Source organism: Brassica napus, chromosome C1 (assembly GCF_020379485.1).
Source record: "Brassica napus cultivar Da-Ae chromosome C1, Da-Ae, whole genome shotgun sequence".
Taxonomy (NCBI): Eukaryota; Viridiplantae; Streptophyta; class Magnoliopsida; order Brassicales; family Brassicaceae; genus Brassica; species Brassica napus.
The window spans coordinates 27,302,308-27,444,550 of record NC_063444.1 but is presented as its reverse complement, the minus strand read 5'-3'; the positions used below and the strand labels follow the sequence as shown (position 1 = coordinate 27,444,550).

Here is a 142,243-nt window from a genome sequence, read left to right as displayed (position 1 = left end):
ACAAAGAAGATCAAGTGTTTGAGCCGGTGTGAGGTCGCTTAAACCCATAAAACCACAACACACAGAGTTAAAACTCAGTCAGTTCTCAACCCTTTTTTTGGCTAGCTTGAAATAGACTCTTAGATACAAAACAGAGCACCAATAACCAAGTAACAAAAAAAGTCATCATATTCATTAGTAATCAGATTAGTTTTCATCACAAAATGATGCGATCAGATTTTAACCACTAAATAAATGTTGTAAGTGCACATCTTAGACTTTGAATGTTCATAAACCGCAATACATCAGAATTAACAGTAACAAAAATCTCTATATATATATATTTTGTTACTATTAGGATCATATCGCAATTTTTCTGCATGCTGTCATTCAGACCCTTAGCACTTATTGAATCCACAGAAACCAAAAGTTACACTAGAGAATAGTAGAATTAAGACAAAAAGAGTTTGTTTGTTTACTAAAACTAGCAGATGAGATGATAATGCATTGTATAATGCTTACCTGCACAAACTTGGCAAAAGCAGGACCAAGAGGTGAACCGTTGTATAACGCCATGCAAGCTCCATTTATCAAGGAAGCATAAACGAGCCACGGACCCATCATCCACCCAAGGTTGGTCGGCCAAGCAACAACATCTCCTTGATGAACATCCATATGGCACCAAGCATCAGCAGCAGATTTCAGAGGAGAATTGTTGGTCCATGGGATAGCCTGTGGCTCACCTACACCAGAAACGCAAAACATAGTATTTCAACATCCACATCTCGTCTTCATACCATGTTGCAGTTTTTTTTTCATTCGGCTTACCGGTGGTTCCTGATGAGAAAAGGATGTTCGTGCAAGCTCCTGCTGGTTTCTCTACAGCAATATTTTCCACGCCTCTGAAAGCACAGTAAAAATATATGTGTGAATTCGTTTTATGACACTAAACAAGTATCAGAACTTATCTATTGGCTATTATTATCAGGTGAAATGTAAGATTTTACCCAGATGACTATCTAAAACTCCTCCCCTTTCAAGAAAACGTTCAGGAAGAAGAGATAAGAGAACGATGATGAAACAGATAAACGCTACGACCCATGTGGGTCAGTGGGTGTATATTCAAGTGAATTCTCTTCTTCTGCCATTTTTTTCTGCATCTCGAGATGGAGACAACTCTTTGTTATTTATTATTATATATATAAAGCAGAGAATAAGAAAGGGAAGAAGTAGAGGGTAAAGAATAGAGGGAAAGAGCAATGTGTAGGTTACCTTGTATAGTAAAAAGGCACAAAAACTTTTCTTCAGTCTCACGCAATCACTTAAAAAAAATAAACAAAGAATATGTATTTAGAGACCAAACAAGACTTGAACTGCTTTATTCACTTAGGCAACAATATATGACTTATTACACTTTATTTTCAGTTTTTTTAAGTGTTTTTTTTTTCTTTTTGTCTCTCTGAGGTGTCCAAGGTGCTGGAGGAGGTGGTCTGGCTGGTGTTGTAGGAGGTACGGCAATAATAGTAGGGACAATAATAGTAAAAAAACAATAAGATCATGCTTTAATATTATATAATAGCTATAATATAGTCCTCATATAAAATATAAATGTTCTATGACATTTATATAACATATGTTTGACATGTTAATTCTCCGTTAATTAATACTCAACATTCAATATTCTGAAAAAAAAAAGATCGGTTTAAATTTGTGAGGTCAATAATATAGTTGGATAACCATAGAAAAAGAAAGATATTCTATTTTCACCATATAAATGTCAAAACCACAACACAAATTGTTTTTTTTAATATGTGAATTAGTAAATAATAGTACGAATTAACTGGTATCCATATAGTTTGTCATATGCTAGATACTTTCGCATTAATTTGCTAAGATTACTTCAACCAAAGTTAAAAAAATGTAAACCAAAAAGTATAATATTTAATAGAGATATTATTAAAATTTACATGTATTATTTATACCATGTATAAACAAAAAAATGTAAATAAGTAAATTTCAAAATATTGTCTCCATTGTAGAAGATTGGTGTTTTCAAGATATATACATATATATATATATATATTTAAAAAAAAAAAATGTTATCCATGCGAAGTGATTTGTACACATGTCGTAACTACAATCATTCCCGCTAAAAAAATGATGACATGCCACTAAAAAATATGACATGACACTAAAAAATGACATGGGTTTAAAAAATAGTAATATATCATCATATAAATGATGACATGCCACTAAAAAAATATGAAATGACAATAAAAGAATGACATGGCTTTAAAAAATAGTAATATAGCATCATATAAATTGTGATATGTAAAATTTCCTTATAAAAACTTATATTTTTCTGCAAAAATTTTAAATATGGTAATGACTAATAATTCATATATCATCATTAATGTTAATTTTACATATAAATATTTATTTTTGGTAAAATATTATAATATATTATTAATTCATATATCATTAATTAAATTATATATATATATATATATATCTCGCATTAATAAAAATAAGCTAAATATGATTACAAATATAAAATTTTACGTCAATTTATATATCATATTTGTATAAATATAATTGTAAATATGCATCAAAAATACAAAACCAAAGTAACTCTAATCCATAAAAAAATATTAATAGTTAAGTATTTAAAATTTATTTAAATTTATATGTTCATCTTTATTATATTAATTAACCAATTGATTTTCCAGTTTGACATATTTTAACTAAAACAAACAAAATATCTAATTTATTGGCATTTATATTTATTAAAAAAGTTATACCAAATCAAAAGAAATAAGATTACAAAAATATGTTTATGGTTTCTTTATGAATCTAAAAAAAATAAGATAACTAAAACAAACAAAATATCTAATTTATTGGCAAAACAGCTTTCTTTATGAATCTAAAAAAAAATGGGTTTTAAAGAAAAAAGAAAAGAGATGTTTTTTTTTTGCTGACAGGAACCACATAGGAAGAAGAAGACAAAGCGGTGAGTGTTTGGTTTCAAGCCATGGGATGTTCCTTCAAATCCAGGCTCGTCATAACCGGTGAAAGTTTGGATTTTGATTTGTTTTCCTGAGAAAATGAACAAAACCCAGAAAGCCCATGATCGATTCTAGTCCCGGAGTGTTGAGCACCGATTCCACACACAGCTCTGAGAGGTGAAATAGCATCCATGTCTGTCTACAGAAGGAAGAATCAGAAGTTGCAGAGAAGAAGATGAAGAGATTATTATTGAGATGAAGAATACGAAGAAGAAGAAGAGAGAAAAGTGGAGAGAGAGGGTTTTGATTGAATGAGAAAAAGCAACAAAAGTTGGTCACTTTATTGACCTCTCGAAATCAAAGAAGAAGAAGAACACCAATGAGTAGTAACAGTTTATGCAGAAACTTGTTGTTCTGTTCTAATGCTTTAGGTGGGGTCCTTCTATATCCAACTGGATTCATTATTATTATTGACTTTATCCAATCCATTTTACCCTTTAAATTCGTGATTCGCGCCAATAATTAATTTTTCACTTTACTGTAATTAACGCTTATTCGACCGGATTTTCAACTTAATTGTCCTGCTTAAAATTTTTGTTTGAAAAAATATTATTATTATGAATTTATCAGATAGTATTGGATGATACTATGAAAATAGAGTAATTTTCACTCATAGTCACTTTATAACTTTTTATTACACCACCAATCACTTATTGCTCTTACGATAGTTTTAAGCGACTTTTACTTATTTTTTCCTAACTAAGAGCATGTTCAATGGGGGAACCTCTAATTAGGTTCTTAGTGAATATTTAAATAATAAACTTAAGTTAAGAACTTTTGTTAAGAAACAATGATTTTGAGTGTTCCAATGGTAGAACCCAAATAAGGGTTTTTAAAAAAAAAGCATATACAGAGAGAGGACAATAGAAGTAACTCAAACGAGACTATAATAGACTCTCATCAAGGCGAAATATGTATACGTTATATTTGGTCAGAACAAAACAGCACGTTCCATTCAAGGTCCTCGAGGCTTTGCACCAATCAGAAGAGCCCAGTCCACATCTTGAAACACTTCATATGGATATGTTCCTATATCAACTTCTCTCAACAAAGGGAACAAGGAATCCTCCAGCTCCATTGCAACACCTTCGAGGGCTTGGATTGATCTCTCTGATCCAAGAAGTTTCAAAGCAATGGGCTGGTTTGGTCCTAACACTGAACCTGAAGCAAGCTACACAAGAAAAACAATAAGATAAGATCAAATGATTGGTAAGTAAAGTAATCAAATCTAAAGGAAGGACTTACTTTGAAGAGAAGGTTGTTTGAAATCATGCCTGCAGCACCTGAGACTGCGATATTGATCATCTTCTTCCATGATTAAGTCTCCTCCTCTTGTAAACACACACGTTTGGTAACTCAAAACCAAAAAACAAAGAGTTTTAAAGGTTGAAACTTTACAACTGAAACAAAGAGAAAGTAAAGATTACAGCTTTGAGGTCAGAGGTGAGGCAGAACACTCCATAACACTCTTTCTTCGTCTTCACCGACCCATTTTCTTGAACCGCGACAGGTGCTTGGCTACTTTTAACATAAATTCAAAACAAGCATATGATCAGATAAAGGTTGAAACTTTATTTGAAGAGTGTAAAGAGACTTACTTCTAAGAAAACAGAGCAAGAGATTTGGAGATGGAAGTTGTGTGGAGAGGTGGAGGAAGAAGAAGATAGCGAAACTGGTTTGAAAGATGCAACTTGGAGGAGATGCGAAGCTGAGACGAAGAGCGGAGGAAAGGCGACGTCGTTTTGGGGGTTGAAAGCTCAAACATGGCAATTATCGCACAGACACAAACTGTGAAAGTGAGAAGTTTTACGGAACTATGGAGAGACAGAGAGAGAGAGCGCGCCAAGACAGAGAGGATTAGAGAATCCATAACGGCTCTTTCCTCCTACCTCCTTCGAGGAGAGATCCAGGTCCATCATCTAACAATCAATCACACAATCAATAGACTAGATATGTTCAACGATTGTCGGTCAAACCTACGAGAGAGGTGACGACGCAGAGATCGCCGTGGAGACCACCGACGGCGAAGCGGCCGAAACCCTCGGCGCGGCCGGCTAAAGCTCTGAGGTTGCAATCGACGTCGGCGTATGGTAGTGTGGTCATCGTCGACTTCGGGGAAGAGAGAACACATCCTTTGTCGGGTTGAAGTTTTCTTCACCGACCAAAATCACATCTCCAATGCCCTATCAACACGCGTCCACTAAGAAGCGTGTCTTGAAACGCTTAATTAAGACCCGACTCCTAAATTAATTACCATTTTTCATTTATTTTATTTACTTATTAGCCTAGGAGCCATACTTAAGAACCCTGAATGAACATGCTCTAAGCCTAACTATAAAAGATTCTAGTTTCCTTTTGTTTTAATTATAATAAATATTAAAAGATTATTTGACTTTTTGCTATCCTTTTGTAGCCGTACGTTTCTTCTCCCACAAGACCAATGATGTGCTCCAATCTTCTTCTTATCTCCAGGCACCGTTGCCAAAAAAACCAGAAATCGATCGGGAAAGGTCTTCGTATTCTCAGTAAAATTTGATATAGCTCCGTCGCCGGCTCAATCCCCGGCTCTGTTTCTGAGATCTTTCTTTGCAGTAAGTCTTCAATCCATCGTCGTCACTGTGCGGTCACTCCATGCGCCGTCGCGTCTTCCTCCGCGTCTTCAAATCGGTGGCTCGTTAAGCTCTGTTGTGCCTACCTCTGCGATCTCTCCTCCTCTCCAACCGTCGATGAACCAAACGGGGGTCGATCCGAACTGTCGAACCTCTAATGGATCCATTCCAAACCAAGTTTCATATATTTGCACAACTAGTCCTTTAACTTTCAACTTTTTACAATTTAGCTATAAAGTTGCAGATTTGCACAGTTGCTTTTCAATATGGCTCAACACTTGTAATTATGCAATACAACCTTCTACTTTACGAAGATGCGATATAATCTTAAAATAAAAAGCCAAAACCATGAAATACATTATTATCACTTAAATATTAGCTATATGCATGACGATTCCTAATGTACATATGTACATGAACCAGTGTACAAATTTTTTTAATATATACGTACACCAATTAGATTGTGCAAGAATTCATATGTATACCTGATGAATTTGCTGTATATAGTTGCAATTTAAATATAAAATAGTCAAGTATACATATTTTTTACTCACATGTTTGATATATATTCTAATTACGTGTACACATGTACAATAGGTATAATGTACACAATGATCAGTAAAATTACATGTACACATGTACAATGCGGTAAATTTTTAAAGCAATTTAATAAGATTGGAAGTTTAAGGTATATTGTAAAAGAAGCAGAAAACTAGAGGACCAAAAGTGCAAAAAGATGATACTCCTCCACTGATGTTGCTTGAGCGATCTTCTTGCCTTTAACAGACGACGAAGGCGAGCCGGCTACGACGGAGCAGAGACACGACAGCGAGGCTTGATTCCAATGACACAGCGAGGCTTGATTCCAATGACGGCGAAGGCTGAGAGCATGACCCATAGGTGGAGAGGTCTTGGGCTTGATATGTGGAGAAGCTTATGTCGAGGAGACGCAACGAAAAGCAACGACCACAGGCGGATGAGACATCACAACGACGAGATATTTGAGGGAGGAGCTGAGCAGGGAGAGGAAGAGGCGAAGCTCTCCGACTGTACAGACGAAAGATAGAGAGATGGCATCAAGATTTTATATAGAGTGATTTACACTTAACAGCCTAGATGGAGAAAGAATCAATAAATAAGGTCAAAAATTCAAAATGTAAACTTTGAAATCTAGAATGGAAAACAATGAGATCTGTAAGATTTTGTTAGCAACTTTGTAGAAAAGCACACTTTTAATGAAAAATATTTATAGAGAGGATTATAATTAAATATGTGAAAAGAGATTGTACTTACAAAATTGATTGCAGCGGCGTTAGAAGATGCAGTAATGGTGGAGGAGTATAGTGATAATTCGAGAAGTTGTGATGAAGAGGCGAGGGTTGGATCTAGAGGAGAAAGAGAATTATTGATGTGGAGGATATTCATTATAAAATCAATGGTTTCACGGGCGAAATTTCAGAGGAGATCTAAAAAAGAAAAAGAAAAGAAACAAGATGTGAAGAAGAGGAGAATTGGGACCCACTAATTGCAATATAGTTACGTTTTGGTTAGTAAACCACAACGAAAACTGAACAAAAAGCCAGAGAAAGTGTGTGGGTAGAAGAAAGTGACCTATGGTGTTATTAATAAGTGTAAATGTGATCTATTATGTAATTTTTTCATGAAAATATTATGATTTTATGATTATCAATTAAACAAAACGTTATATGCATCACTGTCAGGGTCGCCGCATGAAACGTGTTGCTGACTGTGTTTGAGGCTTTTCCTCGTTGGATACGGTCCCACTTGCCTTATTCAAATAAGAATCATTTATTGCAATGCAATAGCTTAATTGGAAGATAAACCATATTCTAATCAAATTAATTAAAGAACTAATTATCATTTTCTATTTGGCCTAACAAAATCTGTTAATTTCCATTCTCTAAATGATTGATTTTCTTATTCTCTTTTTATACATTTTTAAAATAGGATGTGTATCTTGTTTGAAATATATAAGTATATTTTAAATTTTCATTTTCCGCACGTGGTCAAACATTTTTCCATTAGATTATCTTAAAACATAACAACGTTTCCAATCTCAGAGAGATTGTTTGTGAGCTGAAACAGAGAGCTCTTTGCCAACCTATATCATGGAGTACCCCTCGCAGTGCAATCACAGATTTGTTCCCTGTGTTTAAATCGATAAGACTTTTAGAGTCTGAGAAATAGACCACGTCTTTAATTCCAACGGACATAGCCTTCGAAAGGCCTGAACGCAGAGCCAAGGCTTCTGCTGCAAGAGCTGACACAATGTAGCGTCCATTGTCGGATCCTTCGAAACAGAGTGTGCCTCTCGAATCTGTACATACCCAGCCGAGTCCACCTGCAAGAGAAGAAGAATTCCAAGCCGCATCCGAGAACAACATAAAGGAATTTTCCGGGACCTTAGGAGTTGTGCTCGAAGCATGAAGATCTTTAGGTGAAACAGAGTTTTGTTTTCGTGGAGGAAGAGACTCCTGCCACTCTTTTGCCGCCTTCAAAGCTTCTGCAACTCACTAAAATTTGATTTATTTGCATTATCAATGATATGATTTTTTCCAGAATATATAAAAGTTAAAAAGTTGAAAAAGAGTAGCCCATAGTTTCATATAATCTTTTATTCATTCGGCCGAAATATAAGAGTCCAGGGAATCCAAGAGCAGCCCACAGCTTTTAATCCAAAACAACGTATAGAGACAGAACTTATATTGTGGCAAATTATATAAAATTATAAACCAAGAAAGTTACTAAACCAGTCTAATTTATTTTCTACTAGATATGGACCCGTGCGTTGCACGGGTTTTATTTGATGTTTTAGTTTCAGGAACACAAAAATAATAAAAAGAATTTCACATTAGTTTTTGTTTTTTCATTATATATTAGTGACTTATTTTAATAATAATAATTTATTTTCTTCGATAAATTTTGATTAGTATTTTTGTTTCAATAATCACAATGTTTTAAATAGTGTATTAATTTTTATAATAAATACCTCACTTTTATTTTTTAAAAATAATATTAATTGTAGTTAATTAAAACATATAAAACCGTGAAATCTCTATATTTTTTATTCCTTAAGAAAAATTAAAAATAGCAAAATCCAAATTTTAATGTTACAGAACACCAATCAATATGTATTTTTGATAGTCATCTAAATATAAAATATATTTCTAGATAAAACATTCGAGGTTGATTAATTTAGCATCCATAGTGTGATTTTAACCTCTTTTTCTATATATATATATATCATATATCATTAAAAAATTCTTGATATATAATATTTTGTAGAAAACCATTGTCGTTATGTTTTAAAAATCTAAAACTTTGTAGTTATAGTAATTTATTATAAGGCGGCGTATAATTGTAAAACTGGACTTGACAAATATAGACAAACTTTTTTAAGTTTTGACCTTAACTCTTGTTGAGAATCATTTGATAGCAAATCATATAGGGAATAGATCTTTTCAGTTTGAAATGTCATCTTGCATATGTTTGTCTATGAATAAAAATTCATTTTCCCACATAACTTTGATTAGGATTTCTGCTTCAATAATCATGTCGCCTAGTTCTTTTCTTTGATTTAAATTCTTTAGTAGCATGACTTAAAATAGCATAACCAATTTTCTTAGTAGCATAAAGAAATTTGTTTTTTCACGTAACGTTCGGTTAGTATTTCTGCATCAATAATTAGTAATTTTGTTCCATTGCAAAGTCTCTTTCTTTGATTTAGATTTCTTAGTTGCATGACCTATAATAGCATAACCAACTTCATATGTTGATAAGAACAAACACACATGAACATAATTATACATAAGCATAATAGTCACATTAGCTTTCATCATTAAATTACGTACATCCGCATATCATTAATATGTGCAAACGCCTAAAAAATAATATGCGAAGATGAGAAAGAACATGCAGAAATATTCACCTAATATTTTCTAGTATCACTTATTATGTTTGATATCAAAATATTAGAAGTGATAAAATATGAGAAAGCTTAATCATATAAATAGATGTGAATAGTTGTAGTTTCTTTTGGTTTATGATTTTTAAAAAGGAAATTAACTATTTAAATAAGAAAGTTGATTATTTATAAAAAAACTATTTGAAATAATTATTCTATAAATATTTTTTTAATAGGATTTGAAGAAAGGAAAACTACTATTAAACACTATTTTACAATTTCTACTGTTCAAGATTATAGAGAAGAACAATTACTATCAAATGTTTGTTTTTACAATTATAATTCTTTATAAATTAAGAAAAAAGTTATTTTAAATAAATTTTTTGACAATTTTTTTGTTTAAAATTTTAAAAATAAAAAGCGGTAAAATGCTATTAAATAGTGTTAAAATTACTTTTAAAAAATCATCTCTTATTAAATACAATTTTTTCCTTATTAAACTTATTTGGTAATTTTTCTTTTTAAAAGAATCTGGTGATAAACATGATATTATAAATAATTTAATTAACATATACAAACTTTTCCTTATTTTTTGTCAGCTATTTTCCTTATTTGTTTTTTGTTGATAATGGACATGATATTATAACTTATTTAATTAAAAAGATGTCAATAAAAATAAATTTAACAAAAAAAAATTTATTATAATTATATAAAATAAATGATGCCATAGTACTTTTCTCTTTTTTATAATAAAAAGGAAAACATATTTGTAAAAACTAAAATAAATGATTCCATAGTACTTTTTTTATAATGTAACCAAAACATATTTGTAAAAATTAAAATAAATGATTCCATAGTAATTTTCCTTTTTATATTATAACCAAAATAATTATATAAAAAACTATATGGTAATTTTCGTTTTCCAATTTCTTTTTATTATCTAAGTATATATATTTTAGTAATTATATATTTAAACACATGTAAAATTATTTGAAGAAAAAATTACTATCAAGTAATCTTTTGTTTAGGAATTTAAAAATTGAAAAATTACTTTTAATTATAGAAAAAGTATATGATAATTTTTCGTTTTTCAAATTACTTTTAATATAAAAGTTACTGTTTTTTAATCTTTACAAAAAAATTTAAGAAGATTATCTTTTCTTTATTATGAAAGTAGGAAAATAGGAAAATCAATGTTAAATATCGCACAAATTTATTTTGGTATATAAGTTTTGTAAAAAAAAAGATAATTACTATTTTAAAAAAAAATTTTAATTAATTTAGCTTCGTTACACATGTCGCAATCTAAAATATATAACTGATATGTGTCGCGATCGTGTTAATTAGTAACTTTGGAAATTAAGCTTAGTTCATTCCTTGCAGTTTTGTCTAATGTATTATAATGTGCAGCTTCTCATCATTCAGGAAGACTTCAAGTCCAAAAACTACTGGAGACAAAATAGAAAAAAAATTATGTGGTTTCTGCCGTTTCTACCAATATCGTTGATTTACTTATAATTTTGGTAGATCATTTACCTCTTTTAATCATTTAATTATTAAATTTATTATCTTTGAAAGCCTATGAACTACAGTTGATACGATTGGTAGAAAACTCAAAGCTTTTTTTTTTTTTTTTTTTTTTTTTTTTTGGTAATTCTGGTATCTGGGCAGCCACTTTCCCAACTATCTCCCCGTAGAGGGTCCAGTACCCCAACGGAAGGGATGTTAAATCCGCTGTGGCCGGGCCTCGAACTCGTGATGGCGGGCACCTCAGCCGAGGTTCCTATACCACCAGACCACGAGGTCCGGTTAACTCCAAGCTTTTGCTAATGCTCAAACATTATTTTGGTCATATCAATGGATCTCGTGTTAGATGTTTTTGGTACTTTCATGGCTTTGCATTTATCTTTCCATAGAAAATAATATTTATTTTTATAAGAATAAAACAATACTTTTGAAGAAAAATGAAGCGTCTTCTATAGACCAACTAACTCCAGCAGATGACTTCAAAATACTTTGTCATTTATAAACAACTATGTACAATTAATCATTGCTTGGTTTCTTAGCATTGTATACTTTTTCGAGTACATGATCAAAAAATTATCATTATGTTCTTCAAAACAAAAATGCACGTCGAATATTCTCAAAATCATTGTGCGTACGCGGGCTAGACACCAAGTTTATATATTTAATCAACAAAAGGTCAATTGATGAGTGGAGAATAACAGATGACAGTCGGGGACTTCCGAATAAGAAGTGCACACCATCTGAACTACTACCACCAATTGACAGTCATATGGATGGGTTTACACCTTTATATATTTCATCACATTTTTGATAATTACCGATGTGGGAATCTTTTAGTTATCATATCATATTTTGGCCCAAAAGGCATCGTTTGACTTGTGATGGGCTTCTAACCACACCACCACTTTGATATGAATTTATTTTTTTAATTAGGATTTGAAGAAAGGAAAACTACTATTAAACACTATTTTACAATTTCTACTTTCAAGATTATAGAGAAGAACAATTACTATCAAATGTTTTTTTTACAATTATATTTTCTTTAGAAATTAAGAAAAAAATATTATTTTAAATAAATTATTTGACAATTTTTTGTTTAAAATTTTAAAAATAAAAAGCGGTAAAATGCTATTAAATAGTGTTAAAATTACTTTTAAAAAATCCTCTCTTATTAAATACAATTTTTTCCTTATTAAACTTATTTGGTAATTTTTCTTTTTAAAAGAATCTGGTGATAAACATGATATTATAAATAATTTAATTAACCATACAAACTTTTCCTTATTTTTTGTCAGCTATTTTCCTTATTTGTTTTTTGTTGATAATGGACATGATATTACAACTTATTTAATTAAAAAGATGCCAATAAAAAAAATATTAACAAAAATATATTTATTATAATTATATAAAATAAATGATGCCATAGTACTTTTCTTTTTTTTATAATAAAAAGGAAAACATATTTGTAAAAACTAAAATAAATGATTCCATAGTACTTTTTTTATAATGTAACCAAAACATATTTGTAAAAATTAAAATAAATGATTCCATAGTAATTTTCCTTTTTATATTATAACCAAAATAATTATATAAAAAACTATATGGTAATTTTCGTTTTTCAATTTCTTTTTATTATCTAAGTATATATATTTTAGTAATTATATATTTAAACACATGTAAAATTATTTGAAGAAAAAATTACTATCAAGTAATCTTTTGTTTAGAAATTTAAAAATTGAAAAACTACTTTTAATTATAGAAAACGTATATGATAATTTTTCGTTTTTCAAATTACTTTTAAAACAAAAGCTACTGTTTTTTAATCTTTACAAAAAAAATTTAAGAAGATTATCTTTTCTTTATTATGAAAGTAGGAAAATAGGAAAATCAATGTTAAATATCGCACAAATTTATTTTGGTATATAAGTTTTGTAAAAAAAGGATAATTACTATTTTAAAAAAATCTTTTTAATTAATTTAGCTTCGTTACACATGTCGCAATCTAAAATATATAACTGTCATGTGTCGCAATCGTGTTAATTAATAATTTTGAAAACTAAGCTTTATATCCCTTATATACTGAAGCACAAGTCACTCAACCAATCAAATTTTGCCATATGAAAATTACATTTTTCAAAAAAAAAATTAGACAAAACAATTGATTTCATCTCTATTCTCAACGTAAACAAAGAACAGTTTTTTAATTGTTTGCCACGATCTCCACCATCCTACATTAAAATCAGTTATGCAGCAAATTTGCTTATAAAATGGTTTCGAACTGTTAATTTCTCCCATGAAGTAACTAATGCTTTCATCTCTCTCAGAATTTAATTTTGATATCGGCAAGATCCTATCTTCTTTGTTTTTCTTCTCTGGATGAATCTTCAGTCTAACGGTGGTGTATAGTTTCGTAAATGAATAAGTGATAAAATATTTTAAGTCGTAGCAATTAACTATGTTCTGTTGTGCAGTTTGAATTCCTTTTGTTTTAATTCTTTCTTTTTTTTTGCAGAGGAATCATCAGTGTTCCCACATATTACACGAAGTTGACAGCAACTTACATGAAGACTCTCCCCGTTCATGTTTTGATTAATAGGTCAGATGCAAAACCTTTCAACTTTTTTGTTTGAACATTACCTTTCCACTATTGAAAGAAGAAATAGAACATTACCTTTATCTCTCAAGCATTTTTCTATATTTCATTTTCTTTAAAGCAATCAACACGTCAGTAGGAGAAAGATATCAAACTATTGTTTCTGGTTTTGAGTAGAAGCTAATCAAAGAGTGGCTGAAGAGCCTGATAAAAAAATTGTCAAAAAATAACCCACTAATAAATTCAGTAATAATTGCAAAGAAATTCTTATTAAAAACTGAGTATGAGTATCTATTTACATTTCATTTCATCTGAAAATAAAAATAAACAAATGCATATGATTGTAACTGGTTCTGTCACGCTGTGATCTTTTTAATAACAAATATAATCATATATAAACTTAAGAAAAATACAAATTTATGTCTTCTTTAAATAAGTTTTTTGAAAAAGAAAAAAAAACTGATTAATTAACTAATATTATTATTTAAAGAAAAAAATACAAATTTATGTCTTCTTTAAATAATATTGTTTGTCATTGTTTATGGATTTATATTTTAGTTACTTAATAAATATGTTGGCTTTGTTTTTCGTGGTCTATTACAAGTTGTGCATTAACATAATTTATTTATTCAAAATTTGTTATTTTCACAGTTTCATTTGTAACCATTCATTCTATCAATGTTTTGTTCATAACTAATAATACAATAGTCAATATTTGATTCAGATACAAACATCTGTGTTCAGTTAAAATTTAGATTGGAAAATGTTAAGGATTATAACTATGCCCATGCATAGCATGGGCCAAAATACTAGTAATAAGATAAATAGGAACTTTGTATTATGTTTTTGACTCATGCTATATAGGCTATGTACCATATTTAACATCTATGATTGTTCCAAAGCCCACAATTGGGAGAATAGAAGGATCTTAAGAGGTATGAAAAAAATTAGAAACCCGAAACCCGAACTGAACCCGAATCCGACCTGAGATATAAAAATACCCGAATGGATCTTGTAGGATGATATAAAAAAATCTGAACCCGAAGTGTTATTAACCGAACCCGAACGGGTAACCCGAAAAATCCGAAATTAATAGTCAATATAAATATTTTGAAATATATATATAAGTATTTCAACTATTAAATTCAATATTTGTGGTAATATGAGATATAATAATAAATATTAAAATTTTAATAAATTCTTTAAGTACACAATTATTTATAAATAATTATTTTATAATTTGCTAATTAAAATAAAAAGTCTACTCTCTATACGACAATACATATTGTTTACAAATGATGTTCGTTTTCATGATTGATTTAACATTGTATTGCTATTTTATCGATTTTAAGTGTAATAGATTAATTTTTATTTAATTTAGATGTTTTTCTTTATGTTTTGTTTCAAAAAATTTGTTTTTTACTTCGGTTATATCCGAACCGAACCGATATAATCCGAACCCGTACGATATATGATTACTTTATGGGTTTTAGGATGCAATACAATTTTGAACCGAACCCGAAGTGTTATTATCCGAACCCGACCCGTACTAATAAATTTTTAGTATGGGACCTAGGAGCGTAAACCTGAAAATCCGAAAACTCGAAAAACTCGACCCAAATGCCAACGGATACCCGAACGCCGATGCCTAGGTACGATTAACAGTGTTATGCTTTTATATAATTTCAAAATCTGTCATTTTATCATAAGCCCACAACTTGGAGCCCAGTTTTGAAAACCGGTGAGTAGGCCTGGGCATTTTAACCTGGACCCGAAGACTCGACCCGGAACCGGTCCAAAAATATCCGATCCGGACCCGACCCGAAAGTTTACAAGTACCTTTTGGATCTCAATTTTTTATATCCGAATAGACCCGGACCCAAAGAAAACCAACCCGAACAGACCCGGACTCGAAAAAAACCAACCCGAACAGACCCGGATTCGAAAAAAACCGACCCGAATAGACCCGACCCGATAAGAACCGATTTGTACCCGACTTAAAAACGTGTATATTCAAGAATCAAAACTATGATTTTGTTGTGTTCTGTTTTGTATATATATATATATTATTTTTGTTTAATTGAAATATTTTTTGTTAACAATATTTATTATTACTTTGTAACATTTTTAAGTAATATGAAGTCTTAAAATATAAAATTTAGAGTTTAAAAATGTTTTATGTTAATTATTAATAGTTTAATTTAAGTTATTTTGTAAATATTTAGATATATGTATATATATATATGACAAATATTGATTAATTTGAGTGAGTTTGAGTATGTCATGTATTTTTCAGAGTCTGAACCCGATCCGGACCCGACAAGATCCGACCTGGAACCGAAAAATTATGGTTATTTTACAGGTTTTAAAATTATAGATCCGAACCGACCCGGATCCGACAAGACCCGACCTGGAACTGACCCAAAAAATTATAAGCACCTATATGGGTCTAAACTTTCAGGACCCAAGGACCCGGGCCCGATAAGACCCGAACCCGAACCCGACCCGAGGACCTGGATGCCCAGGCCTACCGGTGAGACTTGCCTATCATCGTCTCAACAAGCTTCATTACTGTATATTGTTTTTTTTTATAACCGTGGGATCTCAAAGGCTTTCTAGGTCCAAAGACTAATCCCACGAAACCCACGGCACTCCACATTTTCTTGCGGTTTAATGTTAGTCTGGGTGGTCAATGCTACTCGAATCAAGGGCGGAAGCTTCAGCTGGAGCCCCTTTACCACTAGGCCAAGGCAACGAAGAAAAAAAAACATATATGCCGCAAACTATAGATATGCAAAGTAGCTCTGGGCACGGATCAGATATTCGGGTTTTTGAAGGTATTTGTGATTTGCTTCATATGTTACAGATAACTAATTTTCCGATTTGCTTTACTTCGGAAAAATATAAATACTAAGAAAAACGTATCCGGAAAATAAATAAATATTTACGAATATTTACAAATACTTACAGATATTTCATATATTTTGATTAGAACAAATAATCTTAAAAATCCGTTACAAAATTTTATTATAAAATGTATGTTTACATGATATATAAGATAAAAACTAAAAGAAGTAGCGAATTTACATATTTCATATATAATTTTTACATATAAAATTTTAAATATAGTCAAAATATACATGTATTTATATATTGACGAATCGAATCGAATATCCGCTTTTAAAATTTTTAATATTTGTGATTTTCTTCGATTTTAACGGATATTGATTTTTAGTATTTGTGCTTCGATAGTTTACGAATATCCAAAGTTTTCGGATCAAATCAAAACGAATAATGAATTGAATCAAATTTAACGGATAAAATGCACAGTGTTGCAAGTGGCTTGGTCAACTTACCCATTGGTTTAATATTGATATACCATGATTTTGACCCACTTTTACCCATGGTATTTCTATGATTTTACTATATATATCTATGTTTTGGAGTCTTTTAGGTATGTTTTCAGGTTCAAGGGCATTTTGGAGTAAAGTGACGTTTTAGGTGCCATTATGGAGCTTAAAGGAGAGTTTTCCCGAGATGACTATAAAATCAGACGTTAAGGTCGACATCCAGAGATACATATCGATCGATACACATCCTGTATAATCGACCGACGACGCATCCGAAGAAACGATGACGAGATACCCCATCGATCGATGTACGCCTAGTACTATCGATCGATATCGAGCGTGCAGAAGAAGAATAAATATTCTCAATCGACTTGAAGCCCAAGATTTCCCATTATTACAATAATGCCCCTGACGAGTTTTTAACCTAATTGAACTCAATATTTATACCTTTGCCTATGTGTTTTGGCAAAGTATGCTTTTTACGCTTCTTATTCTTTTACTTGCTTTGTTCTAAGTACATTTCATTAATCAATCTAAAGTATTCTTTTCATCTCATTCTATATTCATCAAAGGTTATAGAATCCTAAGATCTAGAAGAAGATACAAAGAGATTTGTTATCTAGAGAAACTTAATTGTTTAATCTTCTATCTTATGAATCTCTATTATTACCTTGATGCTATGAATCACTTAGCCATGTCTGAGTAGATTCCTTTGTTAGATTTAGGGTTCAAATAGTTATGAGGGATTAGCCCCAACTATAGATTGTTGAGTTGTATACTCATTATCCTGATGAACCCTAATGCTTATTCTAGAGTAGCTAACTAGAATATGATCTTGGAAGTGATTTAATTCATAAATCATTCTCCTGACATCATCTTGTATAAGCTGAGATCCTCTAGGGTTAAGCGAGAGCCGGTCTATGATCTTGGTGAACATATATTCAATTCGATTTGAAGCTATATCGATCGATACTCAAATAGAGTAATCGATCGACGACAAACATATCGATCGATACAATCTGTCAAAACATCGATCGATATTGTCGGCAGTCAGATCAATAGACGAGTCTAATAAACGATAGATATTAGACAAATCTAAGATTACACTAGACAGATACATAGCACACATTACACAAACCTACACGACGACAACAAGTAAGATTTTAATACATCAAAAAGAGACATAGAATTAAGAAACTAGAAGAGTTGGGCCAACAGCTTGTTCTTAACAGTTTCTTCACTCTCACTTAGTGGATCCTTCTTAGCTAGTAGAGTATCCAATATCGCCAGCTTCGACAGTTTCTCCTTCTTGTCGAGTTCTTCCATCTTCCCCTCCATAATGGTCTTATAGTCCTCAATATCTTTTCCTTTTCTATTGTTCCTGCTTGCTTTCGCAGCCTTGATACCTTCAGGACGCTTTGGAGTTTCGGAGCTGTCCTCAACGACATGTGCGCTTTCAGTTTGGGAACTGGTCTCACCACTCTTTCTCTTTGAACCGGCCGGCATAGGTGTGTTCAGGCTTATCCACTTTTGTTCATAGCGCAGGACACACCACGCGTGCTCGAGGGTGAACTTCTGTCCCTGATCAGAGTAGAAGATTTCATGAGCACGCTTTAACATGTCTCTGTCACACTGACCGCTGGTTGCTTGTCTCTCTGCAGCAGCGAATGCAGCACAAAACTTGTTCGTCTGATCATTTATTCGGTTCCACCTCTGCTTACAATGAACATTCTCTATCTTCTCATTCATCATTGCTGCAAAGAACTCATCGACGCGTTTCCAGAAGGTCCGTAGCTTCATAGAATTGCTGACAATAGGGTCCTTTGAAGTGTTAAGCCATGCACTTATCACAACTTCATCATCACGCGGCGTCCATTTCCTTCTCACCATACGCTCCGCAGGTGTGTCCTGAGGTTGGGATGGAGCTCAAACTGTTGGGAACTGAAAGGAGGGATTTCGGAGGTTCCTATGTCCACACTGGAAGGAAAACTTTCATAAGGAAAGTTTTCCTGAACATTATTATTTTGTACGTTCTGAAGAAGGCCCATATAACTCGAATTCTGGCTACATGGATACACTGGATCCATTGGAAGAAGACCAGAAGAGATACAATAGAACGGGGATATTTTAGGGTTTAGGAAAAGAGAAGAGAAAGACGAGTTGGCTTTACTAAAGCTGAAGTGTTGTGTAGGGGATTTAATAGGAGAAATTTTAACAAGTAATAACTACATAACCACCTAACCATTATCTACCTATGTCTAATCAGAAGTTATTAGTAAACAACAATATCAGCTAGAGTTTAATGAATCATTTAATTTATGTACAAACTATCAGCTCTAGTTATTAATAACATACAACTACAAAATCTATTAACATGGAAATCTCGTTAAAGTATGTTCAAAACATAACTATACAAAGGGAAATCTGGTTCCAATCTAACCGAGAAAAATGCAAGTCAAATAACTATATTCTTTTATTTGGACTTCAAGCATTCAAGCAAATAAGTTTTGTTCCTTCTAAAAATAACTAAAAGATTACAAGTTTCCTTCAGAATAATCAAAAACAACAGCCATTCGACACAATACAAATCTATGAAGTTGAGAAAGAAGTTTTCATATTATTCATAGTTCGTTACATAACAGCACCCAAAACAACAAGTTTCATCATCAGTAAGAAAGAAATATTTCATCTATACATATCGAGAAACAATACTTGTAAGAAAGAAATATTCTCCTCTAACAATAACAAAAGAACCATCACGATCATCATCATCAGTAAAGATAATAAATTTCATCTATACATATTGAGAAACAATACTTAATCAACCAAACAAGCCAAAGTATCACCAAACAAGCCGAAGGAACAAGCCAACGGAGAACAAAAAAATCTAAATTTCTCAATAACAAACGAACCATCACCGATCATCATCATCAGTAAAGAAACTTAATTTCATCAATACATATTGACATCCGACTCGGAGGAACTAGATCGACAAACACAAACTAATCTACCCAACAAATCATCACAACATAAAATCTACAAAACCAAAATGCAGAGGAAACCAACATGCAGAAGAACTATATCGACAACGACATCCAAACGATTAGAAAGCGAAAGAGAGAACATTTAGATTGAAATCGGCGGAGAATGAGGTTGGAGATGCGGGAGAGAGCCGCCAGGAGCTACCAGAGGGGAATCTATTGAGAATCTGGTGACGGATTCGGGAAAGATGCGGGAGAGAGTCGGCGTGAGGGATTGGGGATGAAATCGTGAGGGATTGAGGATGAAATCGGCGGACTATGAGGTTGGAGATCCACGAAGAGCTACGGGAGTGGAATCTCGTGAGGGATTCGGGAGAAAATCGTCGGCGTCCTTTATCGCCAGTTGCGTCGCCGTCGAGAGAAACAATGAAGACTTCGAGATCGATCTGGAAACCGAAACTCGTGTTTCCCCAACTTCGTTTCGTCTCCACGCGACAGGTGGTAAGGAAGGACCCGTTTACATCGACCTTACTTAAAGCCCGTCCCACTCTATTTTTCCCATTTTTGATTTATTTTTGGGCCGAAATATTTGAAGGACCAACACAGAGGACCGCGATAAACATAGCCTTAACATATTAACTTTCTGTTTCCAAAGAAAACCTTTCAGTGCAGAAAGAAAAATAAAAAAAAATCAAAGAAAATAAATAGGGATTCATGCCTTTTGGTTGGTAAAAGACACAGAGGTTAATATTCTCGTTTGTTTGACCAGTGGCAGTGGAGCACATTCGGAGGAATAGGTCGAACATGCACCGTTAACCGTTTAATTATGTAGCAAAACAGAAGTTCACACACTAGTTCCCAAAATAAAATAAAAGTAATACATTGGGAAACCACATAATTTTCGAGACCATTGTCGTTTAGGTTGTTGCCCAATTACATTGCGAAACATAATTTTTTAAAACCTAAAACATAATTAATTGATCCTGTGAGATAATCTCATTCCTTTTTCTTGTCAACCACATAATAAAGGAAAGTTAATATTGTCGGCAACCACATAATTCTCGAGACCATTGGCGGTTACGTTACCCAATTACACTGGTCACTGGGAAACATTTTTTCTTTAAACTAAAACATACTACAATTTATTGATTCTGTGAGATAACCGCATTCCTTTTTCTTGTCAGCGAAATTTTCATTTCTTATAAGTGAGGCAGAATGGTAGACATCTTCGCAAATACTTCAGTATTTATATAATGGGTTTTCTGTAAAAAAACCCTCAATGTGGTTTTTTTTTGCAAATTAATCCGCGAACTCAAAAACCCACGGGTCAACCCTCCAAGTGCCAGTCAAACCGCAATATAACCCTCGGCCATATTTATGTGTATTTGACTGTGTATAATTTTAACATTTTTTCAATAGTAGGTCATTTTGGCGCTAATTTTTTAATGAAAAAGATTTGTTGAACCCCACCTTCATTGTGCATTTACGCAAGCTCCCATGTCCGAGAAAAACAAGGTCATTTCGTTTTAGAAATCTATATAATTGCGTTTGTTAAGTAAACAAATATATTTGTTGGCCGAGATGGTTATATAGCATGCACATGGTATTTAAGGTTCAAATTTCAAACCACGAGTTTAACAATTTTTTTTCATTAAAAAATTAGCGCCAAAACGACCTAGTATTGAAAAAATGTTAAAATTATACACAGTTAAATACACATAAATACGGCCGAGGGTTATATTGCGGTTTGACTGGCACTTGGAGGGTTGACCCGTGGGTTTTTGAGTTCGCGGATTAATTTGCAAAAAAAAAACCACATTGAGGGTTTTTTTTGTAGAAAACCCTTATATAATCTTTATAATAGCAATAATTTCAATCAGTGGCGGAGCCAGATCAATTTACATTGGGGTCAAAATAATTTTATGGGGTCAAAATTTATTATTAAATGGGGTCAAAATAATTTTTCTTTAACAAAAACAAAAAAAAATTAAAAAATAGTGAGGTCAGCTGACCCCACTCCCCATACACTTCCTCCGCCCCTGATTTCAATCAACTACTATAGTACAAATGAGTTGCTTGTATAGTAAACAATATATAACACACAAAATGCAATATATAACGAGAATTCGGCCAAAAAAAACCTCAACTTTGCACGAATTGCAAAAAAAAACATAAATTTTTAGGCCGACCAAAAAAACACCAAACTTTCATTGACTTTAGAATTAATTAACAATGTTTTCGCTGACTTGCCAATTTAGCACGCCGTCAACAAATTTAACAGAAATATTTGACGTCGTTTATTGTTGGCGTTAAGTGAAACAATGTCGTTTTTAAATGTTAGTAAAACGACGTCGTTTTACATGATTTGAAATTAAAAATATGTAAACCCCTGGATTCGAACCCAGGTTGGTTGGTCAAATGGCAAAGTATTTTACCACTGGGCTACTAGCTCTTTCAATGTATTTACCAACATGTTTACTTTTATTTGGTACATATTAAATATAAAAAATTCTCTAAAAACTTAATAAGATCTTTAAAATTCCAAAAAAAATTAAAAAAATAAAGAAATTTTTTATAAAATTAATTTAGAAATTAAAATTAAAAATAAATTTTATTTTTCTTTTTAAAAAATAAAAACTCTTCCAAAATTTTCTAAAAACTTAAAAAGATCTTTAAAATTCCAAAAAATTGAAAAAAATAAAGAAATTTTTTATAAAATTAATTTTGAAATTAAAATAGAATTTTTTTATAAAATTAATTTTGAAATTAAAATAGAAAATAAAATTTTATTTTTTCTTTTCAAAAAAATACGAACTTTTCACGAATTGAAAAGAAAAAATAAAAACTCTTCCAAAATTTTCTAAAAACTTAAAAAGATCTTTAAAATTCCAAAAAATTGAAAAAAGAAAGAAATTTTTTATAAAATTAATTTTGAAATTAAAATAGAATTTTTTTATAAAATTAGTTTTGAAATTAAAATAGAAAATAAAATTTTATTTTTTCTTTTCAAAAAAACACGAACTTTTCACAAATTGAAAAGAAAAAATTTCTTTATTTTTTCAATTTTTTGGAATTTTAAAGATCTTTTTAAGTTTTTAGAAAATTTTGGAAGAGTTTTTATTTTTTAAAAAGAAAAATAAAATTTTATTTTTAATTTTAATTTCTAAATTAAGTTTATTAAAATCTTCTTTATTTTTTTTTATTTTTTTGGAATTTTAAAGATCTTATTAAGTTTTTAGAGAATTTTTTTTTTATATATTTAAAATGTATCAAATAAAAGTAAACATGTTAGTAAGTACATTGAAAGTGCTTGTAGCCCAGTGGTCAAATATCTTGCCATTTGACCAATCAACCTGGGTTCGAATCCAGAGGTCTACATATTTTTAATTTCAAATCATGTAAAACGACGTCGTTTTACATCATTTGAAAACGACGTCGTTTCACTTAACGCCAACAATAAACGACGTGAAATATTTCTGTTAAATTTGTTGACGGCGTGCTAAATTGGCAAGTCAGCGAAAACATTGTTAATTAATTCTAAAATCAATGAAAGTTTGGTGTTTTTTTGGTCAGCCCAAAAATTCATGTTTCTTTTAGCAATTCGTGTAAAGTTGAGGTTTTTTTTGGCCGAATTCTCAATATATAACACATAAGTCTATTAGAGCTCCTAAATTATTGTAAAAGATAATGTCGTATTTAGTAACTGATTAGTGTATATAATTTAATTCAGATCAAGGCAATACGCTTTAAAGGCGTAATAAATGTATAAATATATCTGATGCCGATGATAAATAGTACTTTTTTGGTATAAGATGATATAAATACTTTAAAGGCGTAATAAATGTATAAATATTTTCCAAATCTTGGCCTTATCCCGGTAGTTTTGGAGGAAGTTAGGATATGCAGCATGCGCCAGAGCTTCGTGTGGTGTATCTGAGCGAGAGATCAATAACCTTTTATCCACAGTAATCTGATTCCCTTCCTCATGTTTTGGTTTATTGGACGCCAAGGCGTCAGCTTCCCCATCACCGACTTGTAGAATCCATTTTGCGAAGTCCTTGTCTTCTTGCCGCAGCCGCATGTTGATGGATAAGGTGAATACTTGGGCCATTTTCCATAGATATGATTTGCTGATGGATGCGAGAACGGTGTCTGGCCTTTTTCCGTGTGGAATAACTGGCAAAATCTGCCGGAAATCCCCGCCGAGAAGCACCGTCTTGCCACCAAAGGGCTGTGTGCTAGCTTCTGGAGACTCATGCGATAACAAATCTCTGAAGGAACGATCTAAGGTTTCAAAAGCGTGTCGGTGTGCCATCGGAGCTTCATCCCATATTATCAGGTCTGCCTTAGATATCAATGCAGCTAAACTTGACCCCTTGTGAATTTCACACATTGAACGATCATCTAGATTCAGAGGTAATTTGAACCGTGAGTGTGCTGTCCTTCCTCCCGGGAGCAGCAATGCTGCGATGCCAGCTGTAGCTACCGGTATAACTACTTTGCCAACTGACCTAAGCCTCGCTATAATAGTTCTGTATAGGTATGTCTTTCCTGTGCCTCCTGCACCTGAGACAAAAATTAACTGGCCCGACTGCTCGTCAACTGACTTCAGAACAGCAGCATATACTTTCTCCTGATCCGTATTCATCGCCGAGAACAATACTCTATGCGTCTCCTTCTCCTTTTCGAATTTATACATCAGTTCCTGCCGCAAAACTTGGCTGTTTATCTCTGATAGTATTGAAGTATCTGGCTGAGGCAACTCATCATAGTCTGCTAGTGACTGGTTATGCTCTTTTAAGTGTTTGTCAACCTCGAGCAGTGTATACTGCTTTAACTGCTCATCTTGTAAGTCGAGACCTGGAAATCGAAACTCCTTTCGTTTCATGTACAGTATGTCCTCTGCCAAAAACATCCAAGTATGCTCCCAAAGCTTGAGTGGGTCTACGACTTGACAATAAACCAAGATAAGCACAAACAGTCTTCTCAGCTGCCGTCCGGTTGCCCATGAAGATGGCTCCTCTATTGCCTCATGCCACTCTTTATCATCATCAAGTAGTCCTCGTGCATAACACGCTTCTTTGAATTTCTTATATACCACATCCCCTACCGTGTATAACACGTCATAGCCTCTAGGACCTCTAACAACATTCAGCAACATCCTTAAGAAGTATCTATCACCAGACGCTGGGCTGACATACACGACCCTCCCTATAGCTTCCCCTTGCAGTCTTGGCGTCCATATCCTATCGTTTGAATGGTAGACAAACCTCGAAGGGAATTCAACGTAGGTCAGCTCCATAGCTTCCTCATACGTGTCGCATGCCTCAAAGAACGCTGTTAACATTGACCTATCAATATTTTCTCGGTATACCACCTTTGATAAGTCAGCAGATTCGTCAAATACCATCACATGGTCACCTGGTAGATGTACGGGGAGCTTCACAACATTGGGCTGGTTATAGTGTATAGGAAAAGCAAACAATCTCCATGAACCTTCGCAAGCTGATATATACCGGCACTCCAGGAAATTGTTGATCTCATTACTCGTGTCTGGCTCATTCCTATGTATAAGGACAGTTGCTCTATCAACGCCTTTCGTTATGTATTTGAAAAGATATTTGATTGCGCTGGTTCTGCAACACCATTCAACGTTGATGTGGGCTTGATATTTTTTCAGAAGACCAAGATTATGAGGCACAACAAAACGATTATCCAGCTCGATCTCTCCCTTGACTACAAAATCTCCAGTACCAGCTCTCTTTCTATAAACAACAAATCCAGATTTGTCTATTCTTGTCTGATCTGAAGAAGGTTTAGGAAAATTCTTAGTACACTCTCCTTTCTCCATACATGGTGAGTTGGGGCGCATTTTACCACACGGACCATGCATCATATGCCGCTCAACCAGCTCAAACCCCTCTCTATCAACTTCTTTATCGGGAAACTCAGCTGAGATGTATTCATCAATAACCGAAGCTGTTACTTCCTTCTTTATACCTTTCAACCATAGTAAAATATGGGCATGGGGCAGACCTCGTTTCTGAAACTCAATGGTGTAGACAGCTACAATAATAAGTAAAGAGATACATTAGATGATAACATAGAACGAAAACCATTCCGATAACATTAACAATTACTAAAAAAAAAACTCATGGGATACTATATGCATCTAATTATCCTCTTAATGGAATATAATTAGTATCTTAAAGCTAACCATCCAATGATATTATCAATTATGATAGATGAGTTATTTTGGGATGTTTGTCTCAGCATCACAAAGAAGTTTGAAATATCTAAAATGTGCCATTTTATATACATATTTATAATATATTATTGTATACGTTACATCGGAATCATGTTTCGGTTGATTCAAATTTTCCACATAATCATATTTATTTAGTTTAACATTTAATGTTTTATATGTTTGTTACTTTTGAATTTTCTGTTATAAAATATGGGAAATTGTAGTATTTTGACTATTATTTTCTCTTAATGTGCTAATTCAAATTGTTTAAATATATTTACTAAAATATTTTTAATATGTGAATGTTTTCTTTTATATATATATCTGATGTTTGATTTAATGCTTTTGAAAACATAAATATTAAGCTATCATACTAATTTTTGAATTAATAAAATATAAACTAATATATATTTGTTACTCTTAATGAAAAAATAAAAAGTTATTTTAGTAATTAACTATGTATAATTGATTCCACGTTACACAGTATTTTGATAGTGTACAAATGAATTTCAAAAATTTCTAATACATAAGAATGTTCAATGAAACATAAATAAAAATTTTATATTGACAACTAAACTCTCCCGTTAAAAACTATCACGGTTAATATCGTGTATATCCTTATTGAATAAATTAAATAAAATACGAAGTTAGTGTTTATTTGTTTAGGTGAGTGTTTACAATTAATAAAAACAAAAATTATCCATAATTTAAAAATATATTTAAAATAAAAAGATAATTCATACATATATTGGGTTGTTATCCCTTTTTGGAACAATATCGTGTTGATATGCAAAAATATATATATTTTAATAAAATTGTTAAGTTTAAAAACAGAAAGATTTAAAACTATATTATATTAAAATTAAAATATTTGTTAATAAAATTGTATATAATTAAAAGTGAATATCAAGTGATCTCTAAGATCTATATATTATTTGTTAATAATGAATATAGTGTACAAATGGATTTTTAAAATTTCTAATTCATATGAATTTTCAATGAAAACATACATAATAATTGTAAATTATAATTTTTAATTAATAATACATGTATTAATAAGTAGTTATAAAAAAATTAAATATATTGTTCTACTAAATTGTATTAGTTTAAAATTACTTTAAATAATACAATTGCGATGGATTTGATCATTAATAAATAATATTCTATTTATAGTTTTCTTACCTGCGTCCAGCGTAGGGAAGAACTCTCCCTTTTTGAAATCTGCCATCATCTCATCAAGCTTGATTTTGAAGATCCGACATTCTAGGTCAGGTCGGCTATTAGCAGAATCACCTCCATATGCATCCAGATGGTTACTGAGTTCCACCCAATTAGGATTAGCAGTGACAGTGATAAAGAGATGAGGATTCCCATACCAACGGCATATAGCCATTGCGTCCTGGTACTTTTCAGACATGTACCGGGGTCCAGCAGTGAAGGACGAAGGGAGGATGATCTTCTTACCAACTTGAGTAGCATCTGCATCGCCAGTTTCAACGGCGTCACATACGTTGTTATACAGGTCTGCTCGGAGTTTTTTCTGATTTAGACTCAAAAATCGCAGTCGCTCCGTCTCTACAGCTACATAGGCGTCAACAATGTACTGGTGCAGCAATCTTCTACCTTTAATGATTGTCATTCCTTCCGATGGCCTAGTTTGTAGCTGGTAAGCATAGAACTCTCGCATCGTCATGTATGTTCTTCTCACAGTGGATGCTTCAGGCCCCTCATATGGCAATCGCTCATGGTAACCTGTTTCTCCGTAAGGAAACAATAATGGATACTGAAGGCTCATCAGTAATGGGTGTAGATCACCTATTCTTTGCAGTGCAGATGATTTGAGCTCAACCACAATATCTCTTCCTACTGAGGTTGCAGACAAATCACCAATTATTAGTCCACCGATCTCACTCGCCGTAGGAAGATCATATTGACGACCTCTGCTTGGTTGGCTGACCAATGTGATGCTGAATTCAATTTTCCCGGTTGTTCGAAAACGGTCGCGCGCATGCCTGAAGGTTTTGGCTAGGTGATTATTAATATCTAGCATCTCAATCAACTGGAGGATAACAGTATCATCCACGGCCAGCTGAGATGAGCCTTTTGTAAAAGACCTCTTTCGGTTTTCCAGCTCATTATCAGTGTCGAAAATATAAAGCTGCAAATACTCTGGATCGTTACCATCGTCAGGTAGCATAGAACCAATTCTATGAATGATTTGGCCATGAACCCGAAATGTAAAAGGTCCAGGGGTCCCAGTAACGCTATGATCAATCTGTGCACCCATGGATGTGAAAGCGAGCAAACTGTTTGCAACTCTGATGTGAGATCTGAATTTAGGCGTCTCTAGGAGCTCTAGCAATGGAGAGGGTGGTTCTCGGACAGGTGGAAGCCTCACTCTACCTCTCTGGCAACATAGACTAAACTGTTTGGCATCTCTGTTCGGCTGGACACCAGTTGCTTCTGCATTCCATAGTAATGCTTTACACGATGGACATGAGACTATATCCCATTTGTCACATGGCTTGCGGATTTTTGTACCTGAATCAGAAGGAAACATAGTCAAGTTATGTCTATGGGATGGGACAATATTATCCAACGATTCCAGGGTTTAGTTTTTGGACCGTCTGAGGTAGGCGCCGTGCGTAAGACGCTGTAAGACGGTGGCAGCGTAAGAATGTATGTAGATATTTTTGGTTTAACTTGATAGTAGCTAGGCATGTCCAAATTATTACCAGATGTGGACGCAGGCGCAGTCAACCTAGCTGTTTTAGTCTGTCTACGTATTGATAGCCGAAGCTGTCTGGCGATCCGAGATGATACTGCGTAAGGAGTGTCGGGGGGATGAGCGTTGGTTGAATCAGATGCTGTTGGTGGAGAAGCTGTTCGTGTTGAGTAAACTTGTTAGAAATATCTTTATGTATAAAAGAAGCATTGTATCTTTATATTCTTCATTATATAAGAACGCTATTGTTCCTTATCTGTACCCGAGATAATCCTTGGTCTGCCAACTCCGCGTTTCTTCATGGGATGCGTGTTAGCTACGTAAAGTCCGTTCTATAAGTTAATGCAGGTGAATGATGATAACATAATCTACTGCTAGACACACGAAAATAGCTACTAACCAACTGAAGGCGATTGGGTTTGTTTAGATGACCAAATAGCCATTCGTGCACGTCGGGATAATCGCGATTCGATTGCTTTTTGATCACCTGATAAAGAGTATACGGTGGGATGGTTATAGATCGCGACAACACGTTCAAAATTTCATTGGTTAGAACTGTAAGTTCGTTGTGTTTACCAGTAGTTGAGTCTCCCGTGTTTACGCGGTCGCATGATGATTCTCCGGACGCACCCAATCTTCTTCCATTGTCACTCCTTGGCTCACTTGCACCAGGATGTAAATCTCTTTTACGTGTTATCTTCACCATTATTTTGATAACTCCACACAGGTTCTATGGTAATCGGATTCTGGCTAAAATGGTTCTGAATACTATTGTTCCTCCATATGTATCTTAACGTCCGTTACCATATAGGTCAGTCATAAATATGTGTACTTAATCAGTTTCCATATTTGGCTGCGTGACTAAATGCGATGGCAACCATTAGTCTATTACAACAAATCTCATAATTTTTTTTTTTTTTTTTTTTTTAAATATGGAAATATCATTTAAAAAAGAGATAATTTTTTGAATAGTTTGTATGGTTATCTAAAAAATCTTTCAGTAAAAAGTCAAAAACATAAACTATATAACTAAATGTTAATCAAATAATTTTATTTAGTTATATAATTAAAAATATAATATTGAGTTTTTGTTTCATTTTTTTAGTACCAATTTTTTCTTTTTATTTTCAATCAAATTTAGGTTAAACCAAAAAATAATAGAAAACGACAACTATTTGATGTATTGGTAGGTTTTAAGATTATTTATAGAGAATTTTATGTATTGTTAATTTTTATTCAGATGTCATACGAACTTTGGTTTTTTTATTTTTTTTTGCTTGATAATATCATAATGCTGAATTCAGTTGGATCAATGGAATGACATGGGAAAATGTATATGAGTGTGTCGGTGTTTGATTAGAGCCGTAGTCGCAATTGCATTGCATGTTAACTTGTAGCGTGTAGGGAATGATATTATATTTTTGCGTGGGTCTGACGTAGCGGAAGTTATGTACATGCAGTTGCAAAGTTTAGATCTGAATAATTATAGATTTGTATGTTAATTATAGATTGGTTTATCAAAATATTTCAGATACCGGAGCAGGCCCGGCCCTGAAAATCTAAAATAAAACAAAGGCTGGAAGCTCAATAAAAAATAAAGGCTGCCAACTAGAGTTGAACCTATTACCTATGAGAGAAACTATTCCTACTTTAACCAATTGAGCTAGTGATAACTTTTGAAAAATGGCCGAAAACTATGTTTTATATTAATGGCCGGAAGCAGATGCTTCCACTGCTTCTGCCCAGGGTCGCTACCGTACCGGAGTTAGATGAGTTTTGTTTGTTTCTTAATTGGGAAATTAAATACTTTTCTTAGTGATGGGCCGAACCAAACTTTTTTTTTTTTTTAAATTATAGATTCGTATGTTCATACGTTTTTTTCATATCTAAATTTATTTGTCTCTAAAAAATTTTCAGATACCAGAGTTAGATGAGTTTTGTTGTTTACTTAATTGGGAAATTAACATTTTTTTTTCTGGGTTTTTTTTATTAATTATGAAATAAAACATAAATCTTAAAGTACTGAGCCTAAACTCAACATGACATGGAATATTGAAAATACCAAAGCATATAACTGAAATTATTGAGCATAAACTCAACACGACAGAGAATATATTAAAAAAAAAAACTCATGGAATAAATTCCATATAATAGATTAGATAGAAATTTTGAAAAGAACACGAAAACACGAATCCGGTTCAACCACCTTCATCGCGTACCGATAATCTCCTCAAGCAGCTGCAGGAGCTGGGTTGAGCCCTAAGGCCATCTCAAAAAACTCTGTCATGAGATATGCGTGGTAACATTTGTAGCAGACCGTGTTGACACCCGGTGGATGGCAGTTGAGTTCTGGTTCCATGCTTATGAGTGAGTCCACGTACACTTCCTTCATTTCCACGGTAAGATGACTCAGAGATGCCTGGACGTTGTCCCAGCTTGTCTCAACGGACTCAAGACCAATATCTTCAGTCAACTTGGAAAGTATCTTCTTCCCCTTACTGATCATACCCGTGGCCATGAGAAGAACACCGTAAAGGTACTTGGCCTCTTTGTGGGCCCCCTTAGAAGCAATACGAAGGTGGTAGAGTCCCAAAACAGGATTACCAAGATCGAAGTACTCACACATACCTTTAACATAATGAGCATCAAGATTGTTGGATGCCAAAAGACTTTCCATCATTCTCCCATACCCGTAAGAGATATTGGGTCTCTCCACCATGGGGGTGATGTTGAGTGTTTTGGCAAATTAATGGATCGTCTAGGCCGAAATTGAGACTCTTGCATGCCATCATTGTGTTACAGTAGTCAGCGGAGGAGGAAGCACCAACCTTGGAGACTATGAGCCGCAGCATGTCGTCAGGCATGGACTCGAGACGTGAGAGGGAACGTTTGGATGGCTCCATTGATATTTTTAGAAAGTTATACTGAATATGAGTCTTTGCTCTTGTTTTCCTTAGTGAAGACTTGCAATGATTTGTTCTGCTTAAATAGAAGTTATAATCTCAACGCCTTATAAATTTATTACGCATTTGAAGAGATCCAATAAATTGTAATAAAGCATTATTACTAACGTATTCCGTATGAGGTGAATCGTCAAGGCCCTGGGTTGCTTAATATGCGTATGTGTATGATTAGTGTGTAAAATAATATAGATGTCCTCGCCCAATCGTATACATAATACTGGATGCTGCATAACGGTGTTTACGTTACAATAGCTTAAATAAATTGGAGTAATTACAATTAATATCAATGAACGACTATTTAATGTATAGGTTTTATAAGGAAGTAGCTGAAATATCCAAAAGTTGTAAATAAAAAATAAAAGAAAAATGGATATATACAATTAAATAATCTTTTTATTTCTTATATTAGACTTGGAGAAAAAATTACTTGATGTTTATGCATCCTGCATAAGTGTCATGGTGAAATTAATTAAGCAAATTAATCTAAACATACATAATCGGTGATCATTGCACACTCTAACATGCTTGAAACCATAATACAATTCTTCTGCAAAACTTATATAAAATCACGTAAAGAAAATCGATCTGTTTGTGGATTTTAAATATAACGATTAGGAATACCACAACTGAATAACAATGGAAAAGAACCCAAAATATAAACCGGAATGATGAACACGACAATATTAGTTTTATACCGGACTAACTAAAACAGAAACATCCAAATTTGTGAAATCAAATTTAAATATTAGTTTTGATTGACTCGACATTATAAAGACATGTCCGCGCATGAGAAACACAAAAGCTTACTATATAGATACGTAACTAACAATAGAAAATCCTATATATATTATTTTAAACACATACAATGTAACATAAAAATCTAATATAAATTATTATAGACTAACCGTAAGATTAACATAAATAATAATAGACTAACCGGAAGGTTAACACCTCGTAATAAAAACCGAACAGGAATTCATGCAGTTAAAATTAAAGGGCCCATATAACGGGGAATATCCAAAACAGAAACATCCAAATTTGCAAAATCAAATAAACATGCATAAACATTACGTAAACGATAGTCTGAACATTATTAATTGTTGATATATATCAACCAGCACGTACCTTCTTCACCACCTTTGACGCCCCTGCGCCAGTCTTCTTACGCGCCTTACTGGTTCCACCTTGATCACCTGCAGCAGTTGATGGCTCGATGGTCTGACTGGCATCATCATCATCGTCGTCGTCATCATCTCCCTGTACAATATGCAAAAACGCATATGCAATTAGCAAGGAGCTACTTGAACATCCCGATACTCACGTAACTTACATTATTCACGACGTCATCTGCTGGCAGACGTCCATGATCCTCAGCAATACGTGTTATGGTGAATGTCTTGTGATGCTCGGTAAAGTTAAACGCAGTGACCCTCACTTGGAAAGTGTACGTTTTTCCTTCCATGTCTGCAATGAACGGGGGTAACCTAGTGTCCTCAGGGTTCACACCGTCTTCAGCCTTGAAAAAAAAAAGAAAAAATGAGAAATAAGATTTCGTTCAGCGTTTGACATCACGAATGTAAACATTTATGAGTCATACCAGCATTTGTGCAGCCTCGCTTGCTCGGATACTATGCAGCTTCGTTAATACACCATCGAACCATACGAATATTCCTTCCGCAGTATCATCAGATATTGCCATCTCCACACGATAGCTATATGAAGATGGTAAAGGTGAGTTTAGATCACCAGCAGGCATGTAAATCCTCATGTAGAAGACGCGATACTTACCGTAGGGCTCCAACAGCTTGTGGATTGTTGCATACTCCACACGTGAATGCAGACTCAGTCCGCTGCAATTTTTTACTGCATTTCGAGCAAGCAACATAACACCACCCCTTATCTGTGTCAATCCGGACAACCCTCCCAGTGCACAGAAAATCAATCTCCTGCAACATATAATCAAGACTCACATGGAAAGCGAACACTGACAATACAAATATAATATTACAAATCAAAACAAACAGATATTATACCTGAGATGCAGCAGAAACGATGAAACTGCTGAGGTCAGCGATGGTCATAGTTTCCACCTTCGCATATGACTTTAGCAGTGGAGCGGCCGACGGCAGACCAGTATCTCTGGCGACCAGCCTACACAGAGCATAATGATTACGCAAGAAACAACCGAACACACAAACACACGGTAAATTTACGACAATCATACCTGTAGAATAGAGCAGCTCCTGCTTCAGTCTTCTTATCAAAATACACGTGTGTTCCAGACGTAGCGTTAAGAAACAGACGACCTACGTAGATTAATAAACTTGTCAGGACTAAAGTGCTATGACATTAAATGATAATACACAATCCAATACCTCCGACAATCTTGGGATTTATGCTAGTGACAACCATGACCTTTGGATCAACCCTCATAGCCTCAAGCTGTATATGGAAAGCAACAGCCTGAGAGTCAAAGAAGCTTAAAGTGACAGTCTCATCACTGCACACATCAGAGAAGACACAATGACAATTAATATCAGAAAAGACATAATGACAATGACAATTAATATATAGAAAAGACACAATGACAATTACCTATCCAGCTTCAGAGTCACCATAACACGATTCTTCTCCTCCGGAGGATCGCAAACCGTGCTCTTCACACTCAATATCTCACCTATGATGTCTACATCAAATTCAAAGCCGGTATCATTCTCTTACAAAGTCAGACTGATCATAAATCTATGTACTCAGAGTATCAACAACATATAAGGACGTTTCAGCTGTGATCAACATACCTGGTAGCTGAGTGTTCGTATTGACGAGACCAATCAGCTCCGAGTGGTTACGGAACCGGAATGCTTCCTCTGGCAAGGGGGAGTCAGGTTCGGTCAACTCTTGGAATGAGGTAGACTCATTGAACCGAATCATCAAAGACGAATCAGTGAGTCGGAAATTCTGCGCGCATCTGGAGACATCAAAACCGGACACGGAAAACATTGTCCCGGCATGTAGCTTTTCCCGGAACTGTGGGAGACGGCCTGCACTGATCGTGACTTGCATCACAGTCGACTGAAACACATTAAAGATTATATCAGTGCTACATCAGTATAAAATCAAACGGATCATCAGTACTATAAATTACAGGAACCAAAACCTAGATAATAAACAGCATGATCAATGACAAACCAAAACAATAATTTTTGTATATATAAAAGGCTTTGTATTTCTATAATATAATATTAGATCAGATCAGCAACACTCGTATCAACATTTCTATAAAATAATAGTCAACCGCATAATCACGTTACGGATATATAATTTCCAGATCAGATCAGCAAGTTTCGAAGTTTTCTATAACAAAGGACATACGGGAAAATAAACAGTTCTAAAAAAATATTACACAAATGCGTTCCGATCTAATCAGGATGGGGAACTTACGTTGACATCAACCATGAGCACATCCATCCACATCAGCTCTCCACCACGCTTAACGTTCCTAGCCTCCCAGAATCGAAGCAGTCTCGCCTCCACAACGGATGAGCACCGCCCAGACTTGAGATCGGAAAAGAAAACCTTCGCCATAGCCATCGAGAAAGATGAGGGGTCAGATCTGAGAATGAGCAAAGCGTGAGATTAAGAGAGCGTGGAGAGTGCACCTGTGAATTCTCAGCATATTTATACTCGATCTAGCAGACGAACGGCGCAAGAGGTTGATTCGTAGTGGGATATGAATTAAAGACGATTTAAGGTGATTGAAAGCAAAACCGTTACAGGTTTCAGACAGCCGCTGCGGCAATAGGCGACAAACGAAGAACAGAAAGGGAGCTTGTGTTTAGGGTTCCCCGTAGAAGACGTATGCGGACGGGCCTCGCTACGAAAATAATTTGATAAGCCCGTGACGAAGCCCACGTGAAGTCCGGACAGAGCAACGCTTTAGTGAAACGGTGCGGATCCGACATGTCAACGCTATAGACTCCCTATTTCTGACGTGGAATCTGAGCTGTCACCCCCAGGAGAGATACAAAGTGTCTTTTATATATAAAGATTTCATATAAATATATCCGATGCGGATGATAGGAAATATCCTCAAATTGCATTGACTGAAGGATTTTATTAGCAGCAACAATTGAAAAAGGTACGCTTCTTTGTTTTCTTATACCTTTTTGTATTCTGATACCAACCCTAACGCATAAATCTATATTTATTTTAATTTTCGATTTATTTATTTTTTGCAGTGAAAGGTTTTCTAAAGGTGTCAGACATGATAGAGCAGCTGCCTGAAGCTTTGATTCTGAAAATATTGTCGTCACTTCCAACAAAAACTGTTTTATCCACAAGTTCTTTGTCTAAAGAATGGCAGTCACGTTGGAAGTCAGTGCCAAAGTTTGAGTTCAATTCTGAGGATTACGAGAGTGAACACCAAACCTTTCCAGAGGTTGTCAGCAAGTCTTTCTTTTCATCTGAAGCTGCGGTTCTAGACTGCTTTCATCTCACTTGTGGATCAGATCAAGTTGATCCAGTAGATGTTGTACATTGGATTGACACTGCGTTTGCACGACAGTTGCGTCCATTGGTACTCGATTTTATCAGCGATGACGACGAGTACTTCGTATTTACGAGTAGGTTGTGTAATTGTGATACACTTGAGACTTTGAAACTCGGGAGTATGATTATTGTAGACGTCTCTTCACCCGGCTCGATGAAATCTCTAAAAACGCTACATACATATGCGTGGTACCAAAACGATGAATCTATCCTTAACCTTTTATCAAGCTGTCGTATCCTTGAAGAATTGGTCGTGGGACGATCTGCCGAGCATACTGTTTCTTTTTTCACTATTGAAGTCCCTTCTTTGAAGAGATTAGTGATTTATGATGACAACTCTTGCACAGAGTTTTTTGGATATACGATAGTTGCTCCTTCTTTGAAATACTTAAAAATTGAAGAGTTAAGATGTCCACAGTTTTCTCTGAATGCACCGGACCTGGTGGAGGCAAATATTGCTGGAGTTTCATCTGGAATCAATGAATCTCTCGCTTCAGTCAGACGTCTTTTCCTGGATTTATCACCCTCGGAGGTAACATTGTTTATATTTCCACTTGATTTTTTTGTTTTGTTATCTCAATGTTTTGTATGTATTGTTAATAATTTGATCTCATGTATAGACTCCTAGTGGATGTATCTTCTATCAGTTAGTATATCTACAGATCTATACACATGAACCAGACTGGTATGATCTACTTACTTGGATGCTCGAACGTTCTCCTAAACTACAAGTTCTGAAACTCGTTGACGTAAGACATTTTATTGATTTTTATTCAGGTAGCTATTTTAATGGTCTAGTTAAGGTATACATTAAATTCTCCTCTCTGTTTCGTTTGTCTCAGGAATATACTAAACATCGTGTGTCCGGGTGGGAATGGAATAAACCAAAGGACATCCCTGAATGTTTGTTGTTACATCTAGAGACACTTGTGTGGACAAGATATGATTGGAGAAAAGAAAATGAAGAAGAAGTGGCTACATACATTTTAAAGAACGCAAGAGGCTTGAAAAATGCAACTTTCTCTACAGATCTGATGTAGCATATCTTTGCTTGGAGCACAAGTTACTTTTTTTGTCGGTGATTTTATTTACTTTTATTGCTATCGAAAGGTTTGGAGTAATGTTCCAATTCTTTCACGTCTTTTATTTTAGATAAGTCCTTTTTTCTTTTTGGTGTTATCTTTAGACTAATATATATAGAGAACGTTTGTGTTCTTCTATATTCGGTTTTTGATTAAAAAAGTTATTGAGACTTTCTTCTCAAGCAAATCGCCTCACGTTCCATTCTTTGAGAAAGATTGAAACAGAGTCGTCGAAGAAACACTCTCGTGTTGACTGCTTTCTTTGTATTGTCCATTACGCTGCTGCAACAGTTGGTATCAGAACCAAAGAATCCTTTATCATGCCGCCTAAGAGGGATGTTCAGAAGCAACTTGATGATCAAGCAGAAGCTTTTCGTGATGCTACGGCTGATCTTCGCCATGAATTCCGAGAAACCTTACAGGTTTTGATTGAAGCAGCAATGCGCACGGTGCGGGAAGCACAGCCCCAAGCCCCACAACGTCAACGTCGCCAGGAACAAGACCTTGCAGAGGAGGAAGATGACGATCTTGCCGATGAGAACCCTTTTGCGGGACTGCAAGAGCAGAAAATCCTACCACAAAATCGTGATGTGATGGCAGCCCCTCGGGGTAAAAATCGCAACTGGGAATCTGGGTTTCGACTGGAGTTGCCTGAATTTACTGGTAGTCTAAAGCCAGATGAGCTCCTTGACTGGATCAGCTCGTTGGAAGAACTCCTTACGTTCAAACAGGTGCCTGATGTGATGCGTGTACCGTTAGTGGCTACTCGCTTCAAGGGAAGGGCGTCAGCCTGGTGGCAACAGGTCAAAGAACAGAGAGCCCGAGCAGGCAAAGAGCGTTTGAATTCATGGGAGAAACTCAAACGGATGCTTCGCAAGTCGTTCCTCCCTTATAATTACACACGTACGGTGTATAACCAATTACAGAATTTGAGACAAGGAAGTAAAACCGTGGATGATTATGCGTCGGAATTTTTCACCCTTCTCTCACGTAATACACTTCTGGAAACACATGACCAACTGGTCTCACGCTTCATTGGCGGATTACGGCAACAAATACAGAACAATCTCTTGTTGTTCAATCCAAATAGTGTGTCGGAAGCTCATCAACGGGCCATATTGATCGAACAAAACATCCGTTCTCAAGCTACTTGGCAATCCACCGGCGGACGAGCTCGTACAAATTCAACGGCAGAATCCGCAACAACTACTCTTGACCCGCTGACCAAAGAAAAGCCTGCTCCCGTGCCAGACCAGGCTCAAAGAACGGCGCGACCCGCTACCTTTAAGTGCTTTAATTGTGGAGAGATTGGTCATCGCCAAAACTCGTGTCCCAAGCGTGCCTTGATCACTAATGATGAACCTATTTATGATGAGGAAGAGGTGTTGGAAGACGAAACAAAACAAGAGGAACTTGTCAATGGGGATATCGGCCAGCTGCTAGTACTTCGTCGCAATCTGTTGAGCCCCCAAGGGATACAAGAATCGTGGCTCTGCACAAATATTTTTCACTCATCTTGCACAATACGCGGAAAGGTTTGTAGGTTCATGATAGACTCTGGGAGTTGCACCAATGTTATTTCAGAGGAAGCAGTAGCCAAGCTAGCATTGTTCGCGGAACCGCACCCCAACCCTTATAAGCTAGTATGGCTCAACAAGCAAACAGATATTCGTATTTCTCGACAGTGCAAAGTTCCTTTCTCAGTAGGAGCAACTTACAACGATCTGCCGACCTGTGACGCTGTCCCCATGGACGCATGCCACATGTTACTCGGTAGACCATGGCAGTATGACCGTCACACTACACATGATGGACGTGCAAATACTTACTCATTCTCTTTCGAGAATAGGCGCATCATCTTGGTACCATCACGTGATTCTGTTCCTACTACTGCAACACCAGCCATCACGCCGACGCCTTCACCACCAACTCCTCCAACTCGTTCAGTATTCCTGCTTTCGAAGTCAGAGTTCACAGAAGAATTGCGAACATCTGAGATGGTATTGGTTCTCGTTGCTCCCACTCCGACGTCACCTATATTTTTTCCAGTCCCTATTGAGTTTCAGTCACTGGTTCAAGAATTTATAGACGTGTTTCCGGATGAACTCCCGGCGGGTTTGCCGCCGCTCCGCGATATACAACATCGCATTGATCTCGCTCCTCAGTCTCCGCTCCCTAATCGCCCTCACTACAGGATGAGCCCACAGGAGCATGACGAATTGCGGCGACAGGTTGAGGACCTGCTGGCTAAAGGCTATGTTCGTGAAAGTTTAAGCCCATGCGCGGTCCCAGCCTTATTGATTCCAAAGAAAGACGGTTCGTGGCGTATGTGTGTGGATAGCAGAGCGATCAATAAGATAACGGTGCGTTATCGTTTTCCTATTCCACGCCTGGACGACCTTCTTGATCAAATCGGATCAGCGACTATATTTACAAAGTTGGATCTCAAGAGCGGTTACCACCAGATTCGTATCCGGCCAGGAGATGAATGGAAAACAGCTTTTAAGACGCGTGAAGGTCTCTTTGAGTGGATGGTCATGCCTTTTGGCTTGTCTAATGCCCCTAGCACGTTCATGCGTGTAATGAATCAAGCCTTGAGGCCCTTTATTGGACGATTTGTGGTTGTCTATTTTGACGACACTCTGATTTTCAGCTCCTCTCTGGCTGATCACTTGGGTCATCTTTGTGATGTGTTGCTGGTTCTTCGATGAGAGAAATTATTTGCCGCAACCAAAAAGTGCTCCTTTGGTGTAGCAGAAGTACTTTTCTTGGGTTACATCATCTCTGGTCGTGGCTTGAAGGTTGATAACTCTAAGGTCGAAGCAATACGAAATTGGCCGACGCCTAAGTCAGTTACTGATGTTCGAAGCTTTCATGGGTTGGCCTCATTTTATAGACGTTTTGTGGCACACTTCAGCAGCATAATGTCACCTATAACCAATTGTATCAAGCTGAGTCAGTTTTTGTGGTCACCTGCGGCAGAAGAGGCGTTCCAGAAAATAAAGAACAAACTCACTACAGCTCCCGTCCTGGCCTTACCCAACTTTGCCATTCCATTTGAGCTCCATTCAGATGCCTCCAAAACTGGCATTGGGGCTGTTTTAAGCCAACATGGCAAGCCTAATGCGTTCTTCAGTGAGAAGATTGCGGGATCTCGAGGGCGCTATAGTACTTATGATGTTGAGCTATATGCTGTGGTTCAAGCCGTCAAACATTGGCGTCACTACCTTTTTCATCGTGAGTTTGTTTTGTTTACAGATCATGATGCCTTGAAACATATGGGATCGCAGGAAAAGGTTTCAGCTCGCCATGCGTCTTGGTTTGCGTATGTCGAGCAATTTACGTTTGTAATCAAGCATAAGGCGGGGGTTCTAAATAAGGTTGCAGACGCTCTGAGTCGACGTCAAACACTTCTTACGACATTGCACACTTCTGTTCCCGGTTTTCATGTCTTGCCGGAGCTTTATCCTACCGACGTTGTTTTTGGTAAGGTGTGGTCGGATGCTTCTGAGGGGCGTTGTCCTGATTATTTTGTACTCGATGGTTTCCTCTTTCGTGGTACACGTCTGTGCATTCCAGAGTGCAGCCTTCGGTTGCAGATAATTAAAGAGTTACATGAAGAAGGGCACGTTGGAAGAGATCGGACACTCCACTTGGTTTCATCATCTTATTACTGGTCGTCTTTGCGTCGCGACGTCGAACGCTATGTCCAGCGCTGTGTTGTTTGTCAGGCCTCCAAGGGACATGCCACCAACGCCGGTCTCTATTTGCCACTTCCTATTCCATCACAGCCGTGGTCTGACATCAGTGTTGACTTCGTTCTGGGTCTGCCTCGAACGCAACGGGGGCATGATTCTATCATGGTCGTGGTCGATCGATTTTGTAAGATGGCTCGGTTTGTTCCTTGTAAAAAGTCTACTGATGCGACTCAGGTGGCTGGGCTCTTCTTTCGCGAAATTTATAAACTCCACGGTTTGCCACAGTCTATTGTGTCAGATCGTGATTCACGGTTCTTGAGTCACTTCTGGAGATCTCTTTGGAAACTTCTGCGCACTAGTTTGGACATGAGTTCTGCATACCATCCTCAAACAGATGGCCAGACCGAGGTCACTAATCGAGCATTGGGTGATTTATTGCGTTGCCTTGTTGGTGATAATATAAAGTCTTGGGATTCTGTTTTATGTCAAGCTGAATTTGCTCACAATCATGCAACTAATCGCAGTACTGGTTTCAGTCCATTTCACGTTGTCTTTGGATTGGTTCCTCGTGGGCCTTTGGACCTTTCTCTTGCACCGGACAGGTCTCGCTTCTATGGTCGTGCCTGTGATCTCGTCGATGCTTTCGTGGAACTTCACAGGTCAGTTCGTGATAATTTGGAGGCAGCAACAGCAAAGTACAAGACTGCAGTGGATTCTCATCGTCGCGAGCTTCAGTTCAATGTTGGCGACAAGGTGTGGGCAGTGTTGACAAAGGATAGGTTCCCTCCTGGAACTTACAACAAGTTGAAACCTCGTAAAATTGGGCCTTTGACAATTCTGGAAAAGATCAACCGACTTCAACTTCCTGCTACTATGAACACTGCAGACGTTTTCAATGTGAAGCATCTTACTCCATTTCATGCAGCTGACGATGTGGAAAATTCAGGGACAATTTTTTTCTTAGCTGGGGGAACCTGATGTAGCATATCTTTGCTTGGAGAACAAGTTACTTTTTTGTCGGTGATTTTATTTACTTTTATTGCTATCGAAAGGTTTGGAGTAATGTTCCAATTCTTTCACGTCTTTTATTTTAGATAAGTCCTTTTTCCTTTTTGGTGTTATCTTTAGACTAATATATATAGAGAACGTTTGTGTTCTTCTATATTCGGTTTTTGATTAAAAAAGTTATTGAGACTTTCTTCTCAAGCAAATCGCCTCACGTTTCATTCTTTGAAAAAGATTGAAACAGAGTCGTCGAAGAAACACTCTCGTGTTGACTGCTTTCTTCGAATTGTCCATTACGCTGCTGCAACAAGATCCCATTGAACCAGGCCAGCTTGACAAATTGAAACAAAGACGTAAGACGTGCAAAAAATTGGATCATGTGCTCAGTGCTTCTGATACATGCCACCCTGTGTTCAAATTTGAATGATTCCAATTATGTATTAAACTCTACTTTACTTGCAATAGAGAGTGATAAGTATAGTAGAGTGAAAAGATATGGTGGTAATTATTTTTATCGTTTGGATCTGGTTTAATTTTTTCTGATTTTCTATTGTTATGATGATTCTTGTTGTCACTGATTTTTTTTAGGAATCTTACTTATTCTAGACGACCTTTTGTGATTTTATGGAATATAGATTGGTATTGAGAAATTATAAGAGATTAAGAGAGATTAAGAGAGATTATAAAGATTGAGGATGAGATTATAAGAGACTAGAATGCCTGTCTTTAATTAATGAGAGTGATTACAATATATATAGGTAGAGACATTAGGGTTTTCAAAGTCAAAGAGTAGACTAAGCCAGCTCATGACAGGCTGTCAAACTTGCTCTCCTTCTTCCTCACGTCTGGTGCTTTGCTCTTCAAGTCTGGTACCTAATTTTCCAAGTCTGGTATCTAACTTCCCAAGTCATCACCTCATCTCAACACCCCCCCTCAAGCTTGACCATGTGAAACAAGTCAAGCTTAGAAAGTCATGAGATCTTCCTCATTAAAAACCTCACCAAAGAAAACCCATTAGGACAAAACCTTGATAAGGGAAAAAAAAGTAAAGACCTCATGACTAAGGGGATCAGCTCCAGCTAGGAGTGAGATTAATGAGCCCAAGTCGAATGTGTATGGACTCCATTGTCTTCTTCCTAGCTGCCTTGGTGAATACATTAGCCAACTGGTCCTCACTCCTCGTGTAACATGGCAAGATCACTCCCAAGACAATCATTTGCCTCACCTTATGGCAGTCCACCTCAATGTGCTTTGTCCTCTCATGAAACACAGAGTTTGTAGCAATGTGTATAGCCGCCTGGTTATCACAATGCATTGTCATGGGTGTAGCTTGCTCAACCTCCAAATGCTTTAAGATCCCTTTGATCCACACAAGCTCATTAGTAAGCTTGAGCATAGCTCTATACTCTGCCTCCGCACTAGAACATGAGACTATTTTCTGCTTCTTGCTCTTCCATGTCACCAAGTTGCCTTCAATGAATGTACAATAGCCAGTTGTAGACCTTCTATCAGCTCTATCTCCAGCCCAATCCGCATCATAGTAGCCTACCACTTCAGTGTTTGCATTGCTCCCCATCCATACACCAAGACCACTTGAACCATTCAAGTAATGAAGAACTCTTTCCACCATGCGCCAATGATGTTCCTTTGGTGCTTGCATGTGCTGACTTACTTGATTCACAGAAAAGAATATGTATGGCCTTGTGATAGTCAAGTAAATCCGCTTCCCCACCATCTTCCTATACAACTTTGGATCATGGAAAGCCTTGCTTTCTTCTATCTCCCCCTCACGTGGAACCTTGTTTCCATCCTCCATGGGCATCTTGGTTGTCTTGCCTCCATCAACACATGCATCTTTCAAAAGATCAAGTGTATATTTCCTTTGAGAAATGAACAAACCTTCCTTGGATCTACACAACTCAATTCCAAGAAAGTATTTCATTTCTCCCAAGTCTTTAATCTCAAACACAGATTTTAAGAAATTTTTGGTTGCTTTGATACCATCTTTATCACTTCCAGTGATGATGATATCATCCACATACACAAGGATAACAATGATGCCTGAGCTTGTAGTGAGAGTGAAGAGAGTATGATCCAGCTCGCACTTTCTAAAACCTCTTCCATTCAATGTAGTGCTTAGCTTGTGGTACCAAGCTCTAGGAGATTGTTTTAGACCATAGGTTGCTTTCTTGAGTCTCCAAACATTTCATTTCTTCACCAAATGCTCAAGACCAGGAGGAGGAAGCATATAGACCTCATCTCCTAGCTCACCTTGAAGAAATGCATTCTTCACATCCATTTGCCATAGCTCCCATTCAAGATTCACAACAAGTGACAACACAATTCTGATTGTATGGAGTTTTGCAACTGGTGCAAAGGTATCTACATAATCTTCTCCCCAAGTTTGAGTGAATCCTCTAGCCACCAATCTGGTCTTGCGCCTATCTATCTCTCCATTTGGAAGGTATTTGATGGTAAAGATCCATCTGCTAGTGACTGCTTTCTTTCCTTTAGGCAGCTCACTTTCATACCAGGTATCATTCTTTATCATAGCATTGGCTTCAGCAGCCACAGAGTCTCTCCATTCTTGCACCAACATAGCTTCCTCATAACTTCTTGGTACATAGCTTTGATCTAGACTGATCATGAAGCACTGGTGCTCTTCTGGAAACTCAGCAAAAGAACACACAGCTTGGGTAGGATGCTCCACAGCCTGGGCATTGTAGTATACTTTCGTGTTTACCCAGTTGGAAGGATACCTTTGTCTTGTGCTCCTCCTTAAGACTGGCGCTTGAACCTCTTGAGCTGGTTCTGGTTGCACCTCCTCTTGTTCTTCTTCTCCTTGAGTCTGACCTTCTCCTTCAGGTTCATGACTCTCTTCTCCTACTCCATCTTGATCATGCACACCTGATCCTTGATCTCCTTGACCTCCAGCTTCAGGTTCAGGTTCATGACTCTCTTCTCCTACTCCATCTTGATCATGCACACCTGATCCTTGATCTCCTTGACCTACAGCTTCAGGTTCAGGTTCATTACCCCCCTCATGATCAAGATGAGTTGGTTCTTCAGCTCCATGTGTAGGTGTAGGATTTGGGGACATGTTGAGACCAAGTCCCTCCATTACTCTCCTTAAGCTAGTAGCTCTATCAGATGGTCTAGCCAAATCTTCAAGCTCTGCCCAATTTTTCCCTTCATAGTACCCTTTCTCTTCTATAAACTTGACATCTCTTGATACAAGTACCCTTCTTGCATCTGGATCAAAGCACTTGTACCCCTTTTGTTCAGTAGAATATCCAATGAACATAGCTTTAGTACTTCTTGCTTCAAGCTTGTTTCTCATCTCCCTTGGCACCATAACATAGCACACGCAACCAAACACTCTCAAGTGATCTAGGATAGGTTTAACCTTGTTGAGAACCTCAAATGGTGATTGATCTTTAAGAATCTTGGTTGGTGTCCTGTTGATTAGATAGCAAGCCGCCAATACAGCATCACCCCAATATCTCTTTGGTACACTTGTTTGGAACATGAGAGCTCTTGCTACCTCCATAAGATGTCTGTTCTTCCTCTCTGCCACTCCATTTTGTTGAGGTGTGTAAGGACAACTGGTCTGATGCACTATCCCATGTTTAGCCAAGTGATTCTTGAAGGTATGACTGGTATATTCTCCTCCATTATCAGACCGTAGTACCTTCACAGTAGCATTGTAATGGTTAGTCACATATGCTTGGAAGTTTACAAAAGCATCAAACACTTTATCCTTAGAAGGAAGCAAAGTGATCCATGTATACTTGGACTTTTTATCTATGAATGTCACATAGTACTTCATGTTTTCTCTAGAAACACATGGAGAAGTCCACACATCTGAGTGCACCAAATCAAAGTAATTTTCATAAACAGTCTCAGATGTTGGGAAGACAGTTCTACAATGCTTTCCTAATATGCAAGCTTCACATTCCAAGTGATTAAATGACATATTAGGCATGATCAATGATGTCCTAATCTAGCATGCCAAGTAATACTATCACATTTATCAGCAGTACTAGTCAAGCACATAGAATCAAAGGGTTTAGGATTCTTAGCCATTTGAAGATGGTATAGCTGATGATTGCTGTCTCCTCGACCAATAACTCTACCAGTCTTCAGATCTTGAAACTCAACTTCATTGGGTCTAAATACTACTTGACAATCAAGGTCAATAGTGGCTTTCTTCACAGATAACAAATTTGAAGTGAACTGAAGCATGTAGAAGGCAGTTGAATCCTTCTCAAACAGCTTGAGCTTTCCCACTCCTTCTATTGGGATTTTATCACCATTAGCTATCATGACACTCCCTGTTGCTGCCTTGACCTCACTTATCAGATTCCTATCACTGATCATATGATGGCTTGCACCAGAATCAATGATGATGGGTTTGGTTGTGGATGCTAAGGCATGAGCTCCTTGAATTCGGGTTGTAGCCCAAGCATACACATACTTAACAAACTCATCCCATTCCTTCTTTGTGATAGGATCATCTGGTATCATAGGGGGAAGTTCATCTGCTCTTTTGGTCTCTTGCTTCCTTACCACCATACTTTCCTCACATGAGCTCCCGATGTAGGCAGAGTAAGAACACTCTCCCCTCACCACCTTTTGCGCAGCTTCCTTGATCATTTTCAAGCTCATCTTATCACTTAGATGACCTAACTCCTTGTCTCTTCTCCAAGTTTTTCTCATCATGAACCATCCCTTGGAGAGCTTTCTTAATCTTCTTCTTCTAAAACTAGTACCACCCCTCACTTGAGTTGATACCTTCCTTTTCTCATACACATCACAAGTGTATTGAACAAACTCACATATCTTAGCCACTAGAAAGTTAAAGACACCATATTGTTCTCCTTTCTTGAATAGTTTCTGACCTTGCCATAAGCTCCAGCCACACTTCTCTCAGCTTTCCCACAAGCTGAAAAATCTCATCCTTCCCTTGTTTATAGTTGTGGATCAACTCTTTGACCTCACACATCTTCACAAGTTTGGATTTTTCTTCATGAGCTGCTTCAATCCCACTCTTTATAGTGTTTTCTTGAGCAGCCTCATCTCCATCTTTCAGACTTCTTGTCTGGCCTTCTTTCATGATCATTTCCATTAAAGATTCCTCCTTTACATAGCCACACCACAACCCATAACTCTCAAGAGTTGTTCTTGCCCATTTGGACCAACTCTCATCAATCTCTTCTTCATGCCTTGTTGTTGTACCAGATCTTAGCACCATCTTTGTATTGAATAGTAGTCACCAGATCTGACCTCCAAAACCTCCAAGAAAGCAACCACCTTTAGCTTAGATCTGCCTCCAATGGCACATATCTAGCTTCTCACAAAGCTAGACCACCCATCTGAGTTTGTCAAACAACTAAAGGAACTCTCTTGAAGCTGGATCTCCAAAATAAACACCAACAGAAACAATCTTGAGTTTTTCAAAGATCTAGCTCTTGAAAAACCTCAAGAACACTCAAGAACACTCAGATTTTATGAAAACAAACGAAATCACACTCTCCCCTTTTTAGAGAACCAGGCTCTGATACCATGTGATTTTAAGGAATATAGATTGGTATTGAGAGATTATAAGAGATTAAGAGAGATTATAAAGATTGAGGATGAGATTATAAGAGAGTAGAATGCTTGTCTTTAATTAATGAGAATGATTACAATATATATAGGTAGAGACATTAGGGTTTTCAAAGTCAAAGAGTAGACTAAGCCAGCTCATGACAGGCTGTCAACCTTGCTCTCCTTCTTTCTCAAGTCTGGTGCTTTGCTCTTCAAGTCTGGTACCTAACTTCCCAAGTCATCACCTCATCACAACACCTTTTATCAAGTTAGGCTCCAGTGAGAGACGAAAATTCAATATTGAAGACCAAAAGTTTAAATTGTTCATTGTCCGCTAAATTGTTCATTGCCGGCTCGCATTATGCACTTAAAAATAATGGGTACACCGTACCCGACTAGTTTTTTCATGTGAGGTTACGAAAAACAATAGACATAAATGCATTTAAAAGCACATTTAGGCAAGAGATCAGAGCCCGAGAGAATCAACTATTCAACTGGCAAGCTTAAAACCATGGATACACTCAAGTCTACCACGACCTCGAAGGCTCGAACTATTACTAGCTTCCACTTCCCAGCCTATACCTTGCATGTTAATCTTATTTCCCAATTCTTCTAAAATAATTAAATAATTTGTTATATAATAGATCATAGGTACAAACATCCAAATCAGAAATTGCATTGTTAGAGAAGCAAGTTCTTCAGCAGCATGTAGCCTTCTTTGACCCGGATGGTGATGGTATCATCTACCCATCGGCCGGAGACATTCAGAGGTATTGTTAGAAAACAATGAAAAACCAAAAAAAAACAACAATTATATCATTAATCATTGCTTTGCGTTGCTTCAGGGTTTAAAGCACTTGGTTTTAACGTGATCTTCAGTTTCTTTCTGACATTCATCGTGCATCTTACCATGAGTTACTGATGCAGCGTGGATATATATCTTCCTTGTTTTCCTTAGGCTTTGGATTTACAAGCAGCACTACAAACGTCGGTAACTAACACATTAACCACAGTTCTACAAGAGAAACACATTCAACGTGAAGCTCCTGGAGATATACACCAACGACTTTCTGCTACACCTCAAGCGGATAACGTGTTCTTCAGCGATGAGGTTGACGAAGGGGTTAATGCTCTCAAAGAGATCATCGTAGATCCAATATTTGATGTTTATGATTATGAAGTTCTGATTCAAATTGAAGACGTACATGTGCAGCTTGAGGAACATGTGCAACAGAGCGTTTATGAAATTGGTCTTCACGTGGTGGAAGATGTGCAGCTTGAGGCAACAAAGGACGTTCACATCATCTCTTGGAGGCACTCGAGACAGAATCTTGCGAGAAAATTAATAAAATTGACATGATGGACGATATGAGGAACCCATTGACTTCTAGTAATCTTGCAAGTTGGCGCCAGTTGATCAATAGTGACCCTCCAGATCGAGGCCGTGCCAAATTTTTCTTTACAAACCATCATCGAGAAGCCAATGTGGAGCCACTCCACCATGTGGTATCGACGATGATCCTGAACGTGATGACCGTCGAGATTTTTAAAGATGAGATCTATATTTCTCTTTATTATTTCTCGAGTTCGGTCACCTACGATCAATGTGAACAGCTAGGTTGTGGTTGTCACAGTAATCTTTTTCTTCGAGTTCTTTGTCCATATGGAAGAGCTCAAAAGGAGTGTGAGGAACCACCAGCATGCAAAACGTGTTTATAAAAGCTCAGTGTTTGACAGAGATGAGGAATCAATCTTTGAGCAAGACCGAAGTTGCAAGGGCACGCCAAGATCAGTTCCGTATGTTGGGGATAGAATACACAATGTCAAGAGAATTAATCTTACTTGTGCTCATGGAGGAATGATGATGTTGCAGGACTTTGTGATACCGCTTTCACCATCGATATTGATCAGTGTGAATCTGTATCAGAAGATTGTAAACAGAAGGTCAAGATACTCATTACTGTTACATTGTTGGTCAAGCGTCTATCATGATTTTTTCTGTGTACTGATTAAGGACAATATTGATTGTCGAAACATACGACGAGGGCATAATGCGAACTGGCTTCTTCCATGGCTGAGAACGTGTCTTCTAATTCCTTGACAAGGTGAGAAAGACATAATTAACAGTAATGAGAATATCTAAAAAGCGCGGGAATGTCTATATTTTTAAATATTTTCATTTTATAACATAAAATTTGTACTTAAAATATAGACGAGGGCATAATGCGAACTGGCTTCTTCCATGGCTTAGATTCTGAGAACGTGTCTTCTAATTCCTTGACAAGGTGAGAAAGACATAATTAACAGTAATTAATGTATAACTTAATTAAATTCGCAATATAAGTGAATCAACTAATCTAATTTATATCTAAAATCATAACTTTAAATGCAATAAGAATATATAATTTCATAAATATAAATTTTAGGATGAATCAAAAAATATTAATAAATGAAAACAAAATATTAACCAACTGTTACTGTTTAGTTCTTTTGTAAAATATATATTCATGCATGAGACTTCATAATAGTATTGTTATATTATGTAATTTGGAATCTGATACATTGTTGATCAAAAAAAAAAAGGAATCTGATACATTATTTCATCTTCTCTATTTCATTCTAAGAGCAACATGTCTTAAGTTATAAATTATCTTTCTAAATTTTATGGAAATACATGCACATTTAACAGATCAATAAAAACTAATTTGATCTGACTTAATTATAATAAAAATAATTGTACTTCAGTATAAATTAGAAAGAATGTATACCATAATTAAATTCGCAATATAAGTGAATCAACTAATCCAACTTATATCTAAAATCATAACTTTAAATAAAATAGTATTGTTATATTATGTAATTTAGAATCTGATACATTATTTCATCTTCTCTATTTCATTCTAAGAACAACATGTCTTAAGTTATAAATTATCTTTCTAAAGTATATATACATATCTAAAACAACAACCAACCTAAATACAAATAAGACATTTAAAAAAAAATTAGAATAAAAATATTATAGTTGAATGCAAAGAAAATATGCAATCTTATATATCCAACTGATAATTAAATCGACTGTCAAAGCAACAAAACCGATTAGATATAATATGTCTAAAATCATATATCAAATTAAAGTAATATATTATTATTAATTCAAATTATATATACAAAATATAAATTAATTTAAAATTAAAACTAAATAGCAATTAATTATTGTAGTATATTTTTTTATAAATATTTATATCTGTGCTTGAGCACGAGAAATTACCTAGTATAAACATATAAACCAAATAATATAATAAAACAATATGAAAGTCAAATTTCTAAAATTTTATGAATGTATATACTATAAAATTAAAAATATATATATATATATATATATATTGTTTAAACAAACATATTCAAAAATAGAAAATCTAAAAAAGAAAAGTTTTCGTAAATTAATATCTCTATAAATTAATCCCCTATATATTAATCCTGAAACATTAGAACATATTTTGCAGCTACGTGTCATCATCACTTGCAGTTGGTCCATATAAATATATATTATATTTTTTCTTAAATTAATTATCACATTGATTAGTAGTCTTAAATTCTTTCCTAAAATAAAAGTTACATAAGTTTATTTCCTTAAATAAAAGCTACGAAATTACCTAATATGATTAACATATATATGACAATTAATGATTATAAATCATACATATTTGATAATAAAATTTGTATCCTCTACATTTTTTTAATTTATATTATTAAAAAAGTTAAAAATCACATTAAGCATATTTAAAAAATTAGATTTTTAATATATGTTATATTTTGAATTTTTTAAAATATCTACAAATTACGAAAAAATGGTAGGATGCTATTAAGATGTTATTAAGATGTTATTTTTTTAGAACGGAATCCGATCTGAAACGAAATATTTCGGATATCGAATATATCCAAACCAGATTTATATATTTAAATATATTAATTATTTTTAGAATAATATCTAAAAGAATATACAAAATATATAAGATGTTATTAAGTTGTCCAAAATACTTGAAAATATATAAAAATAGTTAAAAATAGTTAAATGATACTCAAAATACCAATACTTCAAATATCTATTAATTTTTTATCCGAATATTGAAACTAAATTCGAAGTCAATGATCAGATTGGGTTTGTATTACCAAGCACTGGTTCGGTTTAGCTATTTAATCCTACTCTTTCGGTTCGGTTGGTGGACACTGAAATATATGAACAACAATAAAGTGAATTACCTGGGAAAGAATTATTGGACCTCCTTGAGAAGCATATAAGCCCTCCGATTTCATCAAATTCACGATCTTACAAGTGAATCTTTGCATGTGGAACTTGAATGGCTCGTTGTCGGTAGGGTATACCATACCGGGTACATCCCGTAACCAGAATGGCAATCCCCTGGTTAACCGTTGTCAAAATTATTAAACAGAATTTCCAATGTTAAATAAAAAAAGTATTTTGAGTTTATGAGTAAAATATAACTACTATTTTAACTCCATATTTACTTCGGTTCAGTTTCGATTTGTTTTTTTGGTATTTCAGTATTTCGGTTCGTAAAATATAACTATCATTCTAACGTCATATTTACTTCGGTTCGTTTGGTTAATAAACCTAAGGTTTTCGGTTTATTCTGTTTTATAGGAAAAACATAATTATTTAGTTTGAAGTCATATTATATGAATTTCAAAGTCACGTTGTCGATGAAGTCATTTACTTCAAAAAATAAATTATATATCAAATAAATGAACAAAAAGGTAAAAACTCTTCTACCATGAAATAAAATAATCAAATCTAGAATTAAAATCAAAGCTCGAAATTTTGAAAATAAAAATAAGAAACAAAACAGAAGCATGGAAGAAAAGTTTTTCCACTCTTTCATCTTTAGTGTTCATCAAAGTCATGCTTCTTCGATTGAACACGAAACTATGTTCGTTTATAGATAAGAAAAAAATTGTGAAGTATTTTCACTAATTGTTATCCATCAAACTTATAATCTTCACTTCAATTTAGTCAATGGTCAAATAAAGCAAAAAGATTAAAAAAGAAGACTAAAAAAATAAGAAGTTTTGGTTGTGATGTATTGTTATTTAATTATAGTTCAAAGTGTTTTACAAATTAGGATTTCTTTATTACTATAAAAAAATATGGTAATGGTTATTAACAAAAAAAACTTATATAACAAAAAGATTTTCATGTGTCGTTATAAAATAGATACATATTTACATGTTTCTACTTTTGATCAGTTTTGTTCGGTTTAATCGGTTATAAACCAAACTATATCTAAATCCTATGTTTTTTTATAAAATTATATGCATCCGGTTTATATGGTATATATCAAAACCAAACTATATTGTCTATTTCAGTTTGGTTCGGTACGGTTCGGTTTGGTTACAGAAGATTTGTTCTGTAGTTGGGGAGGAACATTTTTTAAAACGTAGCAATGCACTGTGTGCGGAAGCCCACGGCACTTACGGCTTTAGGTTAGCCCCAATAGCACGCATGTATATATTAAGAAAAAGAGAAAACCCTAGGACAAGGTGTGGTGGTAACTGGAAAGAGGAGATCTGTGTCTGAGATTTGTTAAAAGGTTGAGAGAGAGACAGGATGAGTTGGTGCGATTCGGCGGCGAAGACAGGGAAAAATATAGCGGTGTGGTGGGACATGAAGGACTGTCCGGTTCCAGAGGGTATTGATGCTCATCGTGTCCGTCCGAGTATAGAAGGTGCCTTAAAGGAACAAGGCTACTCTGGTCCTGTCTCCATCACAGCCTATGGAGACCAAAAACAAACCCCTGACCGCCTGCTACGAGCTCTCTCTTCCACTGGAGTCGCGGTGGTACATATCAGATCTGGTTAGTCCAATTATATATATATAAAGACTTTATAGTTAGATCTTGGGGTATGTAATTGAATATGCCTTTCCTTTGTAATGAAACAGAAAGCACGTGCGCAGTCATGTACAAGGATATGGTGAAATGGCGAGAGGATAATCCTCCTCCGGCTACAATGATGATCATAACCAATCAGATGCTAGATGTCTTCCATTGGGATCTGGCCCGGCTTCAACAACGCACGAGTTACGACCTTTTTCTGGCTTATTCAGTCGAACCTCTCGCCCGATTGTTCGTGTACACTCGCAAAAATTGGCTCTGGAAAAATATATTACTTGGGACGACTGCGTCCGTGACAAGCAGCAGCAGCGATGCCGTGTTTTATTGCAAATAGTGCTCTTTGGAATGCCTAAGCCTGAAGAGTTTCAAAAAGCATCTCTCCACTGAAGAGCATGCAATACAAGTAACAATCCTTTCTCTCTGTCTGCTTATATCAATTTCATTGTCTAACTATTTGACCAGAACGCGAAAATATTCAATATATTATGCAGTCGAATGGGTCTTCAAACTGCCAAAAAAAGTTTTTATTAAGATTATATGTTTATCATCCTCCTAAAAGTGTTTAACCTACAAATCCTTTTTTTTTGGGGGTCAAAACAGGAGGTTTTACACCCTCAGCCTAAACAACTCATATCTGTAACGAGCAAGTGGGGGAAGAACTACGCTGCTACGCCTGAATATGCGACAGCTAAAATCCATGTGTAGTGGGACATGTTTGATTGTCCTATTCCCGATGGTTATGACGCTCATCGAGTCCGTCCCAGTTTGGAAGGAGCTTTCAAGGAACTAGGCTACTCTGGTCCTGTCTCCATCACTGCCTTTGGTGACTATAAAAAAACCCCTAAAAGCCACCTTCATGCCCTCTCTTCCACTGGAATCGATGTTGCACATGTCATTCCGGGTTAGTACATTTTACTCACGCGTGCTTACCCTTTGTTTTAGCAACTATCCCTTGCTTGCAGGCTTATACACCCTTTGTTTTGTTGAAACAAACAGAAGTCATATACTCTCGCATGCGTAATGACATTTTTAAATGGCAAGAGGATAATCCTACTCCGGCTACAATGATGATCATTTTCGATGAGGCTAAATATGTCTTTGGAACTTCTCTTGCCCTCCGGGCTCAACAAGATAATAAGTACAACCTGTTTTGGGCTTATTCTTTTAGGCCTCGGGAAATGTCAGTCATGGTCACTTCTGCCGAGTGGCTCTGGGATAGCTTACTTGCAGGTGTTTTGTTTTTTACCTCTCTTCTATCCACTTCCACATATATATATATATATATATAGATATGTATATAACCACCAAACTAATCTCTTAAAGCTATTAGTTTCAGAGACAAAAAGACATGTTCTTCGCAAGTGCAGTGGAAGTAGTGAAAGGGTGGTTGAATCTACCGGAATCTTTTATTGCAAACTGTGCGTCCCGGAGCGCACACTCTGCTTCTATAAGCACAAACTGTTGGATGAATTCATCAAACATCTCTCGAGTAAAAAACATCTCTCTAAAGTACGCACCCTCCCTCTCTCTTTTTGTTGTCAATACACTTTTCTAACCATTTTAGGAAAAAGCAGGAAAAGGGTATTACTGATCGTCGTCAACGTAACATGAACCTGGGACTGTTCTGGCTAGAGGCAAGTTTTTTTTCTTAATGATAAGTTTCTAACAGATTTTAAAACAGTGACACAACACTGTTTTTTTCATTTTGTAGAAAGAACATTTCCCAGAGAGCAAGCGGTTGAAGAAATCTGCCTAGGAGAGGTTGTGACTGAAGAAGTGATATCAGAGTGTAATACTATGGACCTATCTTTATTTTACTTGTTCTAGTCTTGTGTTTCTGCTTTTCTGAAGTATTTTATTTACTTTTCGGACCTATTTATTTTTCTCGCTTGTTTAATTCACCAAACAATATCGCTGTATATATATATATTTCTAAGTTTAATCGTGTTACTAGCTGTTTAGTATACTGTATTTGCAATGGGCCTAACGGTTATTATTTGAGTGTTTCTTTATGATGCTATATATTGATCCTAGTTGTGTACTGAAACCTTCATTCTTTTTGCGTTGCCATCTTTCTACACATTCGTAACACTTCTCGCTTCTACCAATGCAATAAGCTGAAGAAGAAACTAACAAAAAATTGTAGCATATAATCAGGAGTATGTATTTGACTATTAAATTTTTATCATAAGTTTGTAACATATGCTTTGGTATATACACTAGTGGTGAGACAATTTGGTAGTACTTCTGCCTCTTGAACAGTATCAGCAAGAACTGATTCTTTTCGGGTTCACTTACAGCAATTGGTTGGACCATCTAAGGGGCAGCTCCATCTAAATGCAGAAAAGTAATTCCAGTTACTTAACTCAATGATCATCTATCAGTGGGAAGACAAAGTGCTCTCTCTCTTTCTCAGGTCTCCACGTCGCCATAGAAGGGTGGTACGTTTTTTGACACCTGACAGTTCCAAAATAATTTCGTTGGAGCGGATCTGATGGCTTGCATTAGGCTTTTTACTACGTTTTTGTTTAAACCCAAATTTGTGACCATCTTAACTAAACCATGTCATCATCAAACAACACCAACACAGAATTACCCGACTAATATCTCAAAAAATCAATCAGATCTAGACGTTTGTTTCTCCACAAAAGTTTACCTTTACAGCTTCCTTACTTTATAGCATCCGTTTCCGTCAGAGCATCTCCAACCCACCTCTATTTTCACCTCTATAATAACATTTAGAGGTAAAATCACTTCATCTCCTCTCTATTTTTACCTATATAATAGAAATCACTTCATCTCATCTCTATATTTTCTTCTATATTTGGAGATATCTATTTTTGAGAAATACATCTCTACATCTCTGTTATAAACTTCTTCATCTATTTTACAGGTAAAAATAAAGAAATACATTAGAGATGGTTTTAGATGCTCTTATCATAACAGTTTCAATCTACAAACCTTCAATCATCTTTTTCATCTGATTCATCTCAACATCTCAGAGAACCCATCACCTCGATCATCTTTGAAAGATCTTTCAGTCAAAGACATCTTCAGCTTCTCGAAATTACGAGCAACGCACGGGATGTGGTGGAGTGATGTTTCTTGCGCAATAAGCAACCCATCTTATTCTTGCTCTCTGTTCTTTATTTTAGTTATGAAGAAGGCATTCCTGTTTGCCTGGCCAAACAAGATCGACATCGTCTTTGTTTGCTTACGATAATGAGTTCCTTCGATATGATATTCATTGTTGATGCCAAGGCACATTTATACATCTGCAAATACTTCTTCTATTCCGTTGCTACAGTTTCTTATGGTATACTTCATATGAAAGATCTTTCAGAGAATCAAAGACATCTTCAGCTTCTCGGTATTACGAGCAACGCGCAGGATGTTAAGTATTTTCTTAGCCAACTGAAATTAGGTAAGAGTTCGTGTCTAAATATATTTAAATGAGGGTCATAATCTTTATAATGAATTTACGTATATGTATCAGAAGATTTAGGGGTGGGCGTTCGGGTATCCATTCGGGCTCGGTTCGGATCATCTCCATTCGGGTATTTCTAAATTTCGGTTCGGGTTCGGTTCAGATTCTTGCGGGTTCGGTTTGGGTTTGGATAACCCATTTAAATTATCTTTTAAATTTTAAAATTCATTATATACTTTCAACTTCACAAAATCTATAAATAATATAATATATTACATATAAATTTGAATAGCATATGTCAAAATACCTAAACTTAACATAAAAGTTGGTTTGATTTGAATATTTGGATAGAAAATCAATAAATATTTTAATTATTTTAGTGTTGTGAGCAGAATTCAACTATTTAAACATTTACTTTTGACACATGTGCCATTATCAGTGAGGTTCTCAGTACTGATTAATGTCTCCCCTGAAGGTTACATTACTCCAGAAAGAGGATTATGGCAAGGAGATCCACTGTCTCCATACTTATTTATTCTATGTGCAGAGGTTCTGTCACATTTGATGCAACAAGCTATGAGAGACAGATCATTAATGGGAATCAAGATTTCAAACAATGCACCAGCAGTGAACCATTTGCTCTTTGCAGATGATTCTCTATTTTTCTCTCTGGCCAATTTGAAAGCTGCGAGGAAACTTAAAAACATTTTCACTACCTATGAGGCTGTGTCAGGGCAAGCTATCAACCTTAGTAAGTCTGCAATAACCTTTGGAGCTAAAGTAAACCCACAGGTTAAAACTCGAATGAGAAACACTTTAGGCATTCACAACAATGGAGGGATCGGGAAGTATTTAGGATTGCCGGAGCAGTTTGGAAGAAAGAAGAGTGAGATGTTTGAATATATAGTGGAAAAGGTGAGAGCTATAACACAAAGTTGGAAGCAGCAGCACCTATCGCATGGAGGTAAAGAGGTACTACTCAAATCAGTGGCTTTAGCGATGCATATCTTCTCGATGAATATATTTAGACCCCCTAAAGAAATCTGTGAAGAAATTAATTCCATACTAGCTAGATTTTGGTGGGGATCGGGTGAGAATAAAGGATTACATTGGTACGCTTGGCAAAGAGTTAGTGTCCCTAAGAGAGAGAAGGACTTGGATTTAGAGACCTGGAGATATTCAATCAAGCGCTACTCAGTAAGCAAGTCTGGAGGATTATGCAGAATCCCAATTGTCTCATGGCTCGCATACTGAGGGTAAGATACTTCTCTGATGGAGATATTTTTAAAGAGAAATTGCGAAAGAAAGCTTCATATGCTTGGAAATCGATTCTTCATGGGAGAGATCTTTTAACCAGAGGACTGAGATATATAATTGGAGATGGATCACAAGTAGATATGTGGACTAATCCATGGATACCGGATCATCCACCGAGACCACCACGATCACTAGGGGAGATACAACAAGGAAGGAAGGTTCAGGAATTCATTGATGTAACCACAAGACAATGAAATGAACAGAAACTCCGACAACATGTAGAAGCAGAGGATGTAGAGAAGATTCTGGCATTAAAAATAAGTCCAACAGCTCAGCAAGACCTCTTGGGATGGCATTATAATGAGGATGGACTTTATACAATAAGATCAGGTTACTGGTTGGGTTCTCATTTACCAAATCATAATGGCGTCTTACCAACTTACGGTAACGTGGATCTTAAGCATCAGATATGGAAGACTAAAGCTCCAATGGAAATGAAACATTTCCTGTGGAGACTATTATCTCGAAGCCTAGCTACCGGAACTAATCTGAAAAGAAGACATGTCATCAATGATGCTCAATGTAGACGTTATTGTGGTGCAGAAGAAACAGAGGATCACTTATTTTTTGAATGTCCACATGCAAAGAAAATCTGGCGATCCTCAGAAATATCTAATAGAATAATTAATACTTCTTCAGCATCTCTTGAAAAAAAAGTAGGAGAGTGTCTGAGAAGCTGTCTCTCGAGACAACTTCGGCATTTTCAAGATCTACTGTTATGGATACTTTGGAAGAGTAGAAATACACTTACCTTCCAAGCTAAAGAAACACGCGGGGGGGGGGGGGGGGGGGGGGGGTTCTCTCTTACGCTATGCAAAAAATGATGCCTTAGAATGGAAACAGATCGATCAGCCTGACCAGATGCAAATGAATATACAATCCACTCATAGAAGAACAACAGAGAGTCAACGATGGAAGCGACCACAAGACGGCTGGATTAAATGCAATACAGATGGATCATTTATCAATACTGTCCTACCAAGCTCTGCAGGATGGATCTTCCAAGACAGCATTGGAGTTTATAGAGGGTCAGTACAAGCGACAGGAAGAAGAACATGTAATGCGCTGGAAAGTGAACTTCAGGCAATATTAATGGCGTTGCAACATAGCTGGAGTCTAGGTATACGTTATATTATCAATTATCATTGAAAGTGACTGTCAGAAAGCAGTGCATATAATTAACAACAAAAGACTCCACTTTGAGAACTACAATTGGATCAGAGAAATCAGATCATGGATGGAGAAATTTCAAGGATGTATCTGCCAATGGATTGGAAGAGAGGCAAATAAAGTAGCTGATAATCTCGCAAAAGATAGAAGAGATGGAGTACGGTTTATATTTCATTATTGTTTCGAATCAAATTTGTCATTTGCTTCATGTAGACCTATTACAATCATCCTGAGGGTAAGATACTTCTCTGATGGAGATATTTTTAAAGAGAAATTGCGAAAGAAAGCTTCATATGCTTGGAAATCGATTCTTCATGGGAGAGATCTTTTAACCAGAGGACTGAGATATATAATTGGAGATGGATCACATGTAGATATGTGGACTAATCCATGGATACCGGATCATCCACCGAGACCACCACGATCACTAGGGGAGATACAACAAGGAAGGAATGTTCAGGAATTCATTGATGTAACCACAAGACAATGAAATGAACAGAAACTCCGACAACATGTAGAAGCAGAGGATGTAGAGAAGATTCTGGCACTAAAAATAAGTCCAACAGCTCAGCAAGACCTCTTGGGATGGCATTATAATGAGGATGGACTTTATACAATAAGATCAGGTTACTGGTTGGGTTCTCATTTACCAAATCATAATGGCGTCTTACCAACGTACAGTAACGTGGATCTTAAGCATCAGATATGGAAGACTAAAGCTCCAATGGAAATGAAACATTTCCTGTGGAGACTATTATCTCGAAGCCTAGCTACCGGAACTAATCTGAAAAGAAGACATGTCATCAATGATGCTCAATGTAGACGTTATTGTGGTGCAGAAGAAACAGAGGATCACTTATTTTTTGAATGTCCACATGCAAAGAAAATCTGGCGAGCCTCAGGAATATCTAATAGAATAATTAATACTTCTTCAGCATCTCTTGAAAAAAAAGTAGGAGAGTGTCTGAGAAGCTGGGGGGGGGGGGGGGGGGGGGGGGGGGGTTCTCTCTTACGCTATGCAAAAAATGATGCCTTAGAATGGAAACAGATCGATCAGCCTGACCAGATGCAAAGGAATATACAATCCACTCATAGAAGAACAACGGAGAGTCAACGATGGAAGCGACCACAAGACGGCTGGATTAAATGCAATACAGATGGATCATTTATCAATACTGTCCTACCAAGCTCTGCAGGATGGATCTTCCAAGACAGCATTGGAGTTTATAGAGGGTCAGTACAAGCGACAGGAAGAAGAACATGTAATGCGCTGGAAAGTGAACTTCAGGCAATATTAATGGCGTTGCAACATAGCTGGAGTCTAGGTATACGTTATATTATCAATTATCATTGAAAGTGACTGTCAGAAAGCAGTGCATATAATTAACAACAAAAGACTCCACTTTGAGAACTACAATTGGATCAGAGAAATCAGATCATGGATGGAGAAATTTCAAGGATGTATCTGCCAATGGATTGGAAGAGAGGCAAATAAAGTAGCTGATAATCTCGCAAAAGATAGAAGAGATGGAGTACGGTTTATATTTCATTATTGTTCCGAATCAAATTTGTCATTTGCTTCATGTAGACCTATTACAATCATCCTAATATAATAAAAGTGCTGTTACAAAAAAAACATTTATTTTTGATTATTTCTATATATTTTCAAGTATTTTGAACAACTTAAAAGTGTCATATATATTTGAATGTTTTTAATTATACATTAAAACTAAAAATAATTAATATATATAACTATATTAATCTATATCGGATATATTTGGATTCCCGAAATATTTCGGTTCGGATTGGGTTCAGTTTCGATTTTTTAAATACCAAAAATTTGAATCCGTTCGGATTTTTAATCAATTTCGGTTCGGGTTTGGTATTACTTTTTTGGATCGGGTTTGGTTCGGTTCGAACAAGCGCTGGGTATCTGATACTCATAACTACGAGGATAAATTCTCCACGTTGAAAATCTCTATAACCTTCTCTTTTCCTGATTCCGTTTCGAAAGCTTCACTCACAAAACTGAAACGTTGGAAAAGGACAATGATGATCACAGTCAGTTGATTGGATCGAAGGAAAAATCATCTTTCTCTCTTCTAATCGAAATTAGGTTAGATTTCGATTTTATTGAATGTTGTTTCTTTGTGCTTACTGATAAGATCGAGTTTGGCTCATGAAACATGTGCTTCTGTTTCTTATTACGGAAATTCTTCAGAACGTGATGTTAGATGACTTCAAAGCTTGATTTTCTGTCTTCACTCTATATTAAAACTAGGGTCGGCCCGCCATGTAAATTAAATATTAATTAAATCGATATAACATATATTTAATATATATTTGTATTATATAAAATTATACATATTAGTTACACTTTTACATGTTTTGGTAACAACAGACTAATAAAATTATACAGTTTTATATACAATATATATATATATATATATATATATATATATATTATTCATGTTTGCTTATACTTATGTATTTATTGACTATTAAAGTGTCGTAGGAAGAAAATGTTAATGGGTTTGTAACTAATTTTTGAATTTTCCCGTATATATTATATATGAAATTTAATAATGATTACGGATTAATATACATGTCTTACATCAGACTATGCGATGTATACTTTTTACACATCACAATATGCGATGTATATTTTTTCACCTAGCAGTATTATGCGAGTACAATCTATTACTATTATTTTTATGTATTTCTACATATGTTAGTATAATTTATAGTATATCGATTAAATATTTTGGAGCTATGTCAAATAAATGAATAATTTTATGAGGTTACAACTTAAAACTAATGATGTTTTTAAGTTGCTGTATGAATAAGGTAGTAGGATATATCTCGTGGATATAAGATTGTCTCTAAAACATAGCAAATAGTTAAAGAAGCTACTAATGTATCTTTTGATGTTTTTAGAATCATGTGGGCTGCATATATTGAAAAAAAAAGACAACAACGATGTGGTTACATAAAAAGTACTAACGTCGATATTGCATACTCCACCTTGGCGGGCATTCTTGGTCAACTTGGTAGATGCTGAGGCCAGAGTTTTTTTTTTAATGAGACCACTTGAAGTTGCTTCAGGTTACTAGCAAGAGATTATCTTTCTCATTTTTACTAAGCTGCAGAATCTTATACACGATGAGGGATGAATATACATTAGGCATACTACTTAGAGCTTCAGGGATTTGTCCACAATTCCACCAACTCAATCTCTTGACAGATATTTGGAATATTTCTTCTTCTGTAGAACGTGGATGGCACTGCAACATTACGTCTCTCTGACACAATAGCTAACAGTGGCTCCATCGAGTAATGGTTCAGAGTTGTCGGGAGCCAAACCCTGAGGATTCGGAACAATATTATTCATATGACAGAACAAAATGCCATGTGAAACAGCAGAGTTGCAGGAGAGTAAGTGATAATACCTTGAGATGAGTGTACATACATGCCCGAGCAAGAGATTATTGGAAGGACGCAATAGTTTGATTTGGATGATGCGGAGAGAGCCGCCTTGAGGTACGAAGGAGGAGACGTGGGAGCTTCTGGCCAGGATGAGACTAAAAACCTCACTGGCGCTTACTTCACAGTAAAATCTATGCGACTTACTGTCTGGTCGTTCTAACACCATCGTTTCCGTCACCACCTATTGACCGTACATACCCCCATTTCACAGTGAAGAAAAGTAGGAGATAAAGGAGTGAGATTAAGCTAAACTGAAGCTACTGATCCAAAAAAACAAACGAAGCTATTGGGAGACAATCAAGACATGAAAAAAGTGAAACAGAATCAACAAACTGAACAATAATAATCTCCCGAATATTTAAAGATCTAAAGCCAGAGTTACCTTTGGGTCAAGGAGGAGCATGTCAGCCCCATAAGCTCGCCTTTGTGCTTCACATTCCTTGCTTCCCAGAAGCTTAGGATACGGACCTCGACGTAGTTATGACAGCCAGCCTTCAAATAGGTGAGAAGTACCAAGGAGTTGACATTGACGGTTGGCTTGCATAAATATTGACTGAAACACATGTGTTAAAATACCAAATCAACAAACGGGTTCAAGATTTATAATTCAAAGTAGTTTCCATAAATATCTAAATACATAGTCTTGAATAATTATAAGTTAAACGCCAGAAATAGTTTTAAAATAAGATGTTAATGAGATTCAAGAACGAACACCTTAGCATCGACGCAGATCAGAAGGTATATATATATATATATATATCAAGATTCAGAATGATTATCCGAAAAATGCAAAGATACAAAGATCAAGATTTTCACCTCTTACCATCGACCTTGAGATGACATGGAAAAGAGGTTAAACAATTTCCAGATGCATTCGCTGTTCCAAAGAAACATAGAAGTAATTAGAGATCAAAGAAAAAAAGGTTCATGTTCTTGCATATAAGAAAGAGCTTAGAAACTGAGATATTACCGCTGTTGCGTACTAAAGCTGCCAAAGATAAAACAGTGTGAATAGGTATTATTGAGATTGAAGCAGCCATATACTTTGAACCAACTGAAGAGACCCCAACTACTCATCTAAAACACAGACTCGAATTTCTCAATCTAGCGGAAAATGCAGTCTAATCGAAACAAAATCTCAGTATATATCAAGTATGATATATATTGTGCTCCACTAAGAGAAGAAGAGAACTAACCGGTCAGAGGAGCGGCGATGATTGACGGTGAAGGCGAAGAAGGAAAACAGCGACTATCAATGTGCCTGCAAACGTAAAAAAAAACAGAAACAAAACAAACTGTCAGCGAAATCATCTCCCAAATAGGTGAAACAAAATAATTGATTAAAAATTCACCAAGATCATCTCTTAGAAAAAGTTTCTTTCGTTGTTTGAACATATTGATAAGAAGATGATTTCTCGAGAGGAAGAATGATTACCTTTTTATACTTGCCGATACACCGCCTAGCTAAAGAAAATAGCGCATTCAAAGCTATATCGTGGTTGATAGGATCAATAAGGGATTTAACATGGAGAATTCGTAACAGCAACCGTTTCAGGGATGGAGATGGAGATCAGACGTCGCTCGCAATAAAACGAATAGAGAAGATGAAAAGTTCGAGGAGACGGCCAAAAGAGAAGATTAGGGTCGACCCCTATCGGGCTGTCTAGATGTCTCTTCATCCAAACATGAGACCCACGATAATAACAAAGCCCGCACAAACAATTCGCAAAATAAATGAAACGGTGCGTATTGCCGAATTGGACACGTGTCACACGCTCGACGTACGACTTTCTGACGTGTCTGCCTATGCCTATGTGGAGATAAATAGATAAATATAGGGAAATTTACTAAAATTAGTCAAATTAGTTCAGTAATTACTAGAATAATGCACAAAAGTTTGAAATTACTAAACTATTTTTATGGTCGAAAATGCCTTTTCTAACAGCTGTTATGAAAAATGTATATTACAAAAAAGCCATTAAATTTTTTGGCAAATTTCCGACGACAGATTTATTTAACAAATAAACAAATCTATCATGGTATAAATCTAGTAATTAAATCTGTTGTCGAATTTATATCCGACGTGTATTTGGTAGCAGACTTTTGAATCACAGCACATTTGTTTGAACCGGTATATTTTTCTGTCCGATTTAATGTCGTCAACAGATTTATTTGTCATAGTCTGTCGAATGAAGCGGTCGATTTACAATTACGTACAACTAAAATTATGTAGTTTCTAAAGTAGTGCCAAATGAATGTTTACTATAATAAGGGTTTGTCGTTCTTCTATTATTCTTTGAAGTTAGTATTCTTCTTCAAATCTTGTGATTGGTATACAACATAGACTTACGTCCACATGTAAGCTACATTAAATCTTTGCAGGAGATTTTCTTGAAAGTCGTAGGATTAAATCTTCTTTTATTGAGTTTATACACATAACTCAACAGTAACATTTACTTCTGAGTTCTGATACCATTATCAACCTACTATCATTCAGTTAATTAAATTGAGATGATAAAAGATTTAATACATTTTGACGATTAAACGTAGAGAAAAGACAATACTGCATGTGTGACTATTTAGAACCTCTGTTCTAAAACGCGGGTGCCTAGCCGCTTAATCGGTCGCGTACTCGCTAAACGTAGGTTCACCGTGGCGAGTTGAACCAATACAGTTGCATTCTACATTAGACCGAGTTATGCCCGCCTAGTCCGTATTTTAACATTATACGTACGGACGTAGAATAAGTAAAACGTTTGGGCTAAAAAAATTACCATATTATTTTTGTACACAATTTTGGTCCATTAAAAAGTTTTTAATAATAAAAAGGGTAAACTAAGGTACCAAGAACGTCATATTTGTTATCTTTGTTTATCTTGTGAATTTTCTACTGTGAATAACTAATGACTTGCAATTGTTTCTTTTTTTTGTAATTAGTTTTGGTGGGTTTGTGAAGTTATAGTTACCTCTTTACTTCCTTATAAGTTTATAACATGATTTAACTTTTCTTTGTCTCTTTCATTTCAGGTTTCCAAATACCAAGCTTTAACTTAAAGCACATCCACAACACCACCACAAGATTGAGATTATATATTTTGCTGATCATTGAGGAAGAATAGGATTAGAAGATACAATCCTTAATATTTTTTTTTTCTTCTCATGATCAAAACTATACTTTTTGGTGATTTTTGTGAGTGGATTATCTCTTCTTTTTGTATTAGATGTGTGCTTTAAGAAACAACAATTATGATATATATAATCTAACTTGGTATTTAATATGTCTTTTGTATATTTAAAATGAAAACTTCGTTAAAAATTACGTCCCGCGTATACCCTGAGTTTATCCCGATTTTTTAACAACTCACTAGGTCCGGGGTTGCCGCACGGATAGCGCGTAGCGCGATTTCGAACAGGGTTTAGAACTATAGCCTCATTTCAAAGTAGATATGTGAAAACAGGTCCGGCTCTGGGTTAAAGCCCGTAAAGCTTGGGCTTTAGGCGCCAAATAATATATAAATTTTAGAGGCACCACTAATTAGTAAGAAAATTCTATCGGGCTAGTGGCTTATGTTCTGCAGTACATCAGTCAGTGGTGAGTGGTTCGAAACATTGGAGAAGAGTAACCTTGCCATTATAAGTTATTTACAAAATTACCAGCTGACGTGTCACTCTGTGAGGCTTTCTCAGCTCATTTATGAATTACCCTTTAATCACTAGACTATTTACAACTGATGCCACCGAAATATATTGGTCCACCTTAAATTAATGTCGTTATAATGCATGCTTATAGAACATGCTCTTTGTGATGGATCACGAGACCCTTTCTTCTTTGCTTTGTCATTACATTTTCCTGTTAAAATTTTTTACAGAAAAATTAGACGACACCTCTCCGATAAAGCACAAGCATAATCAAACGATTTAGATAATTAAAAATGTTTTTTTAGTCCAAGACAAGGCAGTTTTAGGGCTGTATCTAAAATCTAAACGAACATTAGCAGCCACACCGTGTATAAAAACAGAGGAATTTATTCTTTTATCTATGTTCATTCTATAGACTTTAAACACATCCTTTCTTATAAAAAAGACTCACTATGAGATGAAAAACGGTTTTCAGACGAGATGTTGTACTTTCTACTTGGAAGGTCAGCTCAATTCTGTAAACTACCCAATAGCAAACTCTATGAAGTCACAATTGGTCAGTTTATTCCAGATATCTATCAAAAACTTCACTTAATCAGGGACTGCTCAAGCTGTGATTGTATAATCATCTCTCATTTTAATAATTTTAATTTTTGTGATCAAGAACGTCTCTTGATTGATAACCACACCCAAAACTCATTTGTACCATCTGTACTGTCTTTAGTAAAGGAGTTACACGCCGTGTTGTTATGATTTAATTTTCTGTGCCATTTTCGTGAATGCAACACTACAAGATTTTCGTGGCATGGACTTGCTTAACCTTAAACTAAGTAAATTCATGGCTATATTATTGTTATTAGTATAAAGTTACTGGAATCTTTTTTGTTAGATAGACACGCGAATTATGAAAAAATATGTTACAGATCTTCTATTATTAGACTTTATTTTCAAACTAAAGTTTCCTTTTCTTTCTATTGTCACTACAAGAAAACACAAATTTAACGACGGCCAAAATCGTCGTTATTTCCTCGGAAAAGAAGAGTTACGAGGAAATGGCGATGAAAGGCGTTTCGTCGTTATATGATTGTCGTAAGAGAAGATTCGTCGCCATTTCGTCGTTAATTAGCGAGGTTAAATTTTCCTCGTAAAGAAGAATTAAGATTTCATCGTAAAGACCACGTTGGGTTTCCACGTAACGCGGTCGTTGTTTTTCCTCGTAAAAAACTCGTAAAGGATTCGTCGTAAAAGACTCGAAAAAACCTCTAAACAAATTCGTCGTAATAAAAACGTAAGGAACACGAAAAGAATTCGTCGTAATAGAATCGTAACGGAATCCACGTAAAATCCTCGTTAATTAATCCTCGATATTTCGTCGTTAATTTTCCTCGTTAATACATCGGGAATTAGCGACAAAATTACTTTGTTTTCTATTTACTGAATTTATAAATAAAAATTATATTTATTTAATTTATTAATAAAATTTTAATTGAAATTAAATCGAATAGAAAATTTTTTTTTGGCCGAATCAAAATGAAATTATATAATATATAAATAAGTTTTGAATTTTAAAATACAATAACAAAAAAAAAACTAATGCTGCATTGCCGCGTCGTAGAATTCCTCGCTCCTTCTCGAGAGATCTTCCTCGTTGACTTGCACGGATGTCTCGCCTGGAATGGGGTTTTGTTGTCTCATGGTCCTGAACATGGCCTCCCATTCCGGATTTGTGGCCGCTATGAGGTCCAAGAAGTTCTCGAGACCAGTCATACGAGCTGTGAACGATGATTTTGTCGAGGCCAACTCGTTTTGTGTCGACGACAGCTGATGTTGTGTCGTCTCCAACACGTCGCGCAGCTGAGAGACTTCATCATCCCGTCTCTGGCCATAAGAGGAAGTCGCTCTCGGAACATCGTTGACGGAACCAATCCCCAACACACGTCCTTTTTTCTTAGGAGCGACCTTAAAAAACAATAAAATATATATTAAAATTTAAATTTTAAAGTAAAATGAAATTAATAAAAAATTTATATAAAATTTACCTCCTCGTAAATTCTATCCACTTCTATTGTGGATAAGACGACGGGTGATCCGTCGGCGGACTCCTGCGCCAGCTGGGTCTCACGCTCGTCAATACGAGCTGCCACATCATTGTAGATCTTCTCAGACCTCTCATCTACAAATGCGCCCGCCTTGTTCTTGTGGGTCCGATCGAAAAGTTCCATAAGAGTCGGTAAACGTCCCAAATCCTTGGCCTAAAAACAGTTAAGAAAGTTTTTATTATATATATATATATATATATATATATATTAAAAATCAAAAAGTTAAATATTTAAATTACGTACCATTTCCAAACGGACGCGGGCGTGTGGCTTTTGGCCCGTACTATGTTGCATCGCCCTGTGGCCGTGCTCATCTACCGAGTTACGGGAGGCGGAGCAAGACTGGGCGACTCTCATGGCATCAGGATCCCTCCAGTAACGGATGAGGCCATCCCACACGTCCGTGGTGATGGTTGAAGGTTTGCCCCGCTCATAGCCCTTCACGATCCAGTCACCCTTCCAGTTGGAGACCGTGTCCAACAAACGTTTCTTCGCCTTGTCGATAAACTCTTTCCGCACCTTCTCAGTGACCCCGATGGACCAATTAAATTTTTGCTGCAAAAAAAAAATTATTAATAATTAGTTTAGAAAAATAAAATTTAAAAAAATATAAATCAGGAATAAATTGTAAAAACTTACAGCGTAAATCTTGAACCACGTCCTTCTGATGTAGATCGGAGTGGATTTCCAGTTGGGATGTGCCATGGAGAAGTAACCTTTAATCGTCTCGGTTACTTCTGTTGCAAGGCAGTTATCAACCCCAAACCTGGAAAAAAAAAACAAATTTAAAGTTTTAAATATTTATTAAAATCACAAATGAATTTTAAAAAATAAATGTAACATACATACCAAAGAGTTCCTTCAGGTCGGTCGGGGTCTATGATCGGTAAGCCTTCTCTGCCTGGGAAACCGAGAATGTCCTCAACAGTGTACTGAGAGTAAGGACAACTCGCTGGCACCATCAAATCAGCATGAACCTGATGGGCGGGCATCTGAGGAGGCACATGAGGAGCTGGCATCGGAGGAGGAGGTACCGGAGGAGGCACATGAGGAACTGATGGCGATGCCGTAGAAGTAGGCGAGACTCTCTGAGAAGATTGAGTCTCGGGGACGGTCTCCTGCTGACCCGAAGAACCGGGAGCTGAAGAAGAACCGGGAAGTGAAGGCAGGTCTAACCGACTACCCGGTGGACCGAACATCTGCGAGTAGTGAGCACTACGCTGGTGCCTACGAATAGTCTGCAAAATTTAAATTTATAAATTAAAGTCAAGAGTTAAAAAAAATTATGAATAGTATTAACTACGTAATTAATAAAATGAGGAAACCTAAATTTTGTAAACTAATTTCGTAAACTAAATTCCCTAAACTAACCACCTAATCTAAATTCCCTAAACTACTTAGAGAGGAATGAGAGACTTACCATTTTCAGAGGAAATGGAGAGGCTGTAGAGTGGAATTAGAGAGGAAATGAAGAGGGCTGCGGTTTCGCCTATATATAGAATTAGTGTTCGTCGAAAATTCGTCGCAAAATCACGAGGAAAGACAGAGGCCCGTTTTTCGTTTCGTCGTAAGGGCCACGTAAATTAACGAGGATATACAGAGGCCCATCTTTTATTTAACGTCGTTCTTGCGACGATTCTTGTTTTTATCATCGATTTTACGTGTAAATAGCGAGGCTTTTTTTGCTAACCCCTAAAATCTTAAACCCCAAACCTCAAACCCTATCTTTCTTATCTCCAAACCTCAAACCCGTGTACGCTGTAAAGTACATTGAATGTCATGCTCTTGGGGTCTCCTTTGACCCTAAAGACTTTGCTAGGTGCAACGCGAAGAAAATGAGGGATAACGAGCGAAGTATTTTTATTTCAACTTGTCTTTGTATAGATTTGTAAATATATAAGTTGTCTGGAAGAAATAAGTCGTCTGGAAGGTTTTCCAACTGGACGACTTACAAATAAGTCGTCTAGAAGGTTTGGACGACTTATTATAAGTCGTCTGGAAGGTTTTCCAACTGAAGAAGTTCAATAAACATAGAGAAAATGAAGAAGTTCAATAAACATTGCCGCAGACGACTTAGCATTAAGTCGTCCAGAAGAGGTAAGTCGTCTAAAGAGGTCACTTTTGCAATTGAAAATTAAAAGGGACGACTTAATTATAAGTCGTCCGGCTTTGTTTGTTAAAAAAAAACTTCAGACGACTTATAAATCATCTCTAATTCCACGTAAGTTAACGAGGCTCTTACGGCGTTTGCTTTCCCCGGACGAATTTGCTTTCCCCGGACGACTTTAAATTAAGTCTTCTGGACGACTTCTAATTCCGCTTTTTTAATTATAAATCGTCTCTAATTCCACGTAAGTTAACGAGGCTCTTACGACGTTTACTGTTACCGTGAAATTTTAACTTTCCCAGAGACGACTTTAAATTAAGTCTTCTGGACGACTTTGCTTTCCCCGGACGACTTTAAATTAAGTCTTCTGGAGCGAACCTCGCTCTTTCCACGTAATTTAACGAGGCTCTTACGACGTTTTGGTCTTACGTGGAAAAAGCGATATCCGCTTTTTTAATTATAAATCATCTCTAATTCCACGTAAGTTAACGAGACTCTTACGACGTTTTCTGTTACCGTGAAATTTTAACTTTCCCAGAGATGACTGAATTATAAGTCGTCCAGAAATAGTCAAAGACCACTGAATTTTAACTTCTCTTTTTTTTAAAGTTTATATGAAGTTGAAAATTAATTTTTTTTTGGTTAACGAGGCCCTTACGACGAAAAGTAAAATTATGGACGACTTTGCTTTCCCCGGACGACTTTAAATTAAGTCTTCTGGAGCGAACCTCGCTCTTTCCACGTAATTTAACGAGGCTCTTACGACGTTTTGGTCTTACGTGGAAAAAGTGATGTCCGCTTTTTTAATTATAAATCGTCTCTAATTCCACGTAAGTTAACGAGGCTCTTACGACGTTTACTGTTACCGTGAAATTTTAACTTTCCCAGAGACGACTGAATTATAAGTCGTTCCCGTGAGGTAACGTGGAAAGTACGACGAATGTCTCTAAACCCCTAAAACGAAACCCCAAATCCCAAACCACATCTTCTTTATCTTATACTTCATATATCAAACACTTCTATCCTTTAACCTCAAGCAATTCATTCTAATCCAAACCGAAAACTATAAAAACACAATTCCTTTACTTATAATTAATATCGATATCTTATTTATAAATAAACTCCCATTATCTTTAATTATATATAATAATTCAAACTCATACAAATATGAAATACATTAATCGGATTCATCGACATTCTCGTCATCACTTGAAACATCATCATTTACATGAAACTCGTCTTCAACAGCTTCCTCCGTGGGATCTTCGGTAAGATCTTCATACTCGTGATTATGCGGATCAATGAGAAGGATGTCATCAATTTCTTGTTCAGGTTCATGAACTTCATTTATTTGTTCTTCTTGCAATGGTGGTTCTTCTCCTACGATGATTCGTCCTCGAGGTGTAACTTTGATCACGGCCAACCAATTTATACCCGACTCTCTCATCCGTGGGTATGGAAGGAAGCTAACTTGGTCTGCTTGTGAAGCTAAGATGAAGGGCTCGAATTTGTTGTACCTCCGGCCACCGTTGACATCTACTACACCGAATTTGTTCAACCGAACACCTCTATTGACGACGGGGTCGAACCATTCACACTTGAAGAGGACGCATTTTAGCTTCAATATCCCTGGGAATTCGACTTCAATAATCTCCGTCAAGATTCCGTAGAAATCTGTTTCTCCTTTCACACAAATTCCATAGTTACTGGTAGCCCGCTGTTTACCATACTCATATGTGTGAAAAGTATAGCCTCGTGTGAAATACATCTGTGATGTGGTGACCTTTACAAGTGGAGATTGAATTACTTCGTGTAACCACTTAGGATAATCTGCATCGTCGTCATAATCAACCTATTTAAAAATAAAAAGAACGTTGAAATACAAATCATTCATGTATGAAAATTTTAAAAGTATTTGATTAATACCTGATTCTTCAACCACTTAACAAAGTGTTGATCTTTTCTTTTGTCTACGTCACTTGTGGATATACCAGGAAATGTTTCTTCGACTTGTGAAACAAACATGCTGTAAATTCACATTTTACATGAATTAATCTCTCTCAATTATATAATGTATACTCAATTTAAGTTACCTTTCAAAATAACGCATCAATGGATCCTCGCAATTGAGTAGAATATAGGTGTGTGCACTATGAGCGTCTTCTTCACTCGACCACCAAACCTGTTTTGATTTCCCACCAAGTCGTCCAATCTGGCTAAAGATTTCTGGAACGCCAACAACTGCATATGTGGGCGCAACGCCACCATCATCATATCTTCTTGGAGCTCTTCTTCGGGTACGTACTTTTGACGCAAAGTAGTACGATGTGAAGTGAGAAACTTCTTCTGTCAAACTTCCAGCAATTATAGAACCTTCAACTTTGGCGAGGTTCTTTGCTTTTCCCTTCAAATATTTCATGGCTCGCTCGTACTGATACATCCATCCGTAATGTACCGGTCCACGAAGCAATGCCTCATATGGGAGGTGGATAGCTAGATGCTCCATCACGTCAAAAAAGCCTGGAGGAAATATCTTCTCCAAGTTGCACAATAAGATAGGAATGTTCTCCTGAAGCTGTTCTACGACTTCTTCTTTAAGAGTGCGTGTGCTCAAATCCCTGAAAAATGCTCCAATGCCTATTCCAAAAACAATTAAACACATTGTTAGTCAAATACTATTATTGTAAACTAAACCAATTTAATATTATTGTCCTATTGTAAACTACCTGCAAGTGCTTCATGTACGTTTGTTGGAAGTAGCTCCGCAAATGCAAATGGCAGAAGTCGTTGCATAAAGACATGACAATCATGACTCTTCATCCCGGAGAACTTTTGACCCTTTTCAACACATCTTGAAAGATTTGAAACATACCCATCAGGGAACTTCACTTCTGATGCCACCCAATTGAACAAAACCGACTTTTTTTCTGAAGACAATCTAAAAATTGGAACGGGAACTTGGCCATTGCTTTTTATATGTAACTCACTTCTTGAGCAAATATCCGGCAAGTCCAACCTCGATTTTATGTTGTCTTTTGTCTTCCCTGGGACATTCAATATTGTATTCATGATGTTCTCAAAGAAATTCTTCTCTATATGCATCACATCAAGGTTGTGGCGCAGAAGAAGATCCTTCCAATATGGTAACTCCCAAAATATACTCTTCTTGTGCCAGTTGTGATGAACACCGTAAGAATCAGGCATATTACGAGGGACATGCCAATTACCACCCCAGCGAACTGTTTCGTTAGCTCCGTAGTAGTCGATTTGCGCTTCAATTTGTTCTCCAGTTAGATATGGAGGAGGAGTGTCTCTCACAACCTTTTTGTGCCTAAACAAATTCTTGTTTCTTCGGTACGGATGGCCAACTGGAAGAAATCGACGGTGACAATCGAACCAACTTGTCTTTCTACCATTCTTCAGTTGAAATGCATCTGTCGTTCCATTACAATATGGACAAGCTAATCTCCCATGTGTAGTCCATCCAGACAACATCCCATAGGCAGGAAAGTCACTTATGGTCCACAAAAGCATAGCTCGCATCGTAAAATTCTTCTTCGTTGAGCAGTCATACGTCCTCATCCCTGTTGACCACAAATCCTTCAACTCTTTTATCAGTGGTTGTAGGAAAACATCAAGTGACCTTTTTGGATGCTTCGGACCGGGTATTAATATGGTCAAGAATAAAAACTCCCGTTGCATGCACATCTCCGGTGGCAGGTTGTATGGCGTAAGAAAGACAGGCCACAATGAATATTGTCTCCCTGACATTCCAAATGGACTAAATCCATCTGTGCATAATCCGAGGTACACATTCCGGCTATTGCTAGCGAAATTCGGATGTACTTTGTTAAAATGTTTCCAGGCTCTTGCATCTGATGGATGAGTCATCTCACCATCCGTCTGAGTATGCTCGGCATGCCACCTCATCTTTCCAGCAGTCTGCTCCGATTGGTACAATCTTTTCAATCTATCTGTAATTGGTAGGTACCACATCCTTTGGTACGGTACCCTATTACGTCCCCTTCCTTGCGGCTTGAATCGTGGTTTCTTGCAGAATCGACATTCTTCCAACTTCTCATCATCTCCCCAGTAGATCATGCAGTTGTCGATGCAAACATCTATCATCTCCGAAGGCAACCCAAGACTATAAACCAGTTTCTGAATCTCATAATAAGAATCAGCAGACTCATTGTCTTCCGGCAAATACTCTTTAAATAAATCTGCCCATTCGTTCATGCAACTTTCAGGTAGATTGTGATCAGTTTTAATATTCATCATTCTAGCAGCCAATGACAATTTAGAGAGACCTTCTCTACAACCACTGTAAAGTGGTTGATTTGCCGCATCTAACATTTCATAAAACTTTTTTGAATCTATGTTAGGTTCTTCATCTTCATCATCATGAGCTACGAATGCATCAGTTACCATATCATGAACCCTATCATAATCTACCATCGGCTGATCCTCCTGATGGTAACTATGTGCATTATGCAATTGATGATCAACCGGTTCTTCTTGAAAGTTGTTATTACTACTACTAGCTTCATTCTGATCATAACTATAACCTTCTCCATGTTGAAACCAGATATAATAATTTGGCGTGAAACCTCTATTTACTAAATGCTTCCAAACATTTTCACGGTTTGCCAACTTTGAATTGTTACATTTCCTACAAGGACAGAATATTTTACCGCTTTCTTGGGCGAGCGGTGTAGAATCTGCTTGATGCATAAAACGCTCCAACCCAGCAAGATATTCTTTCGTCACTCTCCCGTTAGCATCTCTATGCATATACATCCACCTCCGCAACTCGAAAATATTTCCCAAGCCCGACATTTTTTTCACGTTTTTTTTTCTTGTTGGTGTGCGTAAAATTATGTTCAAACCTCCATATATATAGAAAATTTTCGAATCTGGTAGTTGAATTTTGCTAGGAATTTACGACGAAAAATTAGGTTGGTGGCAAAAAAAACGTGTTAAGTTGGTGGATTTCTCGTTCTTTCCTCGTAAGTTATTTCCTCGTAAAACTCATGCTAAAATTACGACGAATTTGCGACGAAACACATTTTTCTCGGAAAAACCACGTCAACTTACGACGATTTTACGAGGAAAAGCTTTACTCGGTATTTTACAAGGCCATTACGAGGAAACTTTATTTCCTCGTAATTTCATCGTTAAGTCATCGTAATTTCACGAGGAATAGTTTTCCTCGTTAAATTTCCTTGCTAAAACTGTGTTTTCTTGTAGTGTGTACTTAATGAGTATATTCTCTAAATATTTTGCCAGTGCGTGAATTTATCACAATATTTATTGCCGATTGCCTATAGAGGGTTTTTGAATACTATATAAAGACCCCCTCTATCTCTCCATTTCATCACAAAAAATATTCATCTCAAAAATGTTGTGTGATAAACTGAAGGTCACTTCTGATCGTGTTTCCCAATTGAAACCCTACATGATGAGGAGATTTAAGGTCAAGATTATTCCCCTATGGAAGCAATATAAAGCAATATTCTATTCAAGGTGGGGAAACTATTTAAATGGTGTTGATTGATTCATGTGTGAGTTCATTACCGATTAGCTTCATTATATATGAAAGACCCCGTTTGTTTTTTTAACGATCATAACCTACACGTTCTATATTATTTTTGACAGGGGGACGAGTGTTAAGAAAGAATTGGTGGTCCAACTTGATCCACCGCTCAGGGAAGGCTACTCGAAGAATATGATTAATTTTGAAAATACTCATGCATGTGGATCTTATCGGACAACCAAACATGCTTAGAAGATTGGGTTTGTAGCCACTACCCGAGTGTGATGCTGTGAGAATCTGGCCCTTAATTTAACTGGTTTTCACGGGAAAATTTTCGAGAACCTTAGATGGTAGTCTAAATACTGAGTATCTGGTTGGTGAGTTTTTTTTAATTCTTGCGGAGGCATAATTTATTGTGATTTTATATACCGTGACGACTAACTATTATATATTTCTTTAGAAGTGTTTTGTAGATATTATCGGGCAGATTGTGAAAGTCAATCATGTGGAAATCGTTTCTCTTAACTGAGAAGTCACAGAGAAGCTATCAATGGAGCTACTTAATGAAGATTAAGTTTGTGGTTTTTATGTAATTTGCAGAGAAGTTTACACTATTTTAATTTGTATCAATTACCTCTGATCTAATGAATTAAATGAAAATTGTTAGCTAACCTCCAAGGATCGTTCTGATTGAGACCGCGGATCCAGAACAATCATCAATCCTACTCAGTGTTTAGTTTGTAGTTTGAAAGATACATGTCCCGGTACTACACATCCACTGTGAAACTCCATCTGGATAATTCTCCTTCATAACCAATTTTACAACAAAGACAATAATGAATGTCAGATTAACTTATATCAAACCTTCTCCTGCAAAAAAACAAAAATATAACTTTTTTATTTCATTCATAAAAATTAAATGTTACCTTCAGTGATTCAGGTAACTGTTTGCACATTATTTCTGGTATTCTAATCCTTTAAAATTGTGGCTGTCCTGATTGTGATTCACACAAGGAATCAGTTATGCTTCAATCTTCCATGGTGCCATTTTTAAATAATTTTTGATTTTATATTATGTATGTCCACCACTTGGACAAAACAAAAAAAACGAATTAAAGATCAATAATTTATAGAGAACATCACAGACCCGGAAATATTCAAATTTGAAATACAAACATTTCAAACCACAATCGGTTCTTGGAATAAGGAACACAGATTGGAAAGAAGGCATGCACTGTGTTTTCAGTCTTTTGCCAATGTAATTTAAAGACCGTTAGAAAAAACTATATGTCGAGACGGAAGTCATCAGAGAAGAAAAGGAAACTGAATTGAAGATGAGACAGTAAGGAAGAAGAATCGTTTGGGTGCGAAGTCATCAGTGTGAAACACAAGAACAGAGAAGAAGAAAGCTCAAAGAAATACGTTTTATTACTTTTTCAACTTAGAAACAACGCTACACCCATCTCATCTATTTATACAAGCTGAGAACTTTAGTAAGCCCTAATACATGATTGGAGACACTCGAATCTATTAGCTGTGACGACCTGATGAGCTGGAAAGGAGACCGTTGCAGTCAAGCCTTGAATCTGCTTTGCCTTTGTACGCTCAACGGCCACAACATGACAAGAGGAAGACGATGACGTGTTATTTGTCTTCTCTTGTTCATGGGCTTCACGAGTGGGCTTGTCGTGAGTCAAGGAGATGTGCTCAGTATGGTTAATAGACCCCCTCAAACTTGGAGTCGGATGAAAGGAGACGCCAAGTTTGCCGTGCAGTTTGATGAAAGCTTCATGACCAAGAGGATTTGTGAAGATATCAGCTAACTGCAGAGAGGCCGGGATGTGCTTCACCTCGAGTGCTTTCACTACTACACGTTCCCGGACGTAATGGTAGTCCACATCGAAGTGTTTCGTTCGTTTGTGAAACATAGGATTGGCAGAGAGATACACTGCGGAGAGGTTGTCACAGAGAAGCAGAGGAGTTCTCTGTTGCTGAAGACCCATATCACGGAGAAGATTCTGAATCCAAACTATTTCAGAAGCAGCAGCAGACATTGTGCGATATTCAGCTTCAGTTGATGACTTAGAGACAGTCTCATGTCGTTTAGCAGACCATGAGACAACGTTTGAACCAAGAAGAGTGCAAAAACCTCCAGTAGACCGTCGTGTTTCACGACACCCTGCCCAATCACTATCGCTGTAACATAACATGGTAGAGTCGGTGTTGTATTTGATTCCAATTCCCATCGATAAAGTGTCTTTCACATAGCAAAGAATACGCTTGAGCAGAGTAAAATCCGACTGAGTAGGCAAATGCATTCGCTGACAGATGAAATTAACAGCAAACTGAAGGTCTGGTCTCGTAAGAGTGGGTACTGGAGCTTCCCTGCTAAGCGTCTGAAGTAAGAAGGATCAGAGAACTGCTGATCTTGACCCTGAACTTTGTCTATCTTCAGAGGCAAAGGAGTGACCATGGGAGCACAATCAAGCATCCCTGCAATTGTCAACAAATCCGTCACGTACTTCTCTTGATTGAGGAACAGGCCATCATTATGATGGTGAACTTGGATGCCAAGAAAGTAGTGTACAGATCCCAAGTCCTTCATACGAAACTCACTACTTAACTGAGCAAGAAGCTTCTCAAGAAGACCGTTGTTGTTTCCAGTGAGAATCATGTCATCAACATACAAGAGAAGATAGATAACATCTGATCCAGATGATATATAAAGAGAGATGGATCAGAGAAGCTGCACTTGAATCCAAAATCCAGAAGAAAGAAACTGAACTTGTCGAACCAAGCACGCGGTGCTTGTTTTAACCCGTAAATGGCCTTCTTCAAACGCCAAACATAATCAGGTTTGTCTGGATTTTAGAAACCAGGGGGCTATTTCATAATGACTCTCTCCTTCAGATCACCATGGAGAAATGCGTTCTGAACATCAAGCTGTTTGAGTGACCACTTCTTTGTAACTGCAACGTGAAGAACGGTTCGTATTGTTGCAGAACGAACGACAGGACTAAAGGTTTCAATGTAATCTAGTCCCTCCTCTTGCTCATTTCCTCTTGCTACTAGTCTTGACTTCAACTTGAGAACAGAACCATCTGCATTTCTTTTGACTTTATGCACCCAGCCACAACTCAGAGGATTTTGATCTTCCTCTGGCGGAACAAGTTCAAACGTACCTGTTTCTGACATATTTGCAACCTCCACACCCATTGCATTATTCAACCGGGATGTTGGAGAGCAGCTTTAAGTGACTTTGGCTCAGTGAACTCATCCTTTACTGTAAGTAGAGCATACCAAAGGTTTGGCTTTACAATGCCTGCTCTTGCTCGAGTAGTCATTGGATGAACTACGGGAGGTGCATCACCAGAATGGTCTTGTGGAAGAGGATCATTAGCAGTAACAGTCACAAGGGTGGGAGCCACGATGGGATCCTCTAGCTGGACACGAGCAGGAAGAGGTTCTTCCTCTGGAGCTTGAGCTGACTCAGAAGAAGACAAAGGAGGAGCAAGATGAGCTTTACGCCAAGCATTCAACAATTGAGAGTCAGATGCTTTGTGGAAGCGTTGATAGATGTCTTCAAATGGAAAAGATTGTTCATCAAACAAAACGTGACGACTGATGAACACTCGTCCTGTTGGAGGGTAATAGCACCTATAGCCCTTGTACTTGTCATTGTAACCAAGAAATACACACGCCAGAGATCTTGGATCGAGTTTGTTTAGCATGTAAGGTCGCAGTGTAGGAAAACACTTACAGCCAAATACTCGTAGAGCAGTATAAATAGGTGGGGAGTTGTATAAAAGCTGAAATGGGCTTTGATGATCAGGGAGAGTTGATGCAGGCAACTGATTAATCAGGAAGGTGTCAGTGAAAAATGCTTCAACCCAGAACTGTTGAGGAACTTGAGCATGATACAGCATAGTGAGACCAAGCTCAGTTATGTGTCTGTGTTTTCTCTCCGCCATACCGTTCTGTTGGGGTGTGTGGGGACAGGAGAGACGTTGTTGAATACCAGACTGAGTCAGAAGCGTCAAGAACTGAGTGCTGACAAATTCTCCACCACCATCACACTGAAACTGAAGTATTTTACTCTGAAACTGATTTTCGACAAAGGTTTTGAATTGTAGAAAAACAGAGTAGAAATCAGACTTGAGTTTCAGTGGGTAAAACCAAGTGAAGCGTGTGTGATGATCAATGAAGATAACATAGAATTTAAATCCTTGATTTGAAACAACCGGGCTAGGACCCCATAGATCACAATGTATACGCTCCAAAGGGCGAGAAGAAATAAAATCTGAATCTAGAAAGGGAAGTTTACAGCTTTTCCCAAATCGACACGCATCACAAACTGACTTGGCAGTAGCCTTATTCAAAACTATTGACTTATTTCTTGAAAGAAGAAGAAGAACATCCGCATGAGCATGACCAAGCCTCTGGTGCCAGACCCTCTCACAAGCTGCTTGTTGACGAGTTGAATAGAAGGCTTGAAAACGGACATCCTTCAGAACATAGAGATCTTTATGTCGATAACCTTGAGTGATCACCTGCTTTGTCACCTTGTCCTTAACCATCACAGATTCATCATCAAACGTAAATTCACAGGGATAGTCTTTTGTGAGTTTAGAAACTGAAAGCAGAGACTTAGTGATAGCAGGATAGACAAGAACATCAGATAGAGGTAGTATACCTCTTGGTGTATGCAGAGGGATCGACCCAATGTGAGTGATAGGAAGCTGATGTCCGTTGCCTACAATAATCTGATCATTACCAAGATACGGTGCAGAGGACTGCAGTTGAGACCCATTATTCGTGATATGAGCAGAAGCAGCAGAGTCAGGGTACCATTCTTGACCGGTGAGAGGAGCTTGATCAGACAACGTGACAGTAGATAAGGCGTTGTGAAGGTTCTGTGGAGTTTGATACTGCTGATCGAAACGGTTGAAGCAACGATCAGCTGTATGACCAGGGCGGTGGCAGATCTGACACGTGGGACGAGAGCCATTGTTGGCTCCGGAGAACTGTTGGTTGAAGCCTCGACCCCGTGTAGAGTACGCACCAGAACCACGTCCTCTGTTTCCTCTGTTGTTGTAGTAGCCACGTCCTCTGTTAGACTGACCTCTATCAGTGTGAAAGGCAAGATGAGGAGTCGGAGCAGCAGAGTCGTTGTAGACTTTAAGCTTGTCTGCGAAGTTCACAAGCTTAAAGACTGCATCTTCAAAGCGAATGTCTGGATTTGCATCCATGGGGTGTTCAATCACGGTACAAATCGACTCATACTCACGACCCAAACCATTCAGAGCAGCATAAATCATCTCTTGCTCAGACACACCACTACCAATCGAGTCAAGTTGATCACAAACACTCTTGACATCATTAAGATACTCAGACATAGTCTTGTCTTTCTTCGACATACCTTGAAGCTTGCGTTGGAGATCAAGCTTTCGAGTTGCAGAGATGCGGTTGTATTTCTTGCCCAGACTAAACCACACGTCGTAGGCAGAGGTGAGACCATACACCGAGCGGAGAGCTTCCTCAGACAACGAACCAAACAACCAGGCCATGATAAGCTGGTCACGACGAACCCAACAAACAAACTCAGGATTTGCTTCTTCAGTAACAGCTTCACCATTTCGAACTTGAACCGTCGGTGAAGGACGAGGAGAGGTTCCATTGATGAACTCTAGCAGCGACTGACTTGAGAGAAACGACTCGAACTGAGTCTTCCACAAAAGATAGTTTGTGGAAGAAAGCTTCAACGTTACGCATTGAGAGATAGTGAGAGAAGGAGCGGAAATCGGATCTGGTGTTTCGGCCATGGCTCAGGATTTACTCGCTGAGCTCTGATACCATGTGAAACACAAGAACAGAGAAGACGAAAGCTCAAAGAAATACGTTTTATTACTTTTTCAACTTAGAAACAACGCTACACCCATCTCATCTATTTATACAAGCTGAGAACTTTAGTAAGCCCTAATACATGATTGGAGACACTTGAATCTATTAGCTGTGACGACCTGATGAGCTGGAAAGGAGACCGTTGCAGTCAAGCCTTGAATCTGCTTTGCCTTTGTACGCTCAACGGCCACAACATGACAAGAGGAAGATGATGACGTGTTATTTATCTTTTCTTGTTCATGGGCTTCACGAGTGGGCTTTTCGTGAGTCAAGGAGATGGGCTCAGTATGGTTAATAATCAGAGAAGGAAAGACCGTTAGAAAAAACTAGATTTTTGTTTAAAGCGAACAAATTGAAGAAACCCCTAATCCCCATTGGTAATCCCTTTCAGACAAAATGCTTGATGTATGAAGGTGGAGAAGAGTAAATGATATTTTTTGTTACCACTAATTAGTTTTAAAAAGTATTAGGCTGATAATTATTTGTGGCAATTCTTTTCTTAATCTTATAAGCTCATCAGCTGTCGTAAACCCATCAAGTCTGACATAAAATTTGGTCATTCCAATTAAAATGTTCGTAGGGTAATAATTATATGCATCTTCTTTCTAAACGTGTTACTTAATATTTACTATAGTCCTCTTATTATGTGATTAAATTATACATGTTCAATCTCTTAAAAATTGGACCGGTAAATAAACCAGATTTTTTTTTATCATGAACCAATATGGTTCGGTTTTAACAGAATTCAAGTATTCAACCAAATATAATTAAGTTCAATTATAGAATAAAAGTAAAACAAAATCTAAATGCTTTATTAATCATTTAGCGTAAAATTTGACTAACATAACTAATTTTAGTTATTATAGTTTAAATAAAATCTATAAAATCAAAATCAAAATATAAATTTAATTTAATATTTATCATTTGAATTATGAAAATTGAAAATTTGCATATATATTTTTTATTTTTAATAGTTAATAATGATTTAAAACACAAAACCCAATTGAGAAAAAAAAAGAAATCATAGTAAATAGGAAATCAATCCAAATTTTATTTAACTTATCCGAATATATTTGCAGTTCACAGTTTAACCTGATCCGACTGTCTATTCGGTCAGAATTTATAAACATATTTATATGTATTATGAAAGTTATATAGAATATGATTATATAGAAATTATATTATACAATAGTTTCATCCTGCGCAAAACGCAGGTCTCAATCTAGTTTATTTTTATTCCTTTGCTGACAACTTTAATGTCTGTTTATTTATGTTCTTTTCATTGAATGAATGATACTATTAGCCATATAAAATAAATCTAATGTCATTTATTAAGAATTTAAGACCTTTCATATTTTTCTTCTTTCATTTTCCATGGCTAGTTTTCATTTATTTTCTTTTGCAATCTCTTATTTACTATTTTTTTTCAATTATTTTTGTCTGTGTACTTTTTTTAACTACAAACAAACAAGAGGTTTATTATCAAAGTTTCCAAAAAAAAAACAAGAGGTTTATTGTTGGGTTCTAATTCTCTCTTTTTCATTGCTTTTTACTTCAACGATTAAACGATTCGGTAAAAAAAAACTAAAAATGATTTAAAAGTGATCACTAATTTTTTTATGTTGTATTTGCCAATATATGTATTGTTCTGTTTTCATTATAACTATACTATTCTAATTTTTACATTTGTATAAAGTATTACTGAACAAGATGAATACGCGATAAACTAGTGTAATCTATAAAACCAATAGTATGCTCAAGTAATCGATTAAATACAGAAGAACACTGAAGAATCATTGTTTTATTTAATGTAGACCAATTTATTAACATTTTTGATGAAATTTCAGCACGATGAATAATAATTTTGGATTTTGTTTGGTTTAAAAAAGCTAAAAAATGTTGTAGGGGCATTATTTTGTTAATGTGGATTGCTTTTGCTAATAAAATGCAGCTCCTTAGAGTTTGAGGTTTGTATTGTTTTGAAAGTATGGAATTGATGATATATTTCACCTGCTTAGTGGCTAGATAGTCTTCTTGTAGCTAAAGATGGAGTCTTTATTGCATTTGCCACTAGGGTTTTAGTTGGACTATAGTTTCTGGTGAAATGAAATCAGTTTATTTTGTTATTGATATGTGATGATGTCCAAGAGAACTTGCTTGGTAGCAACTGATCTCACAGTTGTTGTAACGCCTTATAGTTAGGGATTGTCTTCTTGTAGCTAAAGATGGATTCTTGACTGAAGCGCCAGTAGGGTGTAGACTATAGTTTCTGATGTAATGAAACCAGTTTCTTTGTCATTTCATATGTCATCATGTGCAACGGATCTTGCTGCTAGCAGCATCTCATGTTTGATATAGCGCATCCTTATAACTTGTTTTGGTTTTGAAAGAACATTTCAGTTATCATCATTGCTAACTATTTCACTTGGTGTCAGAGGAGATGGGAAGTGATCAGATTGGGAGTTAGCATAGACCCGTGTAATCCAGTCAAGTGGGTAAGCTTAGTAGGGTTTGGTTGGTGCATGCGCATATTCTGGTTTCTTTGATCCGCAATGCCTCTCTCTGTATCTATCTGATTGTAACTAAGACTTTATTCCTTTGGTGTACCAAATGCTCTTCTATTTTATCTCTGTTTGTGTATAAACCCCAACCAGGATAATAATATTATTGTGGTGGTTTCTGGTGTTTGGTTTGTTATCGGAATGAAGTAGCTTCTAATTGTCATGGGTTAATTAGCATCTAAAACAAAAACAGTGTAAGATAAGTTTACAGGTTCCAACTTTAGGCACACATGAAAACTAACTTCCAAATTAAAACAAAATCATTCTGACTCCACTTTTTGGTATTCACATTTTTCATTGTTTTTTTCCCCTTAATTTCTTACCTCAAAAAGTAGAACAAAAACATTTGCAAAGAGTCGTTTGGCTTCTTTTATGTACATTGTTTCCTGAACTCGTTAATAGATTCAATTTCTTTCACTGTTTTCTCAACAACCCTAGCTCCTATACATGCAAACTGTAAGGAGGGGAAAATCAGTTTTGTTTGAGCACATAGTCTACTAGGCGACAGAGCGTTCATTCAATTGCTCGGTTGGAAGCGGCTCAACTTTCTCAGACTTGCCATCTTTCTTAGGGATTATCAGACTGTATCCTCCTTCTCTTCTCTTGTACACTATGTTTATCTCACCTGCCAACCATACACAATATCAAAGTGTTTAGTCTTCCTTTCAATCTTCCATTTTGAAGCAATTGATTTATTTGTTTCAAATGCATACCAGTTTCTTCATTTTGGAATCCGTAGAAATCGTGAGCGACTAACTCCAGCTGCTCCACTGCTTCAGCCACGGTCAATGGTGGCATCTCAAAGTATTTGGTACGGACAATCTGTAGAAAAAGCATCGCCAATGAACAAATTGTTGAAGTTCAGTAATAGCTAATACCAATGACAAGGTAAGTATGAACCAACCTCCTTGATCAAATCATCCTCCTCTTCTCCCGGTCTCGAGTCAGAAACGTCCTCAACAACCGGCTCAATCACTGGCTCTCTTACCTTCAATCTGTTAAAACCTTTCATGTGCCTTCCATGGTCAGAGTCCTTCTCCTTGATCTTCCTAAGCTTCCTCTGTATTATCGTTGATACCAAGTCGATACAAGCGTACACCGTCTCAGCATCTTCCTCACCGCACACAACACCATGCTTCTTTGTAAACAGTGTTACCTAAATTCACCACCGCAACTATCAGACTTGGTATCAAGACTCAAAACATGACATCGATAATGACATGATTACCTCGCATCTAAGGATCCTTGGTCCTTTACCAAACTCTCATCTACGAACCGAGAGTCTTACATCAACTTCCCTGACGAGATGGCTGTGTTTCTGAACAGCTTTCCCCACTTTCTCCTCAACATGCTGCTTAATTAATTGCCTCTGATAACTTTCGAAAAACAACATCAAACATTTCTCGAAAGTTCAAAACTTTTGTAATAACTTGGAAGAATATTCACACAAAGTTTACATATTTTTGGTTAATAACTCGATTTCAAGCGTGTAGTAAGAGTTTCAAACCTCGAGGTTTTTGCCTTGGATGATTAGCTTGACGGAGGCGAGAGGACCGTGATAAGATCATATGGGCCTTGTCTGGATCGAAAAGAGTTAATGGGCCAAGATCAGAGAAGCCCAGCAGTGAAGGAAATATCTTTTACGTTTTAGGATATAAGTTATGCTTTTAGCTTGTAAACAAACTATCGAATACGATCATCAATCAAACAACGGGTTCAATCCCTAATTTCTATCTCTATCACTTCTCTTCTCCCTTTGCTCTTCGTCATTTCTCCCTCCCTTTCTGTTCTACAGATTCGATCCTTCCAGGATCTTATCATTGGTATCAGAGCTCAAGTTCCTCTCGACCTTGAGAGTCTTAATTAAAAAAAAAAAAGCCTTTCAGTGATGACTTCGAGAAGTTACTGCAATCATTGAAACAGATGGATGTTGATAGAAAGCTTCGTGAGGAGCTTCGAATGGACAGTCAGAGACTGCATGAGGAGTCCGTGAGGAGTATCAGAAGCGGCAGAAGCGGCCTTATGGTGAATCTCATCCTTATAACGCTTTCATCCCTAAAAGGTTTGAAGATCTCAAGCTAAACGGAGGTACCAGGTTCAAAAGAATTCTGATCAAGCAAAACTACCACAGATCTCGGTTTAAGGACCTGAACAGTAAGCCACCAAGAAGAGCTCTTGATTTTAAGGGTTCGTTAGACCTTACGGGGCTTGCGACATCTCATAGGAGATGTGTGAGAATGAAGACTATTGGAATGAAGAAACAATACAACTGAGAGAAGAAAGCAATACTGCTTGCGCAAGCTTGTAAAAGTTTAGGAGTGTTCTGTGAATCTTCGGGTTGTAAAGACACTAAAAATGATTTGCAGATCCGCGTGGGAACAAGACAGATCGTCGATACAGGAGTGAAGCGAGATGAGCATCACTTTGGGGATGGGTTTACGTCTTATGCTCCTATGGATATAGAGTGTCAAGTTGATACGTTGATAGGGGATCAAAGTATCTTCGCTGAGGAGGTTAAGGTGCGAGATGCTGCTGATCCTGATGCTGCGATGGAGTCTTCACAGGATGTAACATCAATGGAGTCTGTCTCGGAGGAGACGAGCAAGCATAAGAATCGGATTGAACTCTCTCAGGTTCATCAAAAGTGGGGCAAACGAGGGTTTCATAAGGTTCGGTTCAAGTTTATACTTCACCAAAGAAGTAAAGTTGCAGCTGAGAAGGTTACAAAAGGCGGAGAACTTTTCAAGCTAGAGAATTCAAAATCACTTAACAAAGGAAGATCAAGAAATCTTACTGTCAGATGGTACTATTATAAGGCCAGGAAGCGTAAACATAAGTTCTATGGTATGGGTGGTGGCTCAAACTCTTTTGATGGTTTAATTAATGGCAAAGACGAGGGAGCACATTTCAGTAAAAAGAAATCATTAGTTGAGACTGGTAAGAGATGTAAGACTCGTTTCTTTGGGTTTGGAACTCCACAAGAAACAAAAACAAAAAATACAAGAGAAAATAAGAGGAGTGATGAGCTCTCTCCGGATCAACAGAAGAAAGGCCACGGTGGATTTCACAAAGTTCGGTTCAAAGGTAGACGTCACATAAGAAATGCTATTTACACAGGACGGGTGGTGCTCCAGAACAAGCTATCAGTAAATTGGTTTTATCACAAGGCTAGAAAGAAGGAGTTGATGGTTATGAATATTCTCGTTAAGGCACTGAGACAGATAGACCCGAAAGAATCAGATGGCAGGATATCTTTGAAGCTTCCAGAACCCTTTTGGAGTCTCTTTGGTGATAGCTTTAAGGAGATGAAGGTTTTACTAGGGGTAACAGGCTTGGAGGAAAATCAGGAAGAAGGGCTGCGACGTTGGAACAAGGGTCTGAAGATAATAAAGTTGTGCACGAGACATGGGTTTAAGAGTTTCAGATTTTTAAGAAGCGTGAAGATGCGGATATGGCGGTTATTGAAGACTTCACGTAGGAATCAACTTTCTGAATTCTCTTCGGCAAATCAAGCATGGAAACCTGGTGGTACTGTTTCGCTAAACACTTCAGTCTGGCTTGAGATTTATCACCGTCATGGTGGGAAGTGGAAGTCTAAACTTGTGAGACTTTATGCCGAGGCGAAGAGCTTAAGACGCAGCAGACTGGAGAGAGCTTACTGTGTTGGTAAAATTCAGGAGGCGTCAAGGGTTACGAAACGTTTAAGGACTGAGAGAGGGAAGGCGATCCTTATTGCAGCAGTGGAGAATTGTTTAAGTTATTGTGAAGGTGCTGCTAGCCAAAATCCCAACGTCGATGACAACCGTGTGTGGAATCCTGGAGCTGTAGAGGTTGAAGGAGACAAGAGCTGTAGCAGTGTTATAGCTGAGAAGTTGTGGAATGCGGAGAATAGAAAAATTTCTGTTATGGACGTTCACACAAATTCTGAAAACGAGGTCAAGTGGGTGGTCGTTCTAAGTGTTACACTGACGCTAGAGAGTCAGAAAAGCTTTTCAAGTCCTGAATATGTGATCACAGTTCAAGCTTTTTGCTTTTGGAGCCTCGAGGACAAGGCTGCTATTCTATCGGGGAGTAGACTGAAGTTCTATGGGGAGAAGATTGAGTGGATTTGTGGCGTATGGGATCCTGGTGTAGCAGGTTATGGACAAGCCAAGGAGGTGACAGGAGGTATTATTTTGATGGCGAAGCATGATCCTATCAAGTACGTGGTAAGGGTTTATAAGAAGCGGCTAAGGCTGAGAAAGGTTCTTGCTCAGGTAAGAAAACTTGACAATCTGAGTTTGACAGAAGCATGTAAACGCACTTATGCAGGGATATCATACACTGGTGTGGCTGTTGGAGATGTGTGGGGTATCATAGCCCATATCAAGAAGTTCTTGGTGATTGAAAAGGGTTTTGGAGTTGAGTTTATGGGATCGCGGAACTATGTTACAAAAGGCATCTGGTCATGTTTCTTGATATTGGTGAAGTTTAATATTCTATGCCACTGTGTTAGAAACGTTTGCGTTTCACGTTCTTTACGGTGGGTTCATGTCTTCAAGATCTATAACGAAGCAACTCGGAGCATAATGGATGTCAAGTTGACGATGGAGTCCTCTGGAGAGCATTCAGTTTCAGTCTTAACCCATGAGCTGTTTCACTTGCCGAGACCACCTGAGTTGTTTTGTAGCCTTACACTTTTGAAGTTGCAGAAAATGCTGAAGGAGTACAACGAGAGGCAAGAGGCTACAAACTACCATTTCCCTTTCATCAACTTGAGGACAAGTTGGATCTCTTATGGGGGAAGTATTGATAAGATCATATGGGTCGAAAAGAGTTAATGGGCCAAGATCAGAGAAGCCCATCAGTGAAGGACAACTTTGGTGCTATTGACAAATTTGACAAAATTTAAGATTCTGTAAGTTTCTAAAGTAGTTCCAAATGAATATTTACTATAATAAGAGTTTGTTGTTCTTGTATTATTCTTTCCAGTTAGTATTCTTCTTCGAATCTTTGTGATTGATATAAATCATAGACTTACTTCCACATGTAAGCTACATTAATTCTATGTAGGAACATGTAATGACCCAACCCCAACTCCAAAGGCCAAAGGTATTGCCTTTAAAACCCCACCATCTCCACCTTCTCCCATTTCACAAACTTAGAAAGAAAAAAAAAAAATTAGAGAGAGAGAGAACTAAGAAGAAGAAGTGTGAATTTGTGCAGAGTGTGAGCTGCCTGAGATCGTCGCCGGAGCCAGCCTCGCCACCACCATCATCAACAACCAAAGGTAACGGGAACCGCCATGTTTTTGAGTTTAGTTTCGGCCGTTTTTAGTAAATCGACAATAACTTTCTAACTGTGATTTATCTCGCGAATCCAAGACCACCATCGTGTTCCTCTTGTCGAGACGAATCCGGAGCCACCAAAAACGCCTCAATCGGAGTCCGGACGAAGCCGTACTCGCCCCCGGAAGATCACCCTTCGCACGCGCGTGAACCGAACGCGCCGCCACACCTCCGCCGTCGCCGGTGACTTTTCCGGTAAGCCTCCGCCGTCGCCGGCCGGTGACCGACACCGGTGACTCGTCGGTGACTCGGTCAACTCGGCCGAGTCAACTCAGCGAGTCAACTCGGTTGATTCGGTTAACCGATCGGTTAGCCGGTTTAAATTGATTTCAATTCGGTTAGGTTAAACCGGTCGGTTAAAATCAATTAGAAATCGGTTAGGAAAACCCGGATTAATTAATTAATTAATTAATTAAATAATTAATCTTTGACCAGCGGGTTGACTTTTCCGTAAATACCCGTTTTAAACCGTTCGAAAGGCGTTCCGACTCGAAATTTCGATCTGATTTCAGATTTGGAGTCCATTTGAGCAGCTGGAGTTCATATATACCACTTCTCTTCATTGCTAAGGTGAGGGCTACTCCGTTAAATCCCGAGCTAGTTTAGTACTACCATTATGGAAAGTTTAGTTTCGAAACATGGATCCGTCTCTTTGAATTGAGTCTGTTTGAGAGTCTTGCTTGCTCACTATTGATATTAATTGTTAAACTGGAAATATGATAATAGAGGATTCAACGGTTGATTGAATTGATTGATGTTAAGCACTGTTATATATATATATTTGATTCCAGGTGTTGAGATTGCGGGGCGCAGAAATGTCTGCGCTAGGCCGTGGGATTTGCGGGGTACAAAGACGTTTGTACTAGGCTGCATTGTTTGAGATTGCGGGGTGCAGAGATATCTGTGCTAGGCCGTGGGATTTACGGGGTACAAAGACGTTTGTACTAGGCCGCCTTGTTTCAGATTGCGGGGTGCAGAGATTTCTGCACTAGACCGTGGATTTGCGGAGGGTACAGAGTGGACTACTGTACTTACGACGCTTGTAGAATATATTCATATATATATATCCTTATGAAGGAAATGCGGTATGATATCGCATTGGTTGTAGCATGTCTAGTCCTCTAGACATATGTTGATTGTTTTGTGTGGTGTAATCGACACCGTGTTTGTTTCATGCTAGAGCTAGGCCTACATTTTAGTAGTGCTATGAACTCAGTCAGTGGTTTATTAGCATCCCATACCTCACTGGGCGATTCTCCTGTCGCTCACCCCTCCTTCTTTCCCCTTTCAGGTGAAACCTACGAGCAAGAGTGATTATCCGACTGGTGCTATTGGGCTTTTGGGCTTTTACTACTATCGAGCTTTGGACTTCTATCACTTTTATCGTTTTTATCGCTTTTTGGCCTTTGGGCTTCTATCTATCGTTTATGATATTTCGTATTTCGGATTTTCGGTTTATGTCAAACTTTTTATTTTGGATGTTATCGTTATTGGGCCTTAGGGCCTTATGCCATCGTATTGACTTTATATTATGATGGAGGATATTATTATTATTTTGGTTGTGTTATTCTTTTATTTTTCCGCTTTTATCTATTTATTATATTTCGAAAGTGACGGGTGTCACAATTTGGTATCAGAGCGGGTTCTGTCCCGGCTCCGACCCGGGATGGCGATTCATGGAGGCCCGGTTTTCTTTGATTTTAATTCGGTTTTGATTCGGTTTTAAATCGGCTTAAAATGTTTTGGGGGGTTTGGGAATTCTAAAAATAAAAATAAAAAGCACAATATCGTCAGATATTACTTCATTAAATGATGGTATTCACTGTTCCGCATAAGCTAATAGAATTGTTCCCCTTTCAGATGCCGCCTAAAAGAGCAGCTAACCGTGCCCAGACTGCTAGAGTTGCTAGAGAGGTTGAAGATGAGCATGTGCAGCCTGCAGACCCGCAGCCAGTTGTTCCACCCATTGATCAGGACGCCATAAGGCAGATGGTTCAAGATGCTGCTAGACAGGCCGCTTAAGAGGTTGTTCATCAGGTTGATCGAGAGGCAGCCAGAGAAGCCGCCCAGGAGGCTGCCCGAGTAGCTGCTCAGGAGGTTGCCAGACAGATGACTGCAGCTCAGCAGGGTCAACAGATTCCGCAGGGTCCTCAGGTCCCGGTTCATCAGGCCCCCGTGCTACGGTATCCGCAGGTCCCTATTCAGCCAGTTCCAGGGGTCTTTCAGGTTCCACCGCCGCCGCCTCCTTTTCCAGTGCATGTACCTGAGGTTGATGAGATATTTGTCAGGGTGTTGGGACAAATGAAGTATGTGAACTTGGAGCATTTCAGTGGAAACACAGAGCCTATACTTGCTCACGATTGGAAGCACAGTTTGGAGAAGTGTTTGGACATTATATCATGTCCACCTAGGCACAAGCTTAAGATTGTGGAGTTGTATTTGCGTGGAGATGCATCCATCTGGTGGGATGGAGTGAGATTGATGCACCGTGGCGAGCTATCATATGAGGATTTTCTGCATGCGTTCAACAAGAAGTATTTTCCCAGAGAAGCTCTGCATGAGAAGAAGAATGATTTCGAGCATTTGAGGCAGGGTGCAAAGTCCGTCAGGGAGTATGAGCGGGAGTTTAACCAGCTCCACAGGTTTGTGGGTAACCAGATAGAAGAGGAGGATTATCAGAAGGTTTTTGGATGGGATGCGAGTGGAACTCCGCGGTAGATGCAGTGTGGTTACTTACACCAGTTTGGAGGACCTGGTAGATAAGGCGGTTCTACAAGAGAAATGTATGGCAGAAGAGCAGAAGTACTCTAAGGCAGGTCCACCTAAGACCGGAGGAACTTCGGGATAACAGAAAAGGACTTGGGAGTAGGCTGGGGCACCCCGTTGTGGGCGTTGTCGTCACCAGCATTTTGGAGAGTGTGTCCGGTGCTATAACTGTAATTTGTTTGGGCATATCTCAAAGAATTGTAAGAATCTGCCACGTACTCAGTTTGCAGCGACAACAGCACCAGCAGTGGCCTTTGGAAACTGTTTTGGCTGCAACCAGCCGGGTCACATGATCAAGGATTGCCCGATGAGGGGAAATGCAGCACTTCCACCACCACCGAAGCGTCTAGCCATCGCTCCACGTGTGTTTGCGGTTGGAGATCCTCAGGGAGCTGAGCCGATAGTGGGTATGTACTTTTCCATACTTGTTGTGTTTGAAAATTTTGGTTTCATGGTTATCATGTGTAGTCAGTAAAAAAAAAAAAAAAATTATGTAGGATCGGTTTCGGTTGGAGGTAAGTCAGCTCATACATTATTCGACACGGGAGCTTCTCATAGTTTTGTGAGTCCGCATTTAGTTAGGTCTTGGTCTTTTCGGGGAGTCTTCGAACCGAAGACTAAGGAAATCCAGACCGTCGGCACAGAGAGATTGGGAGCAGTTGGTATTCATCGCGACGTACCAGTTATGCTTGGAGGAGTAGATTTGCTCGCAGACTTAACGGAGATGGAGATGAATTTCTATGATGTCATACTTGGGATGGATTGGTTGACGCGACATCGAGTGATCTTGGATTGTCTTGAGGCAAGAGTTACTGTTCCTAGAGCCGAAGGGAAGATCACTTTCCAAGGGATTCAAACACATCGATTAGTTCCTATTGTATCTATAATGCTTGCTAAGGAATTATTGGAGAATGGAGCAGAGGGATATTTAGCGACCATTTCAATGGCTAAGGATGATGGGCAACAGCTTGAGATGCAGGATATTCCAGTGGTTGCTGAGTTTGAAGATGTTTTTGAGGCCTTAAAAGGGCCACCACCAGCTAGAAGTGATGTTCTTACAATCGAGGTGGAACCAGGAGCAGCACCGGTTTCACGAGTCCCTTACCGTCTAGCACCACCTGAGATGGCTGAGTTGAAGAAGCAGTTGGAGGAACTATCAAGTAAGGGTTTTATTAGGCCAAGTACTTCACCGTGGGGAGCAGCAGTGTTGTTTGTGAAGAAGAAGGATGAGAGTTTCAGGCTCTGTATCGACTACAGAGGTTTGAACAAAGTCACCATCAAGAATAAGTATCCGCTTCCGCGCATCGACGAGTTGTTGGATCAGTTGCAGGGAGCTTCATGGTTTTCTAAAATTGACTTGGCATCAGGATACCACCAGATTGCAAAAGCTGATCGGGATGTGCAGAAGACAGCCTTCCGTACACGTTATGGACATTATGAGTTCGTCGTGATGCCATTTGGTTTGACGAACGCACCGGCAGCATTCATGAAGCTTATGAATGATGTGTTTCGCGAACATTTGGATAAGTGTGTGATTGTCTTCATCGACGATATCCTTGTTTATTCTCGAAGTAGAGAAGAGCATGCCGAGCACTTACGGATTGTCTTGGGGAAGCTTAGAGAGCATCAGTTGTTTGCTAAGTTGAGTAAGTGCAGCTTCTGGCAGAGGAGGATTGGATTTCTTGGTCATGTGGTTTCAGAAGAAGGAGTTGTTGTGGATTCAGAAAAGATTGCTGCAATTTCAGAATGGCCAACACCCAAAAGTGCGACGGAGGTTCGCAGTTTTCTTGGGTTGGCAGGGTACTACAGGAAGTACGTCAAAAAAATTTCTAGCATTGCGAAGCCAATGACGAAGTTAACAGGCAAGGATGTCAAGTTTGATTGGAAATATGATTGCTCGGAAAGTTTTGCTGAGTTGAAGCGACATCTGATTAATACACCAGTTTTGGTACTCCCGAGGCCAGTGATACCATATGAGGTTTACACCGATGCATCAGGTACTGGTTTGGGATGTGTATTGATGCAAGAAGGTAAGGTCATTGCATATGCATCGCGGCAGTTGAGGCTTCACGAGACTAATTACCCCACTCATGACTGGAGTTAGCAGCAGTTGTATTTGCGTTGAAAATCTGGAGATTATATTTGTATGGAGAAAAGGTGAAGATTCTCACAGGCCACAAGAGTTTGAAGTACATTTTTACTCAGACGAACTTGAATTTGAGGCAGCGAAGATGGATCGAGTTGTTAGCAGATTATAACTTGGAGATCACTTATCATCCAGGAAAAGCTAATCAGGTGGCAGATGCTTTGAGTAGGCGCAGAAGCGATGTTTCAGGAACCAAGGAGGTTCATGAGCTTACTGGGATGCTCGCTAGTCTCAGATTGTGTGCTACTACTGTGGATGAAGACACCGCTTGTCTCAAGGCTGTAGAGCAGGCAGATTTGCTAAGTAAAATACGCAAAGCTCAGGATGCTGATGAGGCTTTGTGTAAGCAAATCGAGATTGAGAGTATTGGATATCATACAACTTCGAGTGGGATGTTCATGTATCGGAACCGGGTTTGTGTGCCTAATGATGAGTTGTTGAAAAAGGAAATCTTGCAGCAGGCACACCACTCGTGTTTCTCTATTCATCCAGGAAACACCAAGATGTACAGAGATCTCAAGCGTTATTATCATTGGCCTGGCATGAAGAGGGATGTTGCTTCATTTATATAGCACTGTCAGACGTGTCAGATGGTCAAGGCCGAGCATCAGGTGCCTAGCGGGTTATTGCAGAACCTGCCATTGCCAGAATGGAAATGGGACATGGTAACTATGGATTTTGTGACGGGTTTGCCGACCACCTCAGGAGGAAAGAATGCCATATGGGTAATCGTAGATAGACTTACAAAGTCAGCCCATTTTTTAGTTATTAAGAAGACGGACAGAACTGATCAGTTAGCACAAAATTACATCTGCGAGATTGTGAGATTGCATGGAGTTCCTGTCAGCATTGTATCAGATCGTGATACAAAGTTTACGTCCGAGTTTTGGAGAGCCTTCCAGAAGGCGCTTGGGACGAAAGTGCATATGAGTACGGCTTATCACCCGCAGACAGACGGTCAATCAGAAAAGACTATCCAGACCTTAGAGGATATGCTCAGGGTTTGCGTCTTAGATTGGGAAGGTAGTTGGGTGAAGTATCTACCTCTAGCCGAGTTTGCCTACAACAACAGCTATCATTCGAGTATTGGGATGGCACCATATGAGGCTCTATATGGTAGGCCTTGTCGCACACCACTTTGTTGGACATAAGTGGGGGAGCGACGTGAGATAGAACCAGTCATGGTTCAAGAGACGGTAGAGCAGGTTGAGATGCTCAAGGTTCGGCTTAAGGAAGCCCATAACCGTCAGAAGAGTTATGCAGATAAGCGGCGTAAGAATTTGGAGTTCCAGGTTGGCAACCTAGTATACCTGAAAATGAGGACATTTCAGGGAGGATCTAAGACTCGGAAGCTGAAAAAGCTTAAACCGAGATATATGGGACCATATCCCATTTTGGAGCGAATTGGAGCAGTTGCTTACAGATTGGATTTATCGGAAGAGTTATCAGACTTCCATGACGTGTTTCATGTTTCGGCTTTGAGGAAAGTCGTGAGAGAATCAGAGCTCATTTTGCAGCAGTCGCCGAGTGACCTTGGTAGGAATTTGCGTGCGCCGTGTCAGCCAGTACGTATATTGGACCGCCAAGTAAGAGCAGATAATGGTATGATGACTATGTTGGTCAAAGTTCATTGGGAGAGAGATGGTATTCAGGAGGAGACTTGGGAGTCTGAGCCACAGATGAGGATTGATTATCCGGAGCTTTTTCAGGATGATATTGGGCAGTCAGTGGGTGACGTGAATTCGGGGTCGAATTCCTTGTTAGTGGGGGAGAATTGTAATGACCCAACCCCAACTCCAAAGGCCAAAGGTATTGCCTTTAAAACTCCACCATCTCCACCTTCTCCCATTTCACAAACTTAGAAAATAAAAATAAAAAAGAAATTAGAGAGAGAGAGTACTAAGAAGAAGAAGTGAGTGTGAATTTGTGCAGAGTGTGAGCTGCCTGAGATCGTCGCCGGAGCCAGCCTCGCCACCACCATCATCAACAACCAAAGGTAACCGGAACCGCCATGTTTTTGAGTTTAGTTTCGGCCGTTTTTAGTAAATCGACAATAACTTTCTAACCGTGATTTATCTCGCGAATCCAAGACCACCATCGTGTTCCTCTTGTCGAGCCGAATCCGGAGCCACCAAAAACGCCTCAATCGGGGTCCGGACGAAGCCGTACTCGCCCCCGGAAGATCACCCTTTGCACGGGCGTGAACCGAACGCGCCGCCACACCTCCGCCGTCGCCGGTGACTTTTCCGGTAAGCCTCCGCCGTCGCCGGCCGGTGACCGACACCGGTGACTCGTCGGTGACTCGGTCAACTCGGCCGAGTCAACTCGGCCGAGTCAACTCAGCGAGTCAACTCGGTTGACTCGGTTAACCGATCGGTTAGCCGGTTTAAATTGATTTCAATTCGGTTAGGTTAAACCGGTCGGTTAAAATCAATTGGAAATCGGTTAGGAAAAACCGGATTAATTAATTAATTAATTAATTAATCTTTGACCAGCGGGTTGACTTTTCCGTAAATACCCGTTTTAAACCGTTCGAAAGGCGTTCCGACTCGAAATTTCGATCTGATTTCAGATTTGGAGTCTATTTGAGCAGCTGGAGTTCATATATACCACTTCTCTTCATTGCTAAGGTGAAGGGCTACTCCGTTAAATCCCGAGCTAGTTTAGTACTACCATTATGGAAAGTTTAGTTTCGAAACATGGATCCGTCTCTTTGAATCGAGTCTGTTTGAGAGTTTTGCTTGCTCACTATTGATATTAATTGTTAAACTGGAAATAGGATAACAGAGGATTCAACGGTTGATTGAATTAATTGATGTTAAGCACTGTTATATATATATATATATATATATTTGAGTCCAGGTGTTGAGATTGCGGGGCGCAGAAATGTCTGCGCTAGGCCGTGGGATTTGCGGGGTACAAAGACGTTTGTACTAGGCTGCATTGTTTGAGATTGCGGGGTACAGAGATATATGTGCTAGGCCGTGGGATTTGCGGGGTACAAAGACGTTTGTACTAGGCCGCCTTGTTTGAGATTGCGGGGTGCAGAGATTTCTGCACTAGGCTGTGGATTTGCGGAGGGTACAGAGTGGACTACTGTACTTACGACGCTTGTAGAATATATTCATATATATATATATATATATATATATCCTTATGAAGGAAATGCGGTATGATATCATCGCATTGGTTGTAGCATGTTAGTCCTCTAGACATATGTTGATTGTTATGTGTGGTGTAATCGACACCGTGTTTGTTTCATGCTAGAGCTAGGCCTACATTTTAGTAGTGCTATGAACTCAGTCAGTGGTTTGCGGTTTAGCATCCCATACCTCACTGGGCGATTCCCCTGTCGCTCACCCCTCCTTCTTTCCCCTTTCAGGTGAAACCTACGAGTAAGAGTGAAACTAATTGTTATTGTCCATCCCTCCAACCCCAGCTCTGGTCTGCAAGGTAGACAAGCACTTGCGAAGGCAAGTCCCCCTCTGCATTGCGGTAATCGTTATAAGCCAACAAGAAAGTGTGTCCATGCTTTTCAGCTTAGAGACAATTTCTTCGAAATCGCCATCACTGGTTGGAATCATAACATTGACAGGCGGGGTTTTAACATCGATCATTTTTGGATGTCATCGATGATATAATCGTCCGAGATCTGGTTATCAGATTTCAATGGATCCATTGGATCTGTTGGTCCTGAAACAGCAAACAAACAACCGAAAAAGCAAGATAATCAGATAATCACATTCCAGGTTATACCAAGCAATATTTCATAAAAGTAACTCACTTGGGAAATTATTAACTCGACAAAGCGTCATATTTTCCAGCAAAACACTTGGTACAACGCAATCACTGAACGGCACTACAATCCTAATTTCAATATCACCCCCAAACCCCTCATCTCTCAACTTCCGTTCATACACCAGATCCGGAGGTAAATCATGAGGGACTCCAAGGATTTCAATGTCCCACCAGATTATGATCTTCAACATGTTGATGAAGGTCCTCATCCCCACTGTATTCCCCTCCATAGAATAGTAAAATAAAAAGCAAGAATCGGAGAATAGGGTAGAATGATAAAATGAACCCTAAACCCAAGACTATATATCTTTAGGGCTGTTAATGGGCTGGAAAATGTACGCAAATGTGTATATTTTCTTTTGTCGATAATGTATTAAGTTTATAACAGTATATCAAAAAAAAAAGAAGTAATATTAGCAAATGAAATTGGAACTAAATTTAAATAAATAAATAAACAAAATATCACAAACCAATTTATATATCACAAAGTATAATAATATACACATAAAATTAGTTAATATATTCAAATTGACAGATCCATGAAATCAGATCCAGATATCACGATCTTAGATTTGTAATTGTAACACATTAACTAAACTAAACTAAGCCTATAAACAAAAGGTAAAATATTAAATCTATATCATAAACTCAAATGAGTGCTCAACCAAATCATCGCACCAATTATCGATTGCAGATCCGTGCCACTAATATATACAATCAAATTGATTGATCCGTGACATCGGATTCATATATCACAATATTTGATTTGTAATCGTAAATAGATATAGAGAGGTTAACTAAACTAGCCTTATGACCAAACATAAAAGAATGAAACTAACAGGAGTGTGGTCAATCAAATCATCGCCCCAATTACCGGATTGCAAATCCGTGCCAACAATATATACAATCCAATTATCAGATCCGGTGATACTGGCCACCAATATGTACAAATCAATCGCCAGTATCCAGATCTCTTGGGAAATATAAGACACTAATATGAAGACTTGATGAACTCGTATAAGGGCGTTCATAAAAAAATATAAGATTGGTTTCGATTCATCCTGAATCGGAAGAGATTTAGTTTTAAAAAATAAAATATAAAACACTAATATGAAGACACTAATGATGATAGAAAAGGGCGTTCATAAAAAAAGGATAGCGTTCGTAAACTCGTATAAGAAGGAGAGAGAGGTTTTTTTTTGAGCAACTGGAGAGAGATGATTATTATAAAACAAAACAAAACAAGTTATGAACTAAAACTCTAGCGGAATGGGACGTTTATAAATACTAGTGAGGGATTAGGTTAAGGGCAATCAGACAGTTAATAATTACTGTTAATTCGCCAGATGTCACGCATTCAATTGATCAATTAAATATATCTACTTACCATTATTAAAAATATATCTTTACTTTTATACAAAACGTAATATTCTCTTTTCTACTTTGTTAGAAATCGTAATATTCCTTCTCTCCATGTTAAACATAAAAGTAAAATTCATAATTATGGAATACCCAAAAGACTCGTAAACTTAATTACTCACCATTCTTCAAATATATAAATACTTCACTATATACTCTACTTTTTTGACAAAAGTACGACATGCAAAGTACAAGCCGCCGTTTGAACAAGTTCGCACAAATTCTGAAATCATCCTGATGTCACGCGTCAAATCTTTACTGCTTTTATTTACCTCTCTTTTTTTTTTTGCTAAATTTTTATTTACCTCTCTTACGAATATATTCTCCTGGTTGTTTTATACATCAATTAGGGAAATTATAATAGTCTGCTTTTTTGTTTTACCAGTGGGCAAAGGAAAGGTCGAGCGTGTATCGTCTCGTCTGGCCAAGTACCAACAAAAGAGAAAGATATAATCTTCTTGTCTATGTGATACAATCAAACTTTTAAACAATTTTTGGAAAAATAAATATAGATATATATATAGATATATAAATGTTGGTTCTTAATCTTTAAACCGAAATCTACCATTAACAAACCCTAGCCAAATCGTATTATATTCGGTTAATTTTAATGATCGAAAATCTTTGGTTAATTGATAACTGAAAAACCGTATCGGTTTGGTTAAGAAACTATCACAAGACTTGTTTCTATCATCTCCACATAACTTGTTTCCATCATCAAACTAAAGTGATTACTTGATCCACCCATGCGAAGATGCCTGCGTCACCATCCACACAAAAACACATTGATTAGTTTCTTTTGTCTTTAATCATGCTAGGTCCTTAAATTTACGTTAGTTTTGCGTTTTAATTACAAAGTTTATGTTGAGAGCCTTTACCTTTCTCTATTTGGCGACTGATCATATGTGGGTCAATAGGGCCAACGAGCTTTCGTGAGGGATTGGTACGTTTGAATTTACTGATTTTATTAAGAAAAAATTGGAGTTGCTCGGTATGTAGCATGTTTTTTTTTCGGTATATAGCATGTTTTCGAATAATTTTAAATAATTCAGGTAAAATAACATTTTTGATTTTTTTTTTTAAAGAATAAAATATCCTTTACTGTAAAAACACCAATCTTCTACAATGGGAGCCAATATTTTGAAATATACTTATTTATATTTTTTTTTATACAGGGTATAAATAATACATGCAAATTTTAATAATATCTCTATTAAATATTTACTTTTTGGTTTACATTTTTTTTTTAAAAAACTTTGGTTGAAGCAATCTTAGCAAATTAATCGAAAGTATATGACAAACTATATGGATACCAGTTAATTTAGGAAGTTAACTACATAAGTAACTGATACAATTTAGGAAATTCATGAAAATATATCAATATTTACATTAATTAAAATATTTTATGAATTGTAAATACTTTATATGCCTTAGATTTATTGGACGGTAAACTTTTTTTAAATGGTATTTTGATTATTGTTATATTAAGTTCAACAAACATAAGAAAATTAAAGTAATTTAATACTAAGAAAACAAATAATTTTAATAATAATAAAATATAATATATCTACCTCGTTAAAGTACATACTGTCATGCTATTTTAAAATATTTTATAATTACTTGGTTTCTAATATATTTTAAAATAAGCAGTAAAAAATTGTGATTGTATGTGAAAAATTATATTATATAAGTAAGTTATAATTTATGTATATTTTTGGCTTTAATTGAAAGATATTAAAGTGAACTAAATTTAAGAAAAAAAAACAAAAAAACATTTCAATATACTAATTATAAACTATTTTTAGCCAATTAAACATATATCAGTTTATGTTACTTAATTATTTTATGTAATTATCTGAGAAAATAGATAGATACAAATACAAATATTTCTATTACTTTAAAAATATACTTTTTATTGTTTTAAATTATTGTTAAAATAAATGATGTTTTTCTATTGTCAAGATTATTTATGCGAAATTGTTTTATGAAATTATATTATATAAAAGTGTATATTTTCATCTAAGAAAATATATATTTTCATCTAAGAAAATATAGATATAAAGAGAATATTTTATTAAATAGTTGAGGCTTGAGCGAGAGGTTCTTTGGCATCAGTGTTTTAAATCAAGTACTAGATGGAGGAAGTCCCCAGCAAGATATCTTTGAGCTTTGAAGTGAATGAGTGGAGTAAAGTGTTTGATCGGAAAACGGTAATAAAGAAGATATGGGTTTTAACAAAGACGTCTTATTATGGTCGGAGAAAACGTTCAGTCGGTTACAAGGGAAACGAAGAGAGTGCGACAGAAAGGAAGCCGGTGGCTCGATGAGCTACCGGAAAAGTACAACTAACGGCGAGATGAAGCAAAGGTGAAAACCCTAATCTAGCCGCCAAGTGTTAGTCAGTGATTTCGGATCCTCTTCTCGTTGTCTCCCCTTTCCCTTATATAGACGTCCTGATGCCTCGTCCTTGACCTAATTTACGCCATCTTGGTGGGCCTCCTCTGCTGGGCCGAGAAGCCCGTAGGTGTCCGAGCAGCCGCTCAGCCGAATGTACTTCAGTCGATGATGATTGACTAAAAGTACTCAAGAGTCAAGCCGAGAGACCTGACTCTTGAGCCGACCGATCGAGCTGTCGCTCTACCTAATCCGGGCCAGGCCTTTCTATTCCTCGGGCCTTGTGGGATGGTCAAATCCATCCTCTACAGTAAGTCCCCCCAGTCCATTAGTGAGCGAAGTGCTTTCTGGCTCGTGATGGATTCTAAGGTTTGAAGGTTTGAGGGAATAGAAGGCCTGTCGGAAGGTTGGAGCGGTTGGCCGATGAGTCGCACAGCGTCGTTCTCTCGGAAGCGAGCAGTAGAGGCTTTATCGCTCCTTTTGATCGTTGTGTCGCAGGGAGGGTTCTGGAATATTTCCGCTTGAGGCCGATTAGTCACGGATATTCAGATCCCGACTGACATATCTAGATTAACCATTGGTTTATTCTGATTTTAAGATGACCGACGTCCGATTTAGACGAGAAGCCGAACCGTCGCGGGGGTCCGCTGGACATTTGGGAGAGTTTCGAGGCCCATTTAGGCCCGTTTGAATTTAATGGCGACGCCTCGAGTTTCCCCTCCTTCTCTTCCTTTCATATTATGTCGAGAAGCGGGATCGTCGCGAGGGTCCGCTGGGTTTTTAGGGCGGATTTCGAGGCCCGTTTAGGCCCGAATAGACCTAATGATGGCGCCTCGAGTTTCCCCCCCTCTCTTTTCCTTATAAATATGCAGATCCCCTCTCATTTCTTCAAGTTTTTCTCCGCGATCAAAGGTACTTTCTCTCTCTTTCCTTTATCTCTCTAAGCTTTGTTAGATTCATTCGAAGCATTCTTCACCGTTTCGTTCCGCGATGTCGTCGGGTCAGAGGCTATCGAAGCAGCATAAGGGAAAGGCAGTCGCAGCGACGTCGAATCCGACAAGGAATTCCGACGGGGGTCGTGTCGGAGATCCGGAGGCGATTCATCGCGCGGCGATGATGGACACGGCGAATCTATCTCGTTCTCAGCGACTTCTGGTTGCGGATGCTGCGAGACTCGCGAGAGAAGGAAGCCAGAACGTCGTTGCGAGGGATGCAATGGAATGTTCGAGAGACGGGCAGAGCGGGGCGATGCCTGTTGACTCGGTCACCCTGAGAGCTCGATCTGCGGAGGGCGGTCCCTCGGAGGACGATGATTCTGAGGCAGAGTTCTTCCCGACTACCTTTTACCCTGACGGAATTTTCGAAGAGCTTCCTCAACTCCATCACGACTTATTGCGTCCTGCCTTCTTGGCCGGTCAGGACTGGGAGGGCGTAAAGAAGACGAAGTCGACTCCTGGAAGTGTGAAGAGGGTTCTTCGGGCTGCGGGTGCCGTAGGCGTGACCTTCCTTGTGCCTACGGAAGCGCAGAGACCCTGGTCTCCTCCGATGGGGTACCAGACGGTGCACGAATCCTATTTTCAGGAAAACACTCGTTGCTGGTTCCCCATCCCACGACTGATCACATCATACGCCAGACGTCGAGATCTCGCGATCAGTCAGCTGTTGAATGGCTCGCTGCGACTAGCGGTCACTTTATCGGTTTTGGAGGAGCAGATCGATATGCCGATGAGCGTTAGGTTGTTCGAGGAGATGACCTCGATAACCGATATGAAGGATGGCACCTACTCGGTGAAGATGCGACCGAACTGCAATGTGTGTGCCGGTCATCCGAATAAGACGCAGAACTGGCAGCGCTCCTACTTCTTCCTTAAGTCCGACAGCTCGGCCGTCGAGGAGCCTCCCCAAGATGATTATCGAGTTCTTTGAAACCGTTCTTGCGGTAGAATATTCTGTCGCGAACCGTAAGCGATTTGTCGATTCTAACCAACCAATTTTTTTGCTTTGTATGCAGTCGGCCATCCTACCTCCCCAGTTTATCCCGAAGATTTCTTGAGAAGTATTCGTGGCGTCGCTTTGCTTCGAATCTATCGTTGGTCCGAGATCTCCGTCGAGAAGATCCGTGAGCTTAAAGATCGAATCACTCGAAGTACGTTCTCTCGCAGCTCTAGACTGTGCTCTTTTAGTTGCAAGTTTTATTTGTCGCGTCCTGACCCTTCTGCCTTATGTTTTCAGGAGAGTGGATATCCGATCTTCCGACCGTTCTTCCCATTCGCACTAAGCGACTAGACATCTTCCCGAGAGACATCCAAAAACAAGTTACCGAGGCAAAGAGGATGGGTACTCTTCCTGATCTGAGCGCAATAATAGCGGCCCAGCTGGGGCTGACTAGCGGGGAAGGACCCTCGATGGCGGTTCCTCGTGCTGACGAGGTTTTTCCTTCCGATGCCAGAAGTGCGGGGAAGGGCAAGAAAAGGAAAAGAGGCGATGGCTCGGGAGTCGAGAGGAGTACTGAGGAGATGAGTGACGTCCCTCCTTCCGGTGAACCCCGGAAGAAGAAAAAGAAGAGAAGGACAAAGAAGAAGTCCCCGGCGAGCAGTTGGAGAATGCTGACGAGCCGATCGAGCAAGAGGAGGAGGATGTTCGAGAAGAAGAACTTCAGCACGAAGAGGGGGCTTCTGAGGCTGAAGCCTCGGAGGGACGGAATGACGAGGAGGGAGTAAGTGAAGGAGAGGAATGCGAGACTTCTCTTAATGCCGCCCGCTCGGGTGATTCCGAGGAAGATAGCGAAGGGTCACCACTCCTGATAAGGAGGGGAAATGACGAAGACGATGATGAGAGGCGGTCTCCTGATCTGACGTCTTCTCGCGAGAGAACTCCCGTTCCCGTCGGGGGAGGGGCCGTCCAGACCGGTACTTCTTCCCGCGGCGCCGCTATCCTAAGGAGGGCACCCGGATTCAGCTTTCCCGACAAGGTCGACTTCCACTACGAGGAACCGGCTCCCTTAGTGTACGTTCCAGAGAAATGTGGAGAGTTTCTCTGTCAATTAAGAGGGAGGGCGAAACCTCTTCCTGCTGTGAAAGACCTTATATTCGGGGGTGAATACGAAGAAGCTGCGAGGGCCAAACTGCTGGTAAACGGCTTGGTCCTCCTTTTTTTAAATTCCTTGACTCCTAACTTCTCACGATTTCCATTGTGTCGCGTGTTCAGGATGATAGCACGATGAATGTCGTGATTGATAAATACGACACGGCCCTTAAAGAAACCTTGGACGAGCTCGAGCTGGCCAAGAAAGAGTTTGCTGAGAAGGAAGAGGTTTCTGCTCGTCAACTGAACGAGTCAAGGGCCAATCTGCAGAAGCTCAACGGGATGATGACCCGCACCATTGCTCGACGCGATGAGTTTAAAGCCGCGCTAGAATCATCTCGAAGAATCATCCGCGAGCTTGAACAGAAGAATGCTGATCTCGAGAGCGAGAGGGCTTCGCTCGCTGCCACGCACGAGCGAGAGATGAAACGTCTGAGGGACTCCAGAATCTTGGAGGTGACGAGAGAAAGGGGGAGAGTTGAGGCGGAAATGACCGCCAAGGCTAATCGTTGCTTTGCCAAGATTCATTCTCGAGAGGAGCATCGGGGTCCTTACGACGAGGCTCGGTTACTCTACAGCCAAGCCTTTGGGACTAGGAAGTGCCTCGAGGCCTTGAAAGGAGCCGGGAACGACATACCGCAAGCCTCTATTGATATGTTCGTCGAGTACGACAGAAAGTACGAACAAGAGGCTGAGAAGCTGAAGGTTGGCGAGATCCCCGAAAGCGATTTTAGACTCTCTCCCCTCGCGTTGGAGTCTCAGTTCGTGGATGCTCGGATTCTGGTGGGTCTCGACCCGTATGGTTCCAACGCTGGCTTAATTGACCCAGAGACTGCGGTGAATCTGCATGTCTCGTCTACTCATCCGGTCAGAGAAAGGCGCGAGGACCCGACGCTTCCTATTGAAAACCCTTCGACTGTTCTTGAGGAAGGAGTGCCTGGTCGAGGAGCTCGAGTCGATGGAGATAACGTTCCTGTCCTCGTGCTTTCGGATACTTCACTCGAGGGTCACGATTCGCCGCCTCCAGAAGAGTCTTGTCGGGACGGCGAGGAAAACATTGGCGAGGTGTCGGAGGATGCTGCGATGCAAGTCTCTCCGATTGCCCGCGAATCGAGCGTCAGGGCTTCGAAGCTTTCCGCCCTTAATGATCGCGAGAGTGATCGGGAAGCTTAGTTTTCTTTGTTTGTTGTTTTCTTTTGAGTCCCGGAGGACTTGTGTTGTTGCCTTTTAGACTTTTGCCTTTCGAGGCTTCTACTTTGTTTTTCCTCTGTTATTTTCAACTCTTCGAATCGTATTAACTGATTATCTTTTATTGTACTTGTCTTTCAAATGCATGATTTCTCAAGATTTGAAGTGACTGTTTGTTTAGTATAAACGTTATTCGAGATACGAATCGTTGTAGTGTTAAGCTCGTTATGACTTTGTCTCGGTCGATTTCTTTGACTCGCGATCGTTCGTCATTTGAGTTTAATTATAAGTTCTCGACGTTGACGGTTCCAAATCGACCCTAGCGTAATTTTCAAGCGTTCGGTGGGCCAAACCTTACTTAGTAAATTACAGGGTGAGTTGGAGTCATTGTCTCGGCCGTGTTGGTTTAAATCGCAACACGGTCGACTCCCGTGAATACGTGTCTGATCAGGACATATCCAACGTGGGATGCGAGTACCGGCATCGCTTAAGTGATCGTCTGCTTCGGAGATCGATTCCTCGGGGAGGAGGTTTGTTTTTTTTTTCTTTTTTTTTCGGCTGGACCCCTTTTTCTTTTGGGCTGCCTACATATCCCTTTGTGGGAATCAAGCCATTCGTAGTTCTTAGATTGCGAGTAAAAGTGGCTTTTGAGGCGCATTTACTAGGTTTTTTTTTTTTTTTTTTTGAGCGAGAGAGCGTGACCGTTGGTCGTTCTTTCGCCTTTTTTTTTTTTGAGCGAGAGGCGTGTAAAAGTGGCCTTAGTGGCGCATTTACTCGGTAAGGCGTTCGTCTTGACTAAGGATGGAAGAGGCGGAGAAGTTTGGAGTTCCAAGCTCTCGGTATTGCTTCGCCTGTTGAAGTCTCGAGGCGGTATACTCCTGGTTTGATGACTTCGACTATCTTGTATGGTCCTTCCCAGTTGGCTCCAAGCTTGCCGGCTTTCCATTCCTTAGTGTTTTCGAAGACCTTTCTTAAGACAAGATTGCCCATTTCGAGAGGACGCGATTTGACCTTTTTGTTGTAGTAGCTCTCGATTTGATGTTGGTAATTCTGGATACGGAGTAGTGCTTGGTCGCGCTTTTCCTCGATGTCGTCGAGTGCGTCGGGCAGCATGTCGCGGTTGAGTTCGATGTTTTGTGGCATTCGCGATCGGCGCAAGCTCGTCACATTCACTTCTGCGGGAGCCATTTCCTCGACGCCGTAGGCCATTGAGAAAGGGGTAGCCTTCGTCGCTCCGTGAGGAGTTGTTCTGTGGGACCACAGGACACCGTCTAGTTCATCTGCCCAGCAACCTTTCTTTAAGTCGAGTCATTTCTTCAGACCGTCGATGATGGTCTTGTTCGTCGACTCGGCTTGGCCGTTACTTTGCGGGTTTCTCGGGGTCGACATGTTGAGTCGAATTCGCCATCTGTCGCAGAATCCCTTGAAATGATGGGAGATGAATTGTGAACCGTTCTCTGTAATGATCTCGTATGGGAGCCCATGTCGGTAGATTATGTTCTTCCAGACGAAGTTTTGCACCTCCTTGTCGGTGATGCTGGCGTAGGCTTCGGCTTCAACCCATTTGGTGAAGTAATCTAAGAGGACCAGGATGAACTTCTTTTGGCGAGATGCCGGCATTGGACCGATGATGTCCATTCCCCATCGCATGAATGGGTATGGAGCAGTTAGGGTATGAAGGAACTCCGTTGGGCTGTGTAAGGTGGAAGCATGATGCTGGCATTTGTCGCACTTGCGCACGTATGTCTCGCAGTCGGCGTTCATGGTTGGCCAGTAGAATCCGAGATTCTTTACTTTTAATGCGAGAGCTCGTCCGCCCGAGTGATTGCCTACTGCTCCTTCATGTGTTTCGGCCATGACTAGTCTCGTTTCTTCGCCGGAGATACATTTGAGTAGCACCTTCATCGCGGTCCATCGGTGTAGTTCCCCGTCCATGAAAACGTAGTGTGCGCTACGTCGCTTCAGTCGCCGCACGTCCCATTTCTCGGTGGGCAATAAACCTTCAGCGAGGTAATCGATGAGTTCCTTGCGCCAATCTGTTGGCTGATCATCCTGCGAAGGAGGTTCTGCTTCGTCGATATCCATCGCTTCGCTAATCGCTGCTGCGATCGCAGTCTGTTCCGCCTTCGTATCGATGCTCGATTTCTCGATCTTATGGATTGGGATTGTCCTCTTGACTTGATCGTGTAGCTTGCTTCCTAGAGCAGCGAGGGCGTCGGCACAGACATTTTCTCCGCGAGGAACCTTCGTGAGTTCGAAGAACTCGAAGTCTCGCCTAAGGTCTTGGACGAGTTTGAGGTAGGCGTCTATCCTTTCGTTGCGGACGTCGTAATCGCTGAGGTACTGGCTTACGACAAGTTGAGAGTCGCAGTAAGCACTGATTCTTTTGGCTTTCACTGCCTTGGCGAGACGGAGCCCTGCGATGAGGGATTCGTACTCAGCTTCGTTGTTTGACGCCGCAAAACCAAAGCTGAATGACTGCCGGATGAGTTCTCCAGTTGGTGATTGCAGTTGCACTCCTCCCCCCGACGCTTTACTCGTGGATGAACCGTCGACGTGTAGGATCCAGTTTAAACTTGGTAGGATGAGGTCTTGCTCCAGCTCTGGTGTTAACTCGATCAAGAAGTCGGCAAGGACCTGTGACTTTGCTGCTGTGCGATTCTTGTACACGATGTCATGTTCGCTCAGCTTCATCGCCCATTTAGTCAACCGTCCTGACTGGTTAGTATTCTGCATAACTGTTCGGAGTGGTTGGTTGGACAGTACTTCAATCGTGTGCGACTGAAAGTAGGGTCGCAGTTTCCTGGCCGAGGTGACGACAGCTAAGGCCATCTTTTCGAGTGTTGGGTATCTCGTCTCCGGCTCGGTCATTCTTTTACTTGTGTAAAATATTGGTTTATGTTCTCCCCGATCTTCTTGAATGAGCACGCTGCTGACGGCGGAGGATGTGACGGCTATGTAGAGAGACAATGTGTTGCCGGCTTCTGGCTTTGATAGTACTGGGGGGTTGTGAGGTAGTGCTTGAGTTGATTGAACGCCTCCTCGCACTTTTCGTCCCAGACGAACCTCTTATTGCCCCTTAGTAGCTCGTAGAAGGGAAGACACTTATCGGTTGATCGCGAGATGAACCTGTTGAGAGCTGCTATGCGTCCGGTTAGTCGTTGTACTTCGCGGCTGTTCTTTGGGCTTGGAAGGTCGAGGATCGCCGAGATCTGCTTGGGGTTAGCCTCGATTCCTCGTTGAGTGACAATGTAGCCGAGGAATTCTCCCGAAGTGACACCGAAGGTACACTTGGCCGGGTTGAGCTTCATCCCGTAGTCGTTCAAGATCTTGAAGCAGTCGCGTAAGTTGTTTAGGTGATCGTCGGCCTTGAGCGATTTGACTAACATGTCGTCGATGTACACTTCCATGGTGTTGCCAAGCTGATCAGGGAACATTCGGTTGACGAGTCGCTGATAAGTCGCGCCGGCGTTCTTTCGCCCGAAGGGCATCACCTTGTAGCAGTAGGTCCCTCTGTCGGTGATGAATGCCGTCTTCTCGCGATCGTCGGGATGCATCAAGATCTGGTTGTATCCCGAGAAAGCGTCCATGAAGGTTAGGAGTTCGTTACCAGCAGTTGATTCGACGAGACGATCGATATGAGGGAGTGGGTAACTGTCCTTTGGGCACGCCTTGTTGAGGTCCGTGAAGTCGACGCATATGCGCCATTTGCCGTTTTTCTTTTTGACGACAACCGGGTTAGCCAACCATTCGTGGTATCGGACTTTGGTTATGAAACCCGCGTCGAGGAGCCTGTCGACTTCTTCGTTTACGGCTTTAGATCGTTCTGGACCGAGTTTTCGTCGCTTCTGTCGGATGGGTTTGAACGTTGGGTCGACGTGCAGTTCATGGGAGGTAACTGCGGGGTCGATCCCCTTCATGTTGGAAGTCTTCCAGGCGAACGTCGAGGCGTTGTCTTTGACGAAAGAGATGATCCTTGAACATACGTCGTCAGACAGGTAGACGCCAACTCGGATGATTTTCGTCGGGTCGGATTCATCAATTGCGACTTCGCGAACTTCCTCCTTCTGGGGGTATATCTTGTTGAGTGGTTTACTGACGGAGTTGACAAGGGAAGCTTGCTGCTGCATCTTTACAGTTGCGATCAGTAGTTCTCTCGCGGCTTCTTGATCTCCCCGAATCGTCTGAGTTTTGCCGTCTTTTCCGGGAAATTTGACGCGTTGATGATAAGTCGAAGGGACGACTTTCATGGAATGCAGCCATGGTGTTTCGAGTATGGCATTATAGGGTGCTTTGGCGCGGATGACGGAGAACTTGACGGTGCGGGTTATACCACCTCCGTAAACTGGAAGGCGAATTGTCCCGATCATTTGCTCTGAGACTCCGTTGAAGCCGGTGAGCGTGCGAGAAGAAGGCTTCATATCCCGCAAATCAACTCCCATTTTGTTGAGTGTGTCGCGAAAGATGAGATCGACTGAGCTGCCGGTATGAATAAGGACTTTTGCGACCAGACATTCGCTGATGTCAATGTTGACGAGGAGAGGATCGTTATGTGGCATGTGGACGCCCTTGGTGTCTAGTGCCGAAAAAGTGATCTGGTGATCATTTTCGACTGGAGAAGGCCACTTCTGAGAGGTGGTTGCTTGACGTTTGTAATCTTTGACGGCTCGAACCGAGTCACCGCAAGGTGGTGATCCGCCCATTATGACACTAATGTGCGGGGCTCGGGTAGCTCGCATTGATTCGAATTGCTTCCTCAAATCGTCAGTTGTGTTCTCGAATATAGGAGTTTCTTGGGGCTGTTTCTTTTTTGATTCGAGACGTCATTGCAGATCGGACCCTTTCGAACGGTTGAGTTGGATTTGCAGGTCGTCGGCCTTCGAATTGAACTGGTCGCGAAGGTCGCCAGTTTGACCGACTCTCCGAGTGTTGCATTTGGAGATGGTCGCACGGAGGTCGGCGGTTCCTGTGTTTTCGTTCGTGGCGCTTTTTCGCTTCAATAGAATGCACAGGTCTTTATCTGTTTTCGAGGGAGCGAGAGACTGCTTATCCTTGCTGTCCAATTTATCGCGCAGATCTGGTTGCACTATCGGGACGTCGTCATCAGAGGAGTCGCAAGGGCGAGAGAGTATGACTTCCACTCGTCGCCGGCGACGCGGGTGTTCGTCTTCTGACGAATCGTTGGCGGGGCCGACGTTGTTGACGGGAGTGCGCTCAGGGCTTGCTCTTTCATCGCTCGGGGCCGTGTTCTTTTGAGACTTCTGGGCCTTCTTCTCCTTGTTCTTACTCCAGCTTTTGGTGTTTTTCGGTGTCGTAGGAGAAGTGGGCATTTGGATTGTTTCATTAGTGATCCCGTCGAAAAACTGCCCGATGAGGACCTTGCATTCCTTCGTGTCATGGGAATCCCTTTTGTGGTAGAGGCACCATTTTTTTGGCTCCTCGGAGTTTGAACTCGCTGGTTCGGATGAGGTTGACTGCTTCGGAGCGGAGTCTCAATCCCAGTGGTTCCAGCCTTTCTCTCGCGTGATGGCTGCTGATTTTGGAGATTCCTCATCACCGACCGAGCTAACGTAGCCTCGCTTCTGAGTGGTATTTCCACCGGAGGAGTGCTGGCGGGGCTCGGGGCGGGTGTCGTTTGTTCGGGAGGGTCGCTGTTTCGCTGCTGCTTCTTTTGCGAACTTTTCCCTGGTGTCTTCTTCCATGCGGATATAGTTGTGCGAGCGAGCGATGGCGTCGGAGACAGATTTTGTCGGATATCGGTAGAGATCCTGGCGGAATGTGGAGTCGACGTGCAAGGTGTTCATTAAAGATTCGACGGCGATATGGTCGGGAATATCAATCTTCGAGACAATAGCTTTGAATTTCCACATGAAGTCGCGGAGACTTTGGTCGCTGGCGTGAGTGAGGTTCCACAAATCTGACACGGTCGCTTCCTGGTTGGTGAACATGATATAGTTCTTAAGGAAAGCCGTCGAGAGGTCGTGGAAACAGTCGACGGAGTTTTCTCTGAGGCCGGTGAACCAAGTAAGGGCCGGTCCTTCTAGGGTTTCGACGAAGAGTTGGCAAAAGCCGGCGTCTTTGTCTTCGTCGGTCAGGTTTACGCGTCGCATCGCTTTGTTGAAAGACGTGACGTGAGTAGAAGGGTCAGAGAGACCTTTGAAGGTTGGAAGACGAAGTTTCTCCATCTTCTGTAGCCGCACGCCGGTAACCTTTTGCGTGAAAGGTGTACGAAGAGATTCCACGAGTACATGCTCGATTTGGGGCGCGGACGTCGTCACCTAGTGGATCTTCGAATTGATATCGAGGACCGACTGTTTCAACGCGGCTAGTTCGCTTGCGGTGTGCGCGTTGATGTCGTTACCGGCGCTTTGGTTATCGTTATCCCGCGTAGGTGCTACGTCGGTGGTTCGTTCTGTGGCGAACAGGTGTCGACGATACTGCGCCGTTGAAGCTTCGGCGTTTGCGGCGAGAGGAGCAAGGATCTTTGCTATCGCCGTGATTTGGTCAGCTGCCGCCTTCTGCGCCGCTTCTTGTAGGGCGAGGCGTGCCAGGATAGTTTCCATAGACGCAGGATGGGGAAGTGGAGTTACTGGTGTAGGCGTAGGTGTCGCCTCTGGAGCCGGTGTCACCTCGAGAGCTTTGCGCTCCTCGCCTGACGAAGAACTGTCGTTGTTAACGACCATAGTTCTGACGTTACTTTGCTAGTTGCCCCACGGTGGGCACCAACTGTTTGATCGGAAAACGGTAATAAAGAAGATATGGGTTTTAACAAAGACGTCTTATTTATGGTCGGAGAAAACGTTCAGTCGGTTACAAGGGAAACAAAGAGACTGCGACAGAAAGGAAGTCGGTGGCTCGATGAGCTACCGGAAAAGTACAACTAACGGCGAGATGAAGCAAAGGTGAAAACCCTAATCTAGCCGCCAAGTGTTAGTCAGTGATTTTGGATCCTCCTCTCGTTGTCTCCCGTTTCCCTTATATAGACGTCCTGATGCCTCGTCCTTGACCTAATTTACGCCATCTTGTTGGGCCTCCTCTGCTGGACCGAGAAGCCCGTAGGCGTCCGAGCAGCCGCTGAGCCGAATGTACTTCAGTCGATGATGATTGACTAAAAGTACTCAAGAGTCAAGCCGAGAGACCTGACTCTTGAGCCGACCGATCGAGCCGTCGCTCTACCTAATCTGGGCCAGGCCTTTCTATTCCTCGGGCCTTGTGGGATGGTCAAATCCATCCTCTACATAAAGGGTGAGTTTGTCGTCGTTGCTCTGATTCAATTTCCATGGAGATTCTACGGTGGATAGAGAAGTTCGAGATGCGGTGAAGAGGGCTTTCCGACGATGGAGTTCTCGGGCAGTGATTGGGCCGCCCATTTGATGCTTGTTTTACACGTGTTGAGGACGTGGCACTTGAAGCTTCTCGAGATTCTTGTATGTGGGCCATTAGTTCACAAAATTTAATTTATCCGTTGGACTTTTAATGCTGTAAAACCTGATGACCATAGAATAAACAATGCCTTCTAGCATGTTAATGAAACATAAAGTCGACAAAAAAAACATGTCTAAGCATATGTTATATAAAGGGTGAATTTGCTGAATATTCATACAAAAAAATGAAGAATATAGCTATATTACAGTAATTCAGGTTGGATGAGACAATTTACGCACAAACATGACCAAACTCTCCTTCTTGCCGCGTACGCGTGATGTTGAAATGCCAAAACTAAATTTGTCATGCTATTCTACACATCATACAGTATAGTCACACAAATGATTTTATCAGTTTCAAAGGATAGAGAACTTGATACATAGAAACATCACAATGTAAACCGTTTATAAGTTAAAGAAAGAGTGATAGTGATGCCTCACTGCGATAAAGAAGAAGGAGGAGGAGAAGGAAAGGTAGGGGAGAGGGAGGAAGAGGAGGAGGATGGATAGGAGGAGGGGGAGGGAGAGGGAGAGGGGGAGGAAGATGAGCAGGACTACACTATATTTAGAACGAAATAGAATAGTATAGTATTTACAAGAATTGTTGTAAAAATTTGTGTGTATTCTTCATTGATGGTTGCATTTTTACAATGTGATTGCTATGTATCATATATGAGATACACTTGTTGTAAGGAATCACACCGAAAATTTCAAGTTAAAGCACCATCTACTAAAAATACACATTATCAAATTCATATTTTCTTGTAACATTAAGAAAGAATTTCTATTCTATGTTTATCAAACATAATAGTACAACACAATGCATATTGTTTATTTCTCCCATAGTTCTGCAGATTCTGTGTTTCTTAATCCACATACATTGGAAAGTAACAAAATTGTAGACTCAAACAAATATATGAAGAAAAGATCAGACAATCACTTGTTGGATACGATAATTATATGTCGTGTAAAATACTCACTGAGTTTTATAAAACTTGTAAATATTCATTGGAAAAAAAAGAGAACAGAGATCAATATAATGAGAAATTTTTTTTCACAAGAATAAGAACACTACTGGAAGTGAGAGTGGGAATGAACAGAAATAAATGGTAGTTTTGTCATTAATCATTATACATATTATACAAAGAATATCATAACCAAAAGGTTATTATGGTTATAAACTTGATTTTTGGTTTTGCTATGTATATGAATTCCCATTTCCCTTATATAAATGTCATATAAACATTTATATTTTATATGAGGACTGTAGTATAGTTATTATATAATTGTATAATTATATCAAAATTATGGGATTTCGTTTTACAGGTTTTTGTTTTACGGAAAATATATAAATTGTTTTGATATATTTTAATAAAAGGAAATGGATATAAAATCAAGAATATAATAAATGAAATAATATTTAGATTAATAAGTTTCTATTAATTGGCCAATCACTTTTGAAAGGTCGCAGAGTTTATACAAGCAATAATATCTTAGAAGCAATTAAAAATAAATATGTGAATGATGCTTGTAAAATAAGTATCTAAACATACATGAAAATTTATCGGACAGCAATTTTTTTTATTCTTTTTATAATTTTCAGTTATTTTGAGTATTTAGTGATGAGAGATTTCATGGATACTGTTAATGTATTTGATAACTATATCAGTATCAGACACTTCGTGGCCATTATATATAAACAATCGCTAACGTGAATAGTGGTGATAACGAAACACTAACAAGCCTATGCAACATTTACCACAAGTATGATTAGAGATTGATAAAAAACTGAAGAATAGCATGTGCCAGAGATCACTGGCGGAACCAGACGAAAAGTTCACCGGGGGCAACATACAATTTGAGCTCAAAATCATGGATGGCATTTAAATAGATCTCAACACGTAATCATAAATTTTTCCTAAAAACAATGAAAAAAAATATTTCAACAATTGGGCAACTGCCCACCTTCCCTCCTCTCTACCTCCGCCGATGCCAGAGATTACGAATTGTATAGTTATCGAAACAAATCAGTAGGATCGTGTTATAGCACATGCAAGTGGTCCGAAGTTTCAATTCAAATACGTACGAAACCACTTTCTGAAGTGATGATATATGTTAGGTAGTTCACTAAAATTATGTTTCTATAACTCTTGTGAATTTTATTAATGTTATAGAGTTTTAAAATGGCCAATTTGGCTGGAAATAAGTTTCAAAAAAAAAATTTGGCTGGAAATACACGAAAGAGAGGTCAATTAGGAGTTCATGCAAAACAAAAGATAATTAGGTACTTGGAGAGAGATGCATAAGCGCAATTACTCACATGTCCCGTTGTAGTATACAAGTTGTGTATATAGGCTGCAGAGCTATAGTAGGCATATCCAGCTTAGATACACCTGTCAGGTCTTGTCAAACGAGAACGACATTTTGTCTCATATATAATTCGAACATATCAAATTCCCACGCGTTTGACACACAATGCAGCAACCATGATAATATAAATTGTTACTCAGCACCCGCAACGGTGATTCTTGAGGGGAAATTCTTAAGAAAAAAATAATTAAATAACCAGTTTATTAAAAATTAAGGATCATATCATCTTTAAAATTTTTAAATAAGAATTGTTTTTAGCGAATCGTTGCACTATTTGCGGGTTCTTACGATGCATAGTAGTCTGTGATTAGTTGAATTTTTTTTTCTTTTTTTATAATTAAAAAATTGAAAAAAAATTCTAAAGACTCCAAACGAAAGTCCCACCGTTGCGGATGCTATTAGCCCTTAAAATTCTCCTTATTAGATGAATAAGACGAAAGTTTGTAATATATAGACTAGGTCAGAATTCGAACGAAATCAAACACACAGGAACACATTTTAAGTTTTAACAGCCTCGCTAATACTAAAGAGATTCCATATGAACACATTTCTCAAAAGAATGCATGATTACCAGTACCGAATAGGTAAATACCAACAAAAACCGTGTTATCCTTAGCTTCCTTTTCCAGTGATGATTGTTCGAGGGGTATAAGGACACCCATTGATGGTAACTTACTACCAGAGCCGGTCCTAGGTAATGCCTTATGAAACATTTGCAACAGGTCCCCAAAATTTTTGGAAAAAAATTACATAGACATAAGCCCCCAAAAATATATTTTAGGCCCCTAAATAGATAAAAAATTTTTTTACATAAAACATTTTACAGGCCTACAAAATCCCAGGGCCGACTCTGCTTACTACACCAGGTTCTTCTTTAAGAAAAATCAAACATGTTCACAATGAATCAAGCAACGTATTCAATCGAGGAAGAAAAATTAAGAAACATACCTTTGATTAATGAGCGTCCGCAGTCTCGAAGACCTTAATGTAGAGAACGTCAATTTGTCAAGAAAAAGAGGATTTGCTTCGATTAGTTTCTTTACTTCAGCTAACATTACGGTCCGAGCTGTTTTCGTGTCTCCGTATTTGGAAAGCTGATCATTTTCCCTGCATCTAATAGAGAATAAAAGTCTTGAATATCATTGATGCCAAATTCAATCCACAAATGCAAACAATATAGAATGTAATTCTCACGAATCAATTATTCATAGTTTCCAAATTCCCAGAATGTAATGCAAACAATTTTGGACCCAATTCATTTATACGTGTAATATTTTTTCTTAACTATGCGATAACATACATATTTTTTTATATACATATCAGTGAGTGTAACGTACGTGCCCCCAAACTTTGCGAACAGAAAGGCGACAACCCTACCTTCAAATCTGACTGAAATTCGGCGGATCTGTGTGTCTCGCCGCCGATAGCCATCCACCGGCGTCCTACCCACTCTTCTCCTCCTTCTCCTCTCTTGTTTCTCTCTATGGAATCTGGGATTAAAGCTTCTACTCCAATGGAGAATTTGCAAAGCGCTCAAACTAGGTCCAATGCCTCTGGTGCCGTCACAGGTGACGGTTCTGAGCTCCAACATACTCCTCCTCCGGACCCTCGATGGCCATATCTTGGACGATGGTCATCAAGTTCAAACCGCACATCCCCTGTTTTAGCACCGTCACCGACGATAGATGCATAAGCTTCTCATGTAACCACCACCGATCCTCCTGCTGTTGTAACCACCACCGATACTCATGCTGCTGTAACCGCCGACCCTCCTGCTGCAACCGCCAACCCTCCTGTTGTAGTAGCCACCACCGATCCTCCTGCTGTTGTAACCACCACCAATCCTCATGCTGCTGTAACTACCTCGGCTCTTGTTTCTTCAACCACTGAACTTCATGTTGATCCTACTTCTGCTACCGCTCACCTTGCAACTGAATCAACCACCCCTTATCCTCTTCCAAATACCGCCCTTCCCATTGCCTCTGAACCCACTGACCTCTTGCTTAGAACCGTCGATGTTCCCTTGAGTTCGGAAAAGACACTCGACTCTCTCACTCAAGCCGGCGGTAATGTTCTTGATTCTATCAGTAGCGTCTCACCATCGGACCCAAACATGTGTAACAACAAATCCAGTCTTGTGGTCACAAATGTTTTGCCTTCTGACTCCACGGTTCTTCCCCCTCCAAAGGAGACGAAAACATCAATTTCTGAGGTTAATGTATCGCCAATCATCTCACCGGACAGTCTTCCTCAAACTTCAGAAAAATTTGTCCCTTCATTGGGTTCTTGGGCAAAGCCGCTGTTATTCAAATCTCCAGCCACTCCTCCGGAACCATGTACTCCTAAAGATTATGATCCAGTGGTTGTTGGGAATCAGTTAGCTGCTCTTTGGCCTACTTTAAATGATGGGATACTAAACAAGCAACCGAAAAGTAATTATCCTACTCGTAGTTTCCAACCTCCGGTTGAGAAGCTTCCACCACCAGAACTGAAAGCGGATGGGAGTCTCTGTTTTCCATGGGCTGCGAGACTAAGTCCTCAGTCACATAATCTTTATCGAGCAGCCACTCCAACTTATCGTCTGGATGGCACACCTGAGGTGTCTATTCCTTCGAAAGTGCTTAGGCTAGGTCCTGAAAATAAAGATGAATATATAATTGGGAAATTCCACAAGTGCTCTTTACCCCCGGGAGGTTTGATACATGCCGTCGTCAATAGAATTTGGGGAAGAAACTGTAAAATCAGTTGCAAGAAGCTTAGAGACTCCTCTTTCATGTTTCATATCCCGCACCAGCCTACTCGTCATTGGATCATTCAGAGAAGAGTGTGGCATATTGATGATTGTTTACTTTTTGTCCTGCCATGGACTCCAGAAGGCTCTTTTAAAATCCCTGAAATCTCTACCTTACCGGTTTAGGCTAACTTGAAGAACGTCCCTGATTGTTGCTACTCAAGATTAGGAATAAGTCATGTCGCCTCAGGACTAGGAGAGCCTATCCTTACGCACAAACCTCGACTTGATCCCACCAGTATGGGTGAAGCAAAGGTTTTAGTTGAGATGGAGCTGGACAAAGACTTCCCAAAGCTTATTGCACTGGATGATAAACAAGGTCACATTTTCCTTGTTAATGTTGAGTATACATGGATCCCTTCTATGTGTGAGAGGTGCGGTAATCTTGGACACAAAGCAAAGAGGTGTCTCCTGCCTCCTACTACTGCAAAGGCTCCGGCTACAGCTTCAGATTCAAAAGAGATACCCGCTGACGTCCCCGTACTGGATATTGATACTGTTATTGATATTGTCCTTCAAGAAAGGGATAACGCTACCTCATCATCTCTGGCTACTGGGAAAAAGATCCTCCAAGCCAATGAAAACCCTTCCCCTGCAGATTCAGATGATTCTGAGATCCATACTACAGCGAAAAAGGGACTTCAGTCTGAAGCTGACATCATGCAACCACTACATTCTTCTGATATTGTACTTGATCACCATGTTACAGACACCACAACAGCAAGTTTACCCTCTTCTCCTCTCACTCAACAGGTGACACACACTGCTTCGTTAAACTTTTTCAAAACTTTACCCACATTAGTAGACTCATCATCTACTCCCATTACAACACTGATTATGGAGTCTTCTCCATCAACCTTTATCAACACTGAGGTCCAAGGAACTTATGTTGTTGATCCTTTAACAACAACACCTATGTCTTGTGTTTTTGAGAATCCTTCTCGTTACACATTGCTAGGTGATGGAGATGAAGCTGAGACAGGAGCATCATGCTCACTCAGCTTGACAAGAGGTACGAGGGAAATAAAACCCCCAGCAAAGTACCAAGACATGGATTGGAAGACTGTTCGAGGGAGGGGAAAATGAGGCCGTCGCGGTCGAGGTTCTCATCATTAGGATTTGTTTTTCATTGTACTGTCGCTTCTCTTAATCTCTTCCTTTGTTTCATAGGTTGGGGTTCAATATTTTCATGAAACTTGTTTCATACAAACTTTATCCAACTATAAGATCTTTGGTCTTATCTTGTAATCGTTTATTTTAATATGAAAGCCTTTTTTCAAAAAAAAAACATATATATTTTTCCCAGAAAGTAAGTGTTTTCGTGTTGATGTTTCAGTTTAATTTTGTTTATTTGTAGTTGCTAAAAAGATGAATATTAGAAAAAACATTTTATATCTGACATGATTAACTGTAAATCTACTCTATTAAAAGGGAAGAAGTTTAAATAAATCTACTTAAAAATGTTGTTTGGACTATTTCATTAACCAGTTAATATTTTGGTCGTGCTTTCTATTTTTAACAATTCGGAACATTAGTCAACCATCTTATTTATTATACAACATAATCTGGTAGACAAAAACACTATACCACATAATTTACCTTATATTTCTCTAACGATACATAATACATGAGTCAATACTTTTATTTCTTACAGAAAAACGTGACCGATTACATTCGTTTGAGCACCAATCTCTAAACCTGTCTCATTATAAGAAACAATAACGTGACCGATTTCACCCAATATACCAAAACCACATCATTCAGCAAAAAATATCTACACAAACTACATACTCACAAAATAAATATGCATGCCTCATGGTATATATATTAATAATTCCTTGAAGCTCGGTGCTACAACATAAATATCTATACAACTTCAAATGATAAAGGCACATGATTCTGATAATACATGATTTACTTAGTACTTCGAAATTATCATCAAAATATTTTGATTCCTTAGGCTGCACGAAACCATATTACTCTTCATGGTTTATAGGTGTAGGTAGAAAAGGGGTTCTATATAATGTCAAACTTACACATATCAATACTTTTTGAATTTTGGATATGTATTTTTTTTTGTCATCAACTAAGAACGACAAAAGACAATTGTATCTTGGCACTGCGTGCTAGACTGTCCGTCTTTAAATTTTTCGTCTGAGGTACATGAACGATCTCTGAGATAAAGAAACTCTCTTTAAGAGTCTTGATGTCTTCCAAATAACTTGCAAATTTTTCTGGTTCTGAAACCATTTTCACCAATTAAGAACAATCCGTTGCTAACGTAACCTGAATTTTAGATATGTATTATAATTCAAAAATTGGTTGAAATGTACTTTTAACATTTTAATATATTTGCGTTACAAAAAAAAATATTTAATATATTTTCTATTTTTAAAATATTCAAATAACTTTTTTCAATACATATTCTAATACAAAAATTTCATCATCGCGGGTACTACTATTTAATATTAACACTCAAATATATTGACTTAGTCATAAATAAATCGATGCAAAAATAAATTTATGGAATATGAAAATATATTTGATTGGCGGAGATTAAAGATCAGCAAAGATCTCGGGCTAGATTTTTGGCAGAGATACTAAAGGAAAACTTTCCTATTATATAGGTTACAATTAATTTCTTAATGTCCCATAACAAATGAATATATCTTTATCAATTCGAAAGCCTTTAAGTATTTTAAATCATATTAAATGAAATAGTTATATATAAAATATTTTTTAATTTGGATGATAGACCTTTAAAATAATTTTCTGATATATATTCATTATATCTAAGATAAAAAAATGAGTTCCGTTCGAGACTTTTTGAGGTTATATATTTAAACCTCATTGGAGTATTTATTAATTTTTAGTTAGAGTTTTTAGAGCATTGCAGATTTGGTCCAGACTTGGCATTCGTATAATCATGTACAGTTGTGAAAAATCGAAATATATATCTTAAAATTCTCAAAATCCAAAAAAAAAAATACTATACAACATTTATATTATTAAAGATAATTTCTCTAAAAATATACTGAAAAAAAGAGTCTGTCTAATTATGTATAACTATTTATTATTTTTATATTAATTACTCTATCCATACAAAATTAAAAAATATTTTTAGTGAATCCAACTATTATTCCTCATTTCATGTGATATACTTATTTTCTAAAATATTTTACCACACAACATTATGGTTATTATGCAATAATGTTATATACCATATATTTTGCTCAATATGGATCATCAACATTTAAACATCAGTTATAAAAATGAGTTAGCATATCTCATACAACATAGCATATCATCTTATTTTATATAACTCAAATTATTTACAAAATCGAACGTGACAAAAACACTTTAGTAAACCATTTGTTAAAGATGAATTTTTAATATATATATATATATATATATATATATACATTTTATAAAAAAAATATTTGGAAATTAATTGCTAAAACCCCTGCAAAATCTTTTTCTTTTTTTTTCCTGTTCAATTAAAAGAACTTTTTTGAAAAATCTATACTATTTAATTAGCCAAACGTCTCTCGGGTAAATTTTAAGTCTCGCCAACTCAACAAGTGTAACTTTTTTAAATTTACATAAAATATAATGAGAGAGATTAGGTTTGGGAATTTGAGTCTTCGGGTCAGGTACAAATCGGCTCCTTGGATTATCCTGACTTTCTTTGATTACTAAGGGGGTGTACGCGCTTCGCGCGTAATATTGTTTTATTATTGCTAAGAGCATGATTTTTTTTTGGATAATGTAATTATGTTGTCTTTTTTATTTGTTAAGATCATTTGATGTTTTTAGTGTGTTATGTAGTAGGTGATAAGTTAATATATTTTGCGTTTTTTTTGAATAATGTGTTGTTGTGTGTATAGTACTTGTTAGTAGTCAAATGAGCCTCTAACGTAAACTAATATTGAATTTCAATAACTTTGCATCTACGCATTTGTTGATTCTAAGATTAACGGTTTCATCGTCAAAATTGTATTATATTTTTTTCATATTTTTGAAAATTATAACTTTTAAGATGCTTTTTGCCCTCTCCCCATATTTTAAACTTGAGCCCTCACCATCTATGTATTTCGTTACATTTCTGGTGTGCGGTGCTTCTCACCATCACCGGAAAAAGACTCACATTTTTCTCTTGTTCTTCTTGCCTTCTTCACCTATGAGATTATATGGTATTTGTTGCAGATCGGGTTTATGAGTTTTCAGTTGTTCGGTTTCTTCCCACGGCATTGTAGGCTGTTCCAGTCAATATTGACTGCTCCTCTTCTTCCTTAGATTTCAGCTGATGTTAGGAACTGAATCTCCTTGGTTGAGTCAGAGTTTATTCGTTTTTGATTTTATATTCCTCGTCGTTGGCTTACCGTCAATAGTCTCTGCTCGTTTTGGTTTTCAAGATCTAGTTTTTGGTGTTCTGACTTTTATGCTCTCTTTCATAGCTCGAGGACGGCTCCATAGTTTTCTGATTTCGCTCTGTCTCCCTTTCCCTTTCTATTCTTGCATCTCTTTGCAGCTTTCATCGCATCTCTGGTGGCTCTCCCTTTCACCATGTTTGCCACTCGAGATTTGGATAATGTTTTCGTTCGTGTATGCTATGTGGGCTTGGAAGGTTATTTCTAGTCTCAAGTTTAGTCTCTGATTTTTTGGTGGTTGTCTTCCATTCTCCGTCTCTCAAGTTGTTTCTTTTCTTTCCATGTTTTTCTTGGTATAGGTGTGCGGAGTTAATCTCTTGGAGCTTTGATCCCTTCTATCCAGAGCTTTGTAGTTTTCCAGTTGCATGCCGTCTTGTATGTTCTTGTTTAGTTTGTGAGGTGTTTCTTACTTTTTAGCTACTGGTTGTGATTCCGGTGTTTTAGGCATATATTTTCCTGCTTTTTGGTGGCTTTGGCCTTTCGATTATTATTCTCCCTTTGGCCCGCTTTCTTAGTTTATGTGTTGGTTGTCTAGTTTCTTATTCTTAATTTAATTATCTTATGATACTAATAGTGAAATAAATATAATTTGTAAATGAAATAATAAAAATTAGTAAAAATAATGAAATGATGAAAAGTCTTGCTATTTTTAGGTGTGAATAAATTAAATATTTAAAATATATTTATATTAGTTTATTTATTTCTTGAATTTTAGAGACCGATAAGTGTGAGTAGGATTAGATAATACACAATTAGAAATTGATGGAGAAAATTGCAATAATTTAAAAGAAGAAGAATATAAATACCAAAAAAAAACATGATGATACATGTCAACAAACCCCTTTCCACATGTCATAAGAAGGGAAAAATTCAACTTTATATATATAGACTAAATGAAACTGACATAATAATCAAGCTGTAGAAGGATCTGTAGTCAGATTAATTTATTTGGGAGACAAAACTGAAAATAGATCAAAACAAGCAAAAGAGACATTTACAATAACGTATAAGTGTAAAGCTCTGGAGAGAGCTAACACATGATATGTTCAGAAGCTGTACCGATTTATCCTTCTCTGTTTTGAGTTACCATCGATGCATGAAAGATCGATTGACCATCAACATTCTTCTACAAGTTCTGGTAATATGTCCCTTTTTCATTTTGCATTAGTTATGTTTTTTTCTTTGGTTTAAGAGCGGTCACATAGCTAGGAAGAGTTAAGATTTTGGTCAAATGGGTGTGTATGAGAATATTGGTTCGGGTTTTGTTGAATAAGCACAGGCTCATTAGTTGATTTTTTGCTCTCCAACGAACTCTAAATAATATCTTACTAGGTAAAGACATGCGCCTTGCGCAGGATGATAATATAAAACAATAAATAATTTACATTTACATTTTTACATCATTATTTCAATTTTACACAAGTGTTACGCCTTTTTAATAATAAATTTATATTATTCAAGTTGTAAATTAGTAATATATAACATATTATTGGGCTATACTTAAGATATAAATGATGATTTTGTATATGAACATTTGTATAATACAATGTTAAAAAATGTTGAACTTTGTGTCTGGACATCTATTCTATTATTGAGAAAGAAATGTGTTGATTTGTTATGCTCTCCATAGTTTGAGGTTTATTCATATTTTATGTTTAATTATTATTTTTAATAAATAATTTAGTGATTTAACTGATACTTTATCGTTATCTTGAAAATAATTATTTTTTAAAAAAGATAATATCATAATTAAGGTTCTATTATATTTACTTTAGAAATATTAAAATTTATCATTATATTGAAAATAATTAAAAATTTAACAATAATATTATATTAAATTTATTCTATATTTATTTTAGTAATATTAAAATAATATATATATATATATTATATTTGTTTGAAATATTAAACTAGCTCCATTTTAATATATATAGGTATATCACATAAGAAAGAATGAATTTATCTTTTAAGATATTTTTTTAGCACAATCAAAATCACTCATTATGATAATTTCTGAAAAAGCTTACAGAGAATTAAAAATAATTAGAACATTTGAAATCTTTATTAATCTTTATAAATAATTAAATTAGATTTTGGATATATAGTTACCCATAAATTAAAACCAAATTTCATTAATTTGATAATAATCATTATCTAAAATTATTCTATATTGTGTTATCCGAAAATATTTCACATCATAATATTTAAAAAACAATTTATATGTTAAGTTTAGGTATTTTGACATATGTTATTAAAATTTATATGTAATATATTTTATAAACAATTTTGAGAAATGTAAAGTATATAATGAATTTTTAAATTTTAAAATAATTTAAATGAATTATCCGAATTCAAACCGAATCCGCAAAAATCCGAATCAAACCCAAAGCAAAATTTAGAATTAGCCAAATTGAACTGAAATATTTGACCCGAAAATCCCAAATCCGAATACCCAAATACACACCCCTGATAAAAACTATAATAATATATAACAAATAAGAATATTAAGGTGGTGAACGTAAGATCTGAAGAAAATATTTGATTCCAAAAATTAAGCCTAAAAGTTTGACGGTAGAATATTATATTTTTGTCTTGATTCTCACACATACAGCTTACCAAAATTTTGACCAAATATAAGTCAAGTTTTAATTAAACGTGATAGAAAATTTTGCCAACATTTAACATGAAAATTTCTTCCTTATCGGATTTAAGAAAAAACTCCTTATTTGGTTCATGTGATTTAAACATAGTAAATCAAATTTCCATGTTGACCAAGTGCTTTGAATAAAAGATTCCAAGTCCTTATGATTGTTCTAAGTTTCCAAAATTGATTTACCTATTTTCCATTAAATAGTAGATGAACCTGAATTCATTCTCGATTTCTAAATTTAAAAATATTTGAATTCGAAAATATCGATTACATATTGAGTTGCGTGAATAATAATCATCTGCATATTTTAGAAATATCAAGAAAAATGAACAAAAAATAAAAATATTTTCCAGTGATATAGAGAAGTGAGAACAATGAACAAAATAAACCTTTTTATGAAATAGTAAGCTTAGAAAATGTGTCAGGTTTTATGAAATAAATTTTAGGTTATTTTCCCGTTGAATATTTAGTTACACGTGATCTTAGCTTCAAATTTATATTGTAAACATACTGGATTGAACTTCTTGTTAATAATCATACCACAGCCACATTAGGCGAGAAGACGATTTAGGATTGAACGAAAGGCAGTGATTTGAAAACCTCATTCATCGCAGCAATGTTAAAATATTTTAACCAAATGTTTTCAACAAGAATTCAGACAACTATTTACCTAAGCATAAGAAATATAAATTCATAAAGAGCAGAGCCTTGAAATTACCATTACTTAAACTTGAATTACAAATGATATGGTGGTTTAAAGAAACCACAGAACGAACTGAAGTCCAGAACTGAAAATCAAAACGAAAAAACTCATAGCATTATGCAAACATAAGCCTCTGCTCACACTTCCACTAACGCCTAGTCTCACTAGCCACTTTTTCAAACTTCTCCTTCTTGATCTTTATAGTACACACTGATCTTGTAACAGAGTTCTGATCAAAAGACTCCTCCAAATTAATGATTGGAGTCCTTGTTCGCTTGGTTGGTCTCAGATCATACCACCATGCAAGATCAGGGACCCCTATATTAAAAAATGCAAAACAATCAGCTCCTAAGTTTATACACAATCCATGAATATATGTATTATTCTAAAGGAAGTCTATCATGCAACCTCGGGTGCATCCGACTGTGTTGGAAATGTCCCTCCAAACGTGCCATCACTTCCCTAGATATTGCAATAATATCATGTTAGAATGTCGGTTTCTTATAGATGAAGAAATATATTATATAATAATATATTGGTTTTACCGTAGGAGATTGAGCCGGAATAACCAAAATCAATGAATGACTCTACGCACTTTGATATTGTAAGCATCACTTACCAAGGCCTCAGGTCTGAGACATGGTTCATCGCAGCCATGGTGAATTTCTAAGTTTTGTGAATGATCAATGATGTTGCTTTTGTTTAGTGAATAATGAAATGACTCACTCCCCCTTGGGTTTTATAGGAGGAAAACAGAGAATTAAAGAGAATATATTCGTAATTTAAACCAAGGAAAAATTGGATAAATAGGACACTTTGAACTTGGATTTGTCACATTAGGATTTCTAGAAAATATTTTAGGAAAATAGGATTTTAAATCTTGTAAAATACCAAAGTACCCTTAATTTACCAATTATGTTGAATTTAAATTATAAATTATAATAATTTTCGTTTTAATGTTAAAATTAAAATCTATAAAAATTAAAAAAAAAAAACACTAAATGGGAAAAAGGGAGACGCGGGATGCCGCAAACCTAATTCCTCTTTCTCCTTGTCTTCTCCGTCGTAGAGTCGTCGTTCTCCCACGGCGATTTAGGGTTCAACGGTGAGAAGCTCTGTTCTTCGTCGGTGTTTCATCAGCCCGTGGTCTCTACTCTCGTCTCCGTCACCATCCTTTTCGATCTCACTGAAGACACAACGGCTGCGAATCGTTCTTCCTCTTCGTTGGGTCAAATCGATTTTTGAAGTGTTCTTCCATCAATTTCGCTTCTCAATCTCACAATTCTTCACATAAGGTATTGGATTACATCTATAGATTCTCATATTAAACGAAATCGAAGTGTTCTTCCATTAAAGCTCGATTTTTTTTAAAAACGATTTGGCGTGTTTCTTAAACTAATTTTGTTTCACGGATTGGTTAAACATCTTATACATCATTATTTGTGTGATGATATTGAAACCTTTACATGTTGAACTAACAATTTTGTCACGGTTTGTAGCTATGTCTGAGGAGCTACCGAAGAGGCTTTTTAAGGAGGGCGAGGAGCCCCGAGTTACTCAGATCAACAACAACTGCAGGATCGACTACATAATCCGAAAGTTCCAAGCGTGGCTGCCAAAGGAGTTGGATGTCGTGAAGAAAGACCCGGTTTTTCATCAGATTTTTAAGCTCCATGAGAATGGTCTTGGATACTCTGCCAGGGTGATACACAGCTTCTTGTGTAGGGAGCTGGTGACTTTCTTACAGCACGAGCTATGGTTTGTCTTTGCGAGGAGACCGCTTCGATTCTCATTGCAAGAGTTCCACGCCGTAACCGGGTTTGAATGCGATACTCATATCTCGCTTGAGGAGTTTGAAGAGTGGAAATATGATGGTGGTTTCTGGAGCAAGGTTTTGAGGAGAAAAGATGGAACAATTACACTCTTCAACCTGTGGACTAAGGACAAGGAAGCTGTAAAGAAGTGGAGGAATGCAGATCGCATACGTCTTGTCTACTTGGCGATCATTCTTTGTGTGGTATTGGCGAGAGATGAGAAGGCTAATATCCCCCTGAAGTACATCGCGGTGGTCATGGATCTTGACAGAGTTCGAAGGTATCCTTGGGGAGTTGCTGCTTATGACCTTCTCTGCAAATCAATAGCCAAAAATCGTTCCCAACTGAAGGAAAAGACCACTAGCTATGTCTTGGATGGCTTCTCATACGCCTTGCAGATTTGGGCAATGGAAGCGGTACCAAAAATTGGGAAGCTTTGTGGAAAAAAGCTGGATAAGGGTTTCAAGGACGGTCCTAGATGCATAAACTGGATGGGAGCTGCGAAGGTGTCATATGAGGAGATCATTCGCTTGGAGGAGATTATTACACCCAAGGTAATTTTATCTATTTATGACGATTCCTTCCGGTTTGAAATGAGTATTTAGTATCTAACTGTATTTCCCTTTCTTGTGTAGGATGACATCTACCCATACATCTCATGGACAGGAAATTATGATGTTGTCAAAGCTCAGGCGTTTCGCAGAGATGATGATGTGGAGGATGATAGAATCAATGTTCTGATGGAGATGATAAAGAAGGGGCATGATTTTAGTGAGCATGTTTGGGAAACTGAAGAAAATGAAGTGATTTCTTTATCTCTCGATGACGAATCAGCTGTGAATGATGAAGCAAGCGTGAATGTTGAAGCAGCCGAGAGTGATGACGACTTTCAGACTCCGAAAGGATCAAAAAACGTTGGTTCTAGATCAAAGAGGGGTAAAAAGAGGCTTCCCGATCGTGGTATGGAGAAGAGAAAGCATAAGGTTCTCGCAAGTGGTGCAAAGCAAGCTCCTTTTAATGAAGACATGAAGGCTTTTATGACACAGTTGTTTGAGCACAACTTCTCTGGAATGGAACAAAGGATACAGAAACAGATGGCCGAGACATTTGAGCAGATGCGGACAGAGCTTAAACAATCACGTAAGGAAGCCAGCGTTGAAGTTGAGCTTGGAGAGCCTTCACCGACAAAGCCATCGACGAGCCAGGCACCGTTGAGGAGGTCCACACGCGGGGTAAACAAACACTAGTCTTCACCATCCTCTTCAATGTTATTTTGTCTTGTTTAAGTTCGTGGTTTGTGTGTCTGTTTATTTTATTGGCATCTAAGTTATCGGCCTGAATTTTGTTGTACTTTATAAGGTCTCGGTTTGTATGTGTGCTTGGTGTGAAAGTGTCCTTGGTTTGTAAGTGTCTTGTTTAAACTAATGTAATGGTCTGGAACTTTTATGTAAAATAATATGTAATGATAATGTATTTTGGTGTCTCAATTATTGCTTATTTGTCGTGACATAACAGGATGGTTCCGAGACTACATTCGATGTGAATTATAGTGAAGCAGATGATATGGGTCGCGGGATAGGTACGCAAGGGGTTGAAGGGCTTTCTCAGACGTCGTATGTGCCAGGCTTTGATCCATCTCAGGACAAAAAAGAAGAAGACTGGTGGACTCCAATGACTTCGGTCCGAGGTTCAGTGGATAATCCAGTAAAGAAAGAAAAGACAGAGATGAATACAGCTCCACCGCCGTCACAGTGGGAGAAATGGTGCAAAAGAAAAGGTCATGGACTTCAGCTTAGCGATTCACCATTGCCAGAAGATGCTTCTCCGCAGGCGTCACTTTATTATATCTCCGAAGAGTCATGGAAAGGATTCACGGAATGGGCATTAAAGCCTATACCTTTAACAATTGGTCCTACATGCTTTAATTTGTCTGTAGCTACAAGAGTAGTAAGTGCTGGAAAATGGCTTGGAAACGAGGTAATGAATCTTGTACTAACCTTTAGTGAATTTATCTTCCTAATACTTCTTATATGCTATATTACTTAACTTTCATTGTAAATTTTTAGGAGATGGATGCGGTTATGTTTATATGGCGTGTGAACACTACATTGAATCGTTGGGCCCCTCGCCGTGTTGCTTTCATGAGTGCTATGTTTTGCCTCCAAGTAGACGCTGCATACAAGAAGTTTTTACCAAACAAAAAAGCCTATCAATTGCCTGATTTCCTTCTTGGGTACGGCAGAGGAGAGCTTCCATCTCATGGGCAGACTGATCTAGTTTGGGGTGTTGATGTTGATCGACTCTACTTTCCTCTGTTTGTAAATGGTAACCATTCAGTTCTTTTTACATCCTAGTATACATTTCTTCGTTTACATATTTTTGTGGACTCGAACGCAGGTAATCACTGGGTTGGTGTCTGTGTAAACATCATTGAAAGAAAAGTGGAAGTCTTTGATTGCGGTCGGGGAAAGAACAGACAGTACGTTGAGAAGTTTGCTGCTATCATTCCTAGGATAGTGAAGTCCGTTGCACCACAAGAAAGACAGAAGCAGCTACTCCTCTCATCATATTCTATCGTGGATGTGCCTATGAAGTTGAGATTGAACAAAAGTTGTTGTGATTGCGGTGCATACGCTCTGAAGCACTTGGAATGCTCGCTGCTTGGTCTTGACGTCAGTTTAGTGGATGATGAAATCATTATGGGTTGTAGACAGAAGATTGGAGTGGACTTATGGGAGGCTGCACACGACCCCATCTTTGCTGAGGTTATGACACGATATGTGCCTTCACCATGGGAGAGGTCTGAGGTCTTTGACCTCGAGGATGATTGATTAACTGTGATTTTAGTAGTTTGGTTTGTTAGAATTAGAAAACAACTTTGGCTTTGGTATTTGATTTGAATTAAGAAACAACTCTAGATTTGATTTTGTATAAATTATGAAACAACCCTATAAAGAATTGTGTGCTACAAAATCATAAAACCTGAGGACCCAAACCCTAAACAAACCCTTAACTAAAACCATAACCATAGACATACCCTAACCAAACCCTAAAACCATAATACAATAATGATTCTTAATCATACCCTAAACAAACCCTAAATCCGTAATTCATAGTCAAACCCTTAACCCTAAACAAACTCTAAAACCATAACCGTAGACATACTCTAACCAAACCCTTAACTAAAACCAAAGTACAAATTAATCCAACGCCTCAAACACACACCTATTTATTGATTATTGTACATTGGTCACTATCTAAGTACGTCCGTCCACTATGTTTGATAGATGTTTAAACACTAATTTAGAGGGTTCAAAGACAAAGTTCTTGTGGTGTTATCGATAAATTTAGTGACTTTTTTCTGCTCTGCCTTAGCTAGAATACGCGTTATGGGAGTATGAAACGACGTAGTTTTGGTTATTTTTTTGACCTAATCACTTTTCTTCCTCATTCTTCCTCGACAGAGAGATTGCAGCGGCGAAAAGTTGGAGATCGACTCCCTCATGTCTTCAGTAAATTCTTCATCCACTACAAGAGATCGCCTCGCGAAACAACGGGGAATTCCCACAAGATGCAATTGCGGTGAGGCAGTGAATCGTTTCACTTCAAAAACAATTCAAAATCCGGGAAGATTATTTCATTGTTGTCCTTTGGGATCTCAGAAGGTTAGTCGTGTTATCATATAACTGTCTCCTTGTTGTCCGATGAGAGTAGAATTAGTCAATCTAATTGTGTATTGGATGTTACTGATGAAGGACAAAACCCACTTGTTCAAATGGACTGACAAGTCAGTTGTTGAGGAGATTGAAGACTTCCAAGACCTGTTTGACGTGTTACTCGTTGACAATTCCGAGTTTCAGAAATCAGTGAGAGCTGGTGAGGCCATGATGACACGCCATGAGAGTAGAATTCAAGAGATGGAAGATGCAATGTGCCATTACGAAGAGAAGACCTCGGAATGCATTAGGGAACTAAGGGGCATAAAAGCTTTGTTTGTGTGTTGTTTGGTGATGGTCTTCTTGTACCATATCTATGCATGATGTTCAACAAAGGCAGCGACTTCGCGCACAACTACTTTTATGTGCTTCCTCAACTTGTTGTTTCTTTTTTTCAAAGAAGTTAAGACCATGTTTCTTGTTATTTCGAGGTGATCATCATCTACTGAAACGAATTATTTTGCAAATACTTTGGTTGTTACTAGAATAAATCGATTTGTCTCTATAGTTTAGCAAATACCAAATTGTCAAATAGGTTCTTAAACAGAAGATCAAATAGTTTCAAAAGCAATAAGAAAAAAAACAGAGACAGATGCAGACACATAACAAACTAGATGGGTAAATCGCATGTTCCTCTCTTGTGTCCTTCAGTTCCACAACGGCTGCACTTATGCTTTTTATTCTTCCTTGATCCTTGAGAAGATGCGATCTTGTCTTCTACTGATTCATACCTTCTCTTTACTGGTCGACCAGCACTCTTTCTTGTCTTTGGTGGTAAAACCTTTGCAAGTTTAACCTCAGCAGGGACATTCCATTCAGACTCTAGAACTGCTATTGGATTAATGGAATCTGCATAGGCGGTTCTCCACGCTGCAGTGCTGTATAAGGCGTCAGTGAATCTGTGCACTTCCATACCTGTCAATCTCAAAAAAAACTTGATCAATATGAAGTCTATATGATGAAAATCCCGAAAATAAATAATTCTCAAGTATTCATGTGTTTATACTTCCATACCTCGTGAATAAATTGCAGGAATGGCGTGTCGGCAAGGAATTTTTCCTATATCATACTTACCACATGTGCATGTTCTTCTTTCCAAATCAACATGACAATCATATATGTCTCCTTTTACAACCGATCTGAAGTTGTCAACCTTGTAAACCTGGAATCCTTTTGCCTTCACAATTCTCCTATCAATCTTTCTCTCCACCTTAGCGGTTAAAGGATCTACATGCTTTGAGCTTAACAAGCGACGCTCATAGAACCATCGAGTCAACAGTTCTCTTATACTATCAAGCAAAGGAATAACCGGATATTCTCTAGGTATTCTAAGAACTGAATTTATAGACTCTGCAGGGTTCGTGGTCCTAATGTCATACCTGGAGCCAGGGAAGAGAGAACGAGCCCATTTGCGCACATCAGCCTCCCGTAGATATCTTCCAAGCTCAGGACTCATATCAAAAATTTCGGTGATACGTTCTTGAAATTCAGTGTACCTATATGCCCGTGAAGCCTTTTCCACCAACGCAGTCAATCCTTTTGTCTTGAAAAATGAGACCACATTGGTCAATAAGTGATGAATGCAAATTCCATGTGCTGATCGAGGGTAGACAGTCCCAATAGCTTTAGAAATAGACGCATTTCTATCTGAGACAAAAGCTAGATCTTGACAATCAGCAATAACCACTTTCAACTGTCTGAAGAACCACCCCCATGAATCGTCATTCTCTGAATCAACAACCCCAAATGCAATCGGATACAAATTAGAGTTACCATCTACAGCAGTAGCAACAAGAAGTGTCCCTTTGTATTTATTTTTCAGAAAAGTTCCGTCAACGACAATCACCCTTCGCATTGCATTGTAGAATCCTCTAACTGATTGCCCAAATGACATAAATAGATACATGAATCTTCCCTTCTCATTAGTTTCGTAGTGAGTATGCGTACCAGGATTTGCTTCTTTAATCATATGCAAATATGCTGGTATTTTAGAGTAACTGCGATCTGGTATACCTCTAGCAGCTGCAATAGCAAACTCACGAGCTTCCCAAGCGTGCCAATAAGTAATCTCACAACTATGCTCCATTCTCATAAATTGAATGATGTCATTCGGTTTTGGGCCATCGTTTGCATCATCAAATCGATGTTGTATCAGAGTCCCAATTGTTCTTGCAGATGCTGTTTTTCCGAATTTCCTTTTCTTTGAAGGAGCACATGAATGTCTTCCATCACATTGGTTGATCATGAAATATGTAGACCCATCTATTCCTTCTGCACGCACAGTCCAGTTGCACAATGCATCCTTACATCGAATATACCACCATTTTCTCGTGGATTTGATAACAGTGTAATCGAAATTATTCTTCATCGCCAAAATTTCCATTGTTGCCTTCAGAACCCCTTTACTTGTGAAAATTTGATCCTTCTTCACGAAGTCTCCTCTCCAAGCTCGACCATCCTTATCACTGTCTCCATTGTTTTGACAAAGTTCAATGTTTTCACTCCTTAAAGCACCGCAACCATCCGCAGCGACATGATTCGTTCTTTTAACAAAAGACTCCTTTGACGGCTTGACAAACTCTGCTCGATTTATCTCAGGAACTTCTTCATCCTCAACATTACTTGAATCACAAGGCTCCTTATTCAAATCGATATTGACTCGTTCCTTTTGATTTACACCAGAAACAGAGAACATCACACACAAGGTAGTAGACGATTCCCTCTTTGCATAGCCCACAAAATTAGATGCTTGCCGATCATTGGTGATAATAATTGGAGGATTCCCTTTTTGATTCAACAACGAATAACTGAACTCGGCATTAATGGCATTATGGTCCACCCCATAATCCTCACACACCGTTATCTTGAGCTGCTTCAACGTAGTAGTAGTTGCTAATGTTACCATTCGACCACGCCTTTCTTTGTCTACCACGAAACTCCAGTCATCACCGCGACTACACATCCATTCACCCGATTTGACATAGATTAGAACCATGTTGTATTGATAGAGAAAAGAGAGATGATTATGTCGATGAAGAAGAGAGAAACACAAAGAACGACGACAAAAGATCGTGGGAGAAGGAGAAAAACGTGGGAGAAAATATTCTTGGAGATATTTAGGGAAGATTTAGTTTACATTTAGGAAACATCTTTAACCGATTATGGAAGTTTCCATATTTTTCGGATTTCCTGTAGAATGTATAACCTATGTAAGTCAGAATACAGTAGAGTAGATGTGAAACATATTCTTCCCTAGGCGCCACATAAGGTAAAAGACAGACCATATCATGGCTCCAAATATAGATAGGGTATATCAACGCATTGTGGCTATATGTCGTTATCAAGCTAAAGGTATAAGAAAGACATCTTTCTTGATTATAACGTAACGTAACCTAGCTTTGGTTAGAATATATAAGAAAAGATAGGTTACGTTGTATACCAAAGATATATCTATGTATAAACATTAGTAGCCGATTTCTAGACTAAGTAGATGACTAGAATGAGTATTGTAACTGTAGCTAGAAGATGAAATAAAATATGATTCATTTAAAAAAAAAACAATTTAAACATATATATTGTCATACTTATGTTTCCAATAGTTTTGATATTTTTTTAACATTTTTAAAATTCAGTTTACTATTTTTTCCATAAAAAAAGGGTAAAATATGTCCAGAATTACCCAAAATATCAGAAATCCTATTATGACAAATAAAAGTTCAAAGTGTCCAATTTTTCCAATTTTCCCTTAAACCAATTAATGGAATATTGATTTAGCTTGTCAATCACTCTAAAAATTAACGCACAATCTCAGCAATATTTTCCATATATAGGTCATTGATTTTATATTCTCAATATAATCAAAAATGGCCACAACCAAACGTATTCAAAGGGACATATAGTTCCAGTAATTAGGCAAGAAACATTCTTATCTTATTTGGATCCGCATATAATAGTTTACCAAATTTATATCCGATCGTTTAAATTCTACCCAATCGATTTGCGGTAATAATTGTTATCCCCATATTTTAATTTCGACTGAGCTCATTGTTATTATGTAGGTCAGTAGGTGAACCGTAGCATTGCTGTTACAACGACGAACCGTAAATTATTTAAAACATCATGATGAAGACTTAGCCATTACAATAGAACATACACACTCATTTTGCAAGTAGATAACTCATGTGTTTGTCTAAAATGGTTAAATGGTATTGGTTTTGATATCGGTTTATCAAATAAAATGTGAGAAAATAGTTTCTTGTAAATCTAAATATATGTGTATTTGATATTTTACAGTCCGATATATGGTTGTGATGAAACATAGTGCATGCGTAAATGGAGTAATATGTATTTTGGTATTGCGTACTACTATGTTAATGTTTATGTAATGTAACTTTGATATAAAAGGGCCAATTGTATAAAATTGGATGGTAATGGCATTTGACGTAAATATTCTAGTGAATTAAGGATAATTAATTATATAGGCTGAGAAAGATTGTGAAACTGCCACCTCACCATGACATCCTTGTAAATAACTTACATTTCAAAGGTTATATTTTCAAATTGCTTCTCTATTAATAAGAAAGAGTCTATTAATAAGAAAGAGATATAAACCCAAATATTTGTTTTTCTCTCTTGACAACAACCCAAATAGTTTTTAAACCAAAACCTATCAAATTTCTATTTATGGAACTAAAAATGTTTATTTGAAAATAAAATAGATACTATATTGTCAATATTGATTCTATTACAAAAACCAATAAGGTTGCATACTATATTTGTATGATTGTGCATATACATGTTGACTTTTATATATTTGTCATTTTGGGTGGACAATAAAATAGGTTAGTTATTTAAAATTCACATGAGTTGTAGCAAATGTAGTAAAAAAATTTAGCATACACAAAAAATATATAATTAGCAAAAAAATAGCGATAAAAAAATTCAAATAGGTTACAGAAAAGAGTAAAAATCCACATAGATTACAAAAAGAGGTGAAATCATTTTTAATAATTTTTAAAACTATTTTACACAGATATGCTTTTAAATAAAAATGTAAATATGATTACAAAGAAAGACAAAATTATAAAAAATATGTAAAATAAAAAATATCCGCCCTTTCAAAGGTGAAATAACCTTTTTAATATATATATTTTTTAAAAATGCATAAATATAATTACAAAGAAAAACACAAATATATTACAGTGAAAATTAAAATATGATTGTAAAAAGACACATAAAAATTATTTCTTTGAAAAAATATGTAAAACAAAAATATATCCGCTCTTTTAAGGGCGGGTCAGAATTTAGTTATCATTTAAATGACCACATAAATGTTAATTTTTAATGATGTCAAAAAATGTTAATTTTAATTTTAAATAGAAAGTACAAAGAACAAGTTTAATAAATATTTGGTTAACTTTAAACAAACTATTTAAAAAAAATGTTACAGCAACTCATAATATTGACACATATTATAAAATCATAGAAATAATTATTTTCTAAAACAATATGACAGAAATTTACTAAATATATGCACTTAAAAAATTATAAGCATACATAAATTTTAACTATTTTTAAAATCAATATTTAAAATTTTAAGATATTTTTTGCGAGCTATATAAAATTTAAAATTTTATTTTAAGGTATCTTATCGCAGAAAGTTTTTGAGTTCAAGTATATTTCTTAATCCATTATTTTTATACTACTTTTGAAAAAATAGATACTAGGCAGAAAGATGGTGGCAATTGGGCAAACCCACCACTTAAAGAACACAGCTGAGCCACACACCAGACCTACCAGATAGTCCATAATTGATTTGGTTAGTTGCGTCATGTACAACTACAACAACAGTCCTGAGGTATCTAAGTTTACAACTTTATCCCAAATTATTCCTGCACTAGACTATAGGCCCAGTCATCTCTGTTTATCCGATCATTTTCTTTCTTTCAAAGGTGATGATCTTCAAGTTTTCCAAGCTGTAGCTATTACTTCAGTTTAAGTACAACTTGATTTATTTTCCTGAAGTACCACTTCATATCATCATCAATGTAAAAGAGAAATAATAATTCGAAAATCTTATCAAAAGATCTCTCAAAGTTGAGATATAAAAACAACACTTCTTTAGCTAATGATACAATACATTCTCTTTGTTTTCAGTCGGAGCTAGGAAGGAACTTGGTTTCTGATCTAGTACCAAACCTAGAAGCTGCCGGGATAATCCTCAATGGAGACAACACCTGTGCGAAGGAGAAGTTGTAAGAATCAGTGCCTAACCGGCTCTGCAACCATCCTCTCCCACCAGAAAATCCATCAGTAACGATCCAGCAGTTCTTAAACCCGAGAACCTTTAACGTTTTCGCCACAATTTTAGCCGAGTCCGAGTACCTACGAAACCAATAAAGAAGATCACATGAACTAAAAATATTCCACAAAAGTTCTTGTCAAAACAGAGATATATACTCACGAGTCCATGATGATGATATTAGAGCCTTTGTTGATTCTCTTGAGGTAAGATATCTTTAACGCTGCTATTTCTGCTTCAACACGTTTTTAGTTCCTCACTATTCCTTTTACTTTGTTCGGAAGCTCTTCTAATCTGATAATTTTGAATAAGAAACATGACTTTTCTGTTTTTTTTTTTGGTTTTGGTTGATTCTTGTAATGAAAACATATTTAAGAACATAACCTAGACAAAAGACGTACGGAATGGCGATCATACTGTTCTTAGCATTTGAAGGGAGACGAGGAATCCCAGCTTTTTCCTTCTCTTTCTCTGATCTTATATCCACCATTAAGTAGTTCTTGGAACAAAGAAGATCAAGTGTTTGAGCCGGTGTGAGGTCACCTTAAACCCATAGACCACAATACACAGAGTTAAAACTCAATAATCAGTTCTCAACTTTTTTTGCCAACTTGAATTAGACTCATTAGATACAAACAAGATCTCTATTAATTAAACAATTCACAAAAAAAAATCATCATATTCATTAAAATTAAATCAGCTCAATTTTCATCACATGTGATAAGGTTTTAACCAATAACACGAAAAAAACACCTGTTATGAAATGTATAAAGTTTATTTAGACTTTTTTACCTTTGTAACCGCGGAAGTTAAAAGATATCGCAGACCAGACAGGTGGGAGGAGAAGGTAAGCAATGAACGCAGCGCCAGCAGCAACAACAACGACACTAGGATCAGCTGCAGATATCGTCTCCATAGTCGATGAAGCAATGGGCCTAGCATCTTCAATAGCTTTTGTTGTCTGTTGGGCCACATCTGTTACTGTCTACATCCCCACACACAAAACCCCTCCACAACTTATATTCATTGCAACCAAAACGTAAAGAGTTGCTGAGTTTTTTCTAAATGATAAAATAATAATCTGACCTTGGCAGCATTAAAGACAGGCTCTGCATCAATACCAGAGCTCTGCATTGCTTCTTGAGCTTTCTTCGAAGCCTCCGAGAAAGCAGGAGAGGCGATCTTCAAAGCCTCTTCCCCGGCTTGCTTCGCGATGGGTAAAGCAGTGTCCAAGGCTGGTTTAAGAGCGTCTCCTACTACTTGGAAAACACGCTGCGTTGCATCGAAAACACTCGAACCTGTTTCTTGAACTTGGTTGATTGTCTTCTCCACCTGTTTTAAGACAAAGAAAGAGTTCGTCAAGCAAAAAGAGTTTTCAAAAGAGGGAAACTAAGCCAGATTATGATGTATACTTCAGTGAGAGAGGAGACGATCTGGTCCTTGGAAATGGAAACAGCGGCTTTGGCTTCAGGAGGAGGAGATGAGAAGACGGATAACAGAGAGATTGAAGTTGTTGTTGGAAGTGCGACAGAGATTTGCTTAACTCTCTTCTTACAAGACGAAGAAGAAGGAATAGTGAGTTTTGCAGTTACTGAAGACTTCATTGCCATCTCCGCCATAGCCATGGGTTTCTTTCTTCTCTGCCATTCTTCTTCTTAACAAATCAATGTGACAGAGAGAAGAAGACAAAGACTTTATGTTGTCCCAAACCTCTGACAGGTCGAGTGTTGTAGCATACTCTCCATTGCCCACTTTAGCGCTTCCAGCTCCGAGTGTAGTGATGTCTCCCTCCTCCGCAAATTCCTTGACCCCATGAGCTGTATCTTCCCCAATGTATCCTTCCAGACCCATCCCATTCCACAAAACTGCGCTGTGGAGGTCCATGAACCATCCACCATACAAATATTACTCAAGCTTAAGACTTGTGTTTCTTCATTATTCTGTGCATTTGGCAGATTCGGTATAGTTTCTCTTGCATTATACCAAGCTTGACACTCTCCCTCTGCATACCTAACTAGCTCCAATGGATCTCTGTCTATACCTCTAAACAGTTTGTCATTCCTAGCTTTCCAGATGTACCAAATTATCCAAGGATAAGGATCTCTATCATCATCAGGCTCCAAAGTACTATTCTTTCTCCAAAAAAGATAGTCCATATTAGCATAAATACTTGGTACCGGAAAGATTTCAGAACTCGTCGGGGTAGATGATAATTCCCATGCTTGTAAGGCCGGAGGGCACTCGAAGATAGCATGAGTAACGGTCTCTTCTGGTGCTCCACATCTTGGGTAGTAATTATCACAGCGCATATTACGGCGTACCAGATTCCTTGTTACAGCCAACTGTCCGGATATTAATTGCCATATAAGATGGCATATCTTTTGTGGCGCATTCACCTTCCAAGCAAAGGCTTGAAGTTTTGTAATGATGGGTTGTAGAATTTCTAAGTCCTCCTCATCTCTCATCAAGTTTGTAGCAACCCAATATCCCGACTTAACAGTATATTGTCCGTTCTTCGTGTAACTCCAGCAAAATGTGTCCCGTCGATGAGTAGGACTTATGGCCAGACTCATAATCATCGGGATATCCTCTTCATCAACATATTGTTCCAGTATCCGAACATCCCATTCATTTGTAGCAGGATTGATAAGGCTACTTACGATCATCTTTGGGTTCACTGCTGGAGCCCGGGCCCGTGCCGGACTAGCTGGTGTCAAAGGAATCCAACGATCCTCCCACACATTGACTTCGTACCCTGAATGCACTTTGCTTCTGATGCCCAAAAGTAACAGCTTCCTCGCAGCAGTTATACTTGTCCATACATACGATGGGTTATCCACTGTGCCCGTTCGCAACGGCGAACTCAAACGGTAATATCTTC

The 142,243-nt window shown here is 37.8% G+C and overlaps 16 protein-coding genes, 2 long non-coding RNA genes and 2 pseudogenes across 21 annotated transcripts in view; 8 read left to right on the top strand and 12 right to left on the bottom strand.

Annotated features, from left to right (window-relative positions):
* LOC106381906 (calcium sensing receptor, chloroplastic-like) overlaps positions 1-3,729 on the bottom strand; it is a 4,501-nt gene extending 772 nt beyond the window's left edge. Inside the window, exons 1-6 of one of the 2 annotated variants that reach the window (XR_007318474.1) lie at positions 1,392-3,729; positions 1,252-1,300; positions 987-1,133; positions 808-881; positions 502-722; positions 1-37 (exon numbers count right to left, since the gene is read on the bottom strand). The exon at positions 1-37 is cut by the window's left edge and continues 104 nt beyond it. Coding sequence is in view for 1 of the 2 variants with exons in the window: in XM_013821845.3 (XP_013677299.1) it covers positions 1-37; positions 502-566 (102 nt within the window). In the remaining variant the exon portion in view is untranslated. Of the gene's footprint in view, positions 38-501; positions 723-807; positions 882-986; positions 1,134-1,251 lie in introns of both variants that reach the window. The other variant, XM_013821845.3, reaches the window with a different exon arrangement.
* A 226-nt stretch (positions 3,730-3,955) lies between these two features.
* On the bottom strand, positions 3,956-4,373 carry LOC125580724 (malate dehydrogenase [NADP], chloroplastic-like). The gene is made up of 2 exons (XM_048745743.1): positions 4,290-4,373; positions 3,956-4,215 (listed from the first exon to the last, which is right to left on the bottom strand). Exons 1-2 carry the CDS (start codon positions 4,347-4,349, stop codon positions 4,000-4,002), a joined length of 276 nt encoding a protein of 91 aa, XP_048601700.1. The 5' UTR covers positions 4,350-4,373; the 3' UTR covers positions 3,956-3,999.
* Positions 4,374-6,193: 1,820 nt separating this feature from the next.
* Positions 6,194-8,913, bottom strand: LOC125580725. The gene is made up of 2 exons (XR_007318475.1): positions 6,947-8,913; positions 6,194-6,700 (listed from the first exon to the last, which is right to left on the bottom strand). It is a non-coding gene; the product is annotated as an uncharacterized LOC125580725 (long non-coding RNA).
* Positions 8,914-18,245: 9,332 nt separating this feature from the next.
* LOC106378518 (glutathione S-transferase T3-like) lies at positions 18,246-18,938 on the bottom strand. Its single transcript, XM_013818634.1, has one exon. It carries the CDS (start codon positions 18,936-18,938, stop codon positions 18,246-18,248), a length of 693 nt encoding a protein of 230 aa, XP_013674088.1.
* Positions 18,939-23,855: 4,917 nt separating this feature from the next.
* Positions 23,856-29,707, bottom strand: LOC106378519. The gene is made up of 4 exons (XM_013818635.2): positions 29,578-29,707; positions 29,012-29,158; positions 27,459-28,817; positions 23,856-26,095 (listed from the first exon to the last, which is right to left on the bottom strand). Exons 1-4 carry the CDS (start codon positions 29,705-29,707, stop codon positions 23,856-23,858), a joined length of 3,876 nt encoding a protein of 1,291 aa, XP_013674089.2.
* A 1,524-nt stretch (positions 29,708-31,231) lies between these two features.
* On the bottom strand, positions 31,232-31,720 carry LOC106378520 (F-box protein At2g35280-like). Its single transcript, XM_013818636.2, has one exon. It carries the CDS (start codon positions 31,718-31,720, stop codon positions 31,232-31,234), a length of 489 nt encoding a protein of 162 aa, XP_013674090.2.
* A 1,354-nt stretch (positions 31,721-33,074) lies between these two features.
* LOC106379718 lies at positions 33,075-35,549 on the bottom strand. Its single transcript, XM_022693874.2, has 11 exons — positions 35,406-35,549; positions 35,110-35,121; positions 34,763-35,036; positions 34,560-34,650; positions 34,340-34,464; positions 34,189-34,270; positions 33,998-34,115; positions 33,753-33,910; positions 33,562-33,676; positions 33,295-33,480; positions 33,075-33,221 (listed from the first exon to the last, which is right to left on the bottom strand). The coding sequence occupies exons 1-11, from the start codon at positions 35,547-35,549 to the stop codon at positions 33,075-33,077; spliced, it is 1,452 nt and encodes a 483-aa protein (XP_022549595.2).
* A 490-nt stretch (positions 35,550-36,039) lies between these two features.
* Positions 36,040-37,921, top strand: LOC111201851 (F-box/FBD/LRR-repeat protein At3g52680-like). The gene is made up of 2 exons (XM_022694184.2): positions 36,040-37,261; positions 37,355-37,921. The coding sequence occupies exon 1, from the start codon at positions 36,229-36,231 to the stop codon at positions 37,138-37,140; it is 912 nt and encodes a 303-aa protein (XP_022549905.1). The 5' UTR covers positions 36,040-36,228; the 3' UTR covers positions 37,141-37,261; positions 37,355-37,921.
* LOC111201647 lies at positions 37,915-42,488 on the top strand. The gene has a single exon (XM_048743815.1). It carries the CDS (start codon positions 37,915-37,917, stop codon positions 40,303-40,305), a length of 2,391 nt encoding a protein of 796 aa, XP_048599772.1. The 3' UTR covers positions 40,306-42,488.
* Positions 42,489-53,277: 10,789 nt separating this feature from the next.
* Positions 53,278-55,709, top strand: LOC111202104. 2 transcript variants are annotated; one of them, XM_022694549.2, is made up of 7 exons: positions 53,278-53,759; positions 53,846-54,201; positions 54,399-54,699; positions 54,795-55,028; positions 55,135-55,307; positions 55,373-55,432; positions 55,510-55,709. In XM_022694549.2, the coding sequence occupies exons 3-7, from the start codon at positions 54,510-54,512 to the stop codon at positions 55,552-55,554; spliced, it is 702 nt and encodes a 233-aa protein (XP_022550270.1). In that variant the 5' UTR covers positions 53,278-53,759; positions 53,846-54,201; positions 54,399-54,509; the 3' UTR covers positions 55,555-55,709. The 2 variants fall into 2 exon arrangements, with proteins under 2 accessions (XP_022550270.1, XP_022550269.1); XM_022694548.2 differs by having other exon boundaries at positions 53,365-53,759; positions 55,129-55,307.
* Positions 53,513-54,132, top strand: LOC111201646. The gene is made up of 2 exons (XM_022693872.1): positions 53,513-53,759; positions 53,846-54,132. The coding sequence occupies exons 1-2, from the start codon at positions 53,513-53,515 to the stop codon at positions 54,130-54,132; spliced, it is 534 nt and encodes a 177-aa protein (XP_022549593.1).
* Positions 55,710-62,320: 6,611 nt separating the features above from the next.
* Positions 62,321-64,981, bottom strand: LOC106379719. Of its 2 annotated transcripts, XR_007318473.1 has the most exons (6): positions 64,634-64,981; positions 64,169-64,459; positions 64,015-64,075; positions 63,581-63,751; positions 63,162-63,379; positions 62,321-63,076 (listed from the first exon to the last, which is right to left on the bottom strand). XR_007318473.1 is itself a non-coding variant. In XM_048745742.1 (3 exons), exons 1-3 carry the CDS (start codon positions 63,599-63,601, stop codon positions 62,914-62,916), a joined length of 402 nt encoding a protein of 133 aa, XP_048601699.1. In that variant the 5' UTR covers positions 63,602-63,998; the 3' UTR covers positions 62,321-62,913. The 2 variants fall into 2 exon arrangements, 1 of the variants encoding a protein (XP_048601699.1); XM_048745742.1 differs by lacking the exons at positions 64,015-64,075; positions 64,169-64,459; positions 64,634-64,981 and having other exon boundaries at positions 63,581-63,998.
* Positions 64,982-84,122: 19,141 nt separating this feature from the next.
* Positions 84,123-86,434, bottom strand: LOC106379722 (annotated as a pseudogene).
* A 5,746-nt stretch (positions 86,435-92,180) lies between these two features.
* LOC125579907 lies at positions 92,181-95,852 on the top strand. Its single transcript, XM_048743814.1, has 6 exons — positions 92,181-92,360; positions 92,406-93,050; positions 93,128-93,304; positions 93,358-93,541; positions 93,632-95,233; positions 95,287-95,852. Exons 1-6 carry the CDS (start codon positions 92,181-92,183, stop codon positions 95,850-95,852), a joined length of 3,354 nt encoding a protein of 1,117 aa, XP_048599771.1.
* Positions 95,853-103,881: 8,029 nt separating this feature from the next.
* On the top strand, positions 103,882-107,148 carry LOC106378524 (meiosis-specific protein ASY2-like). The gene is made up of 5 exons (XM_013818639.1): positions 103,882-104,713; positions 104,903-105,037; positions 105,124-105,396; positions 105,447-106,021; positions 106,099-107,148. Exons 1-5 carry the CDS (start codon positions 103,882-103,884, stop codon positions 107,146-107,148), a joined length of 2,865 nt encoding a protein of 954 aa, XP_013674093.1.
* A 1,323-nt stretch (positions 107,149-108,471) lies between these two features.
* Positions 108,472-109,995, bottom strand: LOC106378525. The gene has a single exon (XM_013818640.1). The coding sequence runs from the start codon at positions 109,993-109,995 to the stop codon at positions 108,472-108,474; it is 1,524 nt and encodes a 507-aa protein (XP_013674094.1).
* A 16,269-nt stretch (positions 109,996-126,264) lies between these two features.
* On the top strand, positions 126,265-130,634 carry LOC106379723. Its single transcript, XM_013819606.3, has 2 exons — positions 126,265-129,899; positions 129,981-130,634. Exons 1-2 carry the CDS (start codon positions 128,979-128,981, stop codon positions 130,590-130,592), a joined length of 1,533 nt encoding a protein of 510 aa, XP_013675060.2. The 5' UTR covers positions 126,265-128,978; the 3' UTR covers positions 130,593-130,634.
* Positions 130,635-133,671: 3,037 nt separating this feature from the next.
* LOC106378526 lies at positions 133,672-136,056 on the bottom strand. Its single transcript, XM_048743812.1, has 2 exons — positions 134,076-136,056; positions 133,672-133,976 (listed from the first exon to the last, which is right to left on the bottom strand). The coding sequence occupies exons 1-2, from the start codon at positions 136,054-136,056 to the stop codon at positions 133,672-133,674; spliced, it is 2,286 nt and encodes a 761-aa protein (XP_048599769.1).
* A 2,193-nt stretch (positions 136,057-138,249) lies between these two features.
* On the top strand, positions 138,250-139,673 carry LOC111201850. Its single transcript, XR_002654798.2, has 2 exons — positions 138,250-139,012; positions 139,218-139,673. It is a non-coding gene; the product is annotated as an uncharacterized LOC111201850 (long non-coding RNA).
* Positions 139,104-141,207, bottom strand: LOC106379724 (annotated as a pseudogene).
* Between the last annotated feature and the right edge of the window lie 1,036 nt (positions 141,208-142,243).

Excerpts from the sequence above, each read along its gene's own strand:
- LOC111201851 (XM_022694184.2), top strand. The coding sequence starts at position 36,229 with ATGATAGAGCAGCTGCCTGAAGCTTTGATTCTGAAAATATTGTCGTCA.
- LOC106379718 (XM_022693874.2), bottom strand. The coding sequence starts at position 35,549 with ATGGCGAAGGTTTTCTTTTCCGATCTCAAGTCTGGGCGGTGCTCATCC. Across the intron at positions 34,116-34,188 it reads GGAGCTGCTCTATTCTACAG|GCTGGTCGCCAGAGATACTG; the intron begins GTATGATTGTCG and ends TGCTCTGTGTAG. Across the intron at positions 33,677-33,752 it reads CAAGCTGTTGGAGCCCTACG|CTATCGTGTGGAGATGGCAA; the intron begins GTAAGTATCGCG and ends ATCTTCATATAG.
- LOC125580724 (XM_048745743.1), bottom strand. The coding sequence starts at position 4,349 with ATGATCAATATCGCAGTCTCAGGTGCTGCAGGCATGATTTCAAACAAC. Across the intron at positions 4,216-4,289 it reads CAAACAACCTTCTCTTCAAA|CTTGCTTCAGGTTCAGTGTT; the intron begins GTAAGTCCTTCC and ends TTTCTTGTGTAG.
- LOC106378518 (XM_013818634.1), bottom strand. The coding sequence starts at position 18,938 with ATGGTGAGAAGGAAATGGACGCCGCGTGATGATGAAGTTGTGATAAGT.
- LOC111202104 (XM_022694548.2), top strand. The coding sequence starts at position 54,510 with ATGTTTGATTGTCCTATTCCCGATGGTTATGACGCTCATCGAGTCCGT. Across the intron at positions 54,700-54,794 it reads TGTTGCACATGTCATTCCGG|AAGTCATATACTCTCGCATG; the intron begins GTTAGTACATTT and ends TGAAACAAACAG. Across the intron at positions 55,433-55,509 it reads TGGGACTGTTCTGGCTAGAG|AAAGAACATTTCCCAGAGAG; the intron begins GCAAGTTTTTTT and ends TTCATTTTGTAG.
- LOC106378524 (XM_013818639.1), top strand. The coding sequence starts at position 103,882 with ATGTCGTCGGGTCAGAGGCTATCGAAGCAGCATAAGGGAAAGGCAGTC. Across the intron at positions 105,397-105,446 it reads TGGCTCGGGAGTCGAGAGGA|AAAAAGAAGAGAAGGACAAA; the intron begins GTACTGAGGAGA and ends CCCCGGAAGAAG. Across the intron at positions 106,022-106,098 it reads CTGCGAGGGCCAAACTGCTG|GATGATAGCACGATGAATGT; the intron begins GTAAACGGCTTG and ends TCGCGTGTTCAG.
- LOC111201647 (XM_048743815.1), top strand. The coding sequence starts at position 37,915 with ATGCCGCCTAAGAGGGATGTTCAGAAGCAACTTGATGATCAAGCAGAA.
- LOC111201646 (XM_022693872.1), top strand. The coding sequence starts at position 53,513 with ATGAGTTGGTGCGATTCGGCGGCGAAGACAGGGAAAAATATAGCGGTG. Across the intron at positions 53,760-53,845 it reads GGTGGTACATATCAGATCTG|AAAGCACGTGCGCAGTCATG; the intron begins GTTAGTCCAATT and ends GTAATGAAACAG.
- LOC106378520 (XM_013818636.2), bottom strand. The coding sequence starts at position 31,720 with ATGGTGGAGAGACCCAATATCTCTTACGGGTATGGGAGAATGATGGAA.
- LOC125579907 (XM_048743814.1), top strand. The coding sequence starts at position 92,181 with ATGGTATTCACTGTTCCGCATAAGCTAATAGAATTGTTCCCCTTTCAG. Across the intron at positions 93,051-93,127 it reads AAGAGGAGGATTATCAGAAG|ATAAGGCGGTTCTACAAGAG; the intron begins GTTTTTGGATGG and ends AGGACCTGGTAG. Across the intron at positions 93,542-93,631 it reads GGGAGCTGAGCCGATAGTGG|GATCGGTTTCGGTTGGAGGT; the intron begins GTATGTACTTTT and ends AAAATTATGTAG.
- LOC106378525 (XM_013818640.1), bottom strand. The coding sequence starts at position 109,995 with ATGGCCTTAGCTGTCGTCACCTCGGCCAGGAAACTGCGACCCTACTTT.
- LOC106379723 (XM_013819606.3), top strand. The coding sequence starts at position 128,979 with ATGATATTGAAACCTTTACATGTTGAACTAACAATTTTGTCACGGTTT. Across the intron at positions 129,900-129,980 it reads AGGAGATTATTACACCCAAG|GATGACATCTACCCATACAT; the intron begins GTAATTTTATCT and ends TTTCTTGTGTAG.
- LOC106378526 (XM_048743812.1), bottom strand. The coding sequence starts at position 136,056 with ATGGTTCTAATCTATGTCAAATCGGGTGAATGGATGTGTAGTCGCGGT. Across the intron at positions 133,977-134,075 it reads TCCTGCAATTTATTCACGAG|GTATGGAAGTGCACAGATTC; the intron begins GTATGGAAGTAT and ends TGAGATTGACAG.
- LOC106378519 (XM_013818635.2), bottom strand. The coding sequence starts at position 29,707 with ATGGTGAAGATAACACGTAAAAGAGATTTACATCCTGGTGCAAGTGAG. Across the intron at positions 29,159-29,577 it reads CACGGGAGACTCAACTACTG|CTTCTCCACCAACAGCATCT; the intron begins GTAAACACAACG and ends CAACACGAACAG. Across the intron at positions 26,096-27,458 it reads CTTCCCTACGCTGGACGCAG|CTGTCTACACCATTGAGTTT; the intron begins GTAAGAAAACTA and ends TTATTATTGTAG.
- LOC106379719 (XM_048745742.1), bottom strand. The coding sequence starts at position 63,601 with ATGCTCCTCCTTGACCCAAAG. Across the intron at positions 63,380-63,580 it reads TGCTCCTCCTTGACCCAAAG|GTGGTGACGGAAACGATGGT; the intron begins GTAACTCTGGCT and ends TACGGTCAATAG. Across the intron at positions 63,077-63,161 it reads GTATGTACACTCATCTCAAG|GGTTTGGCTCCCGACAACTC; the intron begins GTATTATCACTT and ends CCGAATCCTCAG.